The 144,179-nt window shown below is 34.2% G+C and overlaps 2 protein-coding genes across 2 annotated transcripts; one reads left to right on the top strand and one right to left on the bottom strand.

The window, feature by feature from the left end:
- Nucleotides 1-29,518: 29,518 nt before the first annotated feature.
- Nucleotides 29,519-34,576, top strand: LOC124540159. The gene is made up of 2 exons (XM_047117612.1): nucleotides 29,519-30,212; nucleotides 34,354-34,576. The coding sequence occupies exons 1-2, from the start codon at nucleotides 29,844-29,846 to the stop codon at nucleotides 34,372-34,374; spliced, it is 390 nt and encodes a 129-aa protein (XP_046973568.1). The 5' UTR covers nucleotides 29,519-29,843; the 3' UTR covers nucleotides 34,375-34,576.
- Nucleotides 34,577-44,307: 9,731 nt separating this feature from the next.
- LOC124540327 lies at nucleotides 44,308-99,033 on the bottom strand. The gene is made up of 13 exons (XM_047117815.1): nucleotides 98,764-99,033; nucleotides 67,976-68,470; nucleotides 67,130-67,215; nucleotides 66,125-66,299; nucleotides 65,353-65,498; nucleotides 64,565-64,662; nucleotides 62,584-62,765; nucleotides 61,535-61,653; nucleotides 60,523-60,660; nucleotides 56,775-56,948; nucleotides 55,109-55,403; nucleotides 48,261-48,404; nucleotides 44,308-45,123 (listed from the first exon to the last, which is right to left on the bottom strand). The coding sequence occupies exons 1-13, from the start codon at nucleotides 98,801-98,803 to the stop codon at nucleotides 45,035-45,037; spliced, it is 2,181 nt and encodes a 726-aa protein (XP_046973771.1). The 5' UTR covers nucleotides 98,804-99,033; the 3' UTR covers nucleotides 44,308-45,034.
- Nucleotides 99,034-144,179: the final 45,146 nt, after the last annotated feature.

The raw sequence follows: 144,179 nt of genomic DNA, 5'->3' as shown, positions 1-144,179 counted from the left end.
ACTTATGTTTTCATCGCCACGGTATGGTTAAGGAAAGAAACAATCTGTAGTGTACATTCAACTACAAAAATATATCTCCACGTTAACCTTACGAAATTATATACATTTGGACACAATAGACACTCAAACATACGCACACACAATCGCGCACACACTCACACACGCACAAAAACTCACACACACACGCACATACTTACAGTCACACCCACGTATATTAGAGTCTAATTATAAACATAATAATGGGTTGCTTATTTTTAGAAAACAAAGATGCCTAAACCGAAACTATCGGAAGAGGAGAGAAAGGAAAGAAGAAGATTGCCCGAACAAAAGCGACGTGAAAAATTAAGAAGCGACCCTGTTTTACGAGAGGAGTATTTAAAAAAAGAAGATGAATAGGCTATTTTGATTTGTGATGTGCAAAAATATATCTTTGTTATCTAAGTTAATATTGAAGTATAGATAATAATAATGAGACGAGTGAATTTGAAAGGCTGATATTCCTGTTAACAGTGCTATACTGTTAGTGTTAATTACATGTAAGTGTTAATTAGAAAGGCTGATTGTATTCTATAATAAGATTTCTTTATTGGAAAACGATGAACATACCAAGTTCACACCCTTTTGTATGGTTTATCTTTCTTGCTACACTACACATATCTATCATATCTAAAAACGAACCGTAGACAAAGGGTGTAATCTTGTTGAATCCAATACTGTAAGTCTGTAATATAAGATTTAATAGAGATAAATAAAATTTTAACAAAAAGAAAAACCGACTTCAAACAAAACAGTATTTTAAAACAAATTAAAATGCACTAAAAAGTAATAAAAAAAATTGCATATTTAACATATTTTTGAGAGTCCTCCTAGGTAAAATTAAATGAAAAATATTAGACTACTTAAAAGTCGATTTACGATTATATAAAGTAGTTATAGTTATTGTTATATTTGGAGTCGGTGTCAGCCAACCCTATACTATACCTATCAAAAAACAATACGAGAATAGAATACTTTAACTTACTATGCAAGAAGATTATTGAGAAGAGGGTAAAAAGAGTGCATGTGTATGTACGTATATATATGCCTTTCCCTCTCAGAGACATGGATGTGTCCATCCCAGGTAAGTATTAAATACATATAAAAATATCACGTGTTATTGGATTTTTTCATTACCGTGGATTGATTCTATCATTCCCGTGGCACAGTTCTTTCATTGCCGTGGACACATGTTTCATTGCCGTGCATCCATGTTTCATCGCCGTGGCACGAAATTTTTAATCTTGTATATCTAGTTAGTTTTTTAAGTTATCTGCTAGATATTAATAAATTATTATCATCATATATTATCAAAAACTTGAATAAACACTGTGATGAATAAAAAATCCACGGAAATGAAGATTTTATTGGACCTGTTGAAATTCACCCTTATATTATAAGAGGCTATCGTAATTACTGCACCGAGGTATTCGTTAGTATAGGATAATTAATAAAGTTAATTAAATATATATTAATCATGGAACTCCTCATATAATAGTAAGCGGTCAGCACCAAAAAAAGTCGATAAGAAGATATCCCTTTTTAATGCCATAGATGGCAAATGGGTAGGTGACTCAATTCATGGAAAATGACTACCAACACCCATGGACATCTGCAATACCTGGGGGCCTGGGGGATCCTAAGTCGTATCGGCTTTGAAAAAGAGCCGGCGAAAGTTGGTTCTACAGAGTGGTGTGAGATATAAAATGCCTTATAAATCGCGCTCTTGTAGATTTTGGGCATATAATTTCTACACCTGTAATCGTTACAAGAGCATTTCACATTGCAAGCCTGAGAATAATTTCGAAGTAACCCAAGGGATCTGTTCGTTTTACATCTATGTTCTTTTCTAAGATCACAAAAATCGTCTGATTTATATCGACATCGTTAAAAGTATGTTAAAAGATGATGTAACCTCTACACCTAATAGAATGTTTCTCAATCCGCACTGGAGTAGCATAGCATAGCATAGCATAGTGGAAGAAACTTCCTTGCCTGCGCCTTTTAGTGAATGAAGCCCATACGTTTATGAATAGTCCTAGCTACACCAATTATTATTTGTAAAGATATTGCCAATGGTTGGTAGCACAATGAAAATATAAAGAATGATTTATGTTATTTACATTTATGATGTAATATGATTACAACAACAACAAAACAACAACAGCCTGTAAATTCCCACTCCTGGGCTAAAGGCCTCCTTTCTCTATGAGGAGAAAGTTTGGAACCACCACGCTGTTCCAATGCGGGTTGGTGGAATGCACATGTGGCAGAATTTCTATGAAATTTGTCACATGCAGGTTTCCTCGCGATGTTTTCCTTCACCGCTGAGCACGAGATGAATTATAAAGACAAATTAAGCACATGAAACAGCGATGCTTGCCTGGATTTGAACCCGTAATCATCGGTTAAGATGCACGCGTTCTAACCACTGGGCCATCTCGACTCTTATATTAATATGATTATGATATTTCAAAACCGAAGCCAATATAACCAATCATTCGTTCAACAATATTAAAAGACAAATCCGTCAAAGATTAATAAAAATCCTGTCATATCCAGTGGAATTATGGACGTGACATGGTTTGTCAGCGCGTGACGAGTATTGTGGTTCATTGTTTTTATTTAGCGCTTCACAGCGGTGGCGCTGGAGACTAAAGGACATGAGAATGTTTTGTTCTCTGAGTTCATTTCGGTATCCTTTGCCGTAAAACAGGACAGTATGCTTCCGTATAAAAAAGCGTTGCCAGCGCTTTATTTTAATAAAACTTACGGCGAACAGGCGACGCTTTGTTCCCATTTTGAATTGTACGGTCGAGCGAGTTGATTGGCACTTCTGCCAAATAAATGAAAAGTCATTCCGTGAAGTCTTTTTCTAATTTAGCTTCCAAAAATAATAACGAAATGGAATTTACAGTTACTTATATAGGTAATCTACTCGTGATCATCTAGCTGATCTGGTGACCACGAGGCAGTCAATAGACCAGATAGATATAAAATCCAAAGGTACTGCGTAAGATGTGTTTAAAGAAAATTTAATGCATGCAAAATTAAGAGCCCTTTATAGGTTCAAACAACAACAACAGCCTGTAAATTCCCACTGCTGGGCTAAAGGCCTCCTCTCCCTTTAAGGAGAAGGTTTGGAACATATTCCACCACGCTGTTCCAATGCGTGTTGGTGGAATACACATGTGGCAGAATTTCTATGAAATTTGTCTCATGCCTCACGATGTTTTCCTTCACCGCCGAGCACGAGATGAATTATAAAGACAAATTAAGCACATGAATCAGCGGTGCTTACCTGGGTTTGAACCCGCAATCATCTGTTAAGATGCAAGCGTTCTAACCACTGGGCCATCTCTGCTCTTGGTTGAGCATATATATTATATTTATACCGTTATAGGTTGCGTTAATTTAAAATCGTCTGCATAATTTCATTGTGAAAAGGAGTAAAATGTCATTTAATTGGTTTTTTGTAGACTGATTATTGCGTGCGTACCGTATAGAAGGTGATAAGTATAAAATCAGTGGTAGATGAGTAAGAGTAGAGGTTGGTTTGCCTTTTATGGCGGAAACTAATAGGATTGAAACTTCAGGTCGGGGTGAGCTGCTTAAACATGGGATATTTTTTGTGTTTTTCAAGCATTAAAACATATAACAGCCACTAGTTTTTTTTTCATCATAATATCCACTGTCATATTTTTTTTATATGACAACACAGAAATATGACTTCAAATGTCATAAACAATTATCACATACGTAAGCAATTCGTTTCTCAAACACACAAACCGGGCAAACCAACATTACATTATTGCTTTTATAGCAAAGGAAACTCGAAAATGAAATGAAAAATTAGAAAATGATGCAGAATAGGCTATTTGACAATGCGAAAAATAAAGTGTCAATTAATGTAATCAGTTTATATTATGAGTCTAAAATTTGTTGTTTATTAACTAAAGTTGAAAATAATATTTAATTTATTCAAAAATCGATGAATTAAAATGCATTTTTGTAAACGTTTGTCACGTGATACAAAACGCTCCTGATTGGCCGGGCTTACGATGAAGTCACTTGCTTGTTAACCTTGCTTGCTTACTATATGTAACACTGATGAGAATACAAGCAAGTGACGTCACCGACCTCATTGAATTTGGACAATCCAAGTAGCGTTTCCGCGCACTATTTAAATATGGAATTTTTAATATGATATGTTTCGGCAAATATGTACGAGAAATAAAAAAACAACGTTTACTGGGTTCCTTAACCTCTACTAAATAATATGAAATGGATTTTAAAACCCAGCCAAATAGCCTATTGAAGGAAAGAAAACGGATTTCCTTTTTGAAACACGACTAGAACATCGTCATATCACGACGATTCAAAGATACTTCACGTGGGAATAGAACAAGATATAAAACTGTTGAAATTCTAGTTTGTATGTGTGTATGAAAAGGTTTTTGTGACCATCGGTGCGTGGAAATGAGTGTTACTAGTCCTCGATTTTGTTGCTGACTGAGATGCCTTGTTTTGTCCTTTTTAATGGTAAGACTATGTTTTTAAGGGGATGTAGGGTGGTTCATTGTTTTAAGTAGGATGATATGATCAGAATATCAGGTTTTGATATTATGTTGAGATATAAATTCTTACAAAAAATTGTATATATTTGGTAATAGCTGTGGTCTGTGTATGGTTTATTTTTTAGGTGGTATGAAAATTTGATCTAAAATTAAGTGTAAATATTATTTATGTTCAATTCAATTGCCTAAAATTTGATAATTACCAAAAATTTTAACGTATATATATCACATTACGTAGAGATCCAAATAAAATTCGAAACGTTTAGAAATATATGAATTAAAATACTTTAACAAAAATGACAAGGTAAAATAACAGGACCAGGTCTTTGAATTTTAATGCAATAATAAATGAAATTTGAATGGACATCCTCTGTCCATTAAATCGCACATAACAAGATTTCCGCGTTCAGTATCGAATGCTTTCGATCTGAAACTCTGCAGAAGTAGAAAACTTTTCACAACCTATCAGAAATCACGTTATACAAACATGGACCTTATTCAGTTACTTTTAGGGGTCATTTTAACGTAACAGCCGAAATCGAATCTGAAGAGAAATGGGCACATTTTTGAATTGTAGACTAAGAACTAAATTATTACTGAGTTTTTTTTACTAGTAGATTTATAAAGGCGCGATTGTGACGTCACGCGCCTGGTCATTCATTTGGAATGCCATTTAATTCATATCAGCTTTTGTTGTTTATTTTATGAAAATTGGTGATTTCGTAAATTGAAATCATTTGGAAAAAAAAACATTGGTAAAGAAGGCATATTATTTAATACAAGATTATGTACATAATTAAAAGCGTAGAGCAAATATTTGATGACTTCTAGGGAGAATGTAATTTAATTTAATTTAACAAACATGACTTTGTATTTTAAAGAAGAGTACTGAGTTTCTTGCAGATGCTTCTCGGTTGAACCTGCATTCCGAAACAGTGGTAGCTTCACTTAATATAGTTGTTAAATAACGATTCAGAAGTGCTTGTAAAAACCTACTTGAGTACAGTTTATTTTAATTTTGATTTTATTAATATTATAAATGCGATTGTAACTCTGTTTATCCATCCGTCTGTCTTTTGCCCTTTCAGGGCTGCACTACTAAACCGAATTTGATGAAATTTCCTACAAAGTACGACGTTTATTGCCTAATGCCTTACGATTGACTCCTAAGGGGCATGGGAGCCAGCATATATATGCATAGACTTGCACAAATTTGAACCAATGGATTTCCAGTAGGAATAATTTGAGATCCATACGGTTATATTCGCTTTACACGAACAAATGTATGAATCGTAAATTATTTGATGACGTGGAACTTTTTCGGCGTTGTTATTAGCTCTTTATTTGTATTTAAATGATCCAGTATTTAAAACAAATATATAATACTTATATGTTGGTGACGTCATACTTAAGCTCAAATATATTTCATGTCAAACCTTTTTGCTACTATTAATAATTATCAACGAAATTTGCTGATTGAAAATTGTCTAATCTGAATTCATTATTGCCTTTGTCTTTTTTTGGAATTCGAATGCATTCTAAAAAAAATCCAATATGGAGGACTTGAAGCAATTTCTTTAAAACCAATCTTCCAAATAGGATGAGAGATCAGTAATTTTTAGATTTCGTCCTCTTTCGTGCCAGGATTTTAAATTACAGTTCTTATAACATTTGCTGATTGAGGTCGCATGGAAGGATTTTCTTGAATTCGTTTATGATTTAGGATATGTATGTCTGTTTGTTAGTAGTCTTTGTGCAAGTCCATCTAGATAGGTCATTATATATTCCACAGCCAAGAAGCAATATTTAGTATAATGGTTGAGTGAGACAGAGAAACAAGGGGGGCATCTTATTTAATTTTCTTAGATTTGTGGTGTCAGTATATATTTTATAGTGGTTACCATCTACCTATATTGCTAAAAAATTGTAAAAAACATACATTTATGTTAATAAAAAAACGCAGTTACAATATCAATTAAATATTAATGCATTTTTAGGTACATTAAAAATTGATTGATTTTACACATATAAGTCGTTAATATACAGGAATATATCGTTGTATAATTTTGGTAAATTCGGACAAAAAAAGTTTTATGACGCAACAAAATGAGAGTGGCGAGCCGCATCCGTTATGGAATACAATTTATTGGCGCCTTTTAGGGTTTTTTTTATGTTATAAGTTGGCGGACGAGCATATGGGCCACCTGATGGAAAGTGGTCACCATCACCCATAGACAATGACACTGTAAGATATATTACAGTGTCATTGTCTATGGCTGTAGTTACACTGGCTCACTCACCTTTCAAACCGGAACACAACAATACTGAGTACTGTTATTTGGCGGTAAACGATTTTACCCCCAAAAGGCGCCAATAAAATACAAATTATTCTATAATCTTCCAGAATACATTTCATCATGCATGTCAATTAAAATAACAATAATATAAAGACGATTAATAAAATTTGAAATTGAATGTGAATAATCTAACTCTCTTGAAATCAAAGTGTAGCCCAATTTCTTAGAGTATTCTAGGCTATAAGGCGGTCTTCAGATGTGCTTTGATAGTCAGTGAGTCAGGATATTGCCTTTTATATTATGTAGATTATGATTGGATATCCTTTGACGACATATCAGGATATATCTACTGGCATTTGTAAATCAATCTTTATATTGAGATTATATTGTAACTAGTTATTGCCTGCGGTTTGCGATAGGGTTATTTGTCATGCGTTAGGTGAAATATGTCCTATGTCCTTCCTTCCTTTTCATCAAAATCGGTTCATTGGTTTCATAGCGAAAGACCGACAGACAGACAGAGTTACAGTATTATCACATTTATAGTATTAAGTATAGATTAGTATAGATTCTGAATATAAAAGAAACAACAACAAAAAATGTGCATTTGAACAATTTTTTGCCGTACGACTACACAGAATGAATTAATTTATAGTCTTTGTTATTTAAAGTGACGTATGAATTCTACACTATATAAGATCTAATGAAACTCACATAATATGTACATACACACAAGAAACACGAAACTTTTCAGTAGTTGAAAAAAATAACTTTTTGATTTTATTGTTGTTTTTATTTTGGCATGTTGTTTATTTGGTGTAATCGATATTTGATTTTAACTTCTTTTGTGTGCCTGTTTATTTTTTATTACCAGGTAGAATCAAGCTGAGCCCAGTGGTTAGAACGCGTGCATTTCAACCGATGATTTCGGGTTCAAAGCCAGGCAAGCACCACTATATATGTATATATATGTGCTTAATTTGTGTTTATTATTATCTTGTACTCGGCAGTGAAGGAAAACATCGTGAAGAAACCTGCATGTGTTTAATTTCATCGTAATTCTGCCACATGTACATTCCACTAACCCGCATTGGAACAGCGTGAGATATGTTCCAAACCCTTTCCTTATTAGGAGAGGAGGCAATGGGAAATTTACGGGCTATTACTTTACTTTTTACTTTTAGGCAGAATCACAATTTAAGATTGGGGTTTTATTGATTACTATGGGACCAATGTGAAGGGCATAATGAAGGTATTAGCAGCTTTAAAAAGTTATGTATCTCCTGTTTCGTTCATTATCTCCCTATCATATGGGATCATTAATCCCTCCTTAAGACTCCACAGGAAGTTGACCCCTTGGGGGATTATTATTATTGTTTTAAATAGAAAAGAAAGGAATGGTCAATACCAGACGAATATGGGAAAATAAGTTTGTTAAGATATTTATTTTTTAATTATTAATTTCAAAAAAGCGGGTGACAATAAACAGGATACTATTATGTAAAATTTTAAGTCACTTATCCATTAAGCTGTTGTCAACTATATGAGCTATACGGTACTATGTTATAGCTCTTGTACAGTCAGTGTATGACATGTCAATGAATTCGTGCTTAAAATGAAAAGGATTGCAGTAGTTTCTATCCCTATCATTTTATGCACAAATATTTTAATATTGACGTGACAAATTATATTTAAAACATATACATATGTAGTAAAGTTGATTTTTCTAATGAGTTTATTTTTGAACACTTAGAATACTTGGATACCATTGGCGAGATGACTGTAACCATATCTATGGCGGTTCGACTGGGACGATCTATATAACATTTTTAACGTGTCGACCTTTTGAGCGAATATATTGTTGACAACAATAAGGAAACTTTGTTTGTACCGATATTATTGACTTTTTGGTTGCGTCAATTATTTGAATACCCTGAGCATCTCTAATTATTTGACGCTGACTGTATCTGTAATTACTTGGTGGTTTTGGGCAAACAAGTTGGGGTAGGTCAGTAAACTCAAACTCAAATTCCTTTACTCGATATGGAAGCAATACACATACTCATAGTGAAATTAAACACTAACACACTTCGGAAAAGGAAACACCCAGACCTGAGAAGAACTGACGGAAGATCCTCAGTGGGCATTGTCAAACTACTAGCAGTACTACTCAGTATTGTTGTGTTCCAGTTTAAAAGGGCGTATGAGCCATGATTAAATTTACACAATACCGATACCTAAGCCACTTATCACCAGGTGCTTCATTCATCCGACCGCATACTGATACCATTAAAGTAATACCACAACAATACAAAGTATCAAAATTTGGAATGAGAATAAAGGCATTGTACCCACATGGGCTGAAAAGCGCTACCTCAAAACTTTGATGGAAAGATAATATATAAAATGTAATAATTAAATAAAAAGCAACTCTATTGCGTTTGTATTAAAATATACATTCAAATTTCTCACCTACCGTCATATCGCTTAAGTCATAGCTTCAACAAAACAGGAATTGGTTCAGTAGAACAATTAACGTCGACAACGACACTCGCGACGCTACACGGCTCTTGTATAATCAGACGGTGTTACGGTGACAATGAATCTTGGTATTTATTATAGACATTTTACCAGATTTATCTAGTTCAAATCAGTTATTTGGAATTTTGTAATGAATTTTATCTTCTTTACTTTTTATCGTGTCGCATCTACGTAGGTCATACTATAGTAACCAAGTAATGAGTCTCTCATCAATTGCTATCATTATTAAATGGCACGGCAAATTAATTACGACCGAAAGAGTTCAGATGCATATCCATCGGCTCTACGTGCTTTCCGAGGTACGGCAATGTGCACACGGTATTGAGTGTTAATCCATAGAAAAACCCATAACTTGTTGTCAGCCCAATCAGGTATCTACAGTCCTTTATCTAGCCATTAGACCAATGAGAAGATATGTTTGCATAATGAATAATCATAATATACGGTATGTGATATAAAGTAATCTTACCAGCTTTTTCAGTTAGGATTTAATTTTAATATAGTGGAAATTGATCCATATTTTTATATAATTAAGACGCACAATTGTATATCCGAAATAGATTTACATGATAAACAAATATTCCCCTATCAAGTTTTTCTTAAGCAAATAATATGGATAATATGGAATATAGGGATGGTCTAAGCCCGTTCGTAGGTACTCAGTAATAACTTATTCTAAATCAGAATGGTGAGTAAGCTACAGACTCTAAAGGCCTAACTTTTTAGTTCCCAAAACTTGGGACACATAGGTAATCTAAAGAATAATAAATATTTTTAACGCCAATACTGGTGGTGATCAGATCGATCAGATGGCCCTTGTGCTAGTCCTTCAATAGATAATAAAAAACTCTTATGTAAACCATTGAAAACATCAATTAGGTTCTTCACATATAATTAAAATTTCCCAAAACCATAACATATTAAACGAAAGACAATATCAAAGATTGTAAATCCGGATAGGCTCTTTGCTTTTTCGGAGCTGTGTATTACTGCTACAACTCGACCTCTCAGTAAACCACAGACTAGAAACATGTGTACGCAGTCTCAGATAAACCAATATTCGCAATGTAGCAAATTCTGACACGCTATCGAAATCTCGACGGAATGTAAATTGGTGTATTTATCAGCTGTAATCGCAATAGACTCCGTTTCGTAATATTTGCAAATCTAACTGAAGCGTTCATTGCAAATAAACATGAAGTAGTTTAGTAGAATAATTAATGCCGTTAACAACAGACTTGATATAATGCTATACATATAATTCAATCGGATTAGGGTGGCCATGATTTTAAATATTTTTATTATGAAATTGTAGACACACCTATCATTGTCATTTAAGCTGTTATTTTGTAGCTTTCGTCTTTCATCGTTACTGTAGTTATGGTCTCTGAAGCGTAATATTTAGGTTAATATAAGATCAATAAAATAAGCTTATTTTGAGTAGCAGAAAATTCTATATAGCGTTATAATTAAGTGTATGTAACAATTTTTTGTATATGCTTTGTTTATAACATATTTTTATGGACGGCTTTTAAAAATGTCTTTTATTCCTATTTAACTCTAGGGTATAAGAAAAACCTAGAAAGGTTGATTGACTATTGACTTTAATGTAGAATTAATTGATTTCTGTAATAAAGTACTTTAATATTTCAATATTCAATTTATAATTCTTATAACAGTTAATATATTAGGCAATAATAAAATATAATAATACTTTCTTACTTGTAAGTTATAATGTAAGATATAAAAAATTACTAAACTATTAGCCCAGTAAAAATAGACAAAAAATATGGAGAGCATAAAATAATTCGCTTATAATAGAGCTGGAAATTAAGATAAATCTTTTTGATACACTATTATAAATGAAATATCAGACAATCACCCGCTCACGACTAACAATCCTACAAAGGTTAAAAGGATCAATTACTTTGATCTTTCATAAAATAATGAATTACAAAAGTGATAGATCAATTTGTATGATGATGATGATGAATTGAGATGTAATTTGTCATGGAATACTCACTACACTAAACAAAACCATCACAGGGTCTTTGGACAAAAACAAATAAATGCATTATTTATAATTATAATGTAATGGAGAGCTGAGATGGCCCAGTGGTTAGAACGCGTGCATCTTAACCGATGATTGCGGGTTCAAACCCAGGCAAGCACCACTATATATATGTACTTAATTGTATTTATAATTCATCTCGTGCTCGGTGGTGAAGGAAAACATCGTGAGGAAACCTGCATGTGTCTAATTTCATCGAAATTCTGTCACATGTGCATTCCACCAACCCGCATTGGAACAGCGTGGTGGAATATGTTCCAATCTCTCTCCTTAATGGAAGAGGAGGCCTTATCTCAGCAGTGGGAAATTTACAGGCTGTTACTTTACTTTTTTACTTTTACTTTATAATGTAATCATAGCTTAAAGAATACCAATAATAATAATAAAGGTACCAGTGAAATTATATTACATAATTTATTATAATTAATCTTTCTTTTATTCAATTTGTAAATTAATTATTATAATTCACATATGTTTCATACAGGAATTTTATATTTACATTAATTTAAATCAGAAACTGTTATTTGTAACGCCTTATACAATTTTCATAACATTCATTATAAAAATGACACTATTCTTCATAATGATAAATATTTTAAAAAAAAGGTTTTGTCCCTGTAATTACAGAATTGCTATCACCAGCAGTTCAATAGTTTCATAATATTCATGTCAAACAATCAAAGTCATCGACATAGCCCACCGGATTAGTAAGCTGAAGTGGCAGTGGGCTGGCCATATTCGTCGTAGAACTGACAACCGTTGGGGAAAACGTGTTCTACAGTGGAGACCGCGTCTCGGCAAACGTAGTGTAGGACGTCCTCAGGCACGGTGGAGCGACGATAGACTCTAGGCGGCAGGCAGGAGCTGGATGCGAGTAGCCGGAGAAAGACCACAGTGGCGTACACTTGGAGAGGCCTATGTCCAGCAGTGGACAAAAACGGGCTGACGATGATGATGACAATATTCATTATAATAATGATACTTGTTTTGACGACCTCCGTGGTCGAGTGGCGTGTACACCGGTTTTCATGGGTATGTCACTCTGAGGTCCCGGGTTCGATTCCCGGCCGAGTTGATGTAGATTACTATTAGTTTTCTATGTTGTCCTGGGTCTGGGTGTTTGTGGTACCGTCGTTACTTTTGATTTCCATAACACAAGTGCTTCAGCTACTTACATTGGGATCAGAGTAATGTATGTGATGTTGTCTCATATTCAAAATGTTTATTTTTTTTAATTTTGTCCTAGTAATTACATAATTGTAGTCACCCCAGTTCAGTGGCAAACGAGCGCTGAGGCCGGCTTAAGGCTGAGTTAGAGCCGTTTCATTTGCACGTGCACAGTGCGATAGTTAAGTTACGCAGCCTCTTGAGAACTATCAGATTAAATCTGCGAAATGCCGCGGCAGCTTGATTAAGTTACATCTTATTCGGAAACATATATATTTAATTTCAATAAATAATTAATTGATTCGTTTTTTATTATTGTTACACTAACTTAATTATCTTTTGAACTGGTCAGAATGACAAAATAAATGAAAGCTCGGTAATCAATCATCTTAGTATTTGTCTTGACAAATAAATCTTTTTAAAAAATAAGTATGTATATGTATATGTGCGAGTCTTATATAGTATGCCAAATAAAGTAGTATTAATTAAAGTTTAACAGATTATTAAACAACTAATTAGAAGAATAACTTTATAAGTACATAGCAACATCAACAGCCTGTAAATTCCCACTGCTGGGCTAAAGGCCTCCTTCCCTTCGAGGAGAAGTTTGGAACATATTCCACCACGCTGTTCCAATGCGGGTTGGTGGAATACACGTGTAGCAGAATTTCTATAAAATTTGTCACATGCAGGTTTCCTCACGATGTTTTCCTTCACCGCTGAGCACGAGATGAATTATAAAGACATATTAAGCACATGAAACAGCGGTGCTTGCCTGGGTTCGAACCCGCAATCATCGGTTAAGATGCACGCGTACACTGGGCCATCTCGACTTATATATATATAAGTACATAATAATGTCAAATAAATAGTTTTGATTATTATCTTTATTAATAATATAAATGTGAAAGTAACTCTGTCTGTCTGTTCATCGCTACCAAACCGCTGAACCGAATTTGATGAAACTTGCTATGAAACAAACTTGAACTGCAACAAAGGACATAGGCTACTTTTTTTTGTCTAAGAATTGACAACCGACACCCAAAAATGCAAGCAAAGCCGTGGGTGACATCTAGTCATTAAGATATAATTAATAATGACATCCTAGAGACTATGGTTACTTGCTAACATATACTATGTCCTTCAAAAATGTTTTTAAATATATGTAATTAAACTAAACATATAATATTTAAAGTTTTAAATAAGTAAAAATGTAATATAAGATTTCCAGAGTCAATGAACTATTAAGAGAAATGGTTGTATTATTAAGAAAGAGAGATGCGGTTTATATACGACGAATCTTATGTTTACCCTAATTTTATATTTTTGTAATTTTCAAACGTCGATTTACTGACTTAGTATAGACAAAGAGTTTATTACGCAGTATAAAACAAAGTCGCTCAACGCTGTCTTTATGTATGCTTTAGATCTTTAAAACTACGCAATGGATTTTGATGCGGTTTTTTTAATAGATAGATTGATTTAACAGGTTTATGTGTATAATACTTACACAACATAGTAGTAGAGGGGTTCTCTGTATCCCGGGAACTCCTCTAGCTTGAAAGCCCATGGTGGGCCAACCGTCGGGGCTTCACGGTAGAATGCACAAGCGATCCTGTGATGCCCCCCGTAGAGGTTGAGTGGTTACCGCTGGTTTTTTTAGAGGGTATTCCGGTGCCTTATTATAGTATCATGTGGGGGAAACGCGTAATGCGTTTTTCCAGTGAGAAAAATAATAATAATACACAACATAATAGAGAAACAATGATAGATTTAGACTTGCGAAGCCACCTTATTTTAGTCTAGGGATACTGAACACGTTATGACGTCACAATGGTATGTTGTAGTATCGTGTCACGTTGCGGTGTCGTGTCGTGACATGAAAACTGACGTTGGAATGCTTTCGGTACCCAATTACAGATTCATGTTTATTTGTAGTTAATTATTTATGGTAAGAACACGTTCCTGTTACATGAAACCCCTGGCTTTAAGTGATTATTTTGACGTATTCAGCACCGTTGATATGGAGAGATGGAGGGGAGGACTCCCCTCCATCTCTCCATATTAAGTTGGAGAAGCTTGAAAACAAGGATTTCCAAGGAAACATTTAGGTATGGACCATATCGTAACGTATTACTTCACACAGCACGGCATCCATAACTTATTTCAACGAGAATATTTACTTAACTAGGTATATATAGGTATTACTTGACGTTGTTAAGTGATTACGTATTTCAGCCTTTAGATTTAATTGAACGTGACATTTCCCTTATGTGGCGATTTCTACCAGTTCACTCTTTTGTAAGTAATCCGGTCCAATTAGACTAAAATACAAGAGTGAAGATACATAAAATTACAACGAGCTTATAACAGGTAAAATTGTTTAACATATTACTTAAGGTAAATATACCTGTAACAAAATTGTACATCATAAAATTATCTACGAAATATATATCAATACGTATTCCTACAAGCCACCAAATCTGAAATATTACGATTTAAGAAAGTTGTAAACGTCATATTTGTTGTAAAATGTATCATCGAATTTCTAGATTGACAGGATTGAAGCCAAGTATTAGCTTATTAACAACAACAACAACAATAGCCTGTAAATTTCCCACTGCTGGGCTAAGGCCTCCTCTTTCTTTGAGGAGAAGGTTTGGAATATATTCCACCACGCTGTTCCAATACGGGTTGGTGGAATACACCTGTGGCAGAATTTCTATGAAATTAGACACATGCAGGTTTTCTCACGATGTTATCTTTCACCGCTGATCGCGAGATTAATTCTAAACACAAATTAAGTACATGAGTATTCAGTGGTGCTTGTTTGAACCCGCAATCATCGGTTAAGATGCACGCATTCTAACCACTGGGCCATCTCGGCTCTTATTAACGTAATACTTTATTAACTTCGTCCCAAAAACAATTCGCCGTAACAAACCTGTGCCTTTAAAAGTTTTATATAAATCTAATGCTCTCTGGGGTCATATTCTTTATATCTTGAGTAATGTATATCATTCCATGCCAGCGATGAATGTACTTATTTAAAATGATATCCTCCAGATAATAAGCAAGTTGTAAGCAATGGAAATATAAAAATTGTGCATAAAATTCTATTTAAACTAATTGCCGTATCATTATATACGTAATTAAACTTACTTTAAAATTATTATATATGAGGCTCAAATTTTAACGCTGAAGATTGTGGGTAGATCTTTATGCAATCCTGTTTTTGTAGGTACCACTCACATATCCTACCTCCACGGAGCACTGTTTAGTAATGTTGTAAATGGTATACTAATTACAGCGACATTTCCCATTGTTGGGCTAAGGCCTCTTCTTCCTTTAAGCAGAAGGTTAGGTTAGGTTAGCGGTGGATATACATTCGGCTGACTTTCGTTGAAAGTAACTAAATGAAGGTTTCGTCACGATGTTTTCCTTCACCGCCGAGCTCGAAATGAAGTAGCACAAATTAAGCACATATAGGTATAGTGGTGCTTACCTGGTTTTGAACCCACTTTCATTGGTTAAAATGTACGGGGTCTAACCACTGGGCTCTTTTTATTCTATGTTTACAAAAAATTCTAATGTACATATTCATAAAATTATGATATTTTTAATGTCTTCAATTAAACAATTTAAGTATTGATTCGTATTCGTAGTGATTCGATAAGTTCAATTTAGTACAAGATATTAGTTCTCTTCCGAAAGTCATACATATATTATTTTTATTTTAATTCAAATATAAATTATATGCTTGTTTTTTCATGAAATTCAAAAGAGAAATACAAATAGGAAGAACAAATCTCCCCATACTTTTTCAATCCCCAAGCCCCGACCGTAGAATACTAAACAAAACTGCAAATCGCGGGATTCCACATAAAAATTACGGCGTTTTGTTCTCGAACAATCGAATGGGGCTGAATCCTTTACCAACATTATAAATTCGAAAATAACTCTGTTACCTCTTCACGCTTTTTTATTTTTATGGTATAAGTTGGCGGACAAGCATATAGGCCACCTGATTGTAAGTGTCACCATTACCCATAGACAATGACGCTGTAAGAAATATTAACTATTCCTTAAATCGTCAATGCGCCACTAACCTTGGGGACTAAGATGCTATGTCTGCTGGCTCACTCACCCTTCGAACCGGAACACAACAATTACTATATATACTGTTGTTTGGCGGTATAATAACTGATGAGTGGGTGGTACCTACCCAGACGGGCTTGTACAAAGCATTACGACCGCCAAATAAATACCTCTTTCTACGTGATGTTTCGTAAGAATAATAAATAAATAATAAAGAGCTGAGATGGCCCAGTGATTAGAACGCGTGCATATTAACCGATGATTGCGGGTAACCCAGGCAAGCACCACTGAATTTTCATGTGCTTAATTCGTGTTTTTTATTCGGCAGTGAAGGAAAACATCGTGAGGCATGTGTCTAATTTCATAGACATTCTGCCACATGTGTATTCCAGTAATCCACATTGGAAAAGCGTGGTCGAATTTGTTCCAAACCTGCTTCTCAAATTTACAGGCTGTAGTTGTGGAAATAATAAATAATTTTTAAACTTTATTAATTATTTAATTATGTTTTTTTTTTTCAATATGGTGTTAAAGATAACACTTTCTACGTCTATCTATATAGATAAAAATGTATGTCGAAAAAAAAGTCCGATCAGTGGAAATATATATTTTGATATAAAGGTTTTATTTATATATTCCAGCTGTGCCAAGCAAGGACCGGTAGCTACTATTATGTATATATGTATATGTTTATCGACAATCGTTATCACTTATAGAAACTCTTTGGAATAAACTTCTTCTACATTAGTGCGTGGCTTACAGTAGTGTTATCCTGCAGAAAACGTACGGATAAAGCGTTTTGATCAGGCAAACTTTCTCTGTCATTTTCTTTCTCTCTCTTTCTATTGTAAACGTTTTTATTTGAATTTGTTTTATTACGCATGAGTTTTTACAGAAAAAAAATTATTATTTATTTTACCAACTTCAAATATTTTAAATTATTTCATTTAGTGTGTTATTTAATACATAACATACAACAAAAGCAACTTTCTATTTACTTAGTGTAAAAAAAATGTATGAAAATGTGGTACGTAATATTAATAACAAAATGTTATTAATAAATAATTCACATTCTTAATTCACATTATTCTTATTAATTTAAGGCCAAAGTTGCATATTGACCTCTCCTCCGTTGATTGGAATAGTACGCAACGGTTTACGAGAATATACCGAACGTACAAACACAATCAGAAAAGTTTATTAACAAACCGTATCTCGAAATTGGGGGACCGATAACATTCATAAAACGATCTTATCCATGTTATGTCTCATTAATGACGTACAGATAACCATAATAGTTATTGTATCATATTTTTTATTAAAATAGAGACTGTCTATTTCATATATTGATCAGATATGGCCCAGTGATTATAACGCGTGCATCTTAACCGATGATTTCGGGTTCAAACACAGGCAAGCACCACTATATATATGTGCTTAATTTATGTTTATAATTCATCTCGTGTTCGGCGGTGAAGGAAAACATTGCGAGGAAACCTGCATGTGTCTAATTTCATTGAAATACTGCCACATGTGCATTCCACCAACGCGCACTGGAACAGCCTGGTGGAATATGTTCCAAACCCTCTCCTTAATGGAAGAGGAGGCCCTTAGCCCAGCAGTGGGAAATAACGGGCTGTTATTTTACTTTACTTTACACAGACTGTCAAGTATGCCATCTGGTGGTAGCTGGTACACATAAACCTTTACTTTAAGGGGTGAATTAGAAATTTTAGACCATGTCTTCAATAAAAATTTACCTAAATCGATTCAGCGGAAACTATCTCCAATAAAAATTTACCTAAATCGATTCAGCGGTTTAAGCATGAAGAGTTGAGACACAGAGATATTTTCACATCGGAAAGAATAAATAATATAAAAAAATGATGAAATTTGATATGAGGCAAACTAACCTATGTATCTATATACAGTCATAAATATAAACGTAACTCTGTCTGTCTGCTGTCGCTATTTTTCACGACCAAATTGCTGAACCGAAAATGATGAAATTTGGAACGAAGCAAACTTGATATCCAAGAAAGGACATAGGCTACATTTTTGCCCAAGACATGGCAACCAACAGCAATGTTGGGCTACAAAAGGGATGACTGAAAGACAATTGCATGTTGCGGAGATGAGAATGCTGAGAGGAATGTGTGGTGTTACGCGAATGGATAGAGCAAGGAATGAGTACAAAAGAGGAAGTTTGAAAGTGACACCGATAGCCGAGAAGCCGGCCGAGTTATGTGGAAGGCGTCTATCATGGTATGGGCATGTAATTCGAATGAGGAACATATTGTGAGAAAATATTTGAGCATGGATGTGGATGGATACAGAGGGCGAGGAGGACCAAGGAAACGATGGATGGATTGTGTGAAAGACGATATGGTTAGAAAGAATGTTACTTGTGAGATGACGTCTGACAGAGAAGTATGGAAGGAGAAGACATGCTGCGCCGACCTCAAATACAATTGGGATAAGGGCAGGAGGATGATGAATGATAACATGTCAACCAACACCAATAATATATAAGTAATTCTATTTACTAAAATCCAATCCTATGAGTTATATATAGAAATCAATATTGTCAAAACATTTTTCGTTCTATCTTTACATTTATATACATTCACATATACCATTAGTGTCCGAAGCGCTATTTACGGGATTACAGTAGATCTTACTGTTGTTAGTGAGGGGTATATTCCATTATCGTCGAATACCGGACAATCGGAGTGGATTTTATTATGAGTGGGCTAAATAATTTAACATATATGGACGTTTTTATTATTTATTTCTTAATATCTTTTAAGTGTGTTTATATCTTAATGTATTATTTTTGGGTAGTATGTGAGCGATTTACATACATATATTCCTTATGTTATGTTATCCGCCAGTGAAATTCCCGATAAAATCGGACCAGCTATTCCAGAGATTAGACGGATCAGTAAAAATTATTATATCGGTATATGTAACGCGTATACATACATACACATGCATTTAGTAAAAAACGATTATTATGATATATACAGACGAACTCTTGAAATTTATTATATGTATAGTATATACATGATGAGCCGAGATAGCCCAGTGGTTAGAACACGTGCATCTTAACCCATGATTTCGGGTTCAAACCCAGGCAAGCATCAATATATATATGTGCTTAATTTGTGTTTATAATTCATCTCGTGCTCGACGGTAAAGGAATACATCGTGAGGAAACCTGCATTCGTCTAATTTCATCGAAATTCTGCCACATGTGCATTCCACCAACCCGCATTGGAACAGCAGAATATGTTTCAAACCCTCTCCTTAATGAAAGAGAAGGCCTTATCCCAGCAGTGGGAAATTTACAGGCTGTTACTTTACTTTACTTTTATAGATAAATGTTCAAATGGGTATTATGTTACCTGCACGAAATTATTAATATAGAAGAGAAATAAACACATTATTAATAATTCACGATAGATAATAATAAATCTATTTTTGAAATTAACTATTTATGGTGTTTTAGAACTAAATATATTCTGGTAATGGTGAAACACAATACCTTTACCAGAGTAACTGATTCTGTTCTCGCGGTTTAAAGCTTAGTTCACATATATAGACTTAGAAAAACTTAGTCTCTCAATGTTTCGCTAAGGAATCTCTCCTAAGGGTTTTATGGACCTCACTGAAGTTGTGCTGAAAACATTTTAGAAATAACATCTTAGAAATTTTGACCGTACTTAAAATACCAACAAACTTTCAAATTAAGATTTAGTGACCTTTGTGCCTGTCGTTACCCTGGCTCATGTGTCAAAATGAACCCCAATTATGCTAAGTGTTGCTCGGTGGTAGAATATAAGTAATTTGTACTTAAAAGTAATTCATCAAAGCCCTACAATGAAGTCTTGCTAAATATTTGCTTCCAATAAACATTTAAATTCATCCTTGTCGTCTTCGTTACCACAGTTTTACCACCATCTCGACAAACAACAATAACAGCTTGTAAATTTCCCACTGCTGGGCTAAGGTCCTCACCCCTTGAGGAGATGGTTTTTGAAACCAATTCCACTACGCTGTTCCGATGCGGGGTGGAATAGACATGTGGCAGAATTTCTATGAACTTAGATACATGGAAATCTTGCATGATACCACTACACCAGCAGTGCATTGAGTCGAGATGGTCCAGTGGTTAGAACGCGTGCATCTTCACCGATGATTGCGGGTTCAAACCCAGGCAAGCACCGCTGATTCATGTGCTTTATTTGTCTTTATAATTCATCTCGTGCTCAGGGGTGAAGGAAAACATCGTGAGGAAACCTGCATGTAACAAATTTCATAGAAATTCTACCACATGTGTATTCCACCAACCTGCATTGGAACAGCGTAGTGGAATATGTTCCAAACCTTCTCCTTAAAGGGAGAGGAGGCCTTAAGCCCAGCAGTGGGAATTTACAGGCTGTTGTCAACCGACTTCAAAAAGGAGGAGGTTATCAATTCGTCTGTATTTTTTTTTTTTTTTATGTTTGTTACACCGGCTCCAAATATAACAATAACTATAACTACGTTATATAATCGTAAATCGACTTTTAAGTAGTCTAATATTTTTCATTTAATTTTACCTAGGAGGACTCTCAAAAGTATGTTAAATATGCAATTATTTTTATTACTTTTTAGTGCATTTTAATTTCTTTTAAAATACTGTTTTGTTTGAAGTCGGTTTTTCTTTTTGTTAAAATTTTATTTATTGTTGTAGATACATGGAGGTTTTCTCATCGCCGAGCACGGGATGAATTATAACCATGAATTAGGCACATGAATATTCAGTGATGCACGTGTTCTAACCACTTGGCCACTTTGGCTTCCCTTCAATTCTTATCGTCATGACATTTCAAATACACCGCAAATACAATGGCTGCTAAATTTTGTGGTACTCTATACTAATATTATAGATGTGAAAGTAACTGTCTGTCTGTAGCTCTTTCACGACCAAACAAATCAGCCGACTTTCGCAAAATATGTCATGAAGGTGGTAGTAGTGCTTTGTGCAAGCCCGTCTGGGTAGGTACCACCCACTCATCAGTTATTCTACCGCCAAATAACAGTACTCAGTATTTTTGTATTCCGGTTTGAAAGGTGAGTGAGCCAGTGTAACTACAGGCATAAGGGACATAACATCTTAGTTCCCAAGGTTGGTGGCACATTGACGATCTAAGGTAATATTTCTTACAGCGTTATTGTCTTTGGGTGATGGTGACCACTTTCCATCAGGTGGCTCATATGCTTGTCCGCCAACCTATACCATAAAAACAAAAAAAACAAACAATGAAGCAAACTTGAACTCCAAAGAAAGTCAAGGGCTAATTTTTTAAAAAAAGACGCGAGCAAAGGCTCGTGAAACAACTAGTTTCGAATACACGTGACCAGTGCGAACTTGCCTTTACCTTTGATATTTTCCTCGCACATTCATATTTCATTTGAAGTATATATTTCAGGATATATTAGAGTCGGAGAGCCAAGGCGCAGATAAAATATAAAGCTTGCATTTTACACTGCTTTGGTGGGATTTAAGCGGATGTGCAGTGGTCTATGCATATTTTATATGTATATTTTATATCAAGAAGTTAAACAGATCCAGGGTAGTAACCGACTTATGAAAGCTTATTGAATATTTTAAAACACTGAAATTTTACTTACCGTACAATTAATACTCCACATCAATATTATAAATGCGAAAGTTACTTTGTCTGTCTCGCTTACACGCCAAAACTACTGGACCAATTTAAATGAAATTTGGTACACAAATAGTCTTAGTAGTCAAGCTTAGATGGCCCAGTTATTAGAACGCGTGCATCTTAACCGATGATTGCGGATTCAAATCAGGCAAGCACTTCTATATATGTATATATATATGTGTTTAATTTGTCATTTTGAAATGTACAGGCTGTTACTTTACTATAATGTAATACTAATTAAAAAGTACGGACGTAATTATTAAATAAACCAACAAACTTATACGTAGAGTTTTATCATAATTATACGAAGTACTAACACCGAAGAGAATAGTCTGACCCATCTTGGGTAGTCCAGAAATATGTACTAGATATTAATAAAGCCCATTTAATACTAATCTAGCATTTGCATGCGGCTTTGTTTACGTGGAAGTTGAATATATATTATAGATTAGTATTACATAATACAACAACAACAGCAGCCTGTAACTTCCCACGGCTGGGCTAAGGTCCTCACCCCTTAAGGAGATGGTTTTTGAAACCAATTCCACTACGCTGTTCCGATGCGGGGTGGAATAGACATGTGGCAGAATTTCTATGAACTTAGATACATGGAAATCTTGCATGATACCACTACACCAGCAGTGCATTGAGTCGAGATGGTCCAGTGGTTAGAACGCGTGCATCTTCACCGATGATTGCGGGTTCAAACCCAGGCAAGCACCGCTGATTCATGTGCTTTATATTGTCTTTATAATTCATCTCGTGCTCAGGGGTGAAGGAAAACATCGTGAGGAAACCAGCATGTAACAAATTTCATAGAAATTCTACCACATGTGTATTCCACCAACCTGCATTGGAACAGCGTAGTGGAATATGTTCCAAACCTTCTCCTTAAAGGGAGAGGAGGCCTTAAGCCCAGCAGTGGGAATTTACAGGCTGTTGTTGTTGTAGATACATGGAGGTTTCCTCATCGCCGAGCACGGGATGAATTATAACCATGAATTAGGCACATGAATATTCAGTGATGCACGTGTTCTAACCACTTGGCCACTTTGGCTTCCCTTCAATTCTTATCGTCATGACATTTCAAATACACCGCAAATACAATGGCTGCTAAATTTTGTGGTACTCTATACTAATATTATAGATGTGAAAGTAACTGTCTGTCTGTAGCTCTTTCACGACCAAACAAATCAGCCGACTTTCGCAAAATATGTCATGAAGGTGGTAGTAGTGCTTTGTGCTAGCCCGTCTGGGTAGATACCACCCACTCATCAGTTATTCTACCGCCAAATAACACTACTCAGTATTTTTGTATTCCGGTTTGAAGGGTGAGTGAGCCAGTGTAACTACAGGCATAAGGGACATAACATCTTAGTTCCCAAGGTTGGTGGCACATTGACGATGTAAGGTAATATTTCTTACAACGTTATTGTCTTTGGGTGATGGTGACCACTTTCCATCAGGTGGCCCATATGCTCGTCCGCCAACCTATATCATAAAAACAAAAAAACAAACAATGAAGCAAACTTGAACTCCAACGAAGGTCGAGGGCAATTTTTTCAAAATAAGACGCGAGCAAAGGCTCGTGAAACAACTAGTTTCGAATACATGTGACCAGTGCGAACTTGCCTTTACCTTTGATATTTTCCTCGCACATTCATATTTCATTTGAAGTATATATTTCAGGATATATTAGAGCCCAAGGCGCAGATAAAATATAAAGCTTGCATTTTACACTGCTTTGGTGGGATTTAAGCGGATGTGCAGTGGTCTATGCATATTTTATATGTATATTTTATATCAAGAAGTTAAACAGATCCAGGGTAGTAACCGACTTATGACGGCTTATTCAATATTTTAATACATTGAAATTTTACTTACCGTACAATTAATACTCCACATCATCGCATTATAAATGCGAAAGTAACTTTGTCTATTTACTTACCGTACATATCAATTATCCATATTAATATTATAAATGCGAAAGTAACTCTGTCTGTCTGTCTTGCTTTCACGCCGAAACTACTGGACCAATTTAAATTAAATTTGGTACACAAATAGTCTTAGTAGTCAAGCTTAGATGGCCCAGTTATTAGAACGCGTGCATCTTAACCGATGATTGCGGATTCAAATCAGGCAAGCACCTTTATATATATGTGTTTAATTTGTCATTTTGAAATTTACAGGCTGTTACTTTACTATAGTGTAATACTAATTAAAAAGCACGGATGTCATTATTAAATAAACCAACATACTTATACGTAAAGTTTTATCATAATTATACGAAGTACTTAGACCGAAGAGATTAGTCTGACCCATCTTGGACTTGTACTAGATATTAATGAAGCTCCTTTAATACTAATCTAGCATTTGCATGCGGCTTTGTTTACGTGGAAGTTGAATATATATTATAGATTAGTATTACATAATACAACAACAACAACAGCCTGTAACTTCCCACTGCTGGGCTAAAGGCCTCCTCTCCCTTTGAGGAGAAGGTTTGGAACCTATTACATTCCAATGCGGGTTGGTGGAATACACATGTGGCAGAATTTCTATGAAATTTGTCATGTGTCATGCAGGTTTCCTCACGATGTTTTCCTTCACCGCTGAGCACGAGATGAATTATAAAGACAAATTAAGCACATGAAACAGCGGTGCTTGCCTGGGTTTGAACCCGCAATCATCGATTAAGGTGCACGCGTTCTAACTACTGGGCCATCTCGACTCTTTAATATTATTTAACATAATGTAGTACATTATTTTCGACCTGGTGTGTATTTAATATGATGTTTTAAAGTAAAAATGACGCAGTGGAAGTACAAACTGTCAGCTCTTATTTTACCCTCTTAGGGGTTGAATTTTCAAAGTACCTACATTGGGTGGGTGTCTAAATAATATGACAATCCTACTCACGAAATTTCATGGCCTTAACTTTAATAGTTTACGCTCAGAGATGACGAATCTATATATAATTTACTTGGTGGTAAGGCTTTGTGCAAGCCCGTTTGGTTAGTTATGGCCTTAACTTTAATAGTTTACGCTCAGTGATGACGAATCTATATATAATTTACTTGGTGGTAAGGCTTTGTGCAAGCCCGTTTGGTTAGTTATGGCCTTAACTTTAATAGTTTACGCTCAGTGATGACGAATCTATATATAATTTACTTGGTGGTAAGGCTTTGTGCAAGCCCGTTTGGTTAGTTATGGCCTTAACTTTAATAGTTTACGCTCAGAGATGACGAATCTATATATAATTTACTTGGTGGTAAGGCTTTGTGCAAGCCCGTTTGGTTAGTTATGGCCTTAACTTTAATAGTTTACGCTCAGTGATGACGAATCTATATATAATTTACTTGGTGGTAAGGCTTTGTGCAAGCCCGTTTGGTTAGTTATGGCCTTAACTTTAATAGTTTACGCTCAGAGATGACGAATCTATATATAATTTACTTGGTGGTAAGGCTTTGTGCAAGCCCGTTTGGTTAGTTACCACCCACTCATTAGTAATTCTACCGCCAAATAACAGTACTCAGTATTATTTTGTTCCGGTTTGAAGGGTGAGTGAGCCATTATAACTACAGTCACAAGGGACATAACATCTTAGTTCCCGTTGGTGGCACATTAACGATGTAAGGAATAGTTAATATTTCTTACAGCGGCATTGTCTATGGGTGATGGTGGCCACTTACCATCAGGTGGCCCATATGCTCGTCCGCCAACCTATACCATAAAAAAATGAATCAGTCAGTAAGTTCATGTTGTTTTATATAAATGGATCACCGATTATGGCTCACCTTAGAAATAAAAATACCTAAGGACATCAAAATTGACGTAATAATAAGAAAACATTAAAATTGACGTAAGAATAACAATAATAAAACGGGTGTATTCGGTTGCCTTCTATATTTTATGTCTTAAATGTCAGACACAATGAAATACATTAATAACTTTTGAGTATAATTCAATGATATGAAATAAAATTGTCTGAATGAAAACAACAAAAAAAAGATAATAGTATTATATTAGACCTTATAGAACAGAAAGAAATGGAGATAAATAGAAAGAGAGGAAAATATCGCTAGGACGTAACGCTTTTTCCTCACTATACTGTAAGCCGTCTAATATAACTCATTTCCAAAAACATGCAAGATTAAAATTAACTTACAACAACAATAACAACAGCTTGTAATTTTCCCACTGCTGGGCTAAGGCTTCCTGTCTATTTGAGGAAAAGGTTTTTGGAACATATTCCACCACGCTGTTCCATTTCGGCGTGGAATACACTTGTGGCAAAATTTCTATGTAATTAGACCCAAGCAGGTTACCTCACGATGTTGATATGAATTGAATTATAAACACAAATTTAGTACATATAAACAACTATATTCAGCGGTGCTCGCCTCGATTTAAAACCGCAATCATCGGTTAAGATGCACACGTTCTAACCACTGGATCATCTCGGCTCTTAAAAAAAGTCTGTTATTATTAGTCTTTAGTTATGTTAGTTATTTATAACCATATTTCACGCGACCAAAGCTGCGGGCTACAGCTATTCTTAATTAAAATGATTGGGTTTTAGTAATTGCATAGAACAACTTCTAAGACCTAAAGCTGCATAGGATTCGAGACAATTTAATTGAAAGCACAAGAAAGTTGCAAACAGGCGTCTGTCGAGAAAGAAGTTGCAATAACGGTGCGCCAAGCCGGCGTAAAATTGGATTACTCGCGGACCACAGTCCAAATACACAGCATAATATATCCTGGAGACACTTGGAATAAGTCAAGGAGTATTATACGTTATAAACGATATATGCTGTTAAATTTACATTCTAAATTCGAATCTTATAAGAGCAGAACCAAAGTTGAACGAACTTTAGAATTATATTCCATGTGATTTACTAATTATTCTTGATTTCAAATTCAATATTTTTATTTATCATGCAACACTATATAATTAAGTGGTAAGGCTTTGAGCCTGATTTATGCCTACATGGCAAACGCTGGCTGTACCACGAGAGGAAGTGACGCGAGTGCCACAATACGATGTCATAACGGAATCAATAATCATACTAATAACTAAATATTATTATTTCAATTAGAATTATATAAGTATACTAGCTATGCCCTCAACATTGTATTTTACTTTTGTAGTTACCTACTCCTTATTGTATCAGTTATCTGTCATTGAAACTCCCGTCAAAATCGGTCCATCCGTTCCAGAGATAAGCCGGAAGAAATAGACAGACAGACAAGAAATTGTAAAATAATGTTATATTAGTATATGTACCGTGTGTACATACATGTATTGAGTAAAAATGGGCTATTTCAATATTACAAACAGACATACAAATTTTATTATATGTATAGATTTAAAAAATCATGACACGTGCAAAGCCGGGCCGAATCGCTAGTATCACATATACAGAGAAGGTATGAAACCACGTATTATTGTTAATGCAACTTCAGATATTACGTACGTCCATTTTCCTTGCATTTATGAATAAAGTGGATGGTTAATCAAGAAGACTGATACTTGTTTTATATAGAGCGATGGCTATCTGAGGCTCTCAATTCAATAAGGACGAGCTGGCAGGGCTAAGCTAATTGAACGGCTGGCTTATAATTCGTTTTATGCAGCGGTGAGGATGAGATGTTAGGTTTTATTTAATTTTATTAAACATACAGAAAATATTTTACACTTAAATAAGTATCATATAATCCAAAAATGTTTCCACTGTTAAAATATACAGTGAATATAGTATTTGACAGATAATCAAATTTAGGAAAAACTAAAAACAAAAAAAGCCGTTTTTTTTTCAAAAAAGCATTTAAATCGTAACAAAAAAAATTATACATATAAAGGATAAATATAAGGCGCCTGTGAGTCGAGATGGCCCAGTGGTTAGAACGAGTGCATCTTAACCGATGATTGCGGGTTCAAACCCAGGCAAGCACCGCTGATTCATGTGTTTAATTTGTCTTTATAATTCATCTCGTGCTCAGCGGTGAAGGAAAACATTTGCCGAGACTACGTTTGCCGAGACGCGGTTTCCACTCTAGAACACATTTTCCCCAACGGTTGTCGGTTCTACGACAAATATGACCAGCCCACTGCCACTTCAGCTTACTAATCCGGTGGGTTATGTCGATGACTTGGGTTCTTTGACGGATCACCTCATTTCTGATAAGATCCATAGCACGCTGAGCGACTTTAAGCTGGTGGACCAGTCTTTTCGTGAGTGTCCACGTTTCGGCTCCGTATGTCATGACGGGTAGGACGGTTTTTAACTCTGATACTGTACTCAATATTATTAATCCTTATGTTAATATAACATATTTCTAATGAAAAAAAAAGGTAAAGTAAAGTAACAGCCGGTAAATTTCCCACTGATGGATTAAGACCTCTTCCGTAATTAAGGAGAGGATTTGGAACATATTCCACCACGCTGTTCTAATGCGGGTTGGTGTAATGCAGATGTAACTAAATTTCGATGAAATTACACACTTGCACGTTTCCTCACGATGTTTTCCGTCACCGCCGAGCACGAGATGAATTATAAACACAAATTAAGCACATATATATGTATAGTGGTGCTTGCCTAGATTTGTCCCGAAATCATCCGTTGAGAAGCACGCGTACTACCACTGGGCCATCTCAGCTCACTACTTCTTATATATCGAAAAAATTAAAGTTTTGTGTGCTTATTATAACGTTAAATACTTCAAAGATGATGACGCATAGGGAATGAAACGATCGTCTTCCAGCCATTTTAAAAATGATTATTATTGAATCTATTCAAAATGTTTACATCCCGCTGGAATTCGTTAGCAGGTCTGAGGTGTTTCTTTCTGAACTGGTTGGACATAATTTTTACGATCAATAATATAGTGTTAGCGATAAAAACATCACCGGTGTTGTGGTCACGTGTCCTACTATTGTAAAACTATAAAAGAGCATGACAAAGGGGGGATCGGACACTTTTTCTTGAGCACTCGTAACGTACAGACGTTGACGAGACCTTTTTGTAGTCCTAATCTTTGTTCTATATTTTTGTGTGTTTATTAGAGTAAATAATTGCTAGAACATTTATGTAAAGTTTTGTTTGTTGATTTAAAGACATTCTTATGAGAGATTTAATAGTTTTGTTTTCATTCGTATTTAAGTTTAATTGTTAAATTGATTATAAATAAGAAACCTTTTAATTTTGAGTAGTTTTATTTTTTTTAATTTAATTATTTGCTTTTTGCTAACATCAGAAGTGGGATCTGGCTCCATAGCTAGATTTCCTTTTGATTTGGCATTCTGACTAGGGTTCATTAACTGCCTCTGACTAAGATGTCAGGCACAAGTAAGAGACAACGAGGTAAAAATACTAATGACACACTAATACAAGGTTTAGAACAGCAGTTGCAGGCAATTCTAGATCGTCTCAATGCCTTGGAGGATAGCTCCAGCAACGGGCGTTTAAGCAATGCAGTGGCTCAGGCTTCTGGATCAGGTACTGCTGATGTGTTGCCTGTGCTACCACCAACACCTGATCACCCGGAGTCAGAAATACAGCCAGCATCACCACTGCCGCGTCCAACCGAGGTATCCGATAGTGCTAGTCTGGACATGTCTGTGCAGCCGGGACCATCGGTATCCTCCGATACCATTGTGAGTGAGGTGACCGACAGGATTGTTAACGCCATCAACTTAATCCCGGTAAGATCCGCTCATATTTATATCTCAAATTTTGACCCGCAATATAATGATATAGATACATGGTGTGATGAAGTCGATCACGTACGTATCCTTAACAAATGGGACGATAGGGAGTGTTTATCTCATATCGGTAATTGCCTTAAAGGGGACGCGAAATTATGGTTAAACGAGTGGGTTACAAGTAATCGTACGTGGTCCAACTTTAAAAAGGACTTTAAGGCCTTGTGCCCTCGTAAAGTTGACATCGCAAACATATTGTTTGAAGTAATGAGTACTAATTCCGATAGCTATCCTACTTATGCCGAATACGCGAGGCGATCATTATTACGTTTAAAAATTGTTAATGGTCTAAGCAATGAATTAATAGTGGCAATTATAATAAGGGGTATAGTTGATCCTCAAATACGCGCTGCCGCCACTAACGCCAATTTACACCTGATGATTTAGTGAATTTTTTTTCTATATATACTAAACCGTTACAACATAAGGTAATTCGGGGGCTTCGCGAAATGTCTGATTATAAAGCTAATTACGTTAATACGCGTAAAAGGGAATATAGTGATACAAAAAGTAAATGTTTTCTTTGTGGTAGCTTTGGTCATAAGCAATATAAATGTTCGAAACGTTTCAAATCAAATAACAGTAATAGGAATGTGCGTAACCTTTCGTCAACTACCCCCAATAATACAAACAATATGCAAAATAAAATGGATCTTTGCACTTTCTGTAAAAAGATAGGCCATAAAGTTGAGGACTGTTTTACAAAACAACGTGTTGAAGCCCAGGGTAAACCTAATGTAAACTTTTGTCGTGAAGTCGTTGATAATAGAAGGAAAAATGATATTTGTGCGGCCGTTATACAAGGCGTTCCTGTTGATATATTAATAGATAGTGGATCTACAATTTCTTTAATATCGGAATCTATCATAAAACATTTTAAATGTCACAAGACGCCTTGTTTTCGTATTTTACGCGGTATTGGAAGTCAAGAAGTAGAGTCATGCTTTTCAACCGTGTTGACTGTAGAATTTCCAGAAATTACTTTAGAAATCGATTTTCATATTGTTGCTGATTGTTACATGAATACGCCTATAATAATAGGTACTGACGTATTAAACAGGGATGGGGTTATTTACACGCGATCAAAAGGCAGACAATGTTTGACACGTGTACGAAATGTGTTTAACATTGAACAAACAACATCTGACAATATCATAAAAACACCTTTGGTTGGTACTGATAAAGATCGTCTTTTGTCAATTGTTAGTGAATTTTCGGAACATTTTATTACTGGCACCGCTACAAGTACGGTCAAAACTGGATCTATGTCTCTACGTTTATCTAATAATTCCCCTATAGTTTATAGACCTTATAGACTCTCTCACGAAGAAAAATTGCGCGTTAGACAAATTATTAAGGAAATAAGAGAATCAGAATCAGCATATTCTAGTCCAATCCTTCTGGTTAAAAAGAAAGACGGCACAGACAGAATGTGTGTTGACTTTAGGGCATTGAATGCAATAACTGTAAAAGATCGCTACCCCCTACCACTTATTGACGATCACATAGACAGACTAGGTAAAAGTAAATTTATTACAAGCCTTGACATGGCCACTGGGTTCCATCAAATACCAATGAGTAGTGAGTGCATTCATTTGACGGGATTTGTTACCCCAGATGGACACTACGAGTATTTAAAAATGCCGTATGGTTTGGCTAACGCTCCAGTCGTTTATCAACGCATTATCTCAAATACATTACGACCTTTTATTGAGCAAAATCGCGTCTTAGTATACATCGATGACGTACTCATACCTAGTTTAACTATCGATGAGGGTTTAGACACTTTACGGGATGTTTTAAAAGTTTTAACTTCTGCTGGGTTTTCGCTCAACTTAAAAAAATGTTCGTTTCTCACTAATGAAGTTGAATATTTAGGCAGAACGATTGGAAATGGTCAGGTTAGACCGAGCGCTTATAAAGTTGAAGCTTTGATTCGTTCCCCAGTTCCAACTAACGTTAAACAGGTTAGGCAATTTCTGGGGCTGACAGGTTACTTTAGACGGTATATTCCTGGATATTCAATAAAAACTGCTTGTTTATCTCAACTTTTACGCAAGGGTGTAAAATTCGAATGGGGTAACGATCAAGAGAATGTTCGACAAGACATCATATCGCGTCTTACTAATGAACCGGTTTTGCATATTTTTGATCCTTCTTTGTCAACAGAAGTTCATACCGATGCATCCGCGTTGGGGTACGGGGCTGTCTTGCTTCAGAGTCATATGGATGGTCGCAAGACTGTTGTTGCATATTTTAGCAAAGTTACACTTGGTGCAGAGTCACGCTACCATTCATATGAATTGGAAACATTGGCAGTAGTCAAGGCATTACAACACTTTAGGCATTACCTTATAGGTATTCACTTCAAAGTAGTAACAGATTGTAATGCCTTGAAACACACTCAACGAAAGAAAGATCTAGTACCGAGAGTAGCTCGGTGGTGGATCTATCTACAAGATTTCAATTTTGAATTAGAGTATCGCAAGGGAGCAGCATTAGCACATGCTGACTATTTTAGTCGCAACCCGGTAAATATTTGTGAAATACAAAGACCTCGAAATTGGGCCCAAATAGCACAGGCTGCTGATGAAGAGACTCAGACTCTTTTACAAAAATTGAATGATGGGGAACTTGATTCATCTCGTTATGTAAAACACAATGATTTGCTTTACTATAAATATAATTCCGTGGGTAAAGATGTAAAATTACTTTGTTATATACCAAAAGGACATCGTCTTAGTTTATTACGCATATTTCACGATGAACATCAGCATATCGGTGTTGATAAAACTGTCAATTTAATTTTAAAACATTTTTGGTTCCCAGGATTGAGATCTTTTGTTCAAAAGTATATTAGACATTGTATTGTATGTTTATCCTACAAAAAATGTGCCAGACAACCCTTACAGCCAATCGAATCGTGGAGTAAGCCCAATGTACCGTTTGAAACATTACATACAGACGTTTTAGGGCCATTGCCAGTTTCGAATGGCTATAAGTTTATTATTATTATTATAGATGCGTTTACCAAATATTGTCTTTTGTACCCAATTACTAAACAAGACTGTAATGAACTTAAAAGAGTTTTTCAAAATGCCATGTCATTATTTGGATCACCTAAATTAATTGTAGCTGATAGAGGCAGAATGTATGAACATTCTGTATTTGTTAAATGGATCTCGGAAATGGGTAGTAATTTATATTTGATTACACCTGAAATGCACCAAAGTAATGGTCAAGTAGAACGCTATTGTAGAACCATTTTGAATATGATTAGAATAGAAAGTAATTTTAAACAAGAAAAATGGTCCGATGTTTTATGGAACTTACATTAAATATTTCAATACAAAAATCAACTAAATGCTCTCCTTTAAATCTGTTAATAGGTACCGAGGCCACAACACCAGTGCTACGTTCCATTGTGCGAGACATAGCGCTTGAAGGGACAAGCCCTAATCGTGAGTCGCTGCGCGAACTGGCACGTCAACAAGCCAGTGAATCCCTGGAAAGTAACAGAATCCTCCAGGATTACCGCACAAACAAGACCCGAGTTGCGCCTCGTACGTTTAAGATCGGTGACACTGTATTTGTGTTGAAGACCAGTCAATCGACAGGCAAACTGGATGGTGGCATGCGGGGTCCATATAAAGTTGAAAAAGTTTTACCTCATGGGAGGTATGAGTTAAAATTGCTAGCCGGCTCGTATGGTAAAACCACACAAGTTGCGGCTGAATACATGATTATGTGGCATGGAGAATGGACCCCTGACACCTGTACATCATTTTTTGAAAGTAAGCATTCAAAGACATGTTGAGACCTCTGTCTTTTAAGCATCCTGAGGGCTCTGCTTAGAGATTATAATCATTAGTTTTATGGTAAAGAGCACCCTGAGGGCTCTGCTCTGGGTAGACATGCTGAGGCCTCTGTCTCGTTGCATCCTGAGGGCTCTGCAACAGTTGTTTTATATGCGTATATGAATTCATTCTTTCAAGGGTAGCATCCTGAGGGCTCTGCTAACATTTGATTGCAATATGTTTGTTTATTGATTTTTTTATAACGCTGTTTTTGTTTGTTTTAGCCGAGAATGAGGAGTTCGTAGATCAAATGCCAGAGCCATCAAACGAGGTGCCATACCAAACGGGCGAGGGCGCGCCGTCGTCAGGATAGGCCGTGTTAGCGATAAAAACATCACCGGTGTTGTGGTCACGTGTCCTACTATTGTAAAACTATAAAAGAGCATGACAAAGGGGGGATCGGACACTTTTTCTTGAGCACTCGTAACGTACAGACGTTGACGAGACCTTTTTGTAGTCCTAATCTTTGTTCTATATTTTTGTGTGTTTATTAGAATAAATAATTGCTAGAACATTTATGTAAAGTTTTGTTTGTTGATTTAAAGACATTCTTATGAGAGATTTAATAGTTTTGTTTTCATTCGTATTTAAGTTTAATTGTTAAATTGATTATAAATAAGAAACCTTTTAATTTTGAGTAGTTTTATTTTTTTTAATTTAATTATTTGCTTTTTGCTAACAATAGTATAATACATCTATGTTGAACAAATATATTACAATTTGCAATTTGATGGTCTTGCACACAGTTTATCCGTTAGGAGGTGATAGGGGTGATTATTTGCAATAATTTTGACCAACATATGCGTAGTGCAAAAGTTAACCATTTTTGAGTTATCATGTTTTTTAGTTTTTTTCAAAATTAGTCAAAAATGCAACTTTTTAAAATTTATTTAAAAAAAAGTATCATTTAAAATCAATTTTTTTCTTCCGTTTTATAAGAACAATTAAACACTGGATATTTTGCAATGTTTAAATAATAATTATCTGTCCAAATTAAAAAATGCGAGACTAAAAACTAAACTATTTCAATAATTTTTTGATATTTTTCCTTAAAACTGCCTTTAGAACAAAAAAAGTCATACGACGCCGAAAAAATAAAACATCTAAATAATATTAGAACAAGTCCTTGTTATAGTAATGACGTTGCCATTTGTTAAAAAGACACAACAGAAACAAAAACTACAGCTACAATTATTTCGAGGAAGCCTTTGTTATATTCATTTTGAACCATTAAAATATATTCATATTGTATTTTTACTCTTATTTTTAACAAAAGGCACTTTCTGGCTGGCCAAGCGAACGTTTGCCAAGCGAGGCTCGTGATTTGCTGTAAACGCAACAGTTGACGGAACACTGCAGTCTGTATTATTTTAGAACGAAAACTGAATCACGTGGTCAAGGGAGTGACGTCATCTTTGAGACGTAATCAAAAAAGTCCATCGGTTGTCATGGTAACGAATCTGTTAATGAACGTCAATTGCATTCTTAATGAATTCTTAAGACTACCTCGATAGTCGAATGGAGTGTACACCGGTTTTCATGGGTACCTACCCCGCTCCGAGGTCCCGGGTTCGATGCCCTTCCGAATCGTTGTAGATTATCATTAGTTTTCTATGTTATTTTGGTTCTGGGTGTATGAGGTGCCGTCGCTACTTCTGATTTTCCATAACACAAGTGCTTTGGCTACTTACATTGGGATCAGAGTAATGTATGTGATGTTGTCTCATATTTATTTATTTATTTATTTATTATTTATTTAATGAATTCGATGATATATAATTGAAACTTAGTTAATCAGTGCCCGAAGATATTTATTTTAAAGCTTTAGTAAATATAAAAACAACAGCAGCCTGTAAATTACCAAAATCTCTTTTTTTATATTTTGTTTCCTTTTTTATGTTTTCTCTTTGTAGATTACTTAGTGTTTTTTATATACTAAACATTTCTTTCTTTCTTTTTACTTTAGTGGGTAACTGAATGCGTTATTCCCGTGATAAATTGTCCCACGTCGATTAATGAATGATGGAATCTTTGCATTCTATATTCAAATGGCTTACATACTCTCTTGTATTATGAAAAAAGTCTTTTGGATTACTGAATGAGTGACTGTGTGAATGATAATAGGTTCAAAAGACGTGAGATATTAGTGATGTTTTTAGTGAGTTAAGAGATGAATTTTGAAAATCCTGTGCATAATTTCTTACTACATTAGGATAGGATAGGATTAGATTAGGATAAGGGAATTTTTTTTTAATTATTATTATGATTACTTAAAAAAAATATGGTAGCTTTCAAGACATTCTTGCAGTCCTAACAGTCAGGGACAATAAATAAATAAATATGAGACAATATCACATACATTACTATGATCCCGATGTAAGGCTAAAGCACTTGTGTTATGGAAAATGAGAAGTAACGACGCTACCACAAATACCAAAGACAACATAGAAAACTAATGGTAATCTACATCGACTCGGCCGGGAATCGAACCCGGGACCTCGGAGTGGCGTACCCATGAAAACCGGTGTACACACTACTCGACCACGGGGGTCGTCGACAATGGTGGTGACCACCTACAATCAATCACATAAACGACAAAATATATATTACAACTATATGTTTTGATATTCTATAATTACAATAATATTAATAATAATAACAGACTCTCGGGTCTCCATTAAGGAGTAATCACTGTTACAATAACTTGATTTACACGCTTAACACAATCACCTTATAATAATAACGTAACGTATAAATAAACAGACAATATAATACCTTAAATTGCTTTACACTATATATATAAAACATCAATTAAGGTTTAATTATATAATGACTAAGATTAAGAAACCCAAGAGTTACAGCTGATCTTTGGTCAATGAAATAGACAGCCTGTTGATATCCTAATGAGAACGCATGCATCTTAACCGATGATTGCGGGTTCAAACCCAGGCAAGCACCGCTGATTCATGTGCTTCATTTCTCTTTATAATTCATCTCGTGCTCAGCGATGAAGGAAAACGTGATGAAACCTGCATGTGTCTAATTTCATCGAAATTCTGCCACATGTGCATTCCACCAACCCGCATTGGAACAGCCTGGTGGAATATGTTCCAAACCCTCTCCTTAATGAAAGAGGAGGCCTTAGCCCAGGAGTGGGTCATTTACAGGCTGTTACTTTACTACTTACTACATTAAGATTCCGAAGCGGAAACTATTTAAATAAAAATAATTTACATAAATATTACTTAATTATACACAAAAACTAATGTATCACATCGTCCATTAGTAATTAATATATAAAATCCGTTTTCACTAGACGCACTACGAGGACATAAGTTTTTAATATTTGTGAAATAAAACAGCATTTTAAAAATTTAAAAATAAATCAGAGAAACTTTCCTTTATAAGTTAGCTCTACAACATGAATTGTTTAAATAAGGCGTGCAGCGTCTTAGAAGCGCTTTACTACTTGTCATCCCTTCCTGCAAGGGCTTATCACTTCTCCGAAAACAATGTATATTTCAATGGTAAAACTACTAAACATAAACAAATCTCTGATATATTCCATATGATTTGCTAAATTAATAAATAAATATTGGACATCACATACCTGACTCTGATCCCAATGTAAGTAGCTAAAGATCTTGTGCTATGGAAAATCAGAAGTAACGACGGCACCACAAACACACAGATCCAAGACAACATAGAAAACTTATAAAATTTTTCTACTTCGACTCGTCCAGGAATCCAACCCGGGATCCTGAAGTGGCGTACCCATACAAATTAGTGTACACACTACACGTCCAAGGAGGTCCTCAGATGTAAGGTAATAGGTTCGCTAAATTGTGTTACAAATGATTTTTCATTACTATGTATTTATTTACCTAACTTAACCTGCTTTATGAGCACAAAATTTATATAACTTGACATATGTACCATGGCACCCTTATTATACCTTCTCGTGGGTGTATTAAGAAATGCCTAGTCTATGTTCCTACCCGGGCCTCAATCTAGCTCCATATCAAATCTCATTCAAGAGTCTACAGAAAGACCTTGACACTTATAATAGATACAATAATAACCAGTTACTTGTCCAGTAATAACTTCACTAACATTTAAAATGCCATCGTTTAACATAAACCATAGATTAAATAAAAAGATTATGTCGACAAATGGTGTGCAGTCAAGGTCAAAATAGGTTATATCTTATAAAGATAGGCGCACACCGAGGCGGGCCGCAACGCATAACAAAAATGCTCCTGAATCAGTTTCATATATTTTATATGGGCTATCGCACACCTCAGGCTGGCCGCAACGGGCCGCATCGCAACGCATTGGCGCATCGCTAGCCAGGCGTATTTTTGCGGCGATGTTATGCGTTGCAATGCGGCCCGTCTCAGTGTGCGTTAGCAGACGCATCAACTAGACGGCTGAATGAGTGCTGTTCGCGAATTACTATAATTAATTATTAAAAATAATTAATAAAACAGAAACCGAATCATCAACAATATTTATTATATTATATACAGGTATTTTTTATAGTACTAAAGTTTAGTATTTTCTTTAGTAGAACAGTACAAGGAATTGTACGACCTACAACATCCCAAATATGTTGATGTACACATAAGTAATAATATGGGAAGAGATAGACGGAATAATAAAAAAACATATTGAATAAAAAAAGCTCTTCGTCAGAACTGTCCATCTTCTTAGATTGCCAAAACCTGACTGATTGTAAGATATTGGATTGCCGTGCGGACCGATGCGGCTGGTATATGCTTTGGCGCAATTTTGCAATGCGATGCGTTGAGGCCCGCCGCGGCTATAGTTTGCGCGAGCCTTAACTACTCCTGCCATAAATTAACGATGAATGAAAGCAACGCCTATTTGCAGTCAAAACGTACAACACAACTTAGATGTAGCAACGGCAAATTAAATAAAACCGATTACTCCCGATTTATACAACCAATAGAAATAGATCCCTATCGCGCCATTCGATTATTAGTCGCTGTTCTCGCCTCATTTCGACCCGAGAAAGCAAGTGCATGTAAATCGACGTGTCAAATTGAGGAATAGGCGTCGAAAACTCTTGAGGTACCATTTTTTAATACTACTTCCTATGGTAACTCGTTTTCCGTTGTTGCCGCTCGCCTATGGAACTCTCTTCCCGATAATATTTTCTATAATAATGTTACAATAAGTTCGTTTAAAATCAGAGTCAAGCAACACTTTCTTTCCACTTAAGTTTAATTTATTTTATATGTATGTATTTATATATATATACATATTTTTTTTGTATCTATGTACGTTGAATGTATATATATGTATATAATAATAATATATATATATATATATATGTGTATATGTATATATATAGGTATATATTAATGTATTTATTTGTATTTAGTGTGTAATATATTAATTTATCGTTAAGTCTACTTGAATTTTATAATATAAAACTAATTGATATTGTACCTACACCATAAATCTGTACTACAAATAATCTCCACTAGATTCAGGGTTTCTGGAAGAGATCTCTTGTTAGAGATAAGTTATCCCTATGTACACATTTTTCATGTATATAATTCTCTGTATATTCTGTTGGTACATAAATAAAATAAAAAAAAAAAAAATTGAGGAATATATTAGGTCATATGATATTACAAGATTTTACCTTTGTGTAAAGATCATATTCAAATAAGAAATAAATATTGATAATTTGGAATAGCGTACTCAATTCGGATGTGATCGGTTTTAATTTCGCCGATGCTACGTCTAAGTTGTGTCGTATTATACCCGTATAGTTTCGACCGAATTGAAACTTAGTAGATATTGTTCGCGCTATCGTGAATGTTTTTGACATAACATACAATACGGAAATGCTAATGAACATTGGTTCATAAACAAAATTAAAGAGTACGAGCATGCGGGTGATAGCTAATAAAGAAGTATTTATGAAATAGACTAGCGACCCGCCCCGGCTACGCACGTGTGCAATACTGATACTAAATATACTACAGAATTTGTTTATTTACAACATCACATTAGACATTTCTTAAGTGATCAGTGTCTGTTAACGATATTGTTTATGTATAGACAAAAACCTTCCTCTCGAATCACTCTATCTATTAAAAAAAACCGCATCAAAATCCGTTGCGTTGTTTTAAAAATTTAAGCTTACATAAGTAAGGATATAGGGACAGAGAAAGCGACTTTGTCTTATATATACTATGCAGTGATAAAGGACATTTGTAACATTTATTCGAACTTTTTTAAGATACATTAAGAAACGATATGACCCAGTGGTTAAAGCATTAGGCAAGTATCACTAAATTTTCATGTGCTTAATTTGCGTTTATAATTAAGATCAAGATCTGCAGTGAAGAAAAAACATTGTAAGAAAATGCATTTGTCTAATTTCAATAAAAAATCACACATGTGAATTAACTAGCTCGCATTGGAGCAGCATGATGGAATATGCTCCTAACCTTCTCCTCAAAGGGAGAAGAGGCCTTAGCTCATTAGTGGTAAATTTACAGGCTGTTATTACTAGAAAAACAACATTAAAACGTGTGTCTGATTGTGAGTAGTATTCGATTTTAGAGATTTAAGTAGTATGTAATATAGAACTGAGATGGCTCAGTGGCTAGAACTCGTACATCTTAAGCGATGATTGCGGGTTTAAATCCAGGCAAGGCAGGCAATATATGTGCTTAATTTGTGTTTATAATTCATCTTGTGCTCGGCGGCGGAAAACATCGTAAGGGAAACCTGCATATGTCTAATTTCATTGAAATTCTGCCACTGGAATATGTTCCAAACCCTCTTCTTAATGGAAGAGGGGGCCTTATCCCAGCTGTGGAAAATTTGCAGGCTGTTACTTTACTAAGTAGTATTTGTAATGTTGTTTATGTACATTATGTAATATTGTATCGCCCCATTGGTTTAGTGGTTAGAATGCTGCAGATCCCGAGATACGCTTACATGTTTTTTAAACGCATTAAAAATAAATGAATGCAGTATTGTAAGGACATGTACAAAGTAAGAAGAGCTTCGTCAATTTTCAAACTCATTCCTTTATCAAGTCTTAAGCTCTTAGGACCTTTTTAATCTAAACATCACTGCGACGCAATATGTCATTCTCGATCGGTAAAGCAGATTATCGCTCATACTGAGCACGCGAAAATAGATCTTAAGGTGACGAACCTTTTCTTACCCCGACTATACCTTCTACTGCCTCACTAGCTTCGAATTGGATTCCAAGTAGAAAATATAATGTACATTCCTTCACGAGATAACATGCCTTGCCTTGAAGTGGTCTAATAATATTGATTTAGTTTTGGAAATAAAACAAATAATTATAAATTTACTTAAATTTATTATTAAATTAATTACAAATTTAACAAGACGTATAAATTAGATTACGCTAGTATCCACACTATTTACAATGTTAATTATTACATTTGAAAAATATTTCATAAAATTCGCTTATAATTATTAAGATAAAATGTGACCAGGATATTATATTTATATTACAATAAATTATTTGTATAAATAATTTTGAATAACACGCTGGCAACATTGTTTTGGTTCGAATGACGTCAAGGGTTAGTAGTGCGCAATTCCAATCGTTTCAAATGAAAATTAAGATACGTTAACATCTTTGCGATAGCAAATAAAGCTACGGTTAGACTTACGTTGAATCGAGACGACGATAGTATTTAACTTAAATGTTATGAGTGCGATGAAATTTAGTAATTTAATATATAAAGAATATGTAATCTAGTCGCAGCTGTTAGTTCAAAAGGCCGTATGAAAAATTGCTTTAAATTAGTGTCATATAAATAATTATGTCTTTATATTCAGATGTTTCTTATGCTGTTTCTATGATGGCTTAAAAATTCCGCATATGATTTTTGAGGATTTAAATGTTGTTTTTTTTCTCACGACCTCTTCGACCAACAGTTGCGTAGAAAAAAAATTAAACAATATAATCATATCGTTAATTTCAATCCAATCATTATAAACATATCTTTATTAATTTATTTATTATAATTTTAGAATTTCTTTGACAAAACAACATACTGATTAATTATATACATAAACAAATGATATAATTGAACACGACTTTAATCATACAATTATAAGCTTTATTCACAATATAAAATTAAAAAAAAAACTGTCATTAATACGTCAAATGAAATGACTACTATTGCCCGCCAAATTAAAATATTACATGTATCTTTTTAATGATTAATTTTGTTTTTAATACTGGCAACAAGAAACCGAAAATTATCTGTCTTACACTAATTTATGTCCATACATATAGATAACTTATTCCAACTTTGTACGGGCATAAAGCACTTTGAAAACATAAAACACAGCAGTGCCATTTTTCTAATAATCCTTCATTACAATATGCTTACATTAAAATATACATATGTTCCAATAGAGTAATATAGCTTTTTAACCTCAGTAAATCTGTGCGTTGATAGTCAGTCAGGAAAGGCATGTTCTAAAATAATGTTCAAATAAGTTTTCCCTTCAAATCTTGTAAGTTGTAACTTTGAGGTCCTTGACGTACCTCGCCCCAATCTTGGCCATTTGCAAACTTATCTGATTACCCAATTACGCCTGATAATACCGAAATGGGCCGAAAGTTGCCGAGTCGCCGTTATGACTTCCGACGCCGACCAAAAGTGTTTCAAAGGAAATATTTTCATTTCGACTTAAACTTGATTGGAGTAAAGATCTGTCACTTGTATCATGGCTCGTATTGTTTAGTGTCACCTGAATTTAATGTAATTTCTTTTTGAATAAACATTAAAACCTTTTTTTTAATGCCTAATGTAAAATGAAGGACAAGCACGACCCTCAGTAATGAAGCATACGAAAAAGAAGAATGTAAAATGTAAACGCATGTAGTGAACACCGTACATAAATTTATTTCCTAGTTTTTCTGAATAATTTGTAAATGTCGATGTTATTTTGAAAATCTTTAATCTATAAATAAATAAATGAAATAGCGTTTGTTGGCAATATTTTTTTTAGAATATAACACTTGACAGATGTGAGCTGTTTTTTGGTCTTAGAAAAACCAAATTAGATTATACATAAAACTTGTAAGCATCTAGCGCGTTGCGGTATATATACATATTACTTGATATTTGTAAGACTGTTAGTTTTTAATTAATTAACCCAAATTGTTGACGTATCTCATAAAATCATATAGAAATTTTAAAATTACTTACATAAAAAAACATACTTAATAAATTACATAACATAATAAATAGTTTTAATGATAATAAATATTACTTACATCATAACTAAATTATACAGTTTTTTGACACATGTAAAGAAAATACTGGCAAATAAGAAAATTACATAAGACTCGGTCTTACAGTGTAATTGCTCAATTTAAAAGTCATAACACATTCTTTAATTATTTAGTACATAAACATTCAAAAATAGAACGATAAGAGTCTAAAAAAGGTCACTGACCTCACAAGTGTTAATTATAAATAATTTAATTTATCGAAAAAAGAAGACATAAAAACATCATTACATACATAAAACTTGCACTTAAATTTGACCTTGAAATATTTCTTTAAAATTATAATGATTCAAATCGAGTCAAGCGCTTCAAAGCGCTGCTGTTTTATAACACAGTTAGACGCAAATAAATTTATCGAAGATTAGTGCTTTTTGGTACAACTCACTTCTCACAGGTGAAATGTTTACATTGATACAGTATTTTGACGCTTGTAACATCTAAACGCTATATTTATTATTGCCAATGTTGCATATCACTATGACATTCCACAATCGTGTTCTCCGGTGACTTTCGAGTTTATTTATACAGAATATCTCTACAATTACAATTAATCACTATAGACAAACTTTGATGAAACAATTGGTACTCCTTTCAAAGTAATGTAAGCATCCATTGCAAGTCCATTTCAAATGAAGTTAGGACGTAATTTCGAGTATGGTAACATTTAAATCAATACAATTAACTTTAAGACTAGGTAGGTCAGTATAAAATGTTGAACTATACTGTATACTAGCTGTGCCCGTGATCTTGTACGCGTTTGAATTTACCAAAAAAAATTATAGCCCAATTTACTTCATATTATATCAAGTTATCTGCCAGTGAAAGTCCTAAGAGATTAGCCGGAACAAACAGACAGACAGACCGACAAAAATTGTAAAAAATGTTGTGTATACATATGCATTGAGTTAAAAGAGCTATTTCAATATTACAAACAGACACTCCAATTTTATTACATGTATAGATAAATTCACGACATGGTCACAGCTGAGTAGATGACAGTTTGTAAAATCAAAAAGCTGATATATTCTATCTGTGACGTCACTGATCAGTAAAAACTTTTTGATTGTTTTTATAAAGGATTATTAGTGTCACCCTTGTTGACAACATAGTTGGTTAGAGGGCACCAGCGCGATGATCGAATGTAAAACTTCACTCTTAATTAACAAAAGCGTAATCTTAATTACAACTATACTACATCTTCGTTATCTAGGATACTCGATGTCCGCCTTAACTATGAACTTCCTACTTCTAGAAGGCGAGTCGTCGACACCGTAGAAGCACACGCTTCTATGGGGGTACACCTTCTTAATATCTACAGACGAACCCACGTTCCTTGGCAGTGTTTTCGCTTTTAAATCACTTTTCAAACAGTAGTCATAAAACAACTTGGGGCCCTCAGCGAAATGCTGACTGTAGTACCCTTCACAGTTTTCGAATGACACGCTCTTCGATAAATTATCGTAACAGGAATGAGGCTGGTAGGAACCTTCGGGGCAAGTTCTCGGTTCCCTAGGGGCCTCGTAGGGGCAAGGGGGAGTCGGGGCCCATGGAGGGAGCCCCGAAGGTCATCCTCAGCGAATCGGCTTGGAGACGATGATGACGTCGGGTGCGGATCGGGTTGTCTCGGTACTCATCGGTCGGCGGTCCGGGAATTTCTTTTCTGTTTAAACATAGAAAATATTAAAATCTTGAATTTTATTGATTTATGCATTTATAAATAAATTGAATTGCTTAGGCTTAATAAACATACAATAATTAAGTTACAGTTATTTATATAAAAAAACGACACAAGATATATCATTATGGCTAGTGAACATAATCTCACGCTTGGGAAATAAATCGTGGTTTAACTTCAGGGGTTAGGAGATATTTTGGAATATAATTTTATCAGATTAACTCATACTTTATAACTAATATATGTAAATTTTAATTTTCTTTTTTTTTTAAATTATCTAGACCCTAATTTTATTTATTATATCATTTAGTTTTAATTTGATTTTATATTTGTTCATATGGTTTTTATTTTCAAAGGTCGAAGACCTCCGTGGTCGAGTGGTGTTTACACCGGTTTTTATGGGTACGCCACTCCGAGGTCCTGGGTTCGATTCCCAGCTGAGACGATGTAGATTATCATTGTTTAACTATGTTGTCTTGGATCTGGGTGTATGTGGTACCGTCGTTACTTCTGATTTTCAATAACACAAGTGCTTTAGCTACTTACATTGGGATCAGAGTAATGCATGTGATGTTGTCTCATATAAATTAAAAAAAAAAATTATTTACACTATAAAGTGTTTAGTGATAAGTCGATGTAACTTTTACATCTTACTTTTAAATAAAATAAAATTCTCCCTAATGGTTTTCTATAACACACTTACTACAATATTGTTAAATTTATTATCAATCATTTCAGTATAAACGTAAATTCCCAAGTTTCGGATTCCAAACCAATAATCTGATCCCGAGGCAAAATATTCGCTTCTATAATCAGAATCTGGAGTATAAATTTGAACTTTGCCAATTAATAAATTTAAATTGAACAAGATAATATATATTGAACTATTTAATTTGTAAAAGAGTAACTACTGAGTTATTTCCGTCTTCCGTTTAAAACTACTTTCCGAAGCTGTGGGGGGTAATTTCATTTCATTTAGCTGAATGTAATTTGACTATCAATCATCAGTCTTGCATCTATATTGAACTATTTACAAAAAAAAAAAATACTAAATGATATACCTATACCTTCCTTATGAATCGCTCTGCCTATTAACGAAAGCCGCATTAAAATCCGTTCAGTAGTTTTAGAGTTTATCGCGAACATACAGATATAGATAGAGGTATTTGAGTGGAGTGAAGTTGAATTATGGTATCGCTGGACCTAATGTATGTATGTAATCTAGCTTTGGGAATTAAGAAGTCCGTTGTGCCTTTAGTTACACTGGCTCACCCTTCAAACCAGAACCAACTATTCTAAGTATTGCCGGTTGGTGATGGAGTATATGATGAATGGTTCCACCACCCAAACGAGCTTACCCTACCACCAAGTAAAGATTTAAAAAATATTTCGAGACCATATTTGACGACCTCCGTGAGTAGTGTGAACACCGGTTTTTATATGTACAGTCGAGGTAAGAAAGGTCCGTCACCTTAAGATCTATATTCGTGTGCTCAGGATGAGCGATAATCTGCTATACCGATCGAGAATGACATATTGCGTCGCAATGATTTTATGTTTAGAATCAAAAGGTACTAACAGCTTAAGACGAGATAAAGACTGTACATCAATACGAGGTCCCGGGTTCGATCCCCGGCCGAGTCGATGTAGAAAAAGTTCATTACTTGTCTATGTTGTTTTGGCTCTGGGTGTTTTTGGTACCGTCGTTACTTCTGATTTCCCATTACACCAATGCCCAATCTTACATTGGGATCAGAATAATGTATGTGATGTTGCCCATTTTTTTCCCTTAGAATATTCGTAATGATTCACCCCATCTGTATTCCATTTTTATCTATTTGACTAACCTTAATAGTTTTAACCGTATACTAGACAAAGCCGGTTCTATGAAGTGAAAGAATTAAAAAAAAGTCTTCGAAATGTTATCAAGTCTCGGCGAAGCGTTATGTTATCTCGTAGGTTAAGGTCAGATAAGTTATATAGAACCTCCTCGATAAAACTTGTCGAGGCTTGAACTTTGAGGGGTCGTGACGATTTTTATTTTTCCACTTCTAAGTTTTCTAAGGGTTTTTCTTTTATACATTTTTGGATATACAATCTATTTTTTATATTTCTTTAATACTTTCAATATATGCCAAGATTTCTCATAAAAAAAAATGTCATGATATTTGACAGATTCCAATAACCGAGTTTTACCCATTTGGGTAGTTACCAGTTAAGAACCTAAGTCTTAACAATGAATCGTGAATACAAAATGGACACATATTGATGTGTGAAATGTGAGAAAATATTTAAGAAATGTTACGTTAACATTTCTTAAATATTTTCTTGGCGGTGGGACTCTGGGCAAGCCCATTTGAATACGAACCAGTTCGTCAGATATTTTAGTGACAAATATCTGTATGGTCTAAATCTGGTTTGGAGGACGAATGAAAGTGTGTAACTACAGGCACATGAGATATCAAAACTGAACTCCCAAGGTTATTACGATTGGTTAATGTTCCTTATAGCGACAATGTCTATCAGCACTGGTTACCATTTACAAGCAGGTGTCCCATTTGCTGGTCTGCTTGACTAGAAAAAAATTACGTGGACGATAATCTCTTGATTAATAGAACAGCCAGTATGAGTTGCACTGAGTGTTGTTGTTATTTTTCTGAATTCCACATTTACAAAACAAACAACAACAGCCTGTCATTTCCCACTGCTGGGCTAAGGCCTCCTCTCCCTTTGAGGAGAAGGTTTGGAACTTATTCCATCACGCTGTTTCAATGCGGGTTGGTGGAATGCGTATGTGGCAGAACTTCTATGAAATTAGACACATGTAGGTTTTCTCACGATGTTTTCCTTCACCGCCGAGCACGCCGAGCACATGAAATTCATCGGTGCTCGCTGGATTTGAACCCGCAATTATCGGCTAAAGTGCACCCATTCTAACCACTGGGCCATCTCGGCTCTCTTCCAGATTTAAAACGACATAATTTTGAAAACTGTTGAATTCTGACACTGGTGATTATTTTCTTGACAATCAATAAGTAACTAATGCTTCTGAATTGAATAAAGACTTTTGACTGGGACTTTTAAGTTGGATATATTACGTTATAAAAGTAAGGTTAACTCACGAGGTTTCTCTTCTTGCTCGGTAGCCTGTCTCAGTAATTCTATGGTGATCTGGGACGTGTTGGTCTGGGGTGGTGACGGCCTGACGATGGTCGCGCCGGAGTACCCAAAAGTGGAGAAACCTCGACTGTTTGTTGTGCCTGAACCTAAAATGATAATTTTGTATCAATTTTAAAACTTCAACAGCTAAATAGCTCAAGTACCACTTAGCGATGTAAAATGTCATAAGATTCTGGTTTCTTTGAGTATAGTCGTCCCCACTCGTAACTAAAGCTTTAAGCTTCAATTGAGGGGTAAATGAAATAGGGGCCAGTATTAGTACCTCCTTATAATGAGGTAAAAAGACTAAGGTTTGCTAATTGGTGGTAAAATATGCTGATGTTTTTTTCCTAATAAACAAAGTTGTTTTAATTTTCCAGCAACATTGTGTTTTATTTTTTTTCTAAAGTTTTTTATATATTTAAAAGTATTTTACCAAGCCAGACTAGACTAGCACGAGTCCCTACCACCAATTAAATAAAATGATTCAAAAGACGGTTTATAAATCTTTTCACAACGTATTAGTATACGAATTCATCTTCGTTTTCCGTGTCATTAAATATTCATAAACGAAAATCCTGTTTTTAATGGAGCAATTTTTTATCGAGATCTATTGGCTTGCTTATTTTATTTCTGATTTAGGTATTTATTAATTTGTTTTGTTTAATTATAAATTGTTTTATCAACGATAAATTTGATGTTAACACCTGCAGGCATCCCGTGATGGCCAATTTTTTTTTCTTATTAAATATTTAATATTATAAATGGGATAATAACTGTCCATCTGTGTCTATCTGTAGCTGTTTCGGCCACTGAACCGAATTCGATAAAATTTGGTATCAAACAAGTTTAAATGCCAGTGAAGGATAAGGATACCTTTGTGTGCTTAACTCATAACAATAATCCCCTTAATAGAGTGGGAAACAAAAAATCGTTTTTTAAATATTTATACGCCAAAAAAATGAGTTACTGACATTTGTTTTATTAGAATCATAAAAAAAACAATTAATTGTCGAAAGTAATGTCAAAATAATAGACATCAGTTCGCATTGATATATAATTTGAAATTAGTTAATATTATCAAAATATACTCTATTCAAATGTTGAAAAACAATAACCACTAAGTTACTAGCCGGTTCTTTTGAGTAGAATCTGCTTTCGAACTGAAACTTCACTCAATATACTTGTTACATTTAACATTGATTTGATTCAACAGTGCTTGTAAAAGCCTACTTGAATAAAGTATATCTCTCGTTAATTTTGTCATGAGAGCTGAGATGACCCACTTAACCGATGATTGCGGGTTCAAACCCAGGAAAGCACCACTATATATGTGTGCTTAATTTGTGTTCATAATTCATCTCGAGCTCGGCGGTGAAGGAAAACATCGTGAGGAAACCGTCAATGTGTCCGAAATGTGTCTAATTTCACGGAAATTCTGCCACATGTGCATTCCACCAACCCGCATTGGAACAGTGTGGTGGAATATATTCCAAACCCTCTCCTTAATGGAAGAGGAGGCCTTATCTCAGCAGTGGGAAATGTACAGACTGTTACTTTTAATTTTATCTTCAGTTCCGATATCATTATTTTATAATATTAGTACATATGTAGTTCATTAATTAGAGTGTCATTATATGATAAATATAATGTTATTTAGTATAAATAGATTATTTATAAAGTATTTTATTTATATGTGGCAAACAACAAATACAATCCTGAAAGCTATCATTAATAATTTAGTATAAATTTGTAATATAAAGTGCTATTAATAATTTCCATTCATATTTACGACTATTGTACATTTCAAATCGACACTAAATAAATAACAATGAATTTCAAATTTCATATTTAGATTGTATTCGTGTTTATTTGATAATTTCCATCTATACCTATAATAAATTTGGAGTGTCTGTTTGTAATATTAAAATAACCGCTTTTTACTAAATGCATATATACCATATGTTTACACGGTACATATACCAAAATAACTTTTTTTTTAATTTTTTTTAATACGAGACAACATCACATACATTACTCTGATCCCAATGTATGTAGCTAAAGCACTTGTGTTATGGAAAATCAGAAGTAACGACGGTACCCTAAACACCCAGACCTAGACATAGAAAATTAAGGATAATCGAACCCGGGACATCGCAGAGGCGTACCCATGAAAACCGGTGTACACACCACTCGACCACGGAGGTCGTCATACATAATACATATAACACTCTATTTATTATCTGTTTGTCTGTCTGTTTGTTCCGGCTGATCTCTAGAACGGCTGGACCGTTTTTGACCGGACTTTCGTAAGAAAGTAAGTTTATATAATAGGGATTATCTTACGTTACAACAATAAAGTTTTAGTTAAATCCAAATGCGCACGTAGTAGCGGGCATAGCTACTATCTACATTATATGTATATGTAAGCAAGTTCAACCACCACATAAGGGCATAACCTACTTCTGTATACCTATACATATATATTGTATACCTATACAATGTATACCTATAGTGTCCCCTGAAACGCAGGCAAAGCCGCAAGGGAGAACTAGTTCACTGTTACGTAACAAAACTATTAGTTAAACATAAAAATCGTTAGTCGAATAACCGCGCTATGATATAGTTTATTTGTTCAAACTGTAACGATTAAACTAATCAGTGTAGTTTTCTATAAATTTCCCACTGCTGGACTAAGGCCTCTACGTTTGAGGTGTGGAGCATGTTCCATCACACTGCTCCAATACAGTTGGTAGATTCACATGGCAGAATTTCGTTGAAATTAGACACATGCAGGTTTCCTCAAAGCAAGATTTATTCATATTCATTACACATACACACCAAAATACAAGTTTTTTCTCTTTATAATATTAGTAAAGATTTTGACGACCTCCGTGGTCGAGTGATGTGTACACCGGTTTTAAAGGGTACGCCACTGTGAGGTCCCGGGGTTCGATTCCCGGCCGAGTCGATATAGATTATTATTAGTTTTCTATGTTATCTTGGGTCTGGGTGTCTGTGGTTCTGTCGTCACTTCTGATTTTCCATAACACAAGTACTTTAGCTACTTACATTGGGATCAGAGTATTGTATGTGATGTTGTCTCATATTTGTTTATTTATTTATTTTTCTAGTAATCAATGAATCGTCTAAGACAAATTATGTAACATAAAACTGAGCATTAGAAGTTACAAAATACTAATCTTATCCGAAGATAAAAAACGAAGTAAAATAATTCCGCTCCCCAGTTCTCCCTCGGGGCGAAGGAAAAATCGTCAGAAATGATCAAGTTTTATTAGTTCTTTCCCCTAAAGATCGTAAACTATAAGTTACAACAAAATGGGGCGTTAGAGTTGAGAACTGTTGACAGTTCGATCACGGTCATATCATATTGAATCTGGTTTACTTCGCAGTACTTATGTGTCAGCGTTAAAAAAATAGTGAGTCGAGATGGCCCAGTGGTTAGAACGCGTGCATCTTAACCGATGATTGCCGGTTCAAACCTAGGCAAGCACCGCTGATTCATGTGCTTAATTTGTCTTTATAATTCATCTCGTGCTCAGCGGTGAAGGAAAACATCGTGAGGAAACATGAATGTGACAAATTTCATAGAAATTCTGCCACATGTGTATTCCACCAACCTGCATTGGAACAGCGTGGTGGAATAAACCAAACCTTCTCCTCAAAAGCCTTTAGCCCAGCAGTGGGAATTTACAGGCTGTTGTTTTATTATCACGAGTATTTTAAAACATGTGTCAGAAGATCCATGCAATTCGATGTTTGAAAACATAAATAAAAAAAATTGTATCCCTTTTCAAAACAGGAGTGTTCTCAAATCGATGATATGACAATAACTGTTATAGTTATTACAAACTGTTACGTTGTATAATCGTCAATCTACTTTTAAGTAATTTTTTATTTCATTTAATTAGGAGGACTTTAAAAAATATGTTGAATGCGCAACTATTTTATTACTTTTTAGTGCATATTTATTTGTTTTAAAATAGTGTTTTGTCTGTAGTCGGTCGGTTGGACTTTTTGTAAACATTTTTATTTATTACAAATGACGATGATTTGAAGTATGAAATTTAGCATAATTGAAGTGCTAAAAGTCAATTTTATAGAATATACATTTTTCTTATGTAAATACCTATATCAAATTTAATCAAATTAATTTGTGAATAGTCCAATTTTGTTTCATATTTTATTACATATATAGAGAATACTAACAACTATTTTTAATTATGCTATTATTAACTCTTAATGTTTGTGTAGTTCTAGGTTAAGGATTAACAAGGAAATTAATTCTACTATTCTTGGCTTTAAAATTCAATTGAGCTTAGTATCTCAACCGTACCGATCAATCTCTTTCGTGTATTCTCCGTCCTACGTGACATCGGCGAAATAAGCTGTGCCCTGCCGGCACAACTGAAAGCCATTAAACTAAGAATTGAATTAAGAATATGCATTAAGGAAACGTTAAATTAAAACCATTTTGGTATAGCATATGGGCCACCTGACGGTAAATGATCACCATCACCCATAGACAATGACGCTGTAAGAAATATTAACTATTTCTTACATCGTCAATGCGCCACCAACCTTGGGAACTAAGATGCTATGTCCTTTTGCCTGTAGTTATACTGGCTCACTTACCCTTCAAACCGGAACACAACAATATTGCGTACTGTTGTTTAGCAGAATATCTTTGATTGGATTTATCATACTAATATAACTTACCAAGCCTTCTCTTTGATATAAAATATTTATAATATTATTTCCTTTAAAAGGCCTGTACATAATTATTTCCCTTAATAGAAACCTAATAATTGATGATTTTCAATACTTTTAAATTGTATCAAAGTTTATTGAGTTCTATAAAATACTTTTTAAGAGGATAATAAATGAAGGGTTTTTCTAAATCAATGCTTCATTGGTTTTCTTGTATACTTTAAATGCCATTTTTTAGGCTATTTAAAATGAGAATTTCTTTGATGTATTTGTTTTTATTCCGGACATCAGTATAATATATTATAAGAAACAGAAGTCGTTATTTATTAAAAAAAACAATCTAGCGACAAAATACGCTTATTTTATGGTTCATCAAAGTAAAGAATTCAACAATAACTTTTATTAAACTAGCTGACAATAATAACAATTAGCGAAATACTAATTATCTAACATACCGACAGCATGCCGACCGCCTAGCGCGAGATGATAAGTGGACTCTCTGATGGGGATCTCATCTGAATCGCACACCTTATATAGCCTGTAGCAGGTAGGATGGTGTGGTAGGGATGACACTTCTTACAATATATTATATTATTTGATTTCCATCCGTTCATTAATTCATCGAAAAGAAATGTCTGAATTCTTTTTAACAAGGACACAGAAATATCAGAGTAAATGAGGCATTTCAGATGCTATAACTTGGTGCAAGCCCGTCTGCGTAGGTTTTTCATTTTTCATGGTATAGGTTGGCGGACGACCATAAGGGCCACCTGATGGTAAGTGGTCACTATCACCCATAGACAATGACGCTGTAAGAAATATTAACTATTCCTTACATCATCAATGTGCCACCAACCTTGGGAACTAAGATGTTATGTCCCTTGAGCCTGTAGTTACACTGGCTCACTCACCCTTCAAACCGGAACACAATAATACTGAGTACTGTTATTTGGCGGTAGAATATCTGGTGAGGGATAGTACCTACCCAGACGGGCTTGCACAAAGCCATCAAGAAAAAGTACCACGCATTTATCAGATATTCTGCCAAACAACAGTACTTGGTACAGTATACACAACATATTTATGTTCCAAACCTTATCAAAGGGAGAGGAGGCCTCGACCCAGTAGTGGGATTACTGGCTGTTGTTTTTGTTGTTGTTGTCGAAATATTCTATAATAGCTGGACTCTGAATGAAGCTAGTCAAAACTGCCTACGTGTAGGCATAAACTTGAAATTCATTAGAATTAACTGAGTTGGCTATCATACAACTTAAGCATTACATACTTAGTTTTTACAACTTGAAAGCGTGTTAAAGTAACTTATCAAAGTATATAAGTTGTTATAGCAAGCACGCCATAAAGTGTAATAAATGAACGGGCTACTTCTGCTTTTAGGTTTAAAGTTTGTTTTACAACTTTCTTGAAAACTAAGTACTTTTAGTGCGTTTTCATCAACTTCAAATATTCAAGACGTTAATTATTAATTGTTTCCCATTTTGAATTTATGCACTTCGAAATTTGACGCTGGAGCTGATATTGAGTTAGTAAGTTTTGGATGTAATTTTGTGTTAGTGAAATTGGGGATAATTAATTAGACAAGTCTTAACTAAGATGATTTGTTCTTTCGTTGCATTAAATTTAAAGTTTAAGTTAGATCTTTTGAAGCATTCATTTCTGGTTAAATATTTCATTTGTATAAATTGCCTTTATTAAAAAAAAATTGATTTACTCTATGCTTCTGATAATGTGATCACAAATGAAATGAAAGTTCGAGCTACGCGTTTTATACGAATGTATGAACATCTTGTATAATAACAATAACTGTAAAATAAATACAAGAATATAGTTGTGTGTTTGTGTGTATGTTCATTGATTGTTGACAGATTAGATGGATATCACTTAAGTAATTGTCAAATGCGTTATCATACCTTTGATTAAGACACCGATATGTCACAGGCTGTATAAAGTTTATATAAAAGCCAAAATAGCAAAAATATTCATATAACATTTCAAGCAACATTTAAATCAATGGTACTTAAAGGTAATATAGCTTACATAGCAACATTAAATCAATTCTTACCATCTGAACTAACCGCTGGGTCAGTTTGGAAAAGACTTTCCCTAGTTTGACATCCAGATTCTTTAGTATCCGGCGCGCCGACTGACACGTCTCTTATTTGCTTCTTTTCCGAACTCTCTCTTTTACTCCTTATCGATTCTTCTTTCTTGCTCATGTCACTCTTCTTAGGTCTTCCATTGCGTTCAATCCTGACGTCTTCTGTCTCCACTGGTACTGAATCTACTTCTCTTCTCCACGGTTCTTCGTCCAGATCCAAGTGTGTTTCTTGGATGAAGTCCGAATCTATGCTGGTTGGCTGAAAAAAAGTAACATTTTAATACATTGATGTTGGTTTCTTAAAAAGTTGCAACCTTTCTGTTCTATACATTTTAGCACAGATTACATTTTAAGTAGTAAGTGTTGGTATAAAAATTTAAGTGAGAAAGTTCAAAATTAGAACGATCTCCCCAGCTCTAACTTATCTGAGACGCTATTAGGAAACGCATGTGTTCTCAGAAATCGTAAAACCCTCTTCGTCTAACAAAGACCAACAGACAATACACGACTATGAAATATTAATTACGTGTGGCATTGTAGATTTTTAAGCCGCAAATGGTTAATATTTCAAGAATATCTAGCAACATCTACAAGCATGCTATTTAGTACCATTCAAATCAAATCAAATCAAAATAAACATTATTCAAGTAGGCTTTTACAAACACTTTTGAATCGTCATTTTACAATTAAGTGAAGCTGCCACCGGTTCGGAAAGTAGATTCTACCGAGAAGAACCGGCAAGAAACTCAGTAGTTACTCTTTTTCAACATTTAAAAAATATAAAGTCATGTTAGTTAATACAATTATTTAAATTAATATATCCTGCTTGGAAGTCAACAGGTATTAACTCCACGCTTTTTTATCATCTATAAAATCTTGTATCGAATAACATGATTTTTCTACCAATGTATTTTTTACAAACGATTTGAATTTACGAAACAGCAAAGTTAAAAATGTCTGCTGAATTTTATAAGAAAAACGGATACCTTGCCCCAAGAAGAATTTATTGACATTGCGGAGTCGGAAACTTGGCCTTATAAGCTTATCCTCACTCCTAGTGCACATACAATGTTTATCACTGATTTTATCAAGGGATCAATGTTACTATGATTATACATAATATTGTTGTAATTCATTCATTCATCTACAAACACGTTGAGGAGACTCGTTAAAAGCTTCTTTTCCTTACTTATAGGACTGTGTAGAAGTCTGAATAGTATTTGTTCTTGTAAGACATTGTGCTCGTCTGAGTAGACTCCATCCAGTTTTTATTTTACAGTGGCTCACTAAGCCTTCAAACCGGAACACAACAATACCAAGTAGTGTTGTTTGGCAGTAGAATATCTGATGGTGGTTCCTACTCAGACGGGCTCGCTTAAAGCCAAGCACCAAGTAGTGACATACTCTACCGCCAAAGCGTTAGAAGTTTGAGTGTCTCGTGAAAATCGAATGCTATGGTGTGCCTACTTTAATACTGCTCTGAAATAAAATTCGTTCGATCACATCATGACGTCACATCTATTTTTAGTTTTTTAAACTTTACTGGGTCTAATAAGCCTCGTACTGATTATGGTAGTTATACGAGGTCTTAAGCGCCCCGCAAAAGAAAATATAAATATATAAAACTTACTCGTATTTTTTGCTGAGAAAACTTTCTCTGCTGTTTAAACATCTCATTCGTCTGGTTGTCCCTCTCTAGGCTGGCCCTCGGTTCGCTGTCACGCTGGAGCCGCTTCGCATCGAGGGTCAGACGACTGCTCACCATGCTGTCCAAGCGATCTTCACACGACTGACGGATGTGTTCCTGGCGAGACAAAGATAAAGTCTTTTTTAGTCTTGTGAAGAAGACATTTGTAGATAATGTCGAAATATCGAAATCCACCAACTTAAAACAAAAAACTTGGTAAATATGCCGTATCAAATAACTGTAATAAACATAAATTTACTAAAAATAGATTGACGTGTAATTTGATGGTAGAGAATATCACTTTAAGAATTTCGATAAAGAGTTTAAGCTCCACTAAATGGGACGCTAGGGGGATCTGAGGGAACGGACCTCAAAGAGATGGATGTATTTATAATAAATCTAAAGTAAAAAGTAAAGTAACAGCATGTAAATTTCCCACAGCTGGTATAAGGTCTTCCATTAAGAAGAGGGTTTGGAACATATTCCACCACGCTGTTCCAATGCGGGTTGGTAAAATACACATTATATAAATTATATAAAAATAATTCCAATCTTTTTTCTTATCAATTCCGACTACAGCTTTATTTGTTGTCTAACTGGGCGCAAGGCTGTGTAGTAATAATGAAAATAAAGAAATATATACTTCATTTTTCTCTCACAATAAGGTAAGCTTAAGGTATTATATGTAATATTATATGTACGATAATAGTTTTGCTTTATTATGTAATACATAAACACAATGAGATAAACTAAAAACGTTTGTGAATTAAATGACAACAAAGAGAATTGTTAAAAAATCCAGCATAAATAGATTTAAAACATTTACAAAAATAACAATGTAATATAAATATTAATTTCAATTAAATATTTTTAAAAAATATATAAAAGAGAAATAAAGAAATGAAGAAGAATCAATATTAAATTTATTATAATGTATTATTCACTTAAATATTCCTGAGGTAAGTATCTTATTGACGGTAAATAAATATATATCTCTGTAAGCGTGTATAGGTAGACCAATGCCCATAGACTATGGACCTGTATGAAATGTTAAGCATTTCTTATCTAAGCTCACACGTCCCCTGTGCCTGTCTTTAAACTGGCTTACTCAACCTTGAAACTGGAAAACAACAATACTGACCAAATCGGCTTTCACAAGTGCCTCTAACGACTGCGTTTAACCTTTGTTTTTTTTTTTATATATGTCCACTAGAGTAACAAGGCAATCACGATACTACTCGTAGCTATATATTATGTACTTGTACATACATACACATCTGTTTATATACGTACATACAAATAAATCACACACATAATAAATATTATGAGTTTCTGTAAAATCGTTTACTTTCCTTATGTAAGTTCTCAAGATATTTCCTGAACTATCAAAGGATAGTAGATAACATTTTTGCGTACATGTATTTGCTATGTCGTATATTACGTTATTTAATAAATAAATAATTCCACGATACGAAAAATTTCAGGGCTTCAAGCTGGTCTTCAGACGAACCCCGTGGGAAATCACGGGTTGATCAAAACGTCATAATGATAGATGAATGTCGTTAATGAATTTGTCACCTTTAAAATATATCGAAGCTACGTAACGAAATTTCGTAAGTTAGATTTTCTTAAGGAAAGAAAGAAGGAGAGTTATCAAGGGACATCAAGTTGGGACGAAGTTACTTTCATTATATATGTATTAAATAAAAAAAAATCAAATTAAAAGCCGTAGAATACAAAGAGACAGATAGATAAATAAAAATGTTAACAAAAAGATAAAACGACTTCAAGCAGAATGTCTAAACGAATTAATATGCACTAAAAATTAAAAAAATTATGACGTATTTAAAAATTTTTTAGAGTTCTCCTAAGTAAAATGAAATGAAAAATATTACACTACTCAAATGTTAATTTACTATTATATAGTGTAGTTACAATTATCGTTTTATTTGGAACCGGTGTCAGCCAAGAAAACCCAAAAATTATTATTTTATTTATAAAAATGTATTTAGCAAAAAATTATACGAAATTAAAATGGGACCAAGCTTCCCTTCAAAAGTTATGGGGTAACAACCAAATGAAACTACAGACAAATTGATAACCTCTTGTTTGAAGTCGGTTGAGAAAAACGAATTCCATGCAAATAATTTTAAATTATAACCCATAGAATAGAAAGAGACAGATAGAAAGTAAAAGAGAGAGATAGAACGGCTGGTTATATGCTCGTAACACTTTTCCCTATGTGACGATTTCAGCCAGTTCACGCGACTGTAAACCACGTAATAGAACTTTGTCCATTAATAATGTTTGGTACACATGCGTTCCTAAAGCATTCATCCGATTTTCATAAAACTTTGCTGACGTAAAATAGAGTAGAGAGAAATAAAACAAAAGAGTATCAATATTTATGTATATATAATCATATTTAACTAACATAACTTTGTATTTTTAAATGTTGAAAAAGATGAACTACTGAGTTTCTTGCCGGCTAGTATCTTTATAAAGTTGTTAAATGAAGAGTGCTTGTAAAAGCCTATTTGAATAAAGTATATTTTGATATTGTTTATTACTTATAAATAAATATTGGACAACATCACATACATTACTCTGATCCTAAAGTAATCTATAATGTATCTAAAGCACTTATGTTATGAAAAAACAGAAGTAATGACGGTACCGCATACAGACCCAAGACAACATTGAAAACGAATGAAGTTTTTCTATATCGACAACCTCTAAGCTAACTAGGGATTCTCGGAATTGTGTACCAATGGTAAAGCCAGGTGTCTCATTAATTGTATTCAAATTAGTTGAGAAAATTATTCCTTTTGTCAATTCGATATACTTAGACAAAGTCCTTTGGATGAGGATCCCTTCAAAATACTTAGATAAAGTGCTTCAGATGACGATCATGTCGTAATGACTTATGTATCTAGACCTAAACATTTAAAAGAAACCTTATAACTGATTAAACTAACTGAAGAGTTCTCATAATATTATTAAAACTATTCAGAACACAATGTAATACTAAACTTCTTACCAGCGTTTAATTTTAGCTTCGATACTTTTAAAGTTAGTCCTAACCAGACACTGATTCTGAGCACCTTTTTAAGTCTTCTGTTTAAAGAAGTTTTAACTTGTTGGCTAAAGAATATTTAACAATGAAAACAAGATATTTTAAAATATTAAATATTGTATGGCAAAATGATTTTTCTGAATCGCGCTAACGTTTGGTTCTCTGCAATAAATATATAGTCTCAACAATTTTTATCGAACACCGTGGATTGTAATCCACCCAGTGACCCGGCTGTAGTTGCAGACGGCGTTGCCACCACTTTAGGGGGCTATGTGAGCCTGCGTGGATATCTCTGTTTTAAGTTATACACACTGATCGTGTGTAAGGAAATTAATTTTGGTATTCCGTAGGGAATTGGTGTTGTTATGTATATTATCAACAAAGAGTACAACTCAGTAGCTTAATACTTCTATTATCGTAGAATAATCTGTGAATATCGGATAATCGGAGATTATTTTGCAAATAGTTTTAATGATATGGTAAAAGATACAGAACAGTTCTATACGTCTTACATTGGATTTTTAATTATGATATACAGCCAGAGAAAATAGCACGCAAGTCAAATAAAATGTAAGAAAAGCAAATACAGCTAGAAATCAACAAATAAATTCTTACTTTGATAATCTTGTGATCTTGATACAGCTTCCTGATGCACTTGAAGAAGAAGACGAAGCTCATTCCAGAGAGTATGAGGCAGAAGATGATGAGGATCACTTTGATGTGTGTTTGGTTGATCATCGACTCGGTGATAATCTGTTTGAGCAAACAAAATGGGTTCATATAACCAACTAGCTGTGCCCGCGACCTTGTACAGTATATCAGTTATCTGCCAGTGAAAGTCCAATCAAAATCGGTCCAGTCATTCCAGAGATTCGTCGGAACCAACAGATAGACAGACAAAATTGAAAAAAATCTTACTTTGGTATATGTACCGTGTATAGATACATATGCATTGAGTAAAAAAGGGCCATTTTAATATTGCAAACAGACACTCCAATTTCATTATATGTACGAGTGTACATATGTCGATTACATTGGTAATCAAATTACTCTTGGGTAATTTAAAAATTGACAACATTTGTTCAAATCTTGGGCAATAATTGCAGGACTTAACTTGGCTCAGACTGTTTGCTCAAATTTCATTTGACATAATATTTGGTGTATTTGCAAATATCAAAAATGTATTTGCACATGTACTGTTAGAAAATGCACAAAACTGTCCAATAGACATACATAGGCATCATTATTTTTATACTGCAGTGTTTGAACAATTTATCCAATAAACAGCCTACACCAAATACAATGCATCCATTACTGATAGTGTAGCTAAATTTCATATAAGTCCCAATGCCAATTTAAGTATTATGTTATAAAATATATCAGTTTGTTTTACAATTTCTTAATGAAAGATGAAATGTGACAGGAGGGCTGGTTCGTTTTTTGCCCAAAGGATCGGAATTGCGATTCAACGGAGAAATGCTGCTAGCATTCTTGCCACCATTCCACTCGGTAGAGATTTATACAGTAACTAGTTTTAGTTTATATTGGTGTATATTTAAGCATTTAATGTTATTAATACTAAGGTAAAATATTGCATTATAACATTTTTAGGAAAAGGTATACTTACGATACATATGTCTTTTTCCTCATCAGCTTTGAGTCTGCAGTTGGCGTAGTCGTTGCATTTGAGTCCGATGTCTATACAAGTATTGTCTTCACAGTCGAATTCGTTTTCTTTGCATTTATCTACAAAAAAGTCATAGCATACTTGGGATTAAGTGTGTTTGAGCTATTTGATATATCTTACGTTTTTTTTATGGTATAGGTTGGCGGACGAGCATATGGGCCACCTGATGGTAAGTGGTCACCATCGCCCATCGACAATGACGCTGGAAGAAATATTAACTATTCCTTACATCGTCAATGTGCCACCAACCTTGGGAACTAAGATGTTATGTCCCTTGTGCCCGTAGGTACACTGGTTAAAATTAAAGCCCTACCAACAAGAAATTATTTACTTAAAACTGTTAAATTAAGATAACCTGACCCATTATTACTCTACCTGACTTTTCTTGTGGAATGGTCGAATGGGCTAATGTATCTCCTGATGTTTAATGGTTGTAGAAATTATGATAGTAAGGAATATTTATCAGAAACGTGCTGCCAATGTGGAAACCAAGATATGAAGATGTTGCATTGTTATTGTTCTCATACTACCACTAGCCCTTAAAGCCGCAATACAATAATACTATGTATTGATGTTTGGCATTAAATGGCACAAGTGCCAATAAATTTACATAACTGTACGTGAATTAAAGCTGAGTGGGCAATTGTAAAAATTAGGGTTTCCGACATAAAATTTACGTATTTTTTTTCCAAGTGGAAAATATATCATGTGAGGTGATAAGGAAATCTATTTCATATAAGGAGAAAAGTTAGCTGCTTTTAGTTAAGTTAGCTGTTTTGGGATTGCAACGATCGCCTCCTGGCTATTTCTTTTCATAACCAATTGTGTATATAATAAGAGACAAACAAAGTCCCGCTGAGTTTCTTTCACCGGATCTTCTCAGGTCGGACTGTTTTCTTTTGCGAACCGGTGGTAGTGTTTCATTTGACCATCAAAATAAGAAAGTGTTATAAAATATTGAATTAAGTAATTTGAGTTTGAGTTCTTACCGCCATCTTTGCTCGTATCCAGACTCCTGTACGCAGTGAAGGTAGCATTGAAGTTAGACTTTTTACCAGACTTGGAAGCATACAGACGAACATACATTATATTACTTCTGTCTTCGGATCCGTCTTTGTGTTCATCTACTGTCGTTATAGGATTAGCAACAGAACCGCAGTAAAACGCTAACCTGAAAACATTAAAATCTTAAAACACAACAACAACAACAGCCTGTAAATACCCTACAGCTGGGCTAAGACCTCCTCTCCATTTGAGGAGAAGGTTTGGATCATATTCCACAACGCTGTTCCAATTCGGGTTAGTGGATTCATATGTGGCAGAATTTTTATGAAATTAGACACGTGCAGGTTTCCTCACCGCCGAGCACGAGATGAATTATAAAAACAAATTAAGCACATGAATATTCAGTGGTGCTTAAAACAAAATGTATTTATTTATCATTATAACACTTTTACATCATATATCAAAGTCATCCTGTTTACCTATATGTGTCTATATATAATTTATCTCCTTAACTACTGAATCGGTACAGATATCGGATTACAAATAAACGGAGTGACTCATGAGGATATTTGGTATATTTAATAAAGATTTTTTTGCAAATTAATGAGTTTTGAAGATATCGTAAATCACATCGACGAGATGTTGGCCTGTTTCGCATAAATCAACAGATTATAAATTGACATGTATTTTGATAATATAAGCGTTTTATGTAGTTATGTAATCTTGCGAAGCTGGGTCGAACAGATAGTATATCTCCTAAGAGCTAAATTTAACAAAAAAGTTATTGGTGTATTCTAAGTTACTCCTTATTACATCATCTACCAGTGAAAGTCTCGTCAAAATTTGTCCAACCGTTCGAGAGATTAGCCGAAACAAACAAACAGGCAAACCGACAAAAATTGTAAATAATGCTGTTTTGTTATATGTACCGTATAAACATACATATGCATTGAGTAAAAACCAGTTATTGTAATATTACAAATAGGCAAACATTATATATATATATATATATAATGTTTGCCGATTACTTCGTCATTTATGATGAGTCGGGCGATTTTGAGTGAAAAACAAAATGTAGAAATGTTTACATACGATTGGCCGATTAAAGTTCGCGCGATCCGATTAGCACAATAGTGCATTGTGGTTAAAGCATTAAAGTAAAAACATAAGAACTCGTCATTAAATTAAAAATTAGTAATATTAAAGTAAAAACATAAGAAGTCAGCTCGTGACAAAGACAAGCTATATATAGTATAGTATGGTATCTCGCTTAAAACTGGAACACACTATCCAATTAATGTAATTATTAATATTGTATTCGATGGATTAATGCTATTAGTTTCCGCGTCAATCAATTATTATATTATTAATCCAATTTATTACTTTCAGTTTTCATAAAATTATTTTTAATAATTGGATCTATTATTTGATACTGAAGTTCGCATATCCATTCCACCCAGAATCAGAAGATTAATTAGCTAAACGTATCAAATTTTGATTCGATATATTTATTAAAATTATTATATAAATGGGTAAAAATAGTTCATATTTCTAATATGCTAATATGCACCAAAAAATAATTTTGGTGACCACGATGCCGAAAATATACTTATTTGCAAATCACGAATGTACAATAAAGAAGCTAATTTTAAGTAATTCGAGTCTTCAAAAACAGTATACTGTGGATATACTATAGATATAATGCCGTTATCTACCTAAATTCAATAATGATCTACGTATGAGCAAAAAAATGCGGTAAAAATGTAAATCTGTTAAACTTATCGATGATAATGCCATTAAATTATTTCCAAAACTAATCAAGACACCAAAAACGCGTACATATGTCGATAGAGAATTTTTCTCTTATTAATATGCCATCAAAAGTGAAAATTAATCAGGTGTGAGTTAAAGACATTATAGATATACTAAGGCCGTATAGGTATGAATTTTTTAAATTACTCTTACCTTGCGTCATATTCCAATTTATATCCGAAAACTTGGACAAAGTTTTCTTCACATTCGTTCGGTTTTGTTAAGGCGTAGGTGGTGAAGTTCAAATAGATCTGCAATCAAATATAATATATGTATTTATTTATATAATGGCATATGTTGACGGACGAGCCGAGTCGAGCTGATGGTAAGTGGTAACAACCGTTCATAGCCAATGCGCCACCAACCTGGAGTACTAAGATGTTATGACCTCTGTGCATGTAGTTACACTGGCTCATTCAACCTGAGTACTGTTGTTTAGGAGTAGAATATCTGATGAGTGGGTGGTACCTACCCAGACGGGCTTGTACAAAGCCTATGTGAGGAATTTTTTTTTCGGATATGGGGAATAGATTAGGGGGGATCCAATTAGGCCTTAAGCCCGGTATTTAGTTTTTCCAAAAACTAAAATGTGTTTCGCTTACGATTGATGATTCAATCATCTAAATGATCTCGTTTTGAGCGCCATAATATTAAATAAAAACATACTTACTTCACGAATTTTCGAGATTTAATTTGAAGAGCAAATCGAATCAAAGTACAATAACTTCACTTCAAAAGATTTCACAAGCAATAATGCTAACTAAAACATATCTCAACCTAACGCATACTTCATAATGTTATTTTATTTCTGTTCAACAGAATATTATAAATATTTTGCCTCGAGTACAAATGGGAGATACGTCTGTGCAATTACACTGGTTCATTTACCCTTCATTCGATGCAGTTATAATAAGTCCTATGAACAATTGAATTATAATTACCTTATGACCTTCTTCAACTTTAATCGTCCATAAAACATCCAGTGCCTGATTCAGACTCTTTGCCAAGCAGTCCTCGTTTATCTTCTCCGATTCTACATGCCCATTTGTTCCAGTTAGTTCAATGTTACAGCTTTCCGGTATACTAACTGCAATTTAATTGGAAATTATGTTTTTAATGTAAGAACTCCTCGCTTATACGATAAATTAATTTATAGCTAAGGTAATTAATTCACAGACAAGTTCGCAAAATAATTAAAAATAATTTAATAAGAAGAGGGTGAGTGGTTTTTAAGAGCTCATATGATGATGATAATAGTGGCTTTCCTGGTAACACCTGCGCAGATTATAGTCTACAAGTATGTGCGCAAAAACAAGCGTAAGCTATATTTGAAACGATAAATCAGATAAATGAAATGGTTTCAGGGGTAAAAGTAGTAACGTGTTATGCGAGACACGGTAAAGAAACTAGGTACTGTCAACTTCTCAAACTCAGAAGTTGATAGTACTTTCAGGCTAAGAATTCCTTGACAGATAAACACAAACCATTTTGACTGTTCTAAAATTGTAATAGAGAACTTTAGAGATTTTAGCCTTTGCCTTATAAACAATGTGGCTTAATAAGTCATCATAATATGATATGATAACAATAATATTTAATATGTATGTATAATAGCTTATCGTATTTTGTTTTTATATATTTTGTAGGAAAAATATTAATCATTCCTGAAAGAAAGAACAATGACCAAGTAAATTTTGTAATATCAATACTTACTACTATTACTCGTGGGGATGAATCTGACGTTGATTTGAAAACCTTCGTACTCTATTGTGTCATCAGAGTGGAACTTCAGCCATACGTTTGGCCCAGTTGTGATGATTTGTCGAGGAAACGCCTCTCCACATACTTTGCCTAGGAGCTTGGCGTAACCTCTTTGACCATCTCGAATCTAAATTGAATAAATGTGTTATTGAGTTATATCAGAATATACATATGTTTATGTGAACAAATCTTAGGGTACCAATTTTTTGAAAAAAATATATCATTTTCTTAACTTTAATCGGTGATACGAAATTCGCCTTCTAAAGAGTCATGATTTGACAGTAACTATTTAAAATTTTCATCTGTTATTAGTTTTCTTATCACCAATGAAAGAAAGAACTTTCTCATAAAGTTAGCAACTTTTAGCAATTATTTCGTGTTATTTAGTGAAAATATTGGTGAATTTATAAATATTCCTCATTTTTAGATCGATAGTGCAACAGATCATGATGCGTGCTTAGCATATTTAGTCGCCTAGGGATGTATTCACAAAAGTAGCAGGGTCAGCCCAGCCTCTTGGGGCTATCGTGTTACGCTTAACTGGGCCCTAGCCTACTGGGTAAATAGGATCATTTACCTTTGAGCTTTTGTCGTTACTTCAACCAAAAGCTTTATGGGAGATGTAATTAGCAATAATAGGTAGCTATTGTTCCAAAAGATTCGTAATTATTGTTAAAAAAAGTTTTCATAAACAATAATCGTAATTCTGCCCCAGCTTCGCACGGGTGCAATACTTATACCAAATATACAACAGAATTTGTTTTGTTTTGGACACATTATCAGTGTTTCTTTACTATATTGTCCACGAATTATATACAAAAACCTTCATCTCAAATCACTTTATCTCTTAAATAAAACATCAAGATCCATCGCGTAATATAAAAGATCCAAGCATACATAGGAACAGACAGCAGTAAGCGACTTTGTTTTATACTATGTAATTATGGTTATACTTACTTCTAAATAATCATAGCTGCAATCCGGATGATATTCTATATGGAACTGATCAACAAATGTCAGCTCAACCACGTGCCCTTCAGGCCCTGAAATAAATGAAAATTATTTAATACAAAAAGTTCTTAACTATAGCGATCAAATAAATAATTTAGGTAAAATGTTTTAAATTAGAAACTCAAGTGGCTATAGAAATTTATGATCTTAACCCATATTTCTGCGAATTATCACTTTAGATCAAATAATATAATTTTGTACCAAGAATTTTCTCTGTGCTTTCTTATTATTATATCGACAAATACAACAACAACAACAGCCTGTAAATTTCCCACTATTGGGCTAAGACCTCCTCTCCCTTCGAGAATAAAAACTTTCAAATACATATGAATTTTATTTAAGATACTTGTGACGTCATCAGTATTTTATTGCGAGTGGAATTACGAAGCACATCTGATTAAATATTAATCTTCTTATTTATGTATTAAATTTTTCTTTTGAACCCACTGTATCTTCTGTTTTAAGTTTTATGTTTAGTGGTTAAGTAATTTTTGTCTGTTAGCCATAACAATAAAAAAAAATCATTTATTTTAGATCTCTGTGCAAATTCTAGATTTAATAATTATATCAAACTTATTTGTTCGTTTGTATTCTTTATTGTAAAGACCACACAGAAAAATGAAAAAAAATCTATATAGATTTGGCCTTAATAGAACAGGCGTATAATTTTGGCGACCTCATCGCTACATAGCGATCTCTTCCAGGCAACTAACGGTGTAGGTTAGGTTAGCTCATAGAATATGAGGTGGGTGGTGCTGTGATAATAAATAAAATAATATAAGTTTAACTTACCTCTTATGACAGTGACACAGTTCAAATCGCTGTAGTAATATTTATTTTTAATAGCGCCATGGGGATGTTGTATGAACTTCTGTTCATTACTATTATAATTAAACTTCTCGCATCTAGGGTCCGGTTCATCTTCTCTTTTAACTCTTCTTTTAGGTACAAAAAATGATACAAAATCGCTCCCGTAATTCTTCGATCTAAGTTTATCTACGTAATCTCTATGTATATTTAAATTCCTTTCAAAAACATTTTCGTTATCTGTATAAATATCATCAAATTTCTTAATACTATCACGTGCGTTCGCATTATCGTAATTATTTTTATTTATTTTAATATTATTATTATTATAATCATTGGTCCTAGGTTCCATATTAAGATCTAAATTATTAACAGCTTTTTTTATTAGTTCGTGTATTGGTTCCATTTTGTTGCGCATAACCCTATGCCTGTTATCATGATCAGCTGTTTGTTCCGATGTCGCACCAAACTTGGAACAAGCTGAAACAAAAAGAAAATTATGTTCGTATTAATTATTTTTATAGTCTTAAGATATTTGTATGTTATTTTATTAAAATAAATATTACACCAATAACACATTTTTTATGTTAAATAAAAAGACTCTTTGTGCAAGCCTGTCTGGGTAAGTACCACCCACTCATCAGTTATTCTACCGCCAAATAACAGTACTCAGTATTGTTGTGTTCAGGTTTGAAGGGTGAGTGAGCCAGTGTAACTACAGGCACAAGGGACATAACATCTTAGTTCCCAAGGTTGGGGGCACATTGACGATGTAAGGAATAGTTCATATTTCTTACAGCGTCATTGTCTATGGGCGATGGTGACCACTAACCATCAAGTGGCCCATATGCTCGTCCTCCAACTTATACCATAAAAAAAGACTTGCCGTATCGTGTATAGTATAATCCGATTATAATTAAAATAGGATTAGTTCAAGTGGTTTAAACATTTTGTGCCAATCCTAACTCTATCTTCTTATAAGATACCTATTACTACCCCTTCTTGGGCCGAAGCGTGATATCTCATACCTTTCTAAATAACTAGGAGATTGAAATCTACACGATTATTTCTAATCAATCTAGCTAGATTAAGCAAGCTCCTTAGTTTTATATATGAGTAAAGTTTTATTGGAGGGGGGGGTACTATTTAAGTAGCTAGCCTGCTTCTAAACTAATACATATAGTTACTGTGAGATCTACCAGAAAATCTCCGAAAAATATTGCCGTCATTTTATTTTTCAACCTTTTAAGGTCATGTGTTAAAAATGACAGGGAATTGTAACCGCTTCTGGCTTTATCCAAGGATCTCCAGTTTGACCTTGAGAGAAACAAATGGCGTCCGTAATAAATTATATCTGATATAAGAGGACGTGACACAAAGGATCTTTCGCGTTATCTAATGAAAGCTTTCTTCCATGGTAAGGGACGAAACAGATTTCTGAATTGAATTTTTGTCACTACAGGTCATCGACCTTTGATTATTATTCGTCTGGCTATTATTCCTTTGCGTATTTTCATCGTAATCAAGAACAATTTTGGACCTTTTTATTATGTATTTATGTTTTTATGAACTTGGCTTAATTCGTATTTGTTGATGCTGATTGTGAAACAATATCTAGTAAATCTTTTCGGAAATTTCATATCTCTTCGTAAGGATCTAGATTCGGAACCGGTAATGCTGTAAAATATAATTTGTTACTAGAACCATGTGTAGTACCCCGATTTGAGAAGGGCAAATCCCGCGTGTATCATAGGTGGAATCATTCATGATATGAAATTGAACTCGATTTGATTTTACTTGATACACATACATATCTACAAGTAAAAAAAAGTAACAGCCTGTACATTTCCTACTACTGAGTTAAGACCTCCTCTTCCATTAAGGAGAGGGTTTGAAGCCCACCACGATGCTCCAATGCCGGTTGGTGGAATGCACATGTGGCAGAATTTCGATGAAATTGGACACAAGCCGGTTTTCTCACGATGTTTTCCTTCACGGCCTCAGAAGAATTATAAATACAAATTAAGCACATATATATAGTGGTGTTTGCCTGGGTTTGAACCCACAATCATCGGTTAAGATGCACGCGTTCTAACCATCTCAGCTCATATCTACAAGATCAAGGGATACATCATCTTAGTTTCCAAAGTTGGTGGCGCATATCGTATCAATAACCCCGTTTGAACGGTAAACATCGTTACGAAGATCTAGGCTGGTAACTTTCCTTGACGACAAAGCCTAGTGCTCATTCAAAGTCAAAGTCAAAAACCTTTATTCAAAATAGAAGTGTTTACACTTTCTTATTGATTGTCGAAAATCTACCACCGGTTCGGAATACAATACCTCAGACCTGAGAAGAACCGTCGAAAGAAACTCAGCGGGATTTTTTTTTATAATGTCAATTTATAATTTACAGCAATAAACATATTCTTGTTATTTGAAATAGCCTGGAGGTGATCATCTCATTCCCAAAAACTGACAACAATTGAGAAAATTTGGAACTTGATATAGTCAATGTTAAATGCTAAAGCATTCGCTCTGGACTTCGTAATTTCCTCAACCAAAAAAAAGCAACTCTTCTGACCGACAAAATTTGTTATAAATATCACCAAAGATTCTATGTCACTAACAAGAGTATTTTGGGTTAGGTTTATTTCTGTGTACGTTCTAAATGTATGTAGTTTATCGCTAGAAGATTATTCCTATTCTTTATAACTTTTACAAAAAAATATATTGAAACTTTTTTGAAGGAAATTGAATGTTCTCTAACTTTTATAATAACTATTTTTTCAATAAATATCATAATTGAGGAGTTATTAGGCAAAAACCATACTAGTGCACCATTTTTCCAAGATGGCGTCGATTCCGGACCTTCAATTGTTTAAGACTTTTAACCCGTTCATTAATAAGCCAGAAATAACATTGTAACCAAATTTCAAAACTTTCGTATTTATTACTTTATTTCGTGAAATTTGACCTTCGTTGCCTGGGCTATATCTGTTTTGTCAAACGCTTACATAAATAAATCTAACCCAGTCTGTCTAAAAAGAGGAGCGAAAATATTTTTAACCTTGTTTTTTAACTTCGCCTATTGAAAAAATTTAATGAATAACCTTGATAAATACGGTATATTATTCGATAATGTGTTTTAGTATCAGATGTGAACACTGAATTATTATACTGTTCTCACTCACTGGATTAATTTAACTTCCGTACTCTTGATTGGCTAATTTTATTGACATTAAATTAATAATTAAATCATTTGTACAAAATTTCAACGCGATGTAATCGACTAGTAATGGAATCTAGACAATTATATAGATACTAGCTGTGCCCACAACCTTGCACGTCTTCGAAAATATTAAAAATATATATTATTGTAGTCTACTATTATATCAGTTATCTACACGTGATTTTTGTCGGTTTGTCTGTCTGTTTGTTCCGGCTAGTCTCTGGAACGACTAGACAGGTTTTGACGAGACTTTCACTGGCAGATGATGTTATATGGAGTAACTCTCCTACAACAGCTTTTATGTAAAATTCAAACGTGTAAGAAGTCCGGAGCACAGCTGGATACACTCGACCTGGCTTCGCAGGAATATCCATAAATAAATACATAGCAGATGCTTGGACCTAAAAGGTATCTGCTGCCATTTCAAGTCACAAGATGAAAGAATAGATTTTTTAATAAATAAATAAACATGAGACAACATCACATACATTACTCTGATCCCAATCAGAAGTAACAAGGAAAATCAGAAGTAACGGTACCATAAACACACAAGACAACATAGAAAACTAACGATAATCTACATCGAGTCGGTTGGGAATCGAGCCCGGGACCCCGGAGTGGCGTACCCTTGAAAACCGGTGTACACACCACTCGACTCGAGATTGTCAAATTATTGTTAATTCGTCATTTAATGGTTAAAGTAACAGCATTTATGATGCGCGGCAATTCTCACTACATTTGTATTCACTGCTGTTGTTCAATATGTATCTTGCGCTCCATCTGGCTTTTATTTTACAATCCGAGCGTGTATCTTTTTAATGTTATGATCATTGTAGTCATTTTCTGACATTTCACGATCGTGTTCTAAGGTGAGTTTTATTTTATCGGATTTTTCTCCTAAAACTGCACCACTAGTTTGAATGTTATTGAGTGTTATTATAGGCGCAAGACAATGTCTATTCAAAATAAATGGTGCCATAAAACCTCGAGATGGTTCAATGTTCAGTGGTTATAAGGATACGTGAATTCTTTACGAAGATTGGAGATTCAAGTCCAGACAAACTCAAAATTTTCACTTTATTAATTTCGCATTTGGTGAAGGAAAACTTCGCGAGGAAACTTGCGAGGAAAATCTGCTATATGTGTATCCACCAATACGAGCAGCCTGTTGGTATAACCTCCAAAATCTTACCTCAAAAAAGGAACATTACCTTCTGATAATTAATTTTTTTTAATGTTAATTACGAGATAATAAATTGTAAGGTTTCAACAACTTATTTCATAATTCTAAATGTCAACGCTAGAGAAATAAAAAAAATCAAAATAACGCTTGTGCGAAAGGTTTACAATTAATGAGTTTATTGTTAGGTTGATAGTACACTTTGAGAAAACAACAATCGTATCCTGGCTATTCTATTTTCAAATTGAATATTTGTAAATAATAAATTGATAAAAATTTCTTTCGCCGATTCTTCTCAGGAAAATAGATTGTAATGTTTTTTCACCAAAATGGCGGTAGAGTTTAATTTAAAAATCATTAAATAGATATATTGCTTCCATAAAGAGTAAATGAATTTGTTTTTAAATTATTACTGAACGTTTAAAGTCCGTAATAATTTTATAAGCATGTCGAGTATTTTCCGATAAATAACGTTAGTGCAAGTGGAAGATTTAATCGGAATAATATATTACTATGCAGTAAGTGTTAAATAGTTTAGAACTAGATTGTTTTTAGAGCTGGTTACTGTGTAGTGAAGTATCTGTTGTGAGAGAAAACTATTCGAATTTATAATAAATACACAATTACAACAACAACAACAACAGCCTGTAATATTCCCACTGCTGGGCTAAGGCGTCCTCTCCCTTTGAGGAGAAGGTTTGGAAAATATTCCACCACGATGTTCTAATGCGGGTTGGTGGATATTTTTGTGTCAAAATTTTGTTGAAACTACACACGTAGATTTCCTTCACCGGCGAGCACGAGATGAATGACAATAAACTAAGCACATGATTATTCAGTGGTGCTTGCCTGGATTTAAGCCCGCAATCATCGGTTAAGATGCACGCGTTATAACCACTGGGTCATCTCAGCTCACACATACAAAGTAATACTATATTTAAATAGAGCGTAGGATTTTTTTTATTTAAAGTCCAGTAAATGGGAAACATTAGAGTTGGTGTTTATTAAACAGTTAACAATTATTAAACAAAAGAACAAAGTTTCGTTCGTGTAAGGAATATTTTCAGTCAACACACACTTCAAACGGAAGAAACAAAGTATATGTACGTGTCACGCACACAAATGTAATAGAGAGTGATGGAAGATAGATAATAAAACGATGTCAGAGAGAGATGGACACATCAGACATTTTTTACTTTATCATTTCGTAAATTCAAATCGTTTATAAAAAAAAAAAAAATTGGTAAAAAAAGGCATATTATTCGTTACAAGTTTTTGTAGATGATAAAAAAACTTGGAATTAATACCTGTTGACTTCCAGGCAGGATACATACATGTATAATTGTATTTACAACATACAACAACATAGGCGAACAGGCGTGTCATTAGTGCTCAGAACCGCCCATAGAAATTGGTGCTTTTTTTTCTGATCCCAATGTAAGTAGCTAAAGCACTTGTGTTATGGAAAATCAGAAGTAACGACGGTACCACAAACACCCAGACCCAATACAACATAGAAAACTAATGATAATCTACATCAATACAGCCGGGAATCGAACCCAGGACCTCGGAGTGGCGTACCCATGAAAACCGGTATACTCACCACTCGATCATGGAGGTCGTCAAAAAAAATTTATCTAATATGACTGCATTTTTTAAATGTTGAAAAGAGTAACTACTGAGTATGAACCCGAAATCATTGGTTAAGATGCACGCGTTCTAACCACTCGGTTTATATGTATTATACATATAAACCTTCTTTTTAAACCAGCCTTTCTATTAGAAAAAAAACACATCAAAATCCGTTGTGTAATTTTACTATTAAAAGAACTGCATTAAAATTTGTTGTGAAATTTTAAAGACCTAAGCATACATACGGACAGATAGTTGTAAGTGAATTCATTTAATACTAGGTAATGATAATGATGATGTTCTAATTTTTAATTTAGATTTTATGTAACAAGAGAATTTTTTTAGTAAAAAATAAAAATACATATACAAAAAAAGAGTTTAATTTGACTAAAGCTAAGCTTCAGAAAGATTTTTTTTCAACAAAATTTTGTTGTCAATATTGGAGAGCTATGCTGGAGTTCCATTCTCTGATGACGTTCGTTATTTACTGTGATACTCTTCGGCAAGGGAGACGACACAACTTAGATGTAGCATCGGAAAAATTCGTAAAACCGATCACATCCGAGTTAAGTACGCTATCCCAAATTTCAATTACTTATTTTATTCATTATTCCTATTATTCTATGCTATTCCCAAATATTTATTTCTTACATAACTTTACAGAAACGTAATAACTCGTAATAACCTAATATAATCGTCAATTTGACACGTCGATTTACATGCACTTGCTTTCTCGGGCTGAACTGACGCGATAATCTATAGCGAAGAATAGCGTCTAATGGCATGATAGGGAGCTATTTTTATGGGTTGTATAAATCGGCAGCAATCGGTTTTATTGAATGTGCTGATGCTACATCTAAGTTGTGTCGTACTATATGTATATATATAGTTATTTGAACGGACTTATACATTGAAGCTTAAAATAAACCAATAGAAATTTATATCAAACAATAGCAGCAATAGTTGAGAAACAATGGCCAAAAGTTTTAAAATGTCAATCAAAAGTAGTACAAGGTTAGTTTGTCAACTCGAAGTAGCTTCAGGGATGACGTGAAACGTGAATCTTCCACCAATTCCATTTAAGATAATTGTTCATCTTAACAATATTAACTCACGCCTTAATTTCACAATTCCTACCGCGGTTTCGACTTGCGTCGTCAAATAACTTGAGGCACAGGACGCGTTGAAGCGTGCTATGAATAAATTAACGCAGCTACAGACAGCCCTTGGGACTTGTTACCCTCGTTGAGCTGATTGTACATATATCTTTACTCTTTTGTCTTTTTTGGGGTTTCGTTTCCACGGGTGAAAACCTTTACAAAAACCAAGGTATCTTTTGGAGTGTACATAAAATTTCTTGCATGTTTCTATTTTTTTTTTATTTTTCATGAGTCTACGCGTAATAGTATATGGGGGTACCCATTGTTAATACTGAAGTAATCTGTTTGGTATAGGTGTTATTTCAAGGTCATTAAACTCAAGAACGTTAAACCATTTTGCGACTGAGTAATTAGTGAATCTAAGGTCGAATGTATCGAAACATACAGTCTGATATACATATAAGTGTCAATGATAAGTTAGAAAAAAGGGGTTGGTCTTTTGATGATATATAGAACAGTTAAATGGTTCCGTACGATTTTATACGTTTTATCGACGTTAACTATGAATGTTTTTATTTGCTTGTCGTTATCTCTTTGTGACACATATTTACATATTTTCTCCGAATCGGTGACTGTCATGAGTCGAGATGGCCCAGTAGTTAGAACGCGTGCATCTTAATCGATGATTGCGGGTTCAAACCCAGGCAAGCACCGCTGATTCATGTGCTTAATTTGTCTTTATAATTCATCTCGTACTCAGCGGTGAAGGAAAACATCGCGAGGAAACCTGCATGTGACAAATTTCATAGAAATTCTGCCACATGTGTATTCCACCAATTAGAACAGCGTGGTGGAATGTGTTCCAAGCATCAAAGGGAGAGGAGGCCTTTAGCCCAGCAGTGGGAATTTACAGGCTGTTGTTGTTGTTGTTGGTGACTGTCATGATTTGTGTTTCTAAAGCCTTTATGTTTCTACTGGAACTACACAAGTGCAGCACATTCTTGCTGACTGTACTGGTCGTGTTCGTGTTTGGACTCCACTTCCAGTTACCATCAGGTGGAGTTAAGTCATATACCTTCCCGGAAAGTATAAAAAGGAATATAAAATATTTTGATTACAATTTCTGGCAGGAGCTGGATGCGAGTAGCCCAAGAACGATCTCAGTGGCGTGCAATTGGAGAGGCCTATGTCCAGCATTGGACGGAAATGGGCTGATAGATTGATTTTGGAATATGTCTTACTAAACTGATGTCAATGGGTATAAGCCCATATATTTTGCCGATAGTTTGTATTATAGGGTGAAGAAAAATGCAGGAAGTATTACTGTATGTGTCGTACAGAAATGTCCAATATTTTCGTCCAAGAAATCGCACGCAGCGTGATCGGGTAAGCTTCAAATTGTGAGGAGAATTTTTGTAGCAGACATATATTTACGGAAATCTCTTGATAATAAATTTATTTGTGTACAAAATAAAAGTTACAAGCGATATAGGGTAGCAAGATAAACCTTTGATCATACATTATATTCGTATTTTTTTATTCTAGGCATTGCATTTGGTGGTAGGACTTTGTGCAAGCCCGTATGAGTAGGCCCCACCCACTCATCAGATATTCTACTGCTAAACAACAGTACGCAGTATTGTTGTGTTCCATTTTGAAGAGTGAGTGCGCCAGTGTAACTACAGACACAAGAGACATAATATCTTTGTTCCCAAGGTTGGTGGCGCATTGACGATGTAAGGAATAGTTAATATTTCTTACAGCGTCATTGTCTATGGGTGATGGTGATACCATCAGGTGGCCCATATGCTCGTCCGCCAATCTCGTCATCCCTTTTGTGTTATTCATATAAGCCGTGCCAAAATAGTTAGTTGATTCTCTGATGGAGTTTGGAGGATTATTATTGCTTCCTTAAATAATTAAAATACATAGAACAAAGACTACCAAAATTTTACCTGAATTTATTAACAATTCGGAAAAATATTTCAATTTTTTTCTAAAGTTGAACAAATGACATCCCTTAAATAGCTCATTGCTGGGCTGGCTTTCTTCCCCCATGAGAAAATTTGAAGCGTATTCATTAAAGCTCCTCCAGTGGAATTTGGTGGATATCTAATGTAATTCACAGGAGAAGGCTATGCTGACGAGATGCACCAGAATTTTATATCCTGACGATTATTTGGTATACGATTAAACAACCAAAACATTAGCTAAGTCTTAACTATTGCAAATTATGTTTACAGGTTTGTACGTACATTCCCTAGTTTTTGCCGGCTTAGCAGATGTATAGCCGTACTTTAGCCGTAACATATTAATTGCAGCATTTCTGGCGGCGGCAGCGCAATGAATACATTAGTGAGCCGTGCTACCTCCCCAGAGACCGGTCTCGCTAGTGATGTGAGTTTTTTACGATTCGTTTTTTAAATCGATAATTCAAATAAAGAACACTGTTTTCATCACTAACGTTCTACGCCTTCTATATTCAGATATAGGTTGAAATATAAATTACCACAATGAAATATCAATTTTCCGATGTGATATTTTTTGCGATGTATAATGCGAACTCCACACTCGCGTTTTAAATGCCCATTAACATTAACAGCGTGAATGTTGATGTTTTACGCGCTTGTTGATACTTTACACGCATGTGTGAACCTCGTTCTCCATCAAAGGGTTCAGTACTAACGTGATCGCAAACATGTCGCATTTCAATGTAAATTCCCCACGTCTTTGCTCGTTGAGCGCAGGAACTAAACTAAAAAGTGAAGACATAATATTTTTAGAAAAAAGAGTAACTATTGAGTTTCTTGCCGGTTCTTCTCGGTAGAGTCTAGTTTTCGAACCGGGTAGTTTCACTTAATTGTTAAATGACGATTCAAGAATGCTTGTAAAAGCCCACTTGAATAAAGTTGATTTTGATTTTGAATTGTTAAATGACGATTCAAAAGTGCTTGTAAAGGCCTACTTAAATAAAGTATTTTTATTTGATTTGACTTTCAAGATATATGTGTGTAAACTAAATTACAGGTATTTCCATGATCAGATATATTTGGTAAGTTGGAGAAAGTTTCAAGATTAAGGGCTAATTTAGTTAAGCCATTATAAATACTATCTTCCGATGCCCTCCCTCTTACTAAACAAAATCAAAACAAACTAGACTTTTACAAGCACTTTTGAGTCGTCATTTAACAATAAGTGAAGCTACCACCGGTTTGGAAATTATCTTCTACCGAGAAGAACCGGCACGTATCTCAGTAGTTACTCTTCTTCAATATTTAATAATACTATTTTGACTCAATGAACATAAAAATTGACCATTGGTATAACTTAGAATACAACCTAGAACCTTGGGACTGTTCTTGCGGCGTTGTAACGTAGATCTCAAAAGATGTTTAGAAAAATTTAATTAAAAGTCCGAACAAAGAAAATCTTGAGATTCAAACAAGAACAAACGACTGATACCAAAAATATAACAATACAGGTAATGGAATAAGAGGCAGTGCAGAGTATTCATAGAACAGGTCAAGCTATTACAGTCTTCAATGTATGCATAAAGTAATGCTATTATTTTTTGAGGTCTTAATAAGGTTGCATGCAGAACTTGGACTTATAACTGGAAAAAAAGCCCAAATGTGCGACTACAGTGGAGTAATTGACACAAAGCTGAGATGGCCCAGTGCTTAGAATGCATCTTAAACGATGATTTCAAACTCAGGTAAGCACCACTATATATATGTGCTTAATTTGTGTTTATAATTCATCTCGTGTTCGGCAGTCAAGGAAAACATCTTGAGGAAATCCGCATGTGTCTTATTTCATTGAAATTCTGCCACATATGCATTTCACCAACCCGCATTGGAACAGCGTGGTAGAATATGTTCCAAGCCCTCTCCTTAATTAAAAAATTTACAGGCTGTTACGTTACTTTTTTTTATTGACACAAAAACCGACTACTTTTTCTTCAAATTTAAATGTAACCAAGCAGAACGTCAAACGCCTAAAATAAAATAACCGAATCAATTAACATATAAGGAAGTTTTAAAAGGAAGTTACAAAAATATAAAAATAAGTAAAACATAAACGAAATGACAATAACTTTCTTACTTCGATTCGATCGAGATTCGATTACAAATATACATATAGTATAATTGCAATCGAAATAAGAAAGATATTGATAAATTATCCTATGATTATATTACATTTTTCATATTGTATAGCAATTAAAACTATAAAAAAATGTACGCATATATTTTTTTGATAATAAAAATAAAAATGTATAAAGTCAGGCTTTCGTTAGTAAATTCGTTCCAAAAAAAAAATTTATTCGAGCTTCAAATCGACACGTCGCGTGCATCTCGCTTGAAATCGCAATGAATAAATAAGATGCCCCGGGCTACGTCCCAGGGGCCCGCTTTTCATTCATCTGTACCAGAGATTGAAACCTACATAGCTTGGTTGAAGGCTGATGTCAGTTGTAGATTTGATTGTTGCCATTTTGAGATAGGGGGAGGGAATTACGAGACATACCTCAAAACCCCTACCAGCAGAGCCTACCAGAACACTGCTTCTTCTTTACTACATATATTTTTTGGGGTAGAGTACTACAACGTAATGTTTCAAAATACAATAAAAATATATGTATACAAGACTTTTAGAGCTAGTATATATCTTTGATTATATATAAGCTTATATTGTATAAATATACACCGTGAAATTCATAATTATGACATCTTTCAATGACATTTAAATTGAATCCTGCTTTATGAATACAGTATTTTAAACGAGGCTTGAAGAGCCATCTTCTGGGTCAGTATGGTGAGAGCGATCAGTGTAGTTCATTCTTGCTGACATTCATGTTTGTATATATTTTTTTCCTGTCAAATTTCAGCCGTGATGACCTCGCATATGTAGACATTTATATTTTTCTCGCTTCTATAGACGATGTAATAGAAACACTTTTACAATTATGGTATCTTAACATCAGATAGCATATGCTATGGTCAGCGGTGTTGGTGTCAGAACTGCTGACGTTTCAAGACAGTACAGTCAGCTTAATTGATAAAAAAAATACTTCACCATCAGTTCTCTTCGGTAGAATCTACTTTCCGAACCGTTAGTAGCTATCCATTAAATTTACCTTTTAAAATGGCGATTCCTAAGTGCTTTTAAGAACCAACTTGAATAAAGTATATTTGATTTTGGTTTCATTTTACAAATACCAAGTATCAAGACCTCATTTATTTGTGGGATATATAATTATCGAACGGTTTAATGTACGAGATGTATAGAATAATATTTTTTGTGTAAACATATTACAAACAAGAATAAATATAAAATGAAATACAATACAAAGGTAATACTTTTTTAAAAGCATTTATCCAATGATGATATCGAATTATATTGTAAAATATAGTAGGACAACTCAGCCGTTGCCAATATAATTACATCCTGATCTGACGCTGATTTTGCAATGCTAATATTAGTGATTGAAAATTACTTTGATACTAAAATTCATAGTATATTTAATTGAAGGTTATGTAGCAATGTATGATCTGAAATAAAACTAAAAATACTCTGATACTAAAATTCATATTATATTGAACTGAAGATTATGCAGCAATGTATGAGCTGAAAGAAAAACAAAAAAAAAGGAATACTTGAAGGATGAAGGATGACAGGAAAAATATCGTGAGGAAACCTCTATAAACCTTCTCATTAATAGAGGTAGAGGAGGTCTAGTAGTGGGACATCAGTACAGTAAGAGCCTAAGGCTAAGGCCTCCTCTCCCACTAAGGAGCCCTCTCCTTAGTGGGAGAGGAGGCCTTTGCCTTAGGCTTGGAGCATATTCCATCACGCTGTTCCATGGTGGTGGTGGATGGTGGAATGCACATGTGACAGAATTTCGATGAAATTAGTCACATGCAGGTTTCCCCACGATGTTTTCCTTCACCGCCGACACGAGATGAATTTTAAACACAAATTAAGCACATACATATATAGCGGTGTTTGCCTGGGTTTGAACCCGAAATCATCGGTTAAGATGCACGCTTTGTAACCACTGGGCCATCTCAACTCCAGCGGGACATCAAAAGGTTATGTTATTTATGATTATTTGTCCTAAATAATATGCCACATATACATATGTGTATGCTTACAACTTTGCGTCTCAAAAAACACCACTCCAGAATATTTTTCTTGTGTGCATTCGAAGTTGATCTATTGACAAAGAAGAAGCGGCCGTTTGCTAGATCGGTCTTTTTATTATAATATCAACCGTGACAGCTGTCGCGTTGGCTGGGGGCCAAGGAGTTTTATTAAAATGAGCTTAGGATATATATTTAATGGATGCTCTGCAGAATATTATATCGATTAAGGAAGTTATGGTAACGAGTGCATTGCTTTCGTTGTGGTATGTCTCCTGAATTTTGCGGGTTAATCGTTTTATGTTTAAGTCTTATGATTATTAAAATATTAGGTATACTAATGATGGTATACTAATTTTGCCCAGAGGATCGGAATTGCAATTCAACGGGGAAATGCTGCTAGCATTCTTGCCACAATTCCACGCGGGCAAGATTTATATAGTAACTACTTTTAATTCATATTTGTATACATTTTTAAGCATTCAATATTAATTATTCTTATGTTAATAAAGTCAATATACAGTTAGTTGGTTTAAGTCTAATTATGGAACAGTGGTTTAAACGCATGCACATTCGCGCAAAAATTCAAACCTAAGTTACTACTGAAGATGTATGGGCTCAATTTGTGTTTATAATTCATCTAGAGCTCAAGGGTGATGGAAAACATTCTGATGTAGATAACATACTGCCACATGAATTCACATCCACTTCTACATTCCACTACACTGTAGTGGCGTGGTGGTATATGCTCTTAACCTTCTCCTCAAAGCTATGCTTTAAATAAATGAGGATTGTTTTTGTAAAGCCTAACTGATAAAACTGTTGAACGAAGTTTCATAAAACTGATACCAGACGATGCAGCGCGTTCAGAAAAGGTTTTAGTACGTTGTAAAAGGAGACAGATTAGATTTAGTACACAAACAACGGCTGCCGATGGATTTGTTTGTATTAGAATAAATTATATACCAGCATATATATAGCCGAGATATCCCAGTGGTTAGAAAACCCAGGCAAGCACCACTGAATATTCATGTCCTTAAATTGTGTTTATAATTCATCTCATGCTCGGTGGTGAAAACTTCATGAGGAAATCTGCATGTGTCTAATTACATAGAAATTCTGTCACATGTGTGCTCCAGTCCTTCTTCTCAAAGGGAGAGCAGGCCTGAGCCCAGCAGTGGGAAATTTACACGCTGTTTTGTTGTGTAAATACTTGTCATGATATTATCTTGTAAGCTTTATGGTGATAACTGTTTGTCTTCATTGACGGTTTGTAATTATGCCTATTTGATTACATAGATTGTTGATGGATGATGGGTTGTACCTACTCCTCTAATATTCTTCCACCACGCATACTTACTTGGTATTGTTGTGATCAGGTTTGAGTGAGTGAGCCAGTGCCAGACAGTTGCCAGTACGACAAGTTACATAATATATCAGCTTTCAAGATTGGACGCATGTTATGTGAGAAATGGTTAAATTTTCATAGAGCTCAATGTCTTTCGGCAATGGTGACTATATATCATCAGCTCGGCCATTTGATCTTCCCTTTACACAAGTTTCAAAAAGTGTCATACCAAGAAAAAAGTCACCTTCAGACCCAATATTTTTAAGGGCTGTCCTACTTACTGGCAAATATAGCTAAATAACCTAGCCATTAGCGTTTTTGTTGTGTTTATTGGATTTATAATAATAATATGTAGTCTCTATTAAAGACTACTTTATATTGTCACAGCCCGTCACAACCACACAGGGTACCATGAACAAGACATTCGTAGACGATGTCGAAATATCGAGCTCCACCGAACAAAAATTAAAAACATGGTAAATATCCCGAAATTAATAACTTTAATCACACAGGGTACCATTGAAAATCAGCGTTGGGTTCTTGGAACCTAACTTGGAAGCCATTGCTACACCTTATAGGACACATTAATTATCATTGTTTTATTTTTGTGGATTTTTTTACACTCTTTATTCTTTTTATTGTGTCTCGTGTCCTAATAAACATTTCTTTCTTTCTTTCATTGGACTAAGCAATCAATCATTATCACAGTCAAGGTCAAACCAATATAGTAATACGTCCCCTAAGCTATTAAACGGCTGATTGGATAATCACACCCATCATTTGAACCGACAGCTTTCAGTAGAGACAGGTCCTAAATACAGTTAACATTGTAATTTGTATCGGTAATTAATGTTGACAAGTGTAGCTTTAATTTTGAATATAGAATATGTAAAATATAGAAAATATAGTGGAAATATCTTAAAATGAAAATATACTTTACCAGCCACCTCTCCCGTCTTCGCACGAGAAAAATACTGATACTAAATATACTACAAACGATGTTACGACATAACATTGGAAACTTTTAAAATTATCAGTGTTTCTTTACTATACTGTCCATGTATTATACACAAAAACCTTCCTCTTGAATCACTCTATCTATTAAATTTAAAAATACAAAGTCATGTTAGTTAAATACAATTACATATATATGCATGTAATACATAATGCCTGCAAGTCAATAAGTATTAATTCCACGCTTTTTTATATGGAATAGGTTGGCGGACGAGCATATAAGCCACATCACCCATAGGCAATGAAGAAGTAAGAAATATTAACTATTCCTTATATCGTCAATGCGCCACCAACCTTTGCAACTAAGATGCTATGTCCCTTGTGCCTGTAGTTACGCTGGCTCACTCACCCTTCAAAACGGAACACAACAATACTACTGTTTAGCGGTAGAATATCTAATGAGTGGGTGGTACCTACCCCGGTGGACTTGCACAAAACCCTACCATCAAGAATATCGTCTGCATAATCTTGTATTATTCAATATGCCTTCTTTACCAATGTATTTTTTACTAATGAATTTAATTTATGAAACGGCAAAGTTAAACAGCTTAGTTATCATCAGTAATTATTTTTCTCAGAAAACGTTTAAGTGTAAAATTTAAGAGGAACGTTAAGAAAATTTTCAGCGCTTTAGGTTATTATTAAACTAATGAATTTTATGCCAGACCTCGATCTAGAAGATCACAGGTTATTACCAATGAAAATAATAATTTTGTGATTATAATTATGATAATGAAAATAATTTTTTGCCTCTTACTTCTCGGTTATTTCCTATTTTCATTAATCAATGAGAATTGTTAACGCTTCTATCTATACATATAATCAAATTGGAGTGTGTGTTTGTTATTAAAATAACCGCTTTTTACTAAAAGACAAAGTTGACGACCTCCGTGATCTATCGTGGTCATCATGGTCCCAGGTTCGATTACGACCTTGTCGATATAGAAAAGGTTCATTAGTTTTATATTGTCTTGAGTTTGGGATACCGTCGTTGCTTCTAATTTTCCACAACACAAGTGCTTTAGCCTTACATTGGGATCAGAGTAATGTATGTGATGTTGTCCAATATTTATATTAATTTATTCAGTGGAACTGTATTTGTACAACGCAACTTAGGAATATGTGTTATACATATGGGTATATGACAAAGCCTATACGATTTAACACCCTAACTGATGAAGACAAATGGGGGATGGTTCATTTGCTGATGTGACGTCATTAGATTTGAAATCCAGGAGTAATTGCTATTATGTGACGCAGCGACATGTGACGCGATAGAGGGAAATTGAATAATCACATAATGGGGTTCTTTATTTAAAACATTTATTTGGAATAGAGAGATTTTAAGTATTTACTATTACTATATTTTACATAAATAAAAACTTTAACAAACAGAAAAACCGACTTCATACAAAATACTATTTTAAAACAAATAAATATGCACTAAAAAGTAATAAAATAATTACGTATTCAGCATGTTTTTTAGAGTCCTCCTCAGTAGAATGAAATAAAAAATATTAAACTATTTACAAGTCGATTTACGATTATATAATGTAGTTATAATTATTATTTGTTATAATTATGTTATAATTATTAATTGTTATATTTGGAGCCGATGTCAGCCACGGGCATACGCCTCAACAATCAAAAGAAAGAAGCGATCCGAGCCCCTTGATTGACCCAGTATATTATCGTATAAAAGGTAATTTGTAAAAAATATATTTCTTAAATCATTCTCGTATTGTTTATTGCTAGATATACTTTAGGATTTTCTTGTCTCGCTTTCTATATCCCTATATCTTTAAAATTACGCAACGGATTTTGATGCGGTGTTTAAATTGAAACATTCATTCGACAGGATGGACATATATAATACATACACAATATAGTAAATAAACAAGAAAAGTTAGTAGTATATTTAGTATCATCATTACACCCGTGCGAATCCGGGGCGGATCGCAAGTGCTTTATTATTGAAAATCCCTTTATTATTATGCTCTTGTTCACGGAATAAAGATAGTGTGCAAAGATAATTAAATGAAGATCAAATATGTATTTAAGCATGGAAATAGCCCAAAACATTTGTTGCATTCAAATAACGAGAAAACTGAAAATAATAATTGAATCCCTTTTTTTTAATAATTTTGTTTCAGTAATCATATCGTGAATCGCTATCTCCTATATTTTAATTTAATTATAATTAATTAATAAACGTAAATATATTCTTTTTTTTGTCTGACTTTGAGAGACTTGGTGATAGGCTTTTACGTAAAGCCTTTTGGGTGGACACCACCAACTCAGATTTACACCATCAAACAGAAATACATACTGTTGTGTTCATATTTTTGCTTGCCTGGGTTTGAACCCGCAATCATCGGTTAAGATGTTCGCGTTATCACCACTGGACAGTCTGACTCTTTATGTATCTACACAATCAATTGATTTAATATATAAATATAATAATTTCATAAAAAACCAACCTTGGGAACTAAGATGCTATGTACCTGCAGTTACACTGGCTCACTCACCCTTCAAACCGGAACTCAACAATACTGCGTACTTGTTAAGCGGTAGAATATCTGATGAGAGGGTGGATACCTATCCAGGCGGGCTTGTACAAAGCCTTACCACCAATGAAGGTATATTAATCATAAACTGCACAATAAATCTGAGTTATTAGCAAATCGCATGAAATACGTAAATCTAAGGCTTGTTTAACTTTTTTCCCACTGTCATTGGAAAAAGCTATAACTACAAGCACAAGGGACATAACATGGGGAGTATTTCTGACCGCCCGGCCACGGGAAATTCGCCGACGCGAAAATTCGCGCGGTGCGAACGGCGAAGCGTGTACATTGCTATACGTTTGTTTCATTCGCACGACGCGAATATTCCGTGGCCAGGCCAGGCCAGGCCATTATCCATGGAGGAGGTGTCTAAAAAAGAGTTTTTATATGCAGTTTTTTTTTCGTTTAAATTTACTCGTATGTTGTATTTCGCGCAATGATATTATGATATGAAAATATTCCTTGATTGCTCTTTGTTTGATTCACCGGGGATGTAATTTGAATTAAATATATTCGAAAATCAACCTCGATTAATGATGTATTATAAATATAAAATACATATGTTAAAAACAATTATTAGTATTCATGCGATGTTATATGTGTGTGCTGTACAGTTATAATGGGATTTTTAATTATATAAACAATTATAGTAACAGCCTGTAAATTTCCCAATGCTAAGCTTCTCCTTTTTGAGGTGCAGGTTTGGAATACATTCCACCACGCTTGTCCAAAGCCGGTTGGTGGAATACACATGTGGCAGAATTTCTATTGTTAAAATTTTGTTGCACCTTTTTTTTCTGGAACTATTTTTTTTTGGTAGTGTTTGATGCTAAACTATTAATCTAAAAAAATAGTATAGTAGTATTCTTCACTTTTATACTTAAAACTCTATCACAAAACTGTTTATATATTAATGTTATATATGTAAAAATTACTCAGTCTGTTTGTCTGTCTGTCGTTCTTTCACGATCTAACCAATGAAGCGAATTTGACAAAATTTGGTGTGAACCAAACTTGAACTTCAAAGACGAACATAGGCTACATTTTCTTGCCAAACACATGAAAGTCAACCCCTTAAAACACGAGCAAAACCGCGTGAATCAACTAGTAAAATATAAAGCATATTTCGTCCGAATTTATATCAACCTACATTAATTACTTTCCACCCTGAACTGAAATGGAAGTAATGAGCTCACTTAATCCTCGAATGACTGACACAACACGGCTCGTTTCCATTTCACGCGTTAACGTGCTAATTGACGGTTCAGAGACGAAAAATTACGAGATATTTATGGCATAAAACCTCGCACATAATAACAAATCTAAATATTTGAATAGTAGTCGCCTGCGGCTTCGTCCGTTTTAGGATGTTGGATATCATGCGTTAGGCAAAAAAGTAGCCTATGTCCTTTCTTGGATTTTAAGTTTACTTCATATGGAATTTCATCAATATCGGTTCAGCGGTTTCGCCGTGAAAGAGCGACACACAGACAGATAGAGTTGCTTTCACGTTTGAAATATTAATATAGATTCGAATAGGTTCAATAAATTACTTTTGAATAGTAATGTTTGAATGTTGAATCAAATGCAAAGCTATCGGAAACTAGATTCTACTGAGAACCGGCAACAAGTTACTCTTTTCAACCGATTCAATTACAGAGTATGTCAGTACAGTACAATATATTTTTTATACATATGTGTATGTATTGCCCAGAAATCAAGAAATACTAACACACACACACACACACACACACACATATATCAAAATATGTATAATTTTTTTCTATTTTTGCCTGTTTGTTCTGGCTGCTCTGGAACGTTTGATTATGATAGCTGACGGCCCATTTGAGATTGGTCATCATTATTGTTCCTACTTGTCTGTACAGTACTCCTTGATTAGAGGGGGTTCAAGTTACAGATAAAAGTAGAGCCTACTTGAGAATATAGAGACAGGCCTTAGTGTCTTCAGCGAGAACGCATCACAGCTTATGGTGGCGTTGGAATGCAGGAGTACTATGCGGATCACGTGTCTCACGTCCGCAGACGTGGCGAACCGAGGACCTCGTTCCCGCAAGCGGTTTTATTGTGGTGGATAGGTATCGTCACAGCTAAAGAGTATTGTGTATAATGATTATAGTTATTAGAGTCATTACTGACAGATTTGAGCGATTATGTGCTAACCGAAAGTTAACAGTTCTTAAAATATTTCATAAATAATAATAAATAAATAAATATGAGACAACATCACATACATTACTCTGATCCCAATGTAAGTAGCTAAAGCACTTGTGTTATGGAAAATCAGAAGTAACGAAGGTACCACAAACACCCAGACCCAACATAGAAAACTTACGGTAATCTACATCGACTCGACCGAGAATCGAACCCGGGACCTCGGAGTGGCGTACCCATGAAAACCGGTGTACACACCACTCGACCACGGATGTCGTCAAATTCCATATATCTATGTATTCTACTTACAATTGGTCAAAATGGTATAAAAGATGTTTTATACAGTAACTTTTTAAGCTATCATTTGTATATAATTAAAAATGTAGACTTGGTGGTGACTGGGTACCATCCATTCATCAGATATTCTACCGTCAAACAGCAGTACTTAGTATCGTTGTGTTCCGGTTTCAAGGGTGAGTGAGCCAGTGTCGTCCACTAACCTATCTACATATATATAAAATAAAAAGTCCTGACTAACTGATTCATCATCGCCGAGCTTAAACTGTTGGAGTAAGGGCATTGAAAGTTGGTGAGTAGGATGGATTTATTGCGTAGGCACCCACAAAGAAAGAATTTTTGGATATTCTATCCCCAAAAGGGTGAAATAGGGGTTAAACATTTGTATGGAAGTCTGTCAGTTTTTAAGTTCGAAACATGAATTTTGGGATACTCGGGATTTGGGATTAAAAATAGTCGAGATGGCCCAGTGGTTAGAACGCGTGCATCTTAACCGATGATTGCGAGTTCAAACCCAGGCAAGCACCGCTGATTCATGTGCTTTATTTGTCTTTATAATTCATCTCGTGCTCAGCGGTGAAGGAAAACATCGTGAGGAAACCTGCATGTGACAAATTTCATAGAAATTCTGCCACATGTGTATTCCACCAACCCGCATTGGAACAGCGTGGTGGAATATATTCCAAACCTTCTCCTCAAAGGGAGAGGAGGCCTTTAGCCCAACAGTGGGAATTTACAGGCTGTTGTTGTTGATTAAAAATAAGTCGATACCTATTTCAGCGTTTTTGGATATTCTATCCCTAAAGGGGTAAAAAAAGGGTTGAAAGTTTGTACGGTAGTCCGTAATTTTTTAAGTTAGAGACGTAAATATTTTAGTTTTGGGAACTCGATTAAAAATACGTCGATACCTATATCAGCGTTTTTGGATATTCTATCTAATTCGTCTAGTAATAAGGGTTAAATGTTTGTCTTTCAATTTTAAATATGAAATTTTATTTTTCGGAAAACCGATTAAAAATAAGTCGAAAGCTATTTCAGTGTTTATGGATATTCTAGCCCTAAGGGGTGTAATAGGGATTGCCACTTCGTATATATGTTAGTCCGGAATTCCGCCATTTTTTAAGTCACAATTATAACCATTATTTTTAGGATACTGATTAAAAATGATTAAATACGTATTTTAGTTTTCTGGATATTTTAGGCCTAAGGGGTTAAATAAGTGTTTCGTATATAGGTTAATCTGGAAGTCGGCCATCTTTGAAGTTAGAAACATGAAACTATATTTTTGAAACAGGTTAGAAATGAGCAGATATTTATTTGAGCATATTGAATATTCTGACTAACTAACTAGGGTTGAAATGGATGTCGTTATTTCGTATATAGGTTAGTTGAGGTCCGTCATTTTTAAGTTCGAAGATTGAAGTGCCAATAATATTACTGAGGAATTTGAGACCTTCAAAATTATGCAACGGCACCAAACTAATAGTTCTCCATACTTGATGATGGATGAATAGATGAGAAGCAGTGTAATATATATTTTAAGTTCTAAGGATTACATTTTAAATTAGTCTTATTAAGTTATTTATAATCATTTTTCACGCCAGCAAGGCCGCCGGAAACAGATAATATCATATATAAGGCCTTGATTTTTATAATACTTAAGTAAGTAAATGATAAAATAAATGAGACATATTACTCGATTACATTACTCGATACTCGAAAGGTTTTTATAGATGACTAGCTGACCCGGCGAACTTCGTATCGCCAAACAGTCGATTCTTTAATTTTTTATTCTTTTTAGGTTAATAAGTCAACAATTACATTATGTCAAAAATTATAAAACACATAAAATACTTTTAATAGTCACTAAAAAATCTCAATGAAAATCACAATTTCAGATTTCTTATTATCCAATCCATCAGCCCATTTCCGTCCACTGCTGGACATAGGCCTCTTCAATTGCACGCCACTGAGATCGTTCTCGGGCTACTCGCACCCAGCTCCTGCCAGCCGTCTTGCGTAAGTCGTCACTCCACCGTGCTCGAGGACGTCCTACACTACGTTTGCCGAGACGCGGTCTCCACTCTAGAACACGTTTCCCCCAACGGTTATCGGTTCTGCGACAAATATGGCCAGCTCACTGCCACCTTAGCTTACTAATCCGTTGGGCTATATAGATGACTTTGGTTCTTTGGTTCTGGACTTTAAACTGGTGGACCAGCCTTGCCGTGAGTGTCCACGTTCCGGCTCCGTATGTCATGACGGGTAAGTGGCACTGGTTGAAGACTTTCGTCTTAAGGCACTGGGGAATCGACGATGTAAAGATTCGACGTAATTTTCCAACCGCTGACCAACCTAGCTGAATTCTTCTATTCACTTCGTCCTCAAGGTTGTTTTTACCTAATCGCAAAGTCTGCCCGAGGTAGACATATTTTTGAACAACTTCGAGGACGGTACCGTGTATCGCAATCGGTTCCGGTAGAACATGTTCATTGAACATGACCTTGGTTTTATCCAAGTTCATCCGTAGGCCGATACGAATAGAAGAATCAGCCAGCTCGTTCAGCATTTGTTGTATGTAGGTCCTGCAGCGTTTCTGCCATGATGATGATGTCGTCTGCGAATCTCAAGTGAGAGATGTATTCGCCATTGATGTTGATGCCACGTCCTTTCCAGTTCAGCGTCTTCAACATATCCTCCATTGCATTAGTGAACAATTTGGAGAAATAACGTCCCCTTGTCTCACTCCTCGATGCAATGGTATGGGATTTGTTTGCTGATTCTGTACTCGGACGGACATGGTGGCAGCTTCGTAGAGACATCTCATCACTTGGATATATCGCCCATCAACTTGGCAACGCTGCAGGGACTTGGAACTTGCTTTGAACGTGCAACTACTGGCAATGTTTGGCAAAAATCTCCTGATAATAAAATCATTGCGCCACCAAATTGGTTTTGGTTGTTCATTCATCCCACACTATTAGTTTACATAACTGCTAAACCTTTGCCATTGTAGAATTCTTGGAAATGTTTTGTCCTTCGCCTTATAGGAGGCATATTTAGTAAGTTACAAACAACAACAACAACAAACAACAGCCTGTAAATTTCCACTGCTGGGCTAAAGGCCTCCTCTCACTTTGAGGAGAAGGTGTGGAACATATTCCACCACGCTGTTCCAATGCGGGTTGGCGGAATACACATGTGGCAGAATTTCTATGAAATTTGACACATGCAGGTTTCCTCACGATGTTTTCCTTCACCGCTGAGCACGAGATGAATTATAAAGACAAATTAAGCACATGAATCAGCGGTGCTTGCCTGGGTTTGAATCCGCAATCATCGGTTAAGATGCACGCGTTCTAACCACTGGGCCATCTCATCTCGACTCACAAACACACAACACTTTTTTAATTTTATAGAAATTTGTGGATTTTAGGTTTAGTAATATTATAGATGCACAGCAAAGAGATATTTACATTTCAAGCGACATTTTACCACAGACAATTTACATTTTACCATAGACAATTTGTTTTTGATTAAAAAAAATAAATATTGACAAATATTGACATTAATATTTATACGATACTAACGTCACTCAATTGTTTTACCTTCCCGAAACCTCTCCACTAACACAAACTTTATCGTATGGTATTAAAGTTCATATTGACTTTTAAGTATTGTCAACACAATACAAATCTTTTGTATGGGAGTATAGAAAAGTGTTGTTTTTCGACTTTTTCAGGAAATTTAAAATTTTTTTTTTGGAATTTTTCTCTCCGTAAGAACCATCCTTGTACTTCAAGGAATATTTAAAAAAAAGAATTAGCGAAATCGGTCCAACCGTTCTCGAGTTTTGCGCTTAGCAACACATTTAGCGACTCATTTTTATATTATAGATAAGAAGTGTGGAATTAGGATTGGTTGATTTTCATGCATGTATTGTATTTAATAACTGCTTCATTCAACTTACAGTCAGAAAAGATTAACTACTGAGTTTTTTGTCAGTTATACTCGGTAGAATCTACATTTGGAACCGTAAAAGAGTAATGGTTTAAAAGCACTCAAAAGAGCTTACTGTATACAGTATGTATTGATTTTATTCAATTAAATGAACGAAAGGAAAGAAAGAAACGGTCAAGTCATTAATGGTACAGCAGCCTACTATGTACTTTTGCACAGTTTGCATAGCATATTCAAGGTTGCGTCTCTCTAGTGAACATGATACATACTCGTGTCAGGGGGACCACTTATCCATAACATCATGTTATATAAATAAAATTTTAACAAAAAGAAAAACCGACTTCAAACAAAACAGTATTTTAAAACAAATTAAAATGCACTAAAAAGTAATAAAAATAATTGCATATTTAACACATTTTTGAGAGTCCTCCTAGGTAAAATGAAATGAAAAATATTAGACTACTTAAAAGTCGATTTACGATTATATAACGTAGTTATAGTTATTGTTATATTTGGAGCCGGTGTCAGCCACAGGCACACGCTTCATCAATCAAAAGAAAGAAGCGATACGAGCCTTTTGATTGACCCAGTATAATATCGTATAAAAGGTAATTCGTAAGAAACATTTCTTAAAGTATTCTCGTATTGTTTTTTGATAATAGGTATAATATAGGGTTGGCTGACACCGACTCCAAATATAGCAATAATTATAACTACATTAAATAATCGTAAATCGACTTTTAAGTAGTCTAATATTTTCAACCGACTTCCAAAAGGAGGAGGTTATCAATTCGTCTGTATTTTTTTTTTTTTTTTTTATGTTTGTTACCTCATAACTTTTCACTGGGTGGACCGATTTTGATATTTTTTTTTTGTTTGAAAGGTAGTGCTTCCCGTGGGGTCCCATTTTTTTTATTTTTTTTTCCGATGATGGTATCCATGTGAAAACGACATAAGTCTTAAATTTGCATTACGTATATGCGCGACAAATAGGTGAATAACTGAAAATCACGTTAACCAATTTTGATAATTCTTTTTTTATTATAAAATATATACTTCAAGGGTAATTTGGTGAAAGTTTGGTAAGGTTCTGAGCACAGGATCCATGACAAAGTAACGGAACGGAAGGGAACGGAACAATTCTGAGGAGCACGTTAGTGATACTCGGTCGAATCTTTTATTTATAGGTTATTTGGATATTTGAGTCACCTTCCGTAATGTGGTTATGTTTATGTAATTATCATAGTCGAATATTATAATCAACTAGCTACGCACCCCGGCTTCGCACGGGTGCAATACTGATACTGAATATACTACAGAATCTGTTTATATACGACATCACATCGCAAACTTCTAAAATTATCAGTGTTTCTTTACTATATTGTTCATGTATTATATACACAAACCTTCCTCTTGAATCACACTATCTTTTAAAAAAAACTGCATCAAAATCCGTTGCGTAGATTTAAAGATATAGGGACAGAGAAAGCGACTTTGTTTTATACTATGTAGTGATGGAACTCCTATACGGCTCGCAGTTAGGGTGCGATATGGGGCAGAATTTCTTACTATCTTTAATCAAATTTTGTGTATGTGATGTGATGTCATATGATGTACGAAATATAGTTGGTCTTTTTCAAAGGTTTTTTGCTGAGTTCGATTACAGCTCTTTCGAGGGAGCCTTTTACCTAGGAGGACTCTCAAAAATGTGTTAAATATGCAATTATTTTTATTACTTTTTAGTGCATTTTAATTTGTTTTAAAATACTGTTTTGTTTGAAGTCGGTTTTTCTTTTTGTTAAAATTTTATTTATTTTTTGATTTTAAGTGAAGCTTATGTAGACTAACATTTTTTTCTTAATATGGATAGATTAAGCGTGCCGTTTATATGAATCAGAAACTACTTCAGGGACAATTTCAAAAGAAACTTTCGAATAAAGCAAAAATAGACTTTCGAAAATGCGGCTTTAATACGTCATGCGGCATAAAGTACGAGGTACCACCCTCGAATGAGCTGTAATCGACCTCAGTCAAAAAACTTTGCAAAAGAGCTATTCGTATGCTATGTCGTACATCATATGACATTACATCATATACACAAAATTTGATTAAAGACAGTAAGAAATTCTGCCCCAAATCGCACCCTAACTGTAAGCCGTTTAGGAGTTTAGGAGTTCCGTCAATACATAGTATAAAACAAAGTCGCTTTCTCTGTCCCTATATCTTTAAAACTACGCAACGGATTTTGATGCGGTTTTTTTTAATAGATAGTGTAATTCAAGGGAAAGGTTTGTGTATATAATAAATGAACAATATAGTAAAGAAACACTGACAATTTTAGAAGTTTGCAATGTGATGTCGTAAATAAACAAATTCTTTAGTATATTTAGTATCAGTATTGCACCCGTGAGAAGTCGGGGCGGGTCGCTAGTTGATTATAATATTCGATTATAACAATTACATGAACATAACCATGTTCCGGAAGGTGATTCAAATATCCAAGTAACCCATAAATAAAAGATTCGACCGAGTATTGCTAACGTGCTCCTCAGAATTGTTCCGTTCCCTCCCGTTCCCTTAATTTGTCATGGATCCTGTGCTCAGAACCTTACCAAACTTTCACCAAACTACCCTTAAAGTATATCCTTTATAGTAAAAAAAGAATCATCAAAATTGGTAAACGTGATTTTGAGTTATTCACCTATTTGTCGCGCATATACATAATGCAAATTTAAGACTTATGTCGTTTTCATATGGATACCATCATCGGAAAAAAATAAAAAAAATGGGACCCCACGGGAAGCACTACCTTTCAAACAAAAAAAAAATTATCAAAATCGGTCCACCCAGTAAAAAGTTATGAGGTAACAAACATTAAAAAAAAAAAAAAAAAAAAAAAAATTAAAAAAAAATAAAATACAGACGAATTGATAACCTCCTCCTTTTTGAAGTCGGTTGAAAAGCAAAAAAATTAAGAATCTTTAATTAATAGAAAAAAGAAAAATTAAGATAACTGAACTTAATAATTTTATTACAACTTGCATGTGTGTTTGTGTGAGGCAGATGAATTTGTGTGTCTGTGGGTGTGTCTGTGCGTGTCTGAGTGTATGAATGATTGATGTCCATCTAGTGTGTGTTTTTATACATACAAAATATTGTTAAGTTCCTTCGAACGTGTATGTACTAACTTATTCCTCAGAAAATCAGAACCAAAAATTTTTTACAGTCTATATTTTTAAAAGAAATTTCGAAATCCAAAACTGGGTGAAGTGATTCCAGAAATATATACAAAATTCCGATGATCCGTCTCGCGATGAAATACTGTCTTTTCTCGAAAACGATATCGTTAAAGGAATAAATGGCTTGTAAGGAAAATTCGAATAATTTCACCGAATTTCCTCTTCGAATGATTGATGTGGTATTCGATAAAGTTATTGCTTATTTATATTCTGTGGTAGATAATTATGCGATCGAATGTGAGATGTCTTATTATATATTGACGACCGTGGTCGAGTTATGTGTACACCGGTTTTCATGGGTACAGTTCGTGGTTCAAGATACGATTCTCGGCTGAGTCGATGTGGAAATTGTATTAGTTTTCTATGTTGTCTCGGGTCTGAGTGTTATCGTCATTACTTCTGATTTTTCATAACACAAGTGCTTTAGCTACTTACATTGGGATCAGAGTAATGTATGTGATGTTGTCCAATATTTATCTATCTATTATATTATGATATAAAGATATATGGAGTTGATGGTAGGTGGTCACTACAGTACATACTCATTGACAATGTCATCAAAATTTTGTCACTCGAATTGCTTTTATAGTTTCAAACCGAAACACCATACCATGTATGGTAAAATACAATAATTGGTGGTACCCACACAGGTAGGCTTAAAATAAGCACTCATGTTCCAGGGTCGTTGAACCCTAAATTAGAATATTTCACGACAAAAGACGTCATAATAATTATGACTTTATGTTCAAACCTTTTCTTTTATTAAGAGTCTCTGTGGCTTTGTCGGCGATACCTTTGTGTAAACATGAAATAATTAATTAAACAACAGGTGAAATTATATATACCAGTTAATTAAAAGTTAATGTTAAAAGATATTCATAAACTCGACTTAATATATATAATATACAACATTATTTAAACTTGGTGGTAGGGCTTTGTGCAAGCCCGTCTGGGTATGTACCACCTACTCATCAAGTATTCTACCGCTAAACAACAGTACGCAGTATTGTTGTGTTCCAGTTTGAAGGGTGAGTGATGCTATGTCACTTGTGCCTGTAGATACACTGGGTATCTACAGGCACAAGTGACATAGCATCTTAGTTTCCGAGGTTGGTGGCGCATTGACGATGTAAGGATTAATATTTCTAACAGCGTCATTGTCTATGGGTGATGGTGACCACTTACCATCAGGTGGCCCATATGCTCGTTCGCCAACCTATTCCATAAAAATACGTAGAATTACTGTCGTGTACTATCAGTAGAAGCGCGGGTAATTCGTTGACTTTATGGTAAGTGGTCACCACTGTGAATATTCCTTACGGAACTAATCTTGGGAAACTTAGATATTATGTCCTTTATGCCTGTAGTTATACTGGCTCACTCATCTGACTGGAAGATTGGTGATACGATATATGGTGGTGGTACCCAGAATAGTTTGTACATAGCCTTACCACTAAGTAAGGTTATAAATACATACACATATCAACAGGTAGGTCATTTGTAAGTAAGAATTATTTAAAAATAATAATTATTATAAAATTATGTGTGGTTGAATCTTTTTTAATAATAGAAAGATGGAAATTATTGTATTTTTCAAACATATGTACATAATGTGAATATGTATGATATATATATATATTTGTATATAACTCGAGTTATCGTCAGTCATAAGCTGATTTATTTATAATTATATATGTTCGCGGTCAGAACACGAGTCATATGTATGTTTAGTAATAGTTTCCATAAAACTGCTCTTTAAGCGAGCATTTGAAATTAGACCTTAAGAGCCTAGATATAAAACCGTGAATTGCATAAACTCCAAAGTTCATTGCATGGGTCGTTCCAGTGATGTGATGTCACACTTGTTGACTATTATTAAACTTTGGCTTTAGAACATATAGTGTATATATACTAGCTGAGCCCGTGACATCGTTCGCTTTTGAATTAAAAAAAATGTATTGTTGTTACCTAAGTTACTCTTTATAACATCATTTATTGGTGAAAATCCCGTCAAAATCGATGCCAGAGATGAGCCGGAACAAACAGAGAGACAAACAAAAATTGATTTTTTTTTATTTTATGTGTTAACACACACACACACATGTATGATTAAACAGAGCTGAAATGACCCAGTGGTTAGAACCCGTGCATCTTAACCGATGATTTCGGGTTCAAGTCCAGGCAAGCACCACTGTCTATATTTGCTTAATTTGTGTTTATAATTCATCTCCTGCTCGGTGGATGGAAAACATCGTGAGGAAACCTGCATGTGTTCATGTGCCAACCAACCCGCATTAGAACAGCGTGGTGGAATATGTTCCAAACCCTCTCCTTAATGGAAGAGGATGCCTTAGCCCAGCAGTGGGTAATTTACAGGCTGTTACTTTACTTTACTATAGACCTGTGTATACATACCATACATATATAATTAGAAAAAACTGGTTATTTTAATATTACGAACAGACACTCCGATTTTGTTATATGTATAGATAGATACGTCCAGGAAGGTTCACGATCGTAGACATAAAGTTACGTCACAATAATTAACAAAACGACCTTCGTGGTCGAGTGGAGTGTACACCGGTTTTCATGGGTACATTTCGAGGTCCCGGGTTCGATATAAATTATCATTAGTTTTCTATGTTATCTTGGGTCTACTTCTGATTACTTCTGATTTTCCATAACACAAGTGCTTTAGCTACTTACATTGCGATCATAGTATTGTATGTGATGTTGTCTCATATTTATTTGTTTATTTGTTGATTAATAATTAACAAAAGTGTCACAAAGTAAATTCAACTTTATGTATCGGCTTATAAGGTTCACATTCATTTCGAGTCTTTTGAAAGATAAGTCTATCTATATTAAATAAAAAAAATATTCACTCACCAAGTGCCAAGTACAGCACAAGAAATGCCGGCGATGTCATTGACCTGCCGGCCAGGAGGGCCACCCGCCCGCATTCGCAACGGTGACCACATCAATACCACATCCCACTATGACCTACCACCACGTAACTAGCACATCACTTATCACTGCCACTGATAACTAATTATGTGGGCCATGAATTATTAATAATCTGGATAAAACCAGTTATAGATAAAAGTTATTAATAAAATGTTTAGTCTATTTTAAAAGTAGATGAACACTGGTGCGACTGTTTTCTATCTTAATTTTCTCCGACTGTTATCTGAAACAAAGAAAAACTACATTAGTTTATTGTTTATTAATAATGAAAAAAGAGGAGAGTAGGTTGTCTTAATATCATATAAACTTCAGTGAATTAATACGTATAAAGAAAAATTATTACTAGAAGTCAGCACAAATAATCTTACATTTCAAATATAGAAGTAATAATTATACGTGCAAAGTAAGTAAGTAAAGTAAAAGCCTGTAAATTCCCACTGCTGGGCTAAAGGCCTCCTCTCCCTTTGAGGAAAAGGCTTGGAACATATGCCACGCTGTTTCAATTCGGGTTGGTGGAATACACACTTGGTAGAATTTCTATGTAATTTTTCACATGCAGGTTTCCTCATGATGTTTTCCTTCACCGCTGAGCAGGAGATGAATTATTAAGACAAATTAAGCACATAAATCAGCGGTGCTTGCCTGGGTTTGAACCCGCAATCATCGGTTAAGATGCACGCGTTCTAACCACTGGGCCATCTCGACTCAACGAAGTAATAACAATACGCATAATATTTGTTTTTTGTTTCTCTTTTTTTTATTATAATTTGACAGCAATGTTTACTGTAATGAATAAACAAGTTATAGTCATGAAAATATACAGGGTTACTGGAAATTCGACGTATTCCCGTTAGGAGGTGATAGGGGTGACTGTTTGCAATAATTTTAACCCCATATGCATCGTGCAAAGATTTACCATTTTTGAGTTATCACGTTTTTTAACTTTTTTTCAAATTTTGTCGAAAATGGAACTTAAAAAATTTATTTAACAAAAAAATATCAATTAAAATCTGTTTATAAGAAACGATTAAACACTAGATATTTGTCAATATTTAAACAATAATTATCGGTGCAAATTTAAAAATGCGAGTGGGTTACAAAATTTTTTTTCCTCAAATTGCATTAAAGACAGAAAAAATTATAAAATCCTTTATCATCGTTACGTTGTTTATATTTCCAACATTAACCTATCATAATTATTATTAAAAAATAAAACTCTACAATACATCATATATAACTTAACAATACCTATAAAAGCACACGTCCAGCTTAAAATGATGACGTCACAGTTTAAAGGCAAAGTTCCATTCGAATACAACAACAACAACCTGTAAATTTCCTATTGCTGGGTTAAGGCCTCCTCTTCCATTAAGGTAAGGGTTTGGAACATATTCCACCAAGCTGTTCCAATGCGGGTTGGTGGAATACACACCTGGTAGAATTTCTATGAAATTGGACACATGCAGGATTCCTCACGATGGTTTCCTTCACCGCCGAGCACGAGATGAATTATAAACACAAATTAAGCACATGAATATTCAGCGGTGCTTATCTAATTTTGAATCCGCAATCATCGGTTAAGATGCACGCGTTCTAACCACTGACCCATCTCGGCTCAATTCGAATACACGAGTGTATAAATCGTTCATTCGCCATTGAGCAATTGGATTTCATATTTTAAATATAAAGGGATATCTTCATACGAATTCAAAGATCAAGCTCTACGTAGCGATAAAAATTTTTCGCTGACACTCCATCCCGCCCACTCGTATGGAGAGCCATTACAGACAGACGCTACTGACATATTTTGTATGTGTTTTTTTAATATTAAAGTATGTTATAACGAATGTCATAAATGTAATATATTTTTCTACTAATGAACCTGTTATATTCGTAATTAATAACGTTTGAATATTTTATATTAATGATATTCAGAGTCATATACTTGTGTAATATGTTTGTATGATTATATATGTATAATGATGAGATAAATTAATATGTTACTGGTTAAAAAGTTGGCAGGGGCATCATTTTTTATTTTTTCCATTCTAGATAGAATATTTAAATGGCACGACATGGTTAGCCGAAAATAATCAGTTTTCCAAATTCTCTTATTCATATAATATATCTCAAGGCCAATATTAAAATATCTTTCCTTTCTTAAGGGCAACGCATCTGTTAGCCCTTTGGCGTTGCAGATGTCCATGGGTGATGGTAGTTGTTTTTCATCAGGTGAGCTTCGTGCCTGAGCACCTACACCAAAAAAACTAAAAACTAGGTAGGTAAATATCCTACTGTTCGTTCAAGGTTTCCTTAGAGGAAAAGGGTTGGAGCTTTTTCCACCATGTTGGTTCAGTATGGGTTGGTGGATCACCATGTGGCGGAGTTTCATTAATATTAGATACATATCAAGCACTGGGCGAAATATAAAGAGAAATTAAGCTCATATACATATAGTGGTGCTTGCCTGGAACCTGCAATCATCTGTTAAGATGAACGAGTTCTAAGAACTGGGCTATATTAGCTTAAGTATATATAATATTTTGATTCGCACACAGATTCCCTGTGATATTGGGCGAAGACTTTGTAGTGTTTCAATTTCAGTTCACGTGTTACTTACTTCCTATTAATGCTATAATCAAACCGAATAGAACTACCACTTATAGCCAGTAATACTAAATGAGTTTACAGTACTGTACAGTAACAGCCTGTAAATTTCCCACTGCTGGGCTAAGGTCTCCTCTCCCTTTCAGGAGTAGGAGAAGCATATTACACCACGCTGCTCCAATGCAATTTGGTGGATTCACATGTGGCGTAATTTTGAAATTACACACGTCGAGGTTTCCTCATAATATTTTCCTTCCCTGCTGAGCTCCAGACCGTCTCACTTTTTATGTATCTACACAATAAATTGATTCAATATATAAATATAATAATTTCATAAAAAACATTAATTGATTCCAAAATTAAAATGGGTTTCCCGAATAATACTTTAAGAATGTTCCCTGAATGGAGAATGTTATGCTTCTTTTTTCTTCCTTTAAAACTCAAAGATTTCTTTTTATTCAAAGATTCTAACCACTGGCCCATCTCGCCTAGTATGCCATACCATGTAGTACACAAATTCCTCCGAGTAGTTTTGAGTTTTTACAATATTTTCCTTGACTGTCACACAAAATCTAAATCGGCAAATTTAGTTCAACTTTTGTTCCATTGTCATGAAACTAACGATCATGACAATTGGACCAAAATGACTACAAAATTTTAGTTTCCGTTCATCTATTAACTAAATCTTTTATTTTAGGAATAATGATTGAAATTAAATCAGAGAAACAAAATCTTGAACATTTAATTTCCGAAAAGAATAGAAGTGTTATTAAAACAAGAGTCGGGCCAGTTACTGGCGCAAGTAAATAGCACGTCCCTAGCACCGCCATTAAGCTTTTTGCGGAGAACCGACGTCACTCAGGCCCACTCGAAGGCGTGACAGCATTAGGTGTTGCTCACAAAGAAACGTTATTTAGAAAACTTATTTAACACTGCTGTATGAGCGAAATGGGATTGAGTTTTATTAAAAATGTTTAAATGAAGTAGAAGGATTATATACATATCACTAAAAATTACAAATTTCACCCGCGCCACTTAGATGTCCGAAAATCCATAACAGCTTTACTTGAAAGAAGAAAGAAAGAAAGAAATGTTTATTAGGACATATAGTACATAATAAAAGAATAAGAAGTATAAAAATTTAAAACAAAAGGAAGAAAAAACAACAAAAAAAATATAAACATATTAACTAACTATAACTACTTGCTAACTAAATATACAAAAAAAAAAAACAACAACAATACAAAACAACACAATGATCTTAACATGTCCTAAAAGGTGTACCATTCAGCTTCCAAGTTGGGTTCCAAGAACCCAACGCTGATTTTCAATGGTATATAATGTAATGGTGGTAGGGCTTTGTGCAAGCCCGTCTGGGTAGGTACCACTCACTCATCAGTTATTCTACCGCCAAATAACAGTACTCAGTATTGTTGTGTTCCGGTTTGAAGGGTGAGTGAGTGATAAGTACAGGCACAAGGGACTTAACATCTTAGTTCCCAAGGTTGGTGGCACATTGACGATGTAAGGAATAGTTAATTTTTCTTACAGCGTCATTGTCTTTGGGTGATGGTGACCACTTACCATCAGGTGGCCCATATGCTCGTCCGCCAACCTATACCATAAAAAAGCACGTTTTGTTAAAACATTTTCTGCCTCGTACAATCACTCTATGGGACCAGCTTTTTCCGGCAGTTTTTCGAACCGATACGACTTGGGAAACTTAAAAAAAAGAGCGTACACTTTCCTTAAAGGTAAGCAACGTACGTACGTACGTGGATGATAATCACTTTTCATCAAACCCAAACTGAAATTCCTTTATTCAACAAAGAAGTATTGCTTACTTACTTATTGATAGTCAAGTAAAACACTACCACCGGTTTGGAAAAAGGAAAACACCCTTAAGAAGAACCGACGAAAGAAACTCAGCGGGTCTATTTTTGTCAAATTAATTAGGTACAGAATTGTAAATGAAAAGAAACAGCAAGGAGGCGATCGTCTCATTCCTAAGGTGTGCTATCAAACATAAACTCACTAATTGTATAATGACCTTTCAACCATCAGGTAAGACTCCTACTCGATTGCCACCTATCACATAAAAAACCCACAGAATACATTTCAAGTCATCCAAGTCTTTTTGAATATTAACGTCTTATTTTTTGAGTGCAAAACTTACAATATAAGTTTCACCATTTTTTCTTTTAAATAGTCTCTCAAAGCCAAGTGGACGCAGCTTTATGCTTACAGAGACTTAGCGCACCTTTGTTTTTATGAGCTATTAACAAAAAAAGTTTTAAATACGAACGCCACCAAAATGGTAAAGTGATATTCAAGGCATAGAATATATACTATAGTCTTGTATTTTCGATTGTTACATTAAAATAGCTGGTATTCTACTTTTGAAATACAGTATGAAATCTTTTGAAATATGTATATAAATTTAGTAATCTATACTTCTATACTTAATATTATAAATGTAAAAATAACTCTATCTGTATGTCGCTTTTCACTACCAAACCAATAACACGAATTCGATAAAATTTGGTATGGTTCTAATTTGAATACCAAGGAAACGTAAGCTACTTTTTTTGACTTCGAAAATACACAAAAACCAACTTTCTAAAACGCTAGTGAAACTAGTCTTGTAATAACTACATTCTAATGAAATAGAGTAATACCTTTTTATTACCGATTAAAATCATTTTAAAGAAATACCTATTTCATAACGATTCACTCAAAAAAAAAAAAACGAAATACTGACCCGTGCTGCATAGAATAAGAGCGAATTCAAATAAATACAAAGTGACGTTTTTCGAAACCGTTCCTTAATAGCGTTTCCTTTGAATGCTAAAAGAAATCAGTGCTCAATTAATTTCCTTAGCTTTTCAAATTTCCAATACGAGGAGTATCCAAGAAACAGAGAAGAGGAAAATAAAATAAAAAGGAGCAAGTACATTTCATTGAGTTTGATATTTTAAGTTGACCCCAATACTGCTTTATACTAAGTGTTTTTAAGCGTACAGCTACAGCGGTATCTACAGTGCTACAAAGCTACGGAGCTACGGCGCTACAAACGGCTTATAGGCTACGAAATGTTACAAAAGAATAAAAATACCTTTTATTACAATTTTACTTTAGTAATCTTATTATATGTAGTTTAGCGATATTTTTAGTTATAACCATCTTGTAAGTGAGGAGGGGGTGCTAGGTTACTTTTGATCGGTAGATTAGTTCATGAAAACGCCACTGAGAAATTCACGTTAACATTTTATAGATAAATCTAATTATACAAAAAAGTTTTTTAAAAAAATATAGCATTCTATATGCCTAAGACGAATTACTGAATGGCGAATTGGATTTTTTGTAATTATTCTAGTGTATATATATCTTAACCGATGATCGCGGGTTCAATCCCAGGCCGTGAAATTTCATGTGCTTTATTTGTGTTTATAGTTCATCTCGTGCTCGTCGGTACAGGAAAACATTGTAACGGAACCTGCATGTGACTAATATAAATGAAATCGAAGCAGCGTAGTGGAATATGCTCCAAACCTCCTCTTCAAAGGGGGAGGAGGCCTTAGCGCAGCATTTACAGGCTGTTAATGTAATGTAATAATTATTCTAGCAGTGTTAATTTATTATATTGTGACTTAAATCCATAATAATTAATAGCGAAAGCAACTTTGTTCCAACTGGTTGTCGCGTAACACCTCTCTATTACTTTATCTATGCACAGTCAGAGTACGAAAACCTTCGTCAGTTTTCCAATTAACTCCTCTATCAAATCGTAAACTTGTAGTACCTTTTGAATCTAAACATCAAATCATTGCGACGCAATATGTCATTCTCGATCGGTAAAGCAGATTATCGCTCATACTGAGCACACGAGAATAGATCTTAAGGTGACGAACCTTTGTTTACCCCGATTGTACGTAACAAAATATCCAGAACCATTTTCAGACGTATTTATGATTGCCCATCTATGGTTTATAATTAGCTGTGATTGATTGATTGCTTTACTTGATATAATGAATATAAACAGACTGTTAAATAAAATAGAAAATTAACATATATATACAGATATAAAACGTTTTACAATATCACCCCACGCGTTGGAAAATGTCAATTCATGGTAATAAATATCGATAAAATAAATTGTCAATAAAATACTCGAAATAAGGTGACGAAAACATCCAATATGGCCGATAAAAAGTTTTTATGACGTATTTACGGTGTTCTGTTGTTCAGAATTCATCCCTGATCAGCTTTTTGTATTCATGGGAGGGATGCTTACCTATTTTATTTGATTCCTGATGGATATAACAGAAAAAGATCTTCGACTAAATAAATAATAAAATTGTTCATCATTCAACCTTAAAAAAATATTGATAATTTATGTATACATGTTTTTATGCTATTGATGGGCGTATATGGGCCACCTGATGGTAAGTGGTACCACCCATAGACAATGGCGCTGTAAGAAACATTAACCATTCCTTTCATCCCCGTTGCAAAACAACAAACAAAGTTACCGTTATTTGGCGGTAGAATATCTGATGAGTGGGTGGTAGCTACCCAGACGGGCTTGCACAAAGCCCCTGTCTGGGTAGCTATATATTGCAATAGTAATACGTATAGTATTGTATACGTTGGCTGTTTCAAATAACAAAAATATGTTTGTTATTGTATACTCTAACATGACATTAAAAAAAAGAAAAATAGATCCCGCTGAGTTCCCGCAGGTTCTTCTCAGGTCTGGTATTCCGAACCGGTGCTAGATTTTTGACTATCAATAAGAAGGCTGTAATAGCATTAAGTCCGCCCTTGTACATGTTTGATCTGTGCAATAAAGAATAATAAAAAAAGGTCTATTTCTAGTCCTTTAAAAGTCTATCTATTTTGAACAAAGGTTTTTGACTTTGACTTTGACTTATGTGTATACTATTTTCACTCTTCCATTTTCAAATTAAAAGCTGACCAGGTATTTGATAAGATTTCAAAACATTTTTTTTCATTCGTGTAGTCTCATAAAAGCGCTTGAACCCGAGGAGAACTTATTTAAATTGATTCTTTCTAGCAATTAACAAATACAAAGTTACACTTCTTTATAATCAATAATCTTGTATTGAGTAATGTGCTTTATCAATGTTTTATCTATACGTAATAAAATTCGAGTGTCTGTTATAAACAGACTTTTATATTACAAATATAAAAAGTAGCCCCTTTTTACTCAATGCATATGTATATACATATAAACGGTGCATATACCAAAACAACATTGTTTACAATTTCTGTCTGTCCGTTTGTTCCAGCTAATCTCTGGAACGGCTGGACCGATTTTGACGGGACTTTCACTGACAGATAACTGATATAACAAAGAGTAACTGAGGCTATAATAATATTTTTATTGTTAAATCAAACGCGTACAAGGTCGCGGGCACAGCTAGTCTAATATAAAATTTATAATTAATAGATCTAGTTTAAAAGACCGATTGAATTATGCTTATAGATAAATCATCATTATTAAATTACATGTAGATTTAAGAACGCGAAACATTAAACAAATATATAGCGAGATCATTTAGGAAACAAGTAGCAACTATAACTACAGTGGCGCCACGACAAACGAAATGAACTTAATGCCGGTTTGTTGGAAACAATAGCTGTGAGCGCTGTAAGCGAATCGCAGCGCTGAAAAGACCATACACTTTGTACTTAAACAGGATTTTAAACCAACCTTATTCCTATTAACACAGAACTCAAAATAAAAAGAACACTAAACTACAAATTGCGACATTGCTAACCCAAAGAAAACTGTTGCTCGTAGGATAGTATATATTAATATTATACACGTGAAAGTAACTCTGTCTGTCTGTCTGTTGCTCTTTCACGGTCAAACCGCTGAACCGAATTTGATTAAATTTGGTACGAACCAAACTTGAACTACAAGAAAGGACGTAGGCTTCTTTTTGAAAACCACACATGAAAACCAATTCCCACAAATTCAAGCGATGCCGCGGGCGATTTCTAGTAATGAATAAGTAAAGAGGTTTGCTTAAATGAATACAATAAAATAGGTGAATATAAACATTTAAATTTAATGTGTAGGTGATAAAAAAGCCGAATTTATTGTCATACAATTATAACAGCAGCAATCGATAGCATTCGTGAAACGATCGTGTTAGTTAATACAATTATTTAAATTAATGTATCCTTTGTGGAAGTAAACAGGTATTAATTCCACGTTTTTTATCATCTACAAAATCTTGTATCGAGTAATACGCCTTTTTCAACCGACTTCCAAAAGGAGGAGGTTATCAATTCGTCTGTATTTTTTTTTTTTTTTTTTTTTTTTTTTTTTTATGTTTGTTACCTCATAACTTTTTACTGGGTGGACCGATTTTGATATTTTTTTTTTGTTTGAAAGGTAGTGCTTCCCGTGGGGTCCCATTTTTTTATTTTTTTTTCCGATGATGGTATCCATGTGAAAACGACATAAGTCTTAAATTTGCCTTATGTATCTGCGCGACAAATAGGTGAATAACTGAAAATCACGTTAACCAATTTTGAAAATTCTTTTTTTATTATAAAATATATACTTCTAGGGTAATTTGGTGAAAGTTTGGTAAGGTTCTGAGCACAGGATCCATGACAAAGTAACGGAACGGAAGGGAACGGAACAATTCTGAGGAGCACGTTAGCGATACTCGGTCGAATCTTTTATTTATAGGTTATTTGGATATTTGAGTCACCTTCCGTAATGTGGTTATGTTTATGTAATTATCATAGTCGAATATTATACTCAACTAGCTACCCACCCCGGCTTCGCACGGGTGCAATACTGATACTAAATATACTACAGAATTTGTTTATATACGACATCACATCGCAAACGTCTAAAATTATCAGTGTTTCTTTACTATATTGTTCATGTATTATATACACAAACCTTCCCCTTGAATCATACTATCTTTTAAAAAAAACCGCATCAAAATCCGTTGCGTATATTTAAAGATATAGGGACAGAGAAAGCGACTTTGTTTTATACTATGTAGTGATGGAACTCCTATACGGCTCGCAGTTAGGGTGCGATATGGGGCAGAATTTCTTACTATCTTTAATCAAATTTTGTGTATGTGATGTGATGTCATATGATGTATGAAATATAGTTGGTCTTTTTCAAAGTTTTTTTGCTGAGTTCGATTACAGCTCTTTCGAGGGATCCTTGTAGTTTACGCCGCGTGACGTATTAAATGAGCATTTTCGAAAGTCTATTTTTGCTTTATTCGCAAGTTTCCTTTGAAATTGTCCTCGAAGTAGTTTCTGACTCATATAAACGAAACGCTTAATCTATCCATATTAAAAAAAATTAGTTAGTCAACATCAGCTTCACTTAAAATCAAAAAATAAATAAAATTTTAACAAAAAGAAAAACCGACTTCAAACAAAACACTATTTTAAAACAAATGAATATGCACGAAAAAGTAATAAAAATAATTGCGTATTCAACATATTTTTAGAGTCTTCCTAAGTTAAATGAAATGAAAAATATTAGACTACTTAAAAGTCGATTAACGATTATATCATGTAGTTATAATTATTGTTATATTTGGAGTCGGTGTCAGCCAATAAAACCCTACAGTATATCTATCAAAAAAACAATACGAGAATACTTTAACAAATATGTTTTTTACAAATTACCTTTTACACAATAATATACTGGATCAATCAAGGGGCTCGTATCGCTTCTTTCTTTTGATTGTTGGGGCAAGGGCACCGTGGCTGACACCGGCTCCAAATATACCAATAACTATAACTACATGATATAATCGTTAATCGACTTTTAAGTAGTCTAATATTTTTCATTTCATTTAACTTAGGAAGACTCTAAAAATATGTTGAATACGCAATTATTTTTATTACTTTTTCGTGCATATTCATTTGTTTTAAAATAGTGTTTTGTTTGAAGTCGGTTTTTCTTTTTGTTAAAATTTTATTACCAATGTATTTTTTATAAACGATCTATTTTCGTGTGATCAGTATGAGCGATAATCTGCTTTACCGATCGAGAATGACATATTGCGTCGTAATGATTTGACGTTTAGATCCAAAAGGTACTAAGAGCTTAAGATTTGATAAAGGAATTAATTTTAAAACTGACGAAGGTTTTCTTACTCTGTACATCCAAATAGAATACCTTAGTTCTCAAATTCGATTAAAGATATATTTCTTTTTAATCAATTTCATCGAAGTATTATTTTGACAATCAGTAAATAGAGACTGCTTAAATTTCACAAAGTAATTCTATCAAATAGCAAGTATCCATTACAGATTAAAAAGATTTTCTTGTTACAGATGGAAAATTGGAAATGGATATGGTATCATAAATTAATTAATGGCGTACAGTAACAGATGTAGTATATTTTTTGCTATTTTTTTATTTATTAAAAAAATCATAATAGGTTCCGTATATTCGGTGACCGTGAAGCATCTAAATTGTTATTAAAATGACGTCATTAGGAATTGTCATGCCCTCTGATGCCGTTTGTCCTTACGGTATACGAATCTGTTTTATATCATTGGTAATACCGTAACACGCAATCACCACGATTTTGTAACATTTTACCTAAATATAAAATTAATAATATTAACAGCCTGTAAAATTCGCTGTATTGGGCAAATGCCTCCTCTCCCTTTGTGAAGAAAGGAGCATATTCCACAACGCTGCTCCAAAGCGGGTTGGATCACATGTAGCAGAATTTCGTTGAAATTAGACACATGCAGGTTTCCTCACGATGTTCTCCTACACCGCCAATGACGAATTATAAACATAAATTGCTTGCTTGGATTTGAAACCGCAATCATCGGTTAAGATCCTCGCGTTCTTTTCACAATTTTACCTAAACTTGGTAAAATTTACAATTTGAACACATGATCATTATATTATATTCATATAAATTAAGATTTAGTAAAACTGGTATATATTTCAAACACTTATGAAGAACGAGAAAACCTCAGACCTTATAGAAACTACGCAGTTTATAAAGTCCTTGAAAGTTATACTTGTTAGGTAACGATCGAAGATCCTCCAGGGAATAATGAACTTTTACTAGTTGTTAACAATGGCTTTATTTAATAAAACATAGTTATATATACGTCAGAGCTGAGATGGCCCAGTGGTTAGAACGCGTGCATCTTAACCGATGATTTCGGGTTCAAACACAGGCAAGCACCACTATTTATATGTGCTTAATTTGTGTTTATAATTCATCTCGTGCTCGGTGGTGAAGGATAACATCGTGAGGAAAACTGCATGAGTCTAATTTTATTGAAATTCTGCCACATATGCATTCTACCAACCCGCAATGGAACAGCGTGGTGGAATATGTTCCAAAACCTTCTCCTCAAAGGGAGAGGAGGCGTTTAGCCAAGCAATGGGAAATTTACAGGACATTACTTTTTTACTTTTGTATACACGTTTTATCGTTTCTAAAACACTGTCTTGCATATGATTTAAAGTAAAAAGTGAAGATTCTATGGATTCAATTATTGAGCGATGGTGCTAGGCAGAATAAAAGGTATTTTTAATGGAATAAGTGGCAATGGGCATGTTGTTCACCCGATGGAAAGTGACTAGCACCCATGCAGTCGGTTGCTGGCCTTTAAAAGTGGAGAGTGTTTGTAGTTTACTCCATCAAGCTGCTCTAATGTGAGTTGGTGGATTTTCATGTAACAAATTAGACACATGCACATCTTCAAATTGTTTTCCTTCACCGACGAGTGAATGATGATTTTCTTTATTCTTGTCAATTCTTGATAATATTTTAATGTTCAATCAAGTAAATATTATAAATTGTGTACACAATTAAATTCTGTTTGAAATATATGATCAATATATATTTAGACAACCTCCATGGTCGAGTGGTGTGTACACCGGTTTTTATGGGTAGGCCACTCCGAGGTCCTGGGTTCGATTCCCGGCTGAGTCGATGTAGATTATTAATAGTTATCTATGTTGTCTCGGGTCTGGGTGTTTGTGGTACCGTCGTTACTTCTGATTTTCCATAACGCAAGTGCTTTAGCTACTTACATTGGGATTAGAGTAATGTATGTGATGTTGTCTCATATTTATAAAAAAAAAAAAAAAAAAAATTTGTTATAGTGTATACTTCTTGATTGGAACGAATCCATGTTTATTTCATATTCTATAGAGCATTTTAAACCCCTATAAATTGTAAAAATCGGTGGCACTTTATGACAAGATATATGATAAAATAAACAAAAAGCTTCCTTATTCACGCACGCAACCCCTTGTGTGACTTGGCACCCTTTTTCATCCCCTATAAGGTAGAGCAGCACTTACTAAATCATTCCTTAAATTATGAGACATCAGATATTAAAATATATAGTCCATTGTTTATTTTTTTCTATTTATGTTAACAGCATTGAAGTGCTTATAGGCTTTAGTCTAGGGACCTAAACGACAATAAGGCTTTGACAATAAGGTTTTATATATATTTTTTAGTGATTTAAATAATATTCGGCTTATGAATGAGAAAAACGTTCAATTACGCCGTTCTTTATTCAATCATACGAGTACATTTGAATAAATAATTTTTGAAGTATGTATTTGGATCTTTCTTAGAAATATATTTTCTTAAACTTAAAACGTCAAAGAAGGTTTTACATGAAAATTACGCGATGAAGTTGTTCTGAATCTCCAATTAAATCATTCGTTCGCAATAGACAACTAAGCTTGACACCTTATAAGGTTTTTGTTTCCAGCCTATTGCCATCCAGTGCTGGAAAGCTTCCCCAATAGACTGCCAACCATCCCGATTTGGGGCAACCCCATCCATACTTCTAACCTTTTGTTCATCGTCCGCTCAATACTACGTTTGCCTAAGCGTGGTCACCATAACGTGTCGATTCCATCAGTTGTGTTGTTAATGTTTATTTAATTGTAAATTTAAATTGTATGTGTGTTATAGCAGAGGTGGAAAATTAAATAAATTTTATCATAATAATAATCATAATCATTTTATTATTAATTACTTTTTTTAATATTTCGGTAGGCGAGTAAAAGGGACGAACAATCACCAACACGCTACCATCCTTGGGAACTAAGATGTTATATCCCCTGTGCCTGTAGTTACACTAGCTCACTCACTCTTCAAACCGGAACACAACAATACTGAGTACTGTTGTTTGGCGGTAGAATATCTGATGAGCGGATGGTATCAACCCAGACGGCCTTACAAAAAGCCCTTCCACCAAGTAAAATAATAGGTAGTCCTTTCTTAGATTTAAAGTTTGCTCCATAACAAATTTTATCATATTTGGCTCATTGGTTTCGTAGCGACAGAATGACAGACAGCCAGTTACTTTGCCGTTTATTATATTAATACATACGTATTTAACTAATATGACTGTATTTTTTTAAATGTTGAAAACGAGTAACTACTGAGTTTATTGTCGTTTCTTCTCGGTAGAATTTACTTTCCGAAAGCCCACTTGAATAAATTTTATTTTGATTTTGATTAATTATCCACACTGAATTAGAAATTCTCACGCGCTTACCTTTAGATAAAATGTATGTAAACTGTACATTAAAACACATAGCTATTTTCCCTCTGGTTCGAACATTGAAGCCTTAGATCAGTTCTGGTTACGAATATCATAACAAAACTATTTCTTCCATTGAATGGTTTGCTCGTATCGATATCATGTAACACGTTTTTTATTTCTTACTGCTTGTGGTTATACAATACGCTATGTTACCGGGTACTGCAGCCAAATAATAACCAATTATTTTATCATCTGCGAACCGATGTTGCCAGTATTATAAAATGTTTTTTTTTTTTAAACACTGTTATGATACTTCTTGTTTAGAAATATTAAATTTATGGATGAAATTCTCGTATTCATAATTTTGGATAAATGACATGAAAGAAAATTACAAATGACCACCTCCGTGGTCGAGTGGTGTGTACACCGGTTTTCATGGGTACGCCACTCCGAGGTCCCGGGTTCGATTCCCGGCCGAGTCAATGTAGATTATCATTAATTTTCTATGTTGTCTTGGGTCTGGGTGTTTGTGGTACCGTCGTTACTTCTGATTTCCATAACACAAGTACTTTAGCTACTTACATTGGGATCAAAGTAATGTATGTGATGTTGTCTCATATTTATTATTTATTATTATTATATAAATGATAGGCCTCATAACATAAACATTTCAAGTCAACTAAGTATCCATTTATTTTAAGCAATCTATATTAATATTGAATGTAAAAGTAACTATGTCTGACTGTCTACATGTCGCTCTTTCACGACCAAACCGCTGAAACGAATTTGATGAAATTTGACATGAAACAAACTTGAACTCCAAGAAAGGATCCATAGCCTACTTTTTTGCCAGGCACATGACAACCAATACCCCAAAACGAGCGAAGCCGCGGGCGTCTGTTAGTCTTATATAAAACGATGCAGTTTTTTTTTACGTAATAGATGACAAATGAGGAGTACATCTGATAGAAAATAATAAACGTTTTTGAGCATTCGCACAACCAGGAGCAATTTCTGCCTTACATTTATACTCTTTTAATAATCTAATATATTTATAATTTAATAAATATTTCACGTGATTTCAAGTATATATTTCGTTTGTGTGTATAAATAAGTATCAAGAATTAGCTGGTTGATAAAGCTTAAACGCACGGTACGCCACTCCGAGGTCCCGGGTTCGATTCCCGGCCGAGTCAATGTAGATTATCATTAGTTTTCTATGTTGTCTTGGGTCTGTGTGTTTGTGGTACCGTCGTTACTTCTGATTTTCCATAACACAAGTGCTTTAGCTACTTACATTGGGATCAGAGTAATGTATGTGATGTTGTCTCATATTTATTTATTTATATATTTTCGCAATACATTGATGGTTACAAAGTCAACTTCCTCATTTCATTTAATCTTCGAAATCACATGAGTCATGTCGGAATCGTAATGTGTACTAGTCAAGCAGACTGGAGCGGGCAGACTGCCAGCATTCCTCAGTCTAGACGATATTCTGTTAATAATAAACTATTTTTATTGTTCACACTGGTTCTCATTACAGAAATCATATATTTGATTATGTTGTGGACATATTTATCGTATTAATCAAAATACTAGTGGAGTTTGTCGATGACAATTTTCTTTAATATTAAGTCGTTGTTAAAGCACAAATATTTAGTAAGTTTGAATTAAGAATACTCTTTATTTTTCTGCATATATATATGGCTCGAGATCTTCAAAATGAGGCCCTAATCTTTGGGACAAAAATTAGTTACTATAAAAGATTCCAGTATTTTACTAGTTAAAAGTGATAGCCCTGATGCCCTGATTTCTGACCAATTAGCGTTACGAAGACTGAAAACTGTGGACATATTGAAGTTGACAAGTATATGCTCAAATGTAGGTTAACCTTCCTTCAACCTAATAATTTCTTGGAACAATACGAAACCAGTAAGCGTTTTGTTTGACTGATCAACTAAATAAATTGGTTTTCAGCTAGATACAAAGTTCAAACCCTTCCAAGATCTGGCAATCTTATGATTTAGACATAAGACCAAAGAGTATATCAATGCAATAGTATGATTATGATGTGTACTCAGATGAACTTTGTTTAAATAAGGAAGGTTAAATAAATAAACATGATTAACCTATACAATAGTCTTACTTTTGAACACAAAATTAAGCTTAAATTATAAATAATACTAGGCGTTTGGACAGCACCACAAATAAATCCAAAGTACCGCTTATTGTCTTGCCTCTTCCAACTTTCTAATTGTGACGATATTGCCCATAAATATTAAGGTATTAATATTTCACAGCTGATTTGATCCCACTGTTATACTGCAGGTGACACACATATATGTCTGAATTTGTTACATCATATCATATCTTGGCGATGTTTTCCTTGACCTCGAAGATGAGATAAATTATATTTCACAATACATTGATGCTCGAGCTTGAATCCTGAATTTGCTTGATTAACATGTTCCGAGAAGTATCTTTGTAATGTCAAAAGTAGCTAAATAAACATTTCATTGAATTTTGCGACACGAACAAAACAGCTGTATCTAATTGACAGACAAAACGCATGACACCAATCCGAGGCTGAACAAGCTTCCAACGATTGTTATTAATTGATTTTTATACTCTATGGTCTAAAAAAATAACAGTGAAAATCCAATAGAACAGTGGAATCTTTTGACGTCTTACGATATTTTTAACACTCTTCTCTTTTATTTGGATTTTCCCGATACACCGAGAAGTTATAAATAAAATATTGAAGTTTTATTTGTCTATATTTCAGTATAGGTAAGCGGATAGGTAAAGGGGCCATCTGATAGTGAGTGGTCACCATCACCTACTGTAAATGGCGTTATAACATATATTGACCATTTCATACATCGCCAATACGTCATCGACCTTGGAATATAAGATGTTATGTATCTTCTACCTTTAGTTAGACTATCTCATTCATCCTTGCTGAGTGGGTACCTACTGAGGCGGATTGCACAACTTCAAGGCCGCTTAGGCATTAGCCACGTTCGATATAATTTTTCAATTCATTTAATACTCTTTGACTCCTTAGTATTAATGAAACTAAGTTTTTTGTATACAATTTTAACTCTCAACGAGAATAAGCTTCAATCGTTTTCTTGTTATGGGCTGTTCTCTTACTTCGAAAGTTCATCCGTCTTTCCTGGCCCTCTTTTTCTTTTTTTCAGGAGTTTTTGTTTATTTTTTACTAGTTCATTCTTCTTTATGCAATCCATCCCAATTAATATATAAACATAAATTAAATTCAAAGGAACGTAGCTTGAAGTTCATAGTACCTAAGCAGACGAGCTGGCACGATCCTTTCGATTTAAAATATTTAGACTATAAGTCAAAGAAAATAATTCTATTTATAGTAATATAGCCGTGATATTTTATTAGCATTTCGAGCTCTTTATATATTTTTAATGCTAATACCGTCTCGCCTGAATTATAGCGGGCTCGATGCCAAATTCTATAATATTCAATGAAGTTCAACTATCAGTTATAATATTTGATATTATTTCATTTTATCATATAAAAATGTAACGACTTTATAATCTTAGAGATGTAGACTGTGGTTAAGAATAAGCACGTATATCTTTGGTTTAAATGTTATCTTTATTATATACAAGTATTAATTTAATACAATTGTAAATCAGTGGTGAAAAAACTTTCGTTAAAAGTATGACGTATATAATGCAAGGTCATTATTGGCTCCTCTGGTGACAGGAGTGCTGGTTCGTTTTTAGTCCGGAGAATCAGAAATGCTGCTAGCATTTTTTTATGGTATAGGTTGGCGGACGAGCATATGGGCCACCTGATGGTAAGTGGTCACCATCGCCCATAGACAATGACGCTGTAAGGAATATTAACTATTCCTTACATCGTCAATGTGCCACCAACCATGGGAATTAAGATGTTATGTCCCTTGTGCTTGTAGTTACACTGGCTCACTCACCCTTCAGACCGGAACACAACAATACAGAGTACTGTTATTTGGCGATAGAATAACTGATGAGTGGGTGGTACCTACCCAGACGGGCTTGCACGAAGCCCTACCGCCAAGCATTCTTGCCAATATTCCACGATTCATTATTTATACAGTAACCTATTTGTATTTAATTTTTATATGTATATATTTAAAGACTTCATCTTAATATTTCAATATGTAATTAAGCCACCGGTTCGGTAGTATTGTACTAAAAATGGTATGATCTTCTCTGAGTGGAACTGACGAAAGAAAATCAGTGATATTTTCTTTTGTCTGAAATTCGTTATTACAATGATAAGTTATTCACCTTTTATACGGTCTGGAGACGACCGTGTCATTCCCGAGGCGTGCTATCTATGAAGCCGTTTATGTTGTAATAACTTACCACACATACACCTTCATAATGATTATAAAAATCTTCTACAGTTAGTAGTTTTGTGGGATTCTGTTGTAAAATCGTATAGCAATTACTAGCGGCTCGTTCCGGATCGAAACGGTGGACATAAGATTTTTTTATATTGTAACCTTTTATTTATATTTTTTTCTGACATGTTATAAAAAAATTCTATTTCAACTTATTTATTATACAAAAACTTTAATAAATTATATACCTAAACTTTCCTCATTAATGGCTCGGTATATTAATCAAAAATCCCAAGAAAATCCGTTTAGTAGTTTTGAAATTTATAGCAAACATACAGACAGACGCGGTCGAGAGACTCTGTTTTATAATAGATAGTGAGGTTGTGATTTTCTAATATGTAATATTGATTTCGTGCTTGATAAGGGCAAAAGCCTTCTTAAATAAAGTTAACTTTGATTTGTTGAAGAATAATTCAACCGTAGCTATGCTTACATTTTAAGAGTTGTTTTCTTGTTTATAGAATCCTTTTTCCTTGGGATTCAAGATTGCTTCGTACGAAATTTTATCGAATTTGGTCCAGTAGTTTGGTCGTAAAAGAGCAACAGATAATAAAAACAAATATATGAGGTTACTAGACATTATTTATTTATGCTAAATATTCTCGTATGAACTAAAACTAATTAGCATTCTAGATTGAGGCAATTAAGTTCAGTTGAGTTATTATTAAAAGTTGGTAACTTTAAGTGGACAATTAGGTTAGTGCAGTTTAAATTGGGTAAAAAGTATATGAGGTTTTAATGAATCGAACTGATAGACATTGGCGCAGTGAGCAAACCAATTTTTACATCACCAATGCACCACCAACCTTGGAACCCAAGATTTTATCTTACACTGACGTCGATGATGATGTGATCATATAATTTTATGTACTTATCATTTATAGCAGGGCTGTCTAAAAAACGGACCGCAGCTAGAACAATATAAGGTTTTGATAAATATTACTGATATTAATTTTTCGTTTTGTATTTTGACTGTTTAAATTTACTCTGTAGGATTTAATCTGCTAGCTATGATCTCTTGGAGGATTGGGCATGTTGTCTGTGTAGTTCAACTACCTATTAACCTTACTGATGATATCGTACATAACTTAATCATGGTGTGAGTTCATTATACATACTAGTCGTTCAATTATCAGCTGTTCCAGGTGTTCATTTACTTCTACTAGAAGGAAAAGTTATTTTTATTACATTCGGAAGTAATAATAAGTATCAGATATTCTACCGGAAAAAAAACGCTTAGCTATGTCGTGTTCTGTGTTGGTTACCAAGGTTGGTTGGTCATTGGCGATGAAAATATTGGTAATGATTACTGTCAGGGCTGTGGTGACCATGTGACATATTTGCCCGATGTTATCCATAAAATATTTAAGATAAATGAAGAAAAATTGTGTTTTTAAATTATTTTTCTTCGATTTGAATTTTGTAATTTTATTAAATCCAAAAATTAATTAACGTTCGCGATTGGATTTTATAAAAAGGTTTAAGATTACTAAATCACGTTTTTGTTTGTACAAGTCTCTCAGCGGAAAAATAAATTACTTTCGTTGACATTTTAACGAAGCGATCTTAAATATTAAGACGAAAATTAACGTTATTTTTTTTATTAAATTTTTGATAATTCTTATCTGACAGAAATATTAAAAGATGAAATAATTCTTAAACTTGTGGTAGGGCCTCATGCAAACCACCCAATCACAAGCTCTACTGTCCAACAACAATACTCAACATTGTTGTTTTCTGATTTGAAAGATGAAAGATAAAACAGTATAATTACAAAGTTGTTGGCATATTAGTGTCTAATGGAACTGCTAATATTTCTCATCAGTCAAAATTCTGTGGATGATGGTGACCACTTACCAAATCAAATCAAATAATACCGAAAAAAAAAATACTTTATTCAAGTAGGCTTTTACAGGCACTTAAAAATACAGTATTTTTAGTTAAATATAATTATATCTGTATGTAATATATTATGTCTGAAAGTCAACAATTATAAATTCCATGCCTTTTTATCGTCTGCATAATCTTGTACTGAATGATATGCCTTCTTTACCAATGTATTTTTAACGACATATTGAAATTTATGAAAGGGCAAACTTAAAAATGTCTGTGGATTTTTTTATAGAAACGGATACCTTGTCCTAAGAAGGATTTATTGACTTTGCGGAGTCGGAAACTTGGCGTTATAAGCTTATCCTTACTGCTAGTGCATATACAATGATTATCACTGATTTTATGAAAGTGATCAATGTTACTGTGAATATACATAATATTGTTGTAAATATATTGCAACGCAACAGTGAGTATTCCTACTTTGTTAAATACATCCCGAAGAGAGTCTCTAGTTCCAAGATTATAAATAGTCGGTCTATTGCTCTCTTTTGTAAAATAAAGACAGATTCAATATCTGAAGTCTCTAACTCATGAAGGTCTTATAAAACCGGCGAAATTGTTGGTTTGGTCATGTTTGCAAACAGAATCGTGCATAATAGCTGTCTAGTCTCCGATAGAAGTGGCCATCTCAGCTGAAGTCGTAAAATCATAAAATATTTATAGTCTAAAGAGTTTCACGAAAACATAACGTGTGTAAAGCTCTCAAATTTGACCTTGAGATTATGCTTTTAATACTATCAAGAAAGATTAGCTTTTATACGTATATGTTATTTAAATACAGGCACAAGGGACATAACATCTTAGTTCCAAAGGTTGGTGGCACATTGACGATGTAAGGAATAGTTAATATTTTTTACAGCGTCATTGTCTATGGGTGATGGTGACCACTAACCATAAGGTGGCCTATGTGCTCGTCCGCCAACCTATACCATATATGGTATATATGGTATGTATGGTATATATATATGGTATAGGTTGGCGGACGAGCATATGGGCCACCTGATGGTAAGTGGTATGGTGGTAACCATATATATATATATATATATATATATATAATATTAGCGAATTTTTTGCGAAGCAACTTCAAAAGAAAGTGAGCTATTAAACAATTTGTTTTGATAATGAAAGCGTAACATTTACACTAATTTAGTTTATTTAGCGCTACCTACTCGACTTGGTTACACGTGGGTGAATCTTTTAGACTATAGAACATAAAAAGATATATTTTTGGAAAAGATAAATTATCGGTTTTTCTCTACTAAAATATGCATACACAATCTTTACATAGTATAAAACAAAGTCGCTTTTTCTGTCCCTATGTATGTATGTTCCTTTGTACGCTTAATTCTTTAAAACTACGCAACGGATTTTGATGCGGTTTTTTTATTAGATAGCCTGATTTGAGAAGAAGGCTTGTGCATATAATACATGACCAATATAGTAAAGAAACACGTATCATTTTAGAAGTTTGCAATGTGATCGTAAATAAACAAATTCTGTAGTATATTTAGCATTAGTATAGGACCCGTGCGAAGGCGGGGCGGGTCGCTACTATATGCATATTTTTGGATTTTGGAAACTGTTAGAAGAATAAAAACAAGTGCATCAGCAGGGCATCACTACATACACAAATATAAGGAAAACTCTAATATTATAATTTTCTATGGAGACAGTTTATCAGTTAGGAAAAAAGATGTCTTAAAATCAATAAACATCCTTCTTGACATAAATAAAAATTATAAATGTAAATATTTACTATGTGCTTTCCCATATTCTAACTTATTAACGGAAGCACAAAATAAATACATCTATAATTTAAATCTATTTTTACATAGCATGACATGCCGTCATAGTGACGTATTTATTAATTTTGACATAAATAAATTTATATTTAACTTTAAGCTGACAAAGGATACAATGTACCTGCCACTTAAATATAAACGACTTATAGCTACATTGTTAGCTTACAATATATTTGATCCAATTGTAGACACTACAATTAAAAAAAATATTATACCCTTGATTAGTAGTTGTGCTACTAACAATAATAAATTAAAAAACTAAGCAATAAGACAACGGATAAGCACTATAAATATATTATTAGTATTGTACATCAGAATATACAGAGCTTATCCAGCAAAGATAACGAAATTGAATTATTTTTAAAGTACTATAATATTGACATATTTTGTATTAGCGAACATTGGATCTTGTCACATCAGCTACCACCTAGTATTAATAACTATAAATTGTCAAGTGCGTTCTTTAGAAAATTAACTAAACACGGAGGATCATTAATATACACAAAACAGAATATACATTGTAAAGAGCGAAAAGACATTGTGGATCTTTCAATAGAGCGCACTGTTGAACTGTCATGCGTGGAACTCGAGCATACTATAGCTATGTGCGTATACCGACCTCCACAATCGGATTTTAACCTTTTTGAATGTGTGATGGAGGACGCCCTTAAGCGAGTCTGTACTGGGCGAAAGAATATAGTTATTTGTGGAGATTTTAACATTGACATTTTAGTGCAATCTTCCATAAGTACTAGGTTCATAAATTTATTTCAATCTTATAATCTAAATAACATATTTTGTGAACCTACAAGAATATCAGCGACTTCCGCAACCTGCATAGATAACGTGTTTTGTAGTTGTGAGGCCGTTAATAAGAAAATCTTATCAAACCTTACATCAGATCACTTTGGCCAAATGGTGTCAATAGGTATAAAAAAAATCAAAAGAAACGAAAAATCACTTGTAGGCCAATTACTGTAAAAGGTTTAATCAACTTCAATAATTTTATTTATTTTATTTTATTTTATTAAGGACCATCAGCAGTCACAACACTTACACATGTAATCATAAAAACACATTGAAACTTATATAAAATGTGCGACTCTTTAAGACGGCCACAACATGCATTCTTAGGTACAATATATTTTTTTGTTTTACTTAAGACAGATTACAACATAAGCAATATTTTTATAATACTAAATACTAACAATTGCTAACCACATTTGTATATAAAATTAAAGATTTAAAAATAAACTAATTTAAATTAATAATAATAATTAATAACATTGAAAATAAAGCTAAAAAATTATTATAAGTTAGTACACTCAAATCATTTATCACATTAATAACATATGACAAAATAATTTAAATAAGAAAACAATAAATAGTAATTAATTAAAAAAATATATATATATTTTTTGAAAAATTCGAAATTTAAGTATAAAAAAGAATTAATAATAACATTGAATACATTTATCATTAATTTCTTAAATTTACATGCTTACAACATATGTTTTATTTTATAGTTACAATTCTAATAATAACTCCAGAATATATTTTTTGTATTTATTAATGGAGTCTTCAAATATGTCAAGTGACATTGAGTATTTATTATATGTTTTACCTAATCTTACAAGAGGTGCATTTTGTCCTAGTTTAGTTTTAGATGGTCTAATGTAAAATACACTTATTGGATAACGTGGACATACTTTTCTAGGCACATTGAAATTTATTCCCCTGAGAATTTGAGGGCAGTCGATTTTATTTCTGACTATTTTGTACAAGAACAAAAGATCCAAGAGAATTCTACGACTTGTAAGGCTGTACATGTTATAAAATGATAATTGATCTTTGTAATTATAATTTTGTTTTGAACCTTCACTTGAAAAAGTTAAATGACGCAAAAATCTTTTTTGTACTCTCTCAATTTTAAGTTGATTCACGTTATAATGTGGAGACCATACTGTACTACAATACTCTAGGATGCTGCGCACATATACATTGTATAACATTATTTTTGTTGCCGCATTTTTAAATATTTTGGCATTTCTAATTAAAAACCCCAAATTTCTTGATGCTTTTGCCGTGATGTTATCTAAATGCGGCAAAAAAGTCAGCTTTGAATCTAAAATGATGCCCAGATCCCGAATTTGTGTAACTTCTTTCAAAATGCATCCCTGAATGTAATAATCTGATGGAAGGTTTTTTTTATTGCGGGTGAACTTTATATGAAAACATTTTTCGGGATTTATTATCATTTTGTTCATTTCACACCACTTATGTAAAGCGTTTAAATCTTCTTGAAGGTGTACAGAGTCTAAATTACTTTTAATTGGTTTAATAAGTTTCAAATCATCTGCAAAAAGGAAGACTTCACTATGCTTGATTGTGTTGGATACATCCCTTATGAAAACATTGAAAAGCCATGGACCTAGATGTGACCCTTGGGGAACCCCAGAACTGACTCTATAAGAGACAGATCGAAAACCACTTACGACAACGTATTGTGTACGATCGTTTAAATACGATTTAAGCCAATCGAGTAAAGAACCAACTATTCCAAAACTGTATAGTTTTTTTAATAGTGTATCGTGACATACTCTGTCGAAGGCTTTCGAAAAGTCTGTGTAGATAGCATCGACTTGTATTTGATCGTCCATTAACATCATAATACGGTCTACATATGCCACCAGATTAGTGTTTGTCGATCTGCCTTTTACAAAACCATGTTGATTATTATTTTGGTGTTGCTTAAAATAAAAAGTAAGGTGCGGAAGAACCATGGCTTCGAAAGTTTTAGCAATTACTGGTAAAATAGATATTGGCCTATAATTTTCAATTATATCTACATCACCTGATTTGTGGATTGGGACAACCTTCGCAACTTTCCATTTCAAGGGAAATGTTCCTGTTTGCAGACTTTTGTTAAATATTAAGCATAACGGACCACTTAATTGATTAGCACATCTCTTCAGGAATATAGGTGGGATGTCATCTGAGCCTGTGCTTTTGTTTATTTTAAGACTATTTAAATAAAGCTTTATTGATTTTCTTTCAATATGCAAATGGTTCAGAAGAGATGTGCCCATCAAGTCAGTCCCCCGCTCTTCGATGGTGGTTTGTAAAGGTGGTGTGTGATAGTTATACACTGCTGAAAAATGCGACACAAACGCGTTACAGATTTTGATTTCTCCCTCTACATTTTTACCCTGCATGTACATATTATTAGGAACGCTATTATATTTTTTATTTTTATTTTTTAAAAAAATCCAAAAGTATTTTGGATTCCTGCCTATACAATCTTCAATATTTTTAATGTAATTATTATAGCATTCCTTTGATTGCACCCTACAACGTTTATTTAATATTTGCAATGATATTTCATCTAATGGATTCCTGTATAATCTGAATTTTTTTAGTAGCTTATGTTTTTCTCCTATCATTTTGATAAGGCATCTTGTAAACCACGGCGGGTGCTTGTTGCCCTTGGATTTACATTTAGGTACATATTTATTTATTATTTCGTGTAGTCTCCGGTAAAAGATATCGACCATTTCGTTAACTGTACTGCAATTTTTGAATTCATGCAGCCAGTCAATTTCATCCAGTGCACTGTTTATTTTATCATAATCTGCCTTGAAAAAATTCATTCTTATTTTCTCTGTGTTATTATAAATTCCTTAGGATGACGTGTTATTATGAATAAATATCTCTAGTGGTGGATGAAATTGATCGGCTGGTACCAGAGGTATGAAATTTTGCGACACTTTAATGTTATTGTTTTCGCTCAAAACTAAATCTAGTATTCTATCATTGCAGTTGCTAACATTGTTGTGTTGAGTAAAATTATTAAGACATACATAATTTACAAATTCCTTTGCTACATTTATGTTGTTTTTATTAATGTAGGTGACGTCCGTTTCGTTTGGAGACCATTTTATGCAGCTTAGATTAAAATCACCGACGACTACAACATTTTTAATGATTTCGGAGATCCTGTTGTAATTTTCTATGAAATGAGTAAGAACCTCATTTTTTACAGGAGGAGGAAGGTAAATCGCACATATGTTAATTCCATAGCAGCTACTATTCGCTGTTTGAACTCTTACCCATAATTCCTCACAATTACTTTCATATGTTTTTAGTCTGTAAGATTTAAATTTTTTCAAAACTGCCACTAATACACCACCTCCTTCTTTATTTTTATGAAAGATTGAATTTTCTCTATCTTTTCTGTAGACAACATACCGGTTATCAAACAATTCGGAGTCGTTGATTTGGTTGTTTAGCCAAGTCTCTGTGAGTATTACAATATCATGGTTACAGCTCAGAAGGTTGCATAGAAACTCATGTGTTTTTGTACGAAGCCCTCGAACGTTTTGGTAATATATAGATAACGGAAAGAATTTTATGAGTTTTCTCTTGCCAATCATGCATTGAACATCTCCTGTCTTATTCTAACTTGTCTAAAGTTATAATGCTTTACACTGTAGCCTTCCAAAATTGAATCTCAGCTCAAATGATCCCAACTCTTTATATAATTCTCTTTTACAACTAATTAATAACGAATTCAATAAAATATTTCAGTTAAAAACCTTTTATCAAAACAATGAAATGCAGTTCTCAGACTGGGCCACTACCGGTATCTATATAAGTCGAAATAAATTGTATGAGCTATATGAACTTAAGAAATATAATCGTGATTGTAAATTTATCAATTTTGTTAAAAAATATTCCAAGTTATTTAAACAAGTTTGTCAAACAGCTCGTTCGTTGCATATTAAAAATAAAATCTTAAAATCTAATAATAAAATGAAAACTACTTGGGATATTATAAGTTCGGAAACAGGTAGGTTGAAGTTTGATGCAGGGCAGTTATCCCTTAGTATAAAAGGCAAAATTGTAGGCAAAGATCTAGATGTTGCCAATGAATTCGAAGAATATTTCTCTCATATTCCTCTGAATATTACTAAAGGACTTAATGCGTCTCCTAATGACGCTTTAGACCTACCCAAATGTTATGTTCCCCAGAATGAGTTAGAATTTTCTTTTGAGAATATAACTCCGTACGAAATATTAAAAATATTTAAAACATTAAATCTGAAAAAAACCTGTGATCTTTGGGATTTATCAGTCACAATTATTAACAATGTAATTGTTGACTTGGCTCCTTATTTAGCTATAATCTTTAATAAATGCGTACAATCTGGTATTTTTCCTGATATGTTGAAATTAAGTAAAGTAATCCCATTATTTAAGTCCGGTGATAAAAATGATCCAAACAATTACAGACCGATCTCTATTTTGCCAGTATTAAGTAAAATTTTTGAGAAAGTCATGCTTAATCAATTGCTATTATACTTTAACTCGAATAAGCTATTGCATTCTCAACAGTTTGGTTTTACTAAGGGTCGCTCGACTGCTGATGCGGGTGTAGCATTTGTTAAGCACATTTATGATGCATGGGAAAAGTCGCAAAACGCTATTGGAGTTTTTTGTGATTTATCAAAAGCTTTCGATTGCGTTAGGCATGATATTCTCCTAGAAAAGCTTAAATATTATGGTATCAGGGGCCCTGCATTGAAATTAATTTCCTCCTACCTTAGTGAAAGAGTTTTGAAGGTTGTGGTTAATGGTGCAAAATCAAATGGCGCTGTGGCGCAAATGGGTGTACCACAGGGTTCAATTTTGGGACCTCTCTTGTTCTTAATATATATAAATGATTTACCTTATTTCGTAAAAAATACTTGCGATATTGTACTGTTTGCAGATGATACATCCCTAATTTTTAAACTTGATAGAAAAATAAACAACTATGACGTTGTAAGCAGTGCCCTGTCGCGGGTTCTTGGTTGGTTTGACATAAATAATTTAGTACTAAATGCTAAAAAGACTAAATGTGTTTTGTTTTCCTTGCCAAATGTCAAATCAAATCCTTCTGCAATAACTTTGAAAAATGAAAGGCTTGAGTTTGTTGAGTCGACGGTCTTTTTAGGGATAACCCTTGACTCCAAACTGCAGTGGGGCACCCATTTGTATGCCCTGGCAAGAAAACTAAGTAGTGCCATTTATGCAATAAAAATAATTAGAAAACTTACGGACATAAGTACTGCTAGACTAGTTTATTTTAGTAATTTTCACAGTATTATGTCATATGGAATGTTGTTATGGGGTAATGCAGCAGAGATTGAAGTTGTTTTTATTCTACAGAAAAGAGCTATCCGATCTATTTACAATATTAGCTCCAGGACATCATTACGCGAAAAATTTAAAGAAATAGGTGTATTAACGGCTGTTTCACAATATATTTATGATAATATAATCTTTATACAAAAGAATATTAAAAATTATTCTATCAATGCTGATGTACATACTATTAATACAAGAAATAAGAATAAACTTGTAACCCCCAGTTTCCGTTTGCATACGGTAAATAGAACGTTTTTGGGCAATGGTATACGCATATATAATAAGATACCGGAAAATATAATCAATTTACCATTTTCAAAATTTAAAAATATTATTAAGACTAAATTAATAAATAAATCATACTATTCATTAAAAGAGTACTTTTTAGAAAGAAACGCCTGGAGTTAGGCTCGGGTTCCATCATAGGACGCTAATTACTGTCAATAACAGCATTGTAAATGTGTTTATTTGAAAAGAGCAACTATGCGAGTTTCTTGCCGTTTCTTCTCGCTAGAAGCTGCTTTCCGAAACGGTGGTAGTATTCGATTATTGACGATTCAAAAACGCTTCATTATGAAGTTTACTTGAATAAAATTGATTTGATTTGATTTGATTTGATTCACTACTTCGATACTTTGTACGAAGCGGACCTCTCGCCAAATTAAGTTTAACATATATTATTGTAACGAATTTTTGATGATTTTTTTAAAAGAAAGTTAGGTTAGAAAGAAAGAAAGTTTTGAAAAGCAAGTCTTAAAAAATAAAGTTGTGTTTAGTTTAACGAATATATTTTTCACCTGATGGAGTATAACGTTTTTTTTTCGTAATTGTCAGTTCTTATGTAAATCGTGTAAATAAAATCAAATCAAAATATATTTTATCAACCGACTTCCAAAAGGAGGAGGTTATCAATTCGTCTGTATTTTTTTTTTTTTTTTTTTTTTATGTTTGTTACCTCATAACTTTTCACTGGGTGGACCGATTTTGATAATTTTTTTTTTGTTTGAAAGGTAGTGCTTCCCGTGGGGTAATAAAAATATACAGTATATCTATCAAAAAACAATACGAGAATACTTTAACAAATATGTTTTTTACAAATTACCTTTTACACAATAATATACTGGATCAATCAAGGGGCTCGTATCGCTTCTTTCTTTTGATTGTTGGGGCAAGGGCACCGTGGCTGACACCGGCTCCAAATATACCAATAACTATAACTACATGATATAATCGTTAATCGACTTTTAAGTAGTCTAATATTTTTCATTTCATTTAACTTAGGAAGACTCTAAAAAATATGTTGAATACGCAATTATTTTTATTACTTTTTCGTGCATATTCATTTGTTTTAAAATAGTGTTTTGTTTGAAGTCGGTTTTTCTTTTTGTTAAAATTTTATTTATTCAAGTAGACTTTAGCACTTTTGAATCGTCATTCTACAATTAAGTGAATCTACCACCGGTCTGGAAAGTAGATTCTACCGAGAAGAACCGGCAAGAAACTTAGTACTCTTTTTACACCATTTAAAAATACAGTCATGTTAGTTAGTTACAATTATATATGTATGTAATTTATCCTACTTGGAAGTCAACAAGTATTAAATTCTTCCTTTTTACCGTCTGCATAATCTTGTACTGAATGATATATCTTCTTTGCCAAGGTATTTCGTTAATTTGAAATACTTCGAAGTAATGTGTAAAGAAATTGTAAGTATATTTACAAATAAAATACACACAGAATTGATCCAATCACTATGATGATCAGCCCTGATATGCGCTAATCCATCATATCTTGCGTCAAGTTCTTTGCACACTCGTTTATTCAAATATTTTGTTGTGATCCTAATACTCGTTTCAATGCAAAGTTATCAACTTATCCCAGAATACTAATCCAATAATATATCATAATTATTTGTGAGCGCGACTTCTTGCGCTTTTGAATAAAACAAAAGAGTTATTGCTGTAGTCTAAAAGATTACTTATTACATCAGCTATCTACCAGTGAAGGTCCCGTCAAAATCGGTCCAGCCGTTCGAGAGATTAGCTAGAACAAGTGCAGATTTGCTTACGATCGATGTTTTCATTCACTGCCGAATACGAGATGAATTTTAACACACAAATTTAGCACATGAACAATCAGTTGAACCCGCATGCACGCGTTCTAACCACTGGGCCATCTCGGCTCGTTCTTTCGTTCGTCATTTCCAATGTAAAATGAAACGCTTCATACACAGACCGCCTCTGAAGTATGTGCCCATTTACTTGAGTAGTTACCGGTCATTCGTTCGTTAGTTCAACGATATTTTATGACTGTTAAGTAAACTACACAGTTAGTGAGATGTTATTGTATTAATGAACGCCTTTGTATAAAAAACTCATTTGAAAACTTAACTCTGAACGCGCTTAACTGGTTTAATGACGGACGCTGTGTTTTGTTAGGAAACTGGGATGTTGAAGTGTTTTGAATTGGGCAATTTTGATTGATAGATTGTTTGCTTAAGTGGATAGTTTATCATCATCATTACATAGTTTAAAACAAAGTCGCTCACCGCTGTCTGTCCCTATGTATGCTTAGATCTTTAAAATGACGCAACGGATTTTGTTAATAGGTAGAGTGATTTGAGAGGACGGTTTTTGTTTACAATACATGGACAATATAGTAAAGAAAAACTGATAATTTTAGATGTTCCTAATGCTTCAATATCAAGTAATGTTGCGTTGTATCTGTAGCGGTTTGTATTGTCTAATGACACGAAGCTATGAATCTTGTATATATTTTGCAGTATATTTATTGACGCCAGGGCGAGTCTCTAGTATTGAAACAAAAAGTAATATCACGTGTCACTTTTTGTATGGCATAGGTAGCCGTACTGGCAACTGAGATTCTATATTCCTTATGGCATTCCTTACCAAATTAAATGTGTCGGTACTTACATAACTTTCAAATCGGAACACTACCCAGCATTGTTGAATCATAAGAGGGTACTATAGTATCCATATCAACAAATTTACCTACAACAACAATTTTCTAAAATTTTATAATTGTTGGTGTTTTAAGTCAATTCTTGTTAGTTGTTGAATGCTTACAACATAAAACATAAGATATCGGACTATAAATTTCCCACTTGTTAAGGCCTCCTCTCCCTTTTGAGGAGAAGATTTGTAACATATTCCACCACGCTGTTCCAATGCGGGTTGGCAGAATGCATATATGGCAGAATTTCTATGAAATTAAATACATGCAGGTTTCCTCACGGTGTTTTTCTTCACCGCCGAACACGAGATGAATCATAACACAAATTAAGCACATGAACAATCAGTGGCGCCTGGGTTTGAACTCGCAATCATCGGTTAAAATGCATACATTCTAACCACTGAGCCATCTCGGCTCAATGTTACCTAAAATCAATAGCATGCATGGCAACTGAAATAAAGCTCAAGCAAAGAAAGAGGCACTCGATAACATACTTATGACGGTCAAGATATCTTTGATGTTTTCGGAAATGATCAAAAAAAGAGATGTATGGAAGATCTTGAGACCAATTGAATATACTTATATGGAAATCAATATCTCTGATAGATAGCTGCGTGTTGTATAACAAAATTTTTAAGCTGATTCACATGTTAAGTATGTGAAAAAACAGTTATAAATAAGGCGTGTTTAATACAAGATTTAATTAGGTTATTATTCTATATTCTATTTTAATCTACTTTCCGAACCGGTGGTACCTTCACTTGATTGTTAAATTACGATTCAAAAGTGCTTGTAAAAGCCCACTTGAATAAAGTTTATTTTGATTTGATTCATATATTATAAATAGGGATTTGATTTCACGAAGTTTGGATCTACCGCTTTATAGCTCTCTTGAATCACGAAGTAATTTTATTGTAAAAGTTAGTAAAGATTTAGCAGTAAGATAGTCTAATGCATATAGGCGGTGGTTAGCAAATATGTCTATCCTAGATGGATAGGCAAATTTAATAACTGTAACAAATCAGACACATATTAATCATAATTATTAGTAAGACTAGCGACACGCTACCGTCTTCGCACGGTTTCAATGCTAAATATACTACAGAATTTGTTTATTTACGACATCACATTACAAGACTAAATTTATCAGTCTTTCTTTACTTTATCGTTCATGTATTGTAAACAAAAACCTTCATCTCGAATCACTATATCTATTAAAAAAAAACCGCGATGCATAGTTTTAAAGATTTAAGCATATATAGGGTTACAGGAACAGAGAAAGCGACTTTGTTTTATAATGTGTAAAACTTCTCAAATTATCAGTATTTCTTTACTATATTGTCCATTTATTATATACAAAAACCTTCCTCTCATATCACTCTATCTACTGAAAAACAAACCGCATTAAAATCCGTTGCGTAATTTTAAAGATCTAAGCATACATAGGGACAGACAGCGGTAAGCGACTTTGTTTTAAAATTATATTTTACCGTAATTTGAATGGCTTGCAATAAACGATTATGCGAATAGTCAAGAGTTCGTTAAATAAACACTTACCAAACTATTTTTATAGATCAAAGCCGTTCCGAATATGATGAAACAAGCTTTACAGAAACAAATGATCAACCTCAAACAGTTGATCATAAAACATTAAAAATTAAAGGAAGCTCTAACGAATAGCCAGCCGATGATGTCAGGTTGACGAAACCGAAATGGCATCGGCCTTTATAAATAGAGCTGTGTGAAGCTGGAGCACCAGCACGTTGAATAATATATAGCGCTATACGATGCTTTAAATTTCTTCATCGGATTAATATTTATGTCTTAAAATTATACGTTATATAATGTTTGATAAGTTCTTTTTAATTTGTGTCTGTATGTCATAGCTCGTTTGGTCTTGTGGATATATATACAGACTCCGAAATCCTCGGTTCAAACCCCAGGTAAGGTCGATAAAAAAGGTATTGGTTTTATTTTATAGGACGCCTTTTAATGAATGCCTATTCATGAACACGGTAAATATACCAAATAAGAGATTGTTTTTTTATTTTTGTATGTCTGTCTGTTCCGCCTAATCTCCGGAACAATTGGACCGATTTTAACGGGTTTATTACTTATAGAAAGTTGATGTAACTACGAATAACTTAGGCTATAACATATTACACGAACAACGACATATTATACGAAGTCACGAGCATATCTAGTTATACATATACAAATAATAGAGAATGTAATTTACTTGTTAGTAGGGTTTTGCGCTAGCTCGTCTGTGTATGAGTGGTACACATGATATTCTACCGCCAAACAGCAGTACTCAGTTAGTAATGTTCCGGTTTGAAGGTAAATGAGCTAGTGTAATTCCAGGACCAGGTGACATAACATCTTAGCACCCAAGTTTGGTGGTGTATTGTTGCTGTAAGGAAGAAAGAAAAATTAGTAAAAACAGCAAAAAAAAAACGTTTCGACATAATACTTTAACTTACCCCTAAGACACGTTAAATATTTAACATCAGAATTTACAATTGGTTTGGTTCAGCCAGACCTTATCATACAAATAAATTTAAAACGCTGACAACGCTTCGCATAGCGGTGGAGCATATCCTTATAGTGCGGTATAAAAACATTTGCCTTGGCCCAGTGAGAGTTTACGATAAAATACGGAACATTTGACGCGATTTTTATTTCATCTTTCAGTTGAAAAAACATTACGTTATGGTATTTCAATTACAAATAAATCTGATGGTTTTATTTATTTGTTAGTCGTTGCGCATCAATTACTTCATATTCAAATGAAATCAAATAAACAAAAAACGATTTCAAATAGACAACTGTTTTAAATTAATTTGTAAAAATAATAATTGCTTATTCTTCGACAACTTAGTAATCAACTTACATTTTGTACTTATTAATATGTAAGTACATACGTTCTATGAATTAACCACGCCTGAGGATAAGTAGGTCTCTAGCTACACCATATCACACACACACATATCAATGAATAACTATAATCAAAATATTTTTGGAGCTTTCCTAATTAAATGAAATTAAAAATATTAGTCATCGACATAGCCCACCGGTTTAGTTTATTTTTTTAGCATATGGGCCACCTGATGGTAAGTGGTCACCATCGCCCATAGATAATGACGCTGCAAAAATATTAACTATTCTTTACATCGTCAATGTGCCACCAACCTTGGGAACTAAGATGTTATGGCCCTTGTGTAAGCTGAAGTGGCAGTGGGCTGGTCATATTTGTAGTAGAACCGACGACCGTTAGGGAAAACGTGTTCTAGAGTGGAGACCGCGTCTCAGCAAACGTAGTGTAGGACGTCCTCAGGCACGGCGGAGTGACGATATACGCAAGGCGGCAGGCAAGAGAAAGACCATAGTGGCGTGCATTTGGAGAGGCTTATGTCCAGCAGTGGACAAAAACGAGCTGATGATGATGATCATGAAAAATATTAGTCTACTTAAAAGTCGATTTACGATTATATAATGTAGTTATAATTATTGTTATTTTTGGAGACAGTGTCGAAGTATCGAGTCCTCACGAAAGTTTTGAGGTAACAAACATAAAAAAATACAGTCGAAGTGAATAAAAAAATATTGGATAACATCACATACGTTACTCTGATCCCAATGTAAGTAGCTAAAGCACTTGTGTTTTGGAAAATCAGAAGAAACGACGGTACCACAAACACCCAGACTTGGACAGGAACCGAACCCGGGGCCTTGGAGTGGCGCATCCATTAAAACTGGTGTATATGGCCACGGAGGTCGTCAATTGAGAACTTCCTCTTTTTTTGAAGTGTGATGTTACTCACTTTTTATCAGGTGAGCCAGGTGAGCTGAGATGGCCCAGTGGTTAGAACACGTGCATCTTAACCGATGATTGCGGGTTCAAACCCAGGCAAACACCACTGATTGTTCATGTGCTTAATTTATATTTACAACTTATCTCGTGCTCTGCGGTGAAGGAAAACGTTGTGAAGAAACCTGTATGTGTCTAATTTCATCGAAATTCTGCCTTATGTGCATTCCACAACCCGCATTGGAAGAGCATGGTGGAATATGTTCCAAAACCTCTCCTAAATGGGAGAGGAGACCTTATCTCAGCCTTGGGAAATTTACAAGCTGTTACTTTAGAGACCGTTAAATATGTAATCTTTGTTTTGTGGTTTTAAGTCAACTGATATATAATATCTCAGAACATTTTGTTTCAGTTCACCGACCACAAGTTTCATTCACGCAAAGGGTCAAAGCAGATATATAAATATTTAAATAGAAGTCACATATGTAGTGTTTGCGTAGTTACAAAATGGTTACATAATATATTTTTAGAGTCGAGAAGGCCCAGTAATTAGAACACGTAGCTTGTAGACACGTGTTGGGATAATTGACCCTTGTTTCTGTAGTTACACTGGCTCACTCACAAACCCTACTATTATATATATAACTAGCTTTGCCCGCGACCTTGTACGCATTTGAATTTAACAAAGAAAATATTATTATAGCCCAAGTTACTCCTTATTATATGAGTTATGACCCAGTGAAAGTCCCGTCAAAATCGGTCCAGCCGTTCCAGAGATTAGCTGGAACAAACAGACAGACAGAGAAAAATTGAAAAAATGTTTTTTTGGTATATGTACCGTGTATACGTATATGCTTTGAGGAAAAAAATGTGCTAATTTAATATTACAAACAGACACCCCAATTTTATATAATAAATGTATAGATTATTCATGTGTGAAATTAACCGCAGACAATCAATTACCTTTTTATTAGATATATTACAAAACAGAAACAAAACACCGCACGAATGACCACGATTTGTGATTTTAAATAATTAATGTATCAATTTTGATGTAAATTTAGATAAATAAATAATGACACCGAAATGTTCTTTTCATCACTACATAGTATCAAACAAAGTCACTTTCTCTGTTCCTATATCTCTGTGTATGCTTAAATCTTTAAAATTATACAACGGATTTTGATGCGGTTTTTTTAATCGATATATCGATTCGAGTGGAAGTTTTTTTATATATAGTATATGGACAATATAGTAAAGAAACACTGATGATTTTAGAAGTTTCTGATATGATGTTGAAAAGAGATAAATTCTCAAGTATATTTAGTATCAGTATTGCACCCGTGCGAAGCTGGGTCGCTAGTTTCAAAAAATATCATGAAAGATTTCATTTGCAGACTAAATTCTGAACGTAGATTTAGCTGCATGTTTAGAATAGGACGTTCGCCTTTTTATTTCCCGCCGTGAATACCCGCTACCGGTTTCCTTCACGAAGGGGGGCTATACATGTATGTATGGTCGCCGGTGCTGAGTACACCGGAAAGCTTACAAATAAATCAGCGGTATGCATACTGTTTCTTCAGGGTACGTTACAGAATAGCTTACACATACCACCATTAAGCATTTACCATGCATACAGATACTCCCTAGGTTACCGACAATATGTTGATATACCAGCAGTAAAGCCGGCTAGCGATCATGCTAAGGACGCTTGCTTTTAACCCTGACTGCGCCACTAGTGTTACGCATCGTGGCATAAAAACAATGGGCCCAATATTTCGCATTCCCGATGCACAAACTTCTACTTCTAAAAAATCTCAGCAACCCATCAGCACACTGAACGCATTGTTATATTGTACAGTCAGAATAAGAAAACCTTCGTCAGTTTTCAAATTCATTCCTTTATCAAGTCTTAAGCTCTTAGGACCTTTTGAATTTAAACATCAAATCATTGCGACGCTTGTCATTCTCGATCGGTAAAGCAGATTATCGCTCATACTGAGCACACGAATATATGTCCTTAAGGTGACGAACCTTTTCTTACCCGACTATACTTGAAAGGCCTTGTAAAATATTGGGGCATATTGAGCGCTCTGCACGAGTTATAAATGTGATGATGATGATGATGTGTGAATGTGCGATTTTCTCTTCCTCTAAAATGACCTCAGTCCTCTAAAAAGTCCAATCAAAAATGCTTCTAAAAGCCATCTAAATAAAGTACATTTTGAATGTAATTGATTTTTGATCATTTCAAGAGCCGAGATATTATTCATCCATCGGTCAGCTTACAGACTGAATCAAAGACTATTCCCCAGTTGCGATGGCAATATAAATTAATTTCCACTGTGAGCTCATGACATGCTATGAAAATAATTTATACAGACGACTTTAACTCTTAATCAAATATAAATAAAGTTGATATTCAACTATCAATTAACATCAATATGTAGTCATAAGTAATATGGGACTATAATCTTTGTCGTGTTGTAATAAGAGTGAGTTTTATTTAGCCAGTAGTGCGTATTTTCATAGCTAAGCTGCGGATAGCCGGAAATAGGGACATACGGGACAAAGGACTTGCTAATGGGGTTCCTTTTGTAAGAAATGTATCTTCAGATATTTATATGTTGATTATAAGTGAACAGTACCCTTTGTATACTTCGAGCTTGGTAATAAGAAGATAGATGATGAGGATGTAGAATATTCCTAAATTTATTACCAAGTATACACCATTAAATTTCCCTTGTTAAACAAGGGTTAGGTGTTAGATGTTAGTCCTTTTCGGCTGACATGTCTAAAAATACTTCATACGTCAAAAATAGATATGGTACATTTCAGGATTGTCAGAAGTGTCAATGATATTGTGATGAGTTATTCAGTGGATATAGTCTAAAATAGAAGACGGTCTTAAATTAATGGTATTTGATAGGATTAGTGGCGACAAATCGACTGTCCACTGGCTGGTGTTGGTTCGATAAGGTGGTCCATTCGGAATAGGTACAATAAAATGCAAGATGCCATCACGTAGCAGTAGACGACAATGGAAGAGCGATATTGAAGAATATAAATATAGGTTAATGATAATTAAGGTTGTATGATTATAATTAAGATCACAGATAACGGGGACAGGAGTTTTGAACAGCTGTCCAGTAACAAATTGGCTCTTACCTTATTTAGTGGTGAAGACTAAAAATGTTCCGATCTTGTATCTCTTGCATGTTTTTTAAACGACGTGAAATATACATATACAGTGAAACTTGGTTAAGTGGGACCTGGATCAGTGAAATATCTCCATAACTGGAACTAATGCTGTGGTCCCATCACTTTGACGTTGAATTAACTCTGTTAGTGGAAGGAAGCAAACCTCTGAAACTGGAATTAGTTATTTTGTTTTATCATCACAGTTACCTATATAAATGCGACACCAACTGATTTTTATACACATAAACCTCTGTAACTGAGATAATAACGTTTTGTTTGTTCACTAACTTATTCCTCATCTTTATTTTCATAAAACATTGTTTTATTTAATGATCGCACCTCTATAACTGATACAGAAATTTATTTACGCCTGGGTATCTGATACACCGGGTAAGTGGAATACCTCTATAAGTGAAAAAATATAGAAGGTCCCTTAAAGTCTCACTTAACCAGGTTTCACTGTAATTAACAGATGGTATCGCAGCAGCCACTGATTAAATATGACAATAATTAATTTGGTTTATTTCACAATTACACTTATGGTCAAGCGTTTTTATCGGAAATTTGAATAGAAATGTTAAATGGTTTGTTCCCATTTGAAAAACATATTGGACTACAAAAATGGTTTCGACTGTTATGTACAAAGAATATGTATAGTGTTATTTTTAGATATTTGTTACAATACTATAAAATATAAGAGGGTTCGTGCATTGTAGTGTTAGTTTGTATGACTTTTAATAAGAGCGCTTAATGCCTTTACGGCGATTCGTGGATTACTTTTGACAGGCTCTCATCCAGAAACCTACATATTTCTTGGCGACGTTTTCCTTCAGTTGATAAATTATGATCACTGATGTACTTGCCTGTATTAACCCAAAATCATTTAGTTGAAACCTTGTTATTTTATCCAATGGTCCTTTGGGTGTTTGGACTATGTTCTCTGTATTAATAGATATAATATCATAACATAAAAAATCAAGACGTTAAGAGTCACCCATTAGTAACAATACGTAGATCCTGTAAATTTGTCACTGCTGGGCTAAGGCCTTCTTTCCCTTTGAATAGAAGGTTAGGAGTATATGCCACCACGCTGCTACAATGCGGATTTTTGGATTCAGATGTGAAACAATTTCGTTGAAATTAGTCACGAACATGTTTTCTCACGATGTTTTTCTTCACGGCTGTAGGGGATGAATTATAAACATAAATATGGCACATAAAATTCAGTGGTGGTTGCATAGGTTTGAACGAGCGTTCATTCGTTGAGATGCAAGCGTTGTAACCATCTATTTGTAACGCGGGCCAGTAATATTTTAGTCACGTGACCTCTAAAGCCCAACGTCCAAATGTTGGAAAATTGTATTCGCCAACAATTCCACATTGACAAATGTTAATTGGCAAATGTGGCCAAACGCTGACCAATTTGGAAGAGTCCTTGCGTTATTACCATTTAACTTTGTTAAAACATTGACCAGTATATATTTTAAAGCCTGAAATAGTATCACTTCAATGCATGTTATGAATATTTATTGATCAATGTTTCTACATAATATCTGTCCGTACATTTGTGTTTTATTTTCTTCGTTTCCTTTATTTCTTGATCATAAATTTAAATTCATATATTTTATATGTATCCTTATAAAAAAAAAATATATGTATCCTTGGAGTCGAGATGGCCCAGTGGTTAGAACGCGTGCATCTTAACCGATGATTGCGGGTTCGAACCCAGGCAAGCAACGCTGATTTATGTGCTTAATTTATCTTTATAATTCATCTCGTGGTCAGCGGTGAAGGAAAACATCGTGAGGAAACCTGCATGTGACAAATTTCATAGAAATTCTGCCACATGTGCATTCCACCAACCCGCATTGGAACAGCGTGGTGGAATATGTTCCAAACCTTCTCCTCAAAGGGAAAGGAGGCTTTTAGCCCAGCAGTGGGAATTTACAGGCTATTGTTGTTGTTGTATATGTGTCCTTGTATACTACAAATGATTTATTCTTCCATACTCCTCTATCTACAAGTAACATTCTTTTCAGCCATCTTTCACACAAACCATTCATCGTTTCGTTTTTCGTCCCCTTCGTCTATGCCCATCCACTTTCAAGTCCTTCCTCACAACATAGTATTCATTGCTTTTCATTCATATTTATTTCTAAATATAAATACTTAATAGTAATAATACGTGTACGCACACATAGAAATATGTACACACACACACTACAGATGTCAAGAACCTCTTAGTTTAGAAAATTGTTGGTGATGCAGTAATGACATATTTCTTACAGTTCATATGCTCGTTCATCTAACTTAGTATAAAACATAACAACTCATATTCACACTAAATAAGTTACCCAACTGAGACTTTTAGATACTGGAGGTCAATGACTTACACTGGCTATTCCGTTTGAATTCATAAAAGGGCATATAGACCAACAGATTTCATTATTATTGTGATGTTTTAAAGCGTTGCTTGTGTAATAGAAACTACCTGTTGATTCCACTGATGATCGAAGGCCATCTCTCCTGTTAAGAATATGTTATATACTAGCTCTGTCTGCAAATTCGTGCGCGTTTTAATCTAGTAAAAAAGTTTTTGTTATAGCCATTGTTTCTCCTTATTACCTTAGCTGTGAAAGTTTCGTAAAAAATGTTACATTGGTATACGTATATAGTGTGTAAATACACATGCACCTAGTAAAAAGAGATTATTTTAAAATTACAAACAGACACTCCAATTTTATTATATGTATAGATTGGAGCATATTTCAAACGCTGATTAAAAGTTTAGTTGTTGTCCTTTCAAACATGCTAAGTCCTCAAATTTTAACAAATGACAATAAATTTGACGCGTCGAATTTTCACGTTCACAGTCCATTAAACTCTCTTGGTCCTGTACTATGCCATATTTAAAACTAGTTGTTGCCTACGGCTTCACTTGCGTTTTAGGGCTTGGTTGGCACGTGACGTGTTACCCAAAAAAGTAGCATATGTTATTTCAAGAGAGTTCAAGTTTGCTTCATAGGAAATTTCATCGAATTTGCTTTACTGGTTTGGTAGTGTAAGAGCGACAGACAAACAGACTGACAGAGTTACTTTCACATTTATAATATTAGTATAGTTTTAAATTCAGAAATTTTATTGTACATTTATGAAACAAAAAAAGGCAATTTAAAAGAGTCTACGCAAAATACCTCATTAGGTCGAGGGCAAACACGTCAGACGAAGCAGACTTGATTATTAGCCTCATTCCATCCGAATATCACCCTAATGACACCAGATATAATGTCCTTTATCGCTTGCTTTCAACGAATGTCTAGACGCTCAGACATTCCACTTTTATAAGTTTGCACAGTCTTTGAGGCTTCATGTGTTCATATGTTTGCTTGCACGTGATCTATCTCCTGAAGACCGTTGAGGTATATGGACAGACTCTTCTATCTGACACCAGGTATATTGTGAAGTTATATGAATTGGCTATGTTTTTCTTTTGCTAAGTTACTTGCAGTCGGTAGAATAGCTCACTACTACTGTATTGATATTATAAATGTGAAAGTAACTTTGTCTGTCTAACGCTCTTTCACGACGATTTCACAGGACGCTTCTTGGTGGTAGGGCTCTGTGCAAGCCCGTCTGGGTAGGTACTACCCACCAGTTATTCTACCGCCAAATAACAGTACTCAGTATTGTTGTGTTCCGGTTTGAAGGGTGAGTGAGCCAGTGTAACTACAGGCACAAGGGACATAACATCTTAGTTCGCAAGATTGGTGGCACATTAACGATGTAAGGAATAGTTAATATTTCTTCAACGTTATTGTCTATGGGTGATGATGACCACTTACCATCAGGTGGCCCATAAGCTCGTTTGCCAACCTATTCCATAAAAAAAAAACAAAACGCTGATCCAAATTTGATGTTGTACGAAGTAGAACTCGAAGAAAGGAGAAAGGCTACTTTTTTCACATGACAACCAATACCCTAAAAGTAGTTCTAGTAGTAACATATAACCCAACTAACAATGAAGAGGCGATCGTAGAACAAGAATTTGATTGCACGTTCGTATTTTTAAACTAGAACTCTCATTATTATGTCTCGTTTTCGAATCAGAATTTGGCACCCGTTTGCGTCTCCTTTGTTCGAAATTAGCTCTCCTCTCCAAATTAGCGTAATGAAAAACTTGGCAAATTTCTCATTTGTACTTAAGCATTTATGTTTTTTTTACTAACGAAGTAATTTGACGGCGAATAGATGTTGAATAAATTAAAAAAGCCATCGTAACAGATAATGGAAGAACTGCTTCAACCCATTTCTATTGAAAGATCTATTTTTATTACTCAAATTATTATTATAATAAAATTCCACAGACATTTTTAACTTTGCCGTTTCGTAAATTCAAATCGTTTATAAAAAATACGTTGGTAAAAAAGGCATATTATTTGATACAAGATTCTATAGACGTAAAAAAGCGTGAAGTTAATTCCTGTTGACTTCCAAGCAGGATGTATTAATTTAAATAATATTTACCTATCTTGACTTTGTATTTTTTAAATGTTGAAAAAGAGTAACTACTGACTTTCTTGCCGGTTCTTCTCGTTAGAATTTACTTTCCGAACCCCAGGTAGCTTCGCTTAATTGTAAAATGACGATTCAAAAGTGCTTGTAAAAGCCTACTTGAATAAAGTTTTTTTTGATTTGATTTGATTTGAATGTCATTAAATGGGACTCGGACTCTAAGTGTATCCACACTCAGGGGTCACATCGCCCCGATGGTTGCCTCGAATATATAGGCCTGCAATACCAATGAGATAGACAGTTTGCTTGTAGGTGAAATGCACAGCGCAGACACCTTCTGCCTACCGGTTGGGACGTATCAATGAATTGGCATGTACTTAATTTTCGTTTATAATTGACCGCGTGCTCTGTGGTGAAAGGAAGTATGGAAGAAGTTCTAAGTAACTTAAAAAAGAAGAAGTTGAATTAAAATCATAATTCCTGAAAAATATCACATTAAAACTCAAGAAATTATAATAGGTAAGTTAAAACTATACAGAAATACATCGTGTAGTAGCTTGGTGTCAGTGCTAATATTATTAACTGCGGTCTCGTTACTATTGTGTGTACACTTACGTTCTCAAATACCTCGAGAATCGGCCAGGCTATGGTCTATTGTTGGATATATTCCATCGAAGTATCAAAACAATAGTACGAGCCCAACGAATACAACACTAATATTTTAAGTTCAAAATTGCAGCATTCAAATCCGATGAGTACATACCATATATAACACATCGATATTTACTGAAGGGACTACCTTAGAGATTTTTAAATTAAGTAGTTTTCTGATAAAGTTAATTAGTAATCAAGATATTAATTATATTAAAAACCGCACCTGACTAGACTACTTTAATGGATATGTATGAAACAAGCTTTATAATCTTAGAGGACGTGTATCAACTAGGTCGAAAAGGAATATACCTTTTTCGAGGCCAGTATCCAAAAAGTCCACTAAAATATTACGACCTAACAAAAATGCAAAAACAAAGTCTAAGGCTAATTCAATTTTCCCGGCTCAGGCTCACCTGATGGAAAATGACTAACACCATGGTCATCTACAACACTAGGGAGTCTGGAGCTGCGTTGGCAGCTTTTTAATTTTTTTCTTGATTTTGATGGCAATCTGACAAGACCTGTGACCAAAAATCAGGCGTTCAGCCAACTAATTACAACAAGGTTTTCGAGGCCCAAACATCAAACATTACTTTTTTAATTAGTATTATTTTTATGTTATTTCTTCATCTTGAGATGCCAACGCGTCAATGTTATAGCTTCTGTCACATGTCAGGTTCGCGGGTTTAAATTTAAATTTAGAACTCACGCGAATATTCGTGTGTTTAAGCCGAGATGGCCCAGTGGTTAGACCGCGTTCATCTTAATCGACGTTTGCGGGTTCAAACCAAGGCTATCAATGAATTTTCATGTGCTTAATTTGTGTTTATAATTCATCTCTTGCTCGGCATTGTGAGGAAACCTGAATGTGTCCAATATCATAGAAATTCTGCCACATGTGTATTTCACCCACCCGCATTGGAACAGCGAGGTGGTATATGTTCCAAGCCTTCCTCTCAAAGGGAGAGGAGGCCTTAGCCCAGCAGTGGGAAATGACAGGCTGTTACAACATACGACTTTTTTTAATTGGCAAAATAGCGTCAGTAACTCGTTTTATTACGGAGAACTTTTGTTTTACGCGCTGTTTTTTGTTTTATGTCTTGTTAATTAACTCTCAGCTTAAAGTTAGTGGAGTTCAATTTACACCTGAATGAGTTTTTGCTGAATATCAAACTGACCTTTTTGTAGTGAGGGGTTAAAAATATATTAATTATGACTGAAGTTTATAGTGTAACAAAGTTGACGGTTACTACTTTTTGTTATTTTTTTTAGTATCGTAACATTATTATTATATCGCGACAGACTTGCTACAGTTTTCATTATTGGAGTGTCTGTTTGTAATATTAAAATAACCGCTTTTGACTATATTTGTATACAGGGTACATATACAAAAAAAAAACATTTTTTACAATGTTTGTCTGTCTATTCATTCTAGCTATCACTGAAACGGCTGAGCCAATTTGACGGGACTTTCACTGGCAGTCAAGGAGAAACTTTGGGCTAAAACATTTTTTTTTTTGTTATATTTAATCGCACACGAAGATGCGGAAATAGCTAGTCTTATATTATATACTAATATTGAGCTGAGATGGTCCAGTGGTTAGAACGCGTGCATCTTAACCGATGATTGCGGGTTCAAACCCAGGCAAGCACCACTATATATATGTGCTTAATTGTGTTTATAATTCATCTCGTG

Source organism: Vanessa cardui, chromosome 24 (assembly GCF_905220365.1).
Source record: "Vanessa cardui chromosome 24, ilVanCard2.1, whole genome shotgun sequence".
NCBI classification, from domain to species: domain Eukaryota; kingdom Metazoa; phylum Arthropoda; class Insecta; order Lepidoptera; family Nymphalidae; genus Vanessa; species Vanessa cardui.
The sequence above is the reverse complement of the archived record's forward strand: the minus strand, read 5'-3'. Positions and strand labels throughout refer to the sequence as shown.

What these genes read in the sequence shown, in the direction of transcription:
- LOC124540159 (XM_047117612.1), top strand. Translation starts at nt 29,844, where the DNA reads ATGTCAGGCACAAGTAAGAGACAACGAGGTAAAAATACTAATGACACA. An exon ending in ACGCCATCAACTTAATCCCG is followed by an intron (nt 30,213 to 34,353) that starts GTAAGATCCGCT and finishes TGTTTGTTTTAG; the next exon opens with CCGAGAATGAGGAGTTCGTA.
- LOC124540327 (XM_047117815.1), bottom strand. Translation starts at nt 98,803, where the DNA reads ATGACATCGCCGGCATTTCTTGTGCTGTACTTGGCACTTG. An exon ending in GGATACGAGCAAAGATGGCG is followed by an intron (nt 61,654 to 62,583) that starts GTAAGAACTCAA and finishes ACTTTTTTGTAG; the next exon opens with ATAAATGCAAAGAAAACGAA. An exon ending in CCCAGCGGTTAGTTCAGATG is followed by an intron (nt 48,405 to 55,108) that starts GTAAGAATTGAT and finishes TTATCATTTTAG; the next exon opens with GTTCAGGCACAACAAACAGT.